Raw genomic sequence first — 141,776 nt, 5'->3', positions numbered from 1 at the left:
CGCTATTTTGCCAGAGTATTTCCCTTCCTCTCTCTCCTAAAGGTGGCCATCTTGGTGCCAGTTCACAGTTACGCTACTGCATCAACCTCTTCACTGGTCTCCTGGGCTCCAGCTTCTCCCCACTTCAGACCAGACTCCACTCTTCAGCCAAAACCTTCTCATTCTCCTTCTCTGTCTGTCTGTCAAGTCTGTCTCTGTCTCCCTCCCTCTCATGTCACCACCCAACCTTCTGACCAAGGTTTTCTAGGCACTCCTCCAACTGTCTTTCTGATTTCACTGGCTTAGGTAGATTTTCTTAAGCCAGTCGCTCTCACACCTGGGAAAAACTAAGCAGAATGTGGAGAAGCAGCCCTGGCCTGGGGCCTATCCAAGTCCAGGGGTTGGCAAATAGGGGTCAGATCCACCCCCTGAAGCCCTGTCTCCTCTGGGTACTCACCACACCTCTGCCTGGTGCCCCATCCTTCCAAGGGGCACATTCCCCGCCTTCCTGGGAGAGCTAGTTTGGGGAGCTCTGCCTGCAAGGCTATCACCAGCACCAAGGCGATTCCTGGCTCTGCCTGGTCCCCACTCCACAACAGTCTCTGGAAGTTCCAGTGAAGAGGGTAGTAGCCCAGTGCCCAGGATAGCACAGGACTTCAGTAAAATATCCACTAGAGTGTGAGCTTCCTTTAGGGAAGGCATGCTCCCACACTGGAGGTGCCTGAGACAGTGCCCTCCTGGCAGGATGTGCCAGGTACAGCACTCTGCTTATGGTGGCTCCTGGTATAGTTCTTCGCACACAGTAGGTGCCAGGTGTGGTGCTCTGCTCAGAGCGGACCCTCAGTATAGTACTTTGCACATGGTTGGTGCCAAGTACAGTGCTCTACCCCAGTAGGAAATACTGATGATGATGGTGAAGGGAGGCATTTTGTGGCAGCAGCAGCAGCAGCTTCAGCAGGCTACCAGGTGGGTGACCAAGCTCAGAACAAACCATACATGACATAGCTTGAACTTCCGACTCAGACGCTCGGAGGCTGCACTCTCCAGCATCCAGAGAGCAGGCAGGCCAGGCTGCAGCTGGATCCATCTAGCATCACCATCGTTCAGCAGGGACCGCAAACCCTACACCCAGATGTGGAACCCTCTCCTGCTGCCCCCGTAGTCGGCCATCCCAGCCATGGTCCGCGGGCTTGTACTCCAGAGTCCGGAAGCTAGCAGGACGTGAGAGTAGCACACAAAAACGGGGTTTGGAGGCTCCTGGCCTGTACTCCAGGGTCGCCCCCGGCCTGGTTCGGGAAGCGGGGGTAGTGGGGGAGCATTGCCCCACACAGGCCCAACCTGCTGGTTCAAGTGGGCCCACGGTGGAATCGCTAGCTCAGGGGTGACCACTAGCTTAAGCTCAGCCACGATTCAAGGTGGCCCAGAGGGGCAGGCCAGAGAAAACCCTTGGGCCCTTGGGAGGCAAAATACTAATAGTAATAGCAACAGAAATTATTAAGCACTTACTACATTCAAGGCACTGTGCTAAGCCCTGGGAAAGAAATACATGGATGAGGTATATAAATGGTCCTGACCTGCAAGGGTCTCACATCTAAGAGGAATGAAGGGTGCTGGGAAAGATAATTGTCCTTGAAGCTGAGATTAAAATTGCCCCCAAATCCAATACTCTCCCTACAGGACAATCTTGCCAGTCAGCCAAGGTCCCCAAAATAGGGGAGGAATTCAATCAGCCCAGCAGGAAAGGCCAGTGAAGAAATCCAAGGATGCCAGGAGTAGTGGAAACCTGAACATTTGATGTGGAGTTTGTACTTCTTCAACAGGATAAGAGTACAAGAAACCTAGAGGGATATTAGGCCATTTGGAAGGAAATTGTCTACTCATTTCCACCAGGCTATATTTATAACAGATCAAGGGGCGTGTGTGTGTGTGTGTGTGTGTGTGTGTGTGTGTGTGCGTGCGCACGTGTGCCTATGAGGGCATGCACAGGTGAACATGTGTGTATCTGTATGAGCATGCATGGGTGTACATATGTGTGTCAGTGTGGGCAGGTGCAGGTGTGCATGTGTCTTGGGGTTGGCATGCACAGGTGGATGTGGGTTTATGTCTGTGTGGACATGTGTGGGTAGGGCGTGTGTGTCTGTGGGCAAGAGCTGGTGTGCATATGCACAGACATTAATATAAATAAGTAAATAATGGAAATGTATATAAATGCTGTGGGGCTGAAGGTGGGGTGAATAAACAGTACAAATTACAAATCCAACTCCAAAGGCTACACAGAAAGGAGCGTAAGAAGAGGAAATGAGAGCTTAGTGATGTCAGGGAAGGCCTTCTGGAGATGTCTTTTTAATAAGGCTCTGAAGGTGGGTAGAGTGATCATCCGTTGTTTATGAAAGGGGAGGGAATTCCAAGCCAGAGGGAGGATGTGGGCGAGGGGTGACAATTAGGTAGACGAGATTGAGTTCAGTGAGTAGGCTGGCATTAGAGGAGTGAAGTGTGCCATCTGGGTTGTAGTAGGAAATCAGGGAGGTAAGGTAGGAAGGAGGCAAGATGACTGAGTGCTTTAAAGCCAATGGTAAGGAATTTCTGGAGGTTCTTGAGGAGTGGGGAAACATCTCTAGACTGTGAGCCCGTTGTTGGGTAGGGACCGTCTCCATATGTTGCCAACTTGTACTTCCCAAGCGCTTAGTACAGTGCTCTGCACACAGTAAGCGCTCAATAAATATGATTGCATGTACTGAAAGGTTTTGTAGGAAAATGATCTGGGCAAAAGAGTGAAGTATGGACTGAAGTTGGGAGAGATAGGAGGTAGGGAGGTCAGTGAGAAAGCCAATGCAGTAGTCAAGGCAGGATAGAGTAACATGATAGCAGTTTGGATGGAGAGAAAAGGGCAGATTTTACCAGTCTCGTGAAAGCAGAACCCACAAGATTTGTCACCGAGAGGATTCAGGGACAAATTTAATATGTGGGTTGAAAGAGATGAGTCAAGGCTAATGTGAAGGTTATGGGCTTGTGAGATAGGGAGGATGGTGGTGCTGTCTACAGTGATGGGAAAGTCAGGGGGAAGGCAGGATTTGGGTGGAAATACGAGGAGTTCTGTTTAGGACATGTCACATTTGAGGTGTCAACATGACATCCAAGTAGAGATGACCTGAAGGCAGAAGGAAATGTGAGACTGCAGAGAAGGGGAGAGGTAAGGGCTAGAGATGTAGATTTGGGAATCATCTGCATTGAGGTGGTAGTTGAAGCCATTGGAGTGACTGAGTTCTCGGAGGGAGTGGGTGTTAGTGAAGAATAGAAGGCGACACTGGCCTGGGAGTCAGAAGGACCTGAGTTCTAATCCTAGCTCTGCTACTTGACTGCCGTGTGGACCTTAGGCAAGTCTCAGTTGCCTCAGTTACCTCATCTGTAAAACGGGGATTATGACTGTGAGTCCTATATAGAACCGGGACTGTGTCCAACCTGATTAACTTGTACCTACCCCAGCACTTAGTACAGTGTCTGTCACATAGTAAGTGCTTAACAAATACCATGAAAAAAAAACTTGAGCTCTGATGGACTCCCACAGTTAGGGAGCGGGAGGCAGAGGAGGAACCTGTGAAAGAAACTGAGAATGAGCAGCCAGAGATCTGGGAGGAGAACCAGGAGAGAACAGTGTCATTGAAGCCAAGGTTGGTTAATGCTTCCAGGATTACGGAGTGGTCCATGGTGTCAAAGGCAGCTGAAAGTCCAAGGGAGATTATGATGGATTAGAGGCTGTTGGATTTGACAAGAAGGAGATCATCGGTGACTTTAGAGTGGGCAGTTTCTGTGAAGGGTGTGGAAACCAGACTAGCGGGCCTCAGGGAGAGAATCGGAAGAGAATCGGAAGAGAGGAAGTGAAGGCAGCAAGTGTAGCGTGTTCAAGGGCTTTGCCTGGCCTGTGGTTTCTGGGGGCCCTGACCTCTACTGGTCTAGTGTGGCCAGCTACCTCCCTCTCCCCCGACGCCTTCTCTTTCCCCGTCACCACCACTTCCTGAAGGCAGAACACAGACAGATCCAGAGGCAGAGCCAGGAGGCCCATGGACTCTAATTAGGTTTTAGTCTGTAATGAGTGGCTTCCCAGCCTGTACCCGCACCCCCCCAGCTCTGGTTAGCTGGGTCCTGCCTCCTGTTATCTGTTAGAAAACTCAGACCCGGAGATCAGGAAGCCACTAATGAGACCGGGGAGTTATCCAGCGGATATCTCTTGTGATGGGCAATTAAAAGGGTTCATCCACAATATGGTTAGGTGCTTTTTAATGATCAAGTGTTTCCGTGCTGACTCCCAGATCCGTTCATCCCCCCTGTCCTCTCCCCTCTGTTCAACCCGGTGTGGAGCGGGCAGTGGCAGCAGCAGCAGCAGCGGCAGCGGCAGGGGCAGGGGTGGGAGGCCTGGAGCTGGACAGATGTCACGAAGGTAGCACCAGCCCCACATTCCCCCAGGCGCAGGCCTTGGCTCTGGCCCCAAACAGCCCCAGAGAGGAGGGCCTCGCCTCTCCCAAGCCGGCACCTCCCAGCCCAGCAGGAAGTAGCGATGTTGGAGGGGTGCCGGGTGGGCGTGGGTGTCCAGAGAGCCGGCTTCAGCTTACGCTCGCAGCTCGGGCCGGCTCTGCCCCTGCTCTTGGCTCTGCCCCTACCACTGACCTTGATTCTGCCCTTGTCCTTGGCCCTGGCCTTGCCTTTGGCCCTGCCCCGTCCTTGGTTGTGCCCTTCATTCTACCTTTGTCTTTGGCCCCGTCTCTGCCCTTGGCCCCGTCCCTGTCTTTGGCCCTGCCCCCGGGGCCTTGGTTCTGTTTTTGTTCTTGGCCCTGTCTCTGCCCTTCGTTCTGTCTTTTTCCTTGGCCCTGTCTCTGCCCTTTACTCTGCCTTTGTCTTTGTCCCTGTTTCTGCCCTTGGCCCTGTCCCTGCCCTTGGTTCTGCTCCATCCTTGGCCCTGTCTCTGCTCCTACCCATATGAATCACTCATTTAACCCATGGTACTTATTGAGAATTTTACCGCATGTAGAGCACTGTACTAAGCACTTAATAATAATAGTAATAATGATGGCATTGATTAAGCGCTTACTATGTGCAAAGCACTGTTCTAAGCACTGGGGAGTTTACAAGGTGATCAGGTTGTCCCACAGGGGGCTTGGGCAAGTACAATGCCACAGAGGTGGTAGACACATTCCCTGCCCACAAGAAGCTTGAAGTCTAGTAGGTTTCAGTTCATGGTTCTGCCCCTGCCCTTAATAATAATAATAATGATGGCATTTATTAAGTGCTTACTATGTGCAAGGCACTGTTCTAAGCGCTGGGGAGGTTACAAGGTGTGATCAGGTTGTTCCACAGGGGGCTCACAGTCTTAATCCCCATTTTTCAGATGAGGTAACTGAGGCACAGAGAAGTTAATGACTTGCCCAAAGTCACACAGCTGACAATTGACGGAGCTGGGATTTGAACCCGTGACCTCTGACTCCAAAGCCCATGCTCCCTCCACTGAGCCACGCTGCTTCTCCCTTGGTTCTGCCCCTTCCCTAGGCCCTGCCCTGGTCCCTGTCCCAGTGAGATTGCTCTGCAAATATTTTTATGGCTGTCTCCCAGGTTTAAGTGTAACCTCTTTGTGGGGAAGGACTGTGCCACTTTCTTATTTTGTACTTCCCAAGCATTCAGTACCATGCGTAGCACACAGGATGTACTCTATAATAATAATAACCTTTACTAGTTATTGTGCCCCCACCCTGTCACTGTAACACAGGCTACAGTTCAGTGGATAACCAAACATGACCTCTTCCCCAGTAAATGGTGCAGGATACAATACCAACTACAAAGTGCTCAATAATGCAGTAGGCACTACCAGAGAAGCAGCGTGGCTCGGTGGAAAGAGCATGGGCTTTGGAGTCAGAGGTCATGGGTTCAAACCCCGGCTCCGCCACTTGTCAGCTGTGTGACTCTGGGCAAGTCACTTAACTTCTCTGGGCCTCAGTTCCCTCATCTGTAAAATGGGGATTAAGACTGTGATCCCCCTGTGGGACAACCTGATCACCTTGTAACTTCCCCAGGGCTTAGAACAGTGCTTGGCACATAGTAAGCACTTAATAAATGCCATCATTATTATTATTGTTATTACCACTTTCAAGGCAGTAATGCTTTTGTCTGTCTGTCTCCCCCCATTCGGTGACAATGTGGGCAGGGAAGGCTGCAGTCTTCCAGATGCTCAGCATGGTGCTTCCCAAGGAGGAGGCGCTCAATTCCTTCACAGATTGACTGACATACAGAAAACAGTTCATTCCCCCTACCATTATGAGAATGAAGCAAGTAAAGGTGGAACACATTTCAGCATCTCTGTGGATTTCAGCCTTCCAGTAGACTGTTTTGAACCAATGGAACACATCAGCCCCCAATAACCAGAGTTTCCAGCAGTCCAGGAGATTTCGAGAAAGCTGCCCTGAGGCAGTGGGCTGGACTTGATGACCTCTGAAGGGGAGGGTGGGTCAGGACTCCCCTCAGCCCTGTGGCCCAGGCCCTGGTGCCGGCACAGTAAGGGTGCCACATGGCTAGTATACCAGTCTGTGACGTGAACCATGCCCCCAGCCTCACTCAGGCCAGTGTCCTATCTGTTCTGTTTGTCTGGCTCTGTGGCTCAGGCCTCGAAGGGACATGGTTCTCCGATAATCAGCTCCTCTCATTCCGTCTCCATTTGTCCCAGCACCATCTTTTCTTCTCGCATTCTCCAGGTAAGGCCTCTGGGACCTCCCGGCCCTGCCAGCACTCCCAGTCTTGCCGCCCCTCGCTCTCTCCATTTCCTGTCAGCACCAAGCCTGGGATCACCCCCCTCCCCTCCAGCCCCTGACCCGGAACATCCACTGGGCAGGGCAACTAAGCATCTTTCAGCCCCCATCTCACCTGCTGCACTCACTCACTTGGCAAACAAATGCCTCCCCTCCCCACCCCTGCAATCTATTGGTCTATCTGCCTCTGCCTCCCCATTCTCCTTCTACTCTCCTCGTACCTTTCTCCTCTTTTTCCTTCCCCTACTTCTCACAGGGAAATTGTCCGGGTCATTGTAGCCTCTAACTATCCTTTGACCTGAATTATTCATCTCCCTCAGGCCACACCCCACCTCCCTGGAATAGCTGCATAATGGAAGCCCCGAGGGATATTTTGGACCTGAATTTAGATCATTTACATCTGCAGTGCCAGCCGCACCCGTTCCCTGCCTGCTGCCCCCTGCCCCCTGCCTGTAGGCTCAGATTTGCTCACATTGCCCAGAGCGTGCATCCAACCTTCCCGTTCTCCAGTTTGTGCAGACAATGGTCATAAATGGGCATAGCTCTGTCCCTGTCAGCCCAACCAGTGCTGTGCGAACCCCACTCATTTTGACTCCCAAACCTGCTGAGCCAGTGGGCTTTGAGCCAGCAGAATCCCATGGGGGCCCTCAATCAACCAATCGTATTTATTGAGCGCTTACCATTTGCAGAGCACTGTACTAAGTGCTTGGAAGAGTACAATACAACCGAATTAGCAGACACATTCCCTGCCCATAACAAGCTTACAGTCTAGAGGGGGAGACAGACATTACAATCCATAAATGATTTGTAATATATAATTCAAAGATTTGTACATAAGTCTTATGGGGTTGGGGGTGGGGCGAATATCAAATATCCAAAGGTCAGAGACCCAAGTGCACAGACAACACAGAAGGGAGAGCAGGCTGGGGAAAAAGGGGTTTAATTGGGCAAGGCCTCTTGGAGGAGATTTGACTTTAATAATGCTTTGAAGGTGGAAAGAGTGGTGGTGGTCTGGCGTATATGCAGGAGGAGAAAGTTCCAGGGAAAGGGGAGGATGTGGATTAGGGGTTAGTGGTGAGATAGATGAAAGCAGGGCACAGTGAGTAAACTGGCACTAAAGGAGCAGAATGTGCGGACTGGGCTGTAGTAGGAGATCAGTGAGGTGAGGTAGGACAGGGCAAGCTGATTGACTGCTTTAAAGCCAATGGTAAGGAGTTTGATGCAGAGGTGGATGGACAGCCATTGGAGGTTCTTGAGGAGTGGGGAGACATGGACTGAACGTTTTTATTGGTAAATCATCTATGCAGTAGAGTGAAGTATGGACTGGAGTGGAGAGAGAGAGAGAGAGAGAGAGAGAGAGAGAGAGAGAGAGAGAGAGAGAGAGAGAGAGAGAGAGATTGATCGTTCCGCCTGATCAATCGGCACATGGAGCCGGTTGTCAGACATAGGGAAGCTGATGAAGTTGTCTAGCATTTCACCTCTCGGGCAAGTGACTTGGTTTCTAAGGCAACTCAGTCTGTACTGCCTTGTCCTGTGATCCCTGGAGATCCCGGCTAGGATGCTAGAATCACAGTTGGTCGTGAGGACTGACTGGCTGGCCATTCTAACCAAGGATAAAGCAGTGTGGCCTAGTGGATAGTGAAGATAGGCTCTATCTTTTAGACTGTGAGCCCACTGTTGGGTAGGGACTGTCTCTATATGTTGCCAATTTGTACTTCCCAAGCGCTTAGTACAGTGCTCTGCACATAGTAAGCGCTCAATAAATACAATTGATGATGATTGATGATCTGGATAGGTCAGAGGACCTAGGTTCTAATCCCAGCTCTGCCACTTGTCTGCTGTGTGACCTTGGGCAAGTCACTTAATTTGTCTGTGCCTCAGTTACCTCATCTGTAGAATGAGGATTAAGACTGCGTGATTAAGACTTTTAGACTGTGAGCCCACTGTTGGGTAGGGACTGTCTCTATATGTTGCCAATTTGTACTTCCCAAGCGCTTAGTACAGTGCTCTGCACATAGTAAGCACTCAATAAATACGATTGATGATGATGATGAGAGAGAGAGAGAGAGAGAGAGAGAGAGAGAGAGAGAGAGAGAGGAGGCTGGGAGGTCAGCAAGAAGGCAGATGCAGTAGTCACGGCGTGATAGGATAAGTGCTTGGATCAGCATGGTAACAGTTTTGGTGGAGAGGAAAGGGTGGGTTTTAGCAATCTTGAGAAGGTAGAACTGACAGGATTTGGTGACCGATTGAATATGTGGGTGGAATGAGAAAGATGAGTTGAGGACAACACCAAGGTTAAGGGCTTGTGAGATAGGTAGGATAGTGGTGTTGTCTACAGTGATGGGAAAGAAAGAGGGAGGACAGGGTTTGTGGGGAAGATGAGGAGGTTCAGTTTTGGACATTTTTAATTTGAGATATAGGCAGAGAACATATGAGAAGCAGCATGGCATAGTGGATAGAGCATTGGCCTGGGATTCAGAAGGTTGTGGGTTCTAATCCCCACCCAGCCACTTGTCTGCTGTGTGACCTTGGGCAAGTCACTTTACTTCTCTGGGCCTCAGTACCCTCCTCTCTAAAATGGGGATTGTGACTGTGAGCCCCATGTGGGACAGGGGCTGTGTCCAACACGATTTGCTTGTACCTACCCCAGTGCACATAGTAAGCGCTTAACAAATGCCCTAATTATTATTATTATTATTAGAGGGAGCTGGTTCCCAAGGCCTTTATGGTCCTGGCTAGCCCCTCCCCTTCCTGAAAACACAACCGGAAGTTCACCTCCTCCAAGAAGCCTTCTCAGACAAGCCCTACCTAGCGCTAATCCCTCAGATGCCCAGCCCATTACTCCTCCTCACTCCCCTCCACCCCCTGAAACTTCCCCGCCTGTTTAGCAGGTCTCTGTTGGTTGGAGTGGTTGATCCGCTTGGATTTCAGTCACTTTGGGCTTTTATGGATTTAACTGTGTCTGTGCCCAATGCAGAGAAGCAGCGTAGTGTAGAGGATAGAGTACAGGACTGGGAGTCAGAAGGATGTGGGTTCTACTCCCGGCTCTGCCACTTGTCTGCTGTGTGACCTTGGGCAAGTCACCTCACTTCTCTGTGCCTCAGTTGCCTCATCTGCAAAATGGGGCTTGAGATTGGGAACCCTTTGTGGGACAGGGACTGTGTCCAACCCAATTATCTTATGCTTAGCACAGTGCCTGGCACATAGTAAGCACTTAACCATATAAATATAATTATATACTATTATTATTATTACCCCTTCAAGTTCAAGTTGTTGGCTCCAGGGAGATGGAGCTTAGTCCCGAGCTTTGCCCCCGGGGGGGCCAAAGAGCATCGTTGGCTACTTGACCAGATGACGTTTTTGTTGGGGTGCCACAGGCCCAGCATACAAGTGGGGCTTGTCCTCATCTTGCGCTCACTGCTGCTGGGGCCAGAGCCGGAGCATGGGTTGGGCTGGGCTTGGGCTGGGCTGCTGGGACCCAAGTGGGACCATGTCCCGGCTCTGCCACTTGTCAGCTGTGTGACTTTGGGCAAGTCACTTAACTTCTCTGTGCCTCAGTTCCCACATCTGTAAAATGGGGATTAAGACTGTGAGCCCCCCGTGGGACAACCTGATCTCCTGGTAACCTCCCCAGTGCTTAGAACAATGCTTTGCACATAGTAAGCGCTTAATAAATGCCATTATTATTATTATGTGCTGACCTGCTGGGGCTACTGTTTATCCCCAACTTTGCCCCTGGTTTTAGGCAAATCTACATTTCTGTTGTTCTGTCTCTGAAATGGGGACAAACCTCCCCTGCCCTGGCTCCACAGCAGCTGATGGGGGGGAAGGGGAACTGTGAAAGGGGTGGGAGGAGGGAGAGAGAAAGACAGAGAAAGAGATAGAGACAGAGACAGAGAGACAGAGACAGAGACAGAGAGAGAGTGCTCCAGTCTGGCTGGGAAGTCCTTTCAACCACCTCTGGGGAGTGGGAGTCTGCTCAAACTGCTGGTCTTTTCCAGCCCAGCCTGGAGGGGGTCCGGAGGGCCAGTAACTCATTCTGGCAGGGATTCCCCCCTGGAAGTCTGGAGTAGCAGTAGTCATATTGTGCAGAAAACTGTATTGAGTGATAGGGAAAAAAAAATACACAGAGGAGAATTAGGCACCGTCTTTCTCATAATCTAAGAATAGTGGGGAAGGGGAGTTGGCAACAGGCTCTGGAAAAAATGAAACAATGAACCTTGGGGTATTCAGTCAATCAACCCATGATATATATTGAGCGCTTACCGTGGTCGGAGCACTGTACTGACTGGGAGAGTAGAATGCAACAGAGTTGGTTAACATGTTCTACCACCTAGAGGGGAAGACAGACATTAAAATAAATTATGGTGATATACATAAGTGCTGTGGGGCTGAGGGTGGGGTGACTATCAAGTGCATAAAGCATACAGATGCAAGTGTATAGGCCATGTAGAAGGGAACCGGAATAGGGGAAAAGGGCTTAGTAGAGGAAGGAGCAGGGGCTGAAGAGATGCCAGGGGCTTGGGGCTGAGCAGTCTTTCTACCAGTCTGCGTGGTGGGTACCAGCAGGGCAGGCTGGTATTAGGGCATTTGTTGCAGCTTCAGGCTAGGCAGCCCGGAAATTCAGAACTGTGGCTCGGACCTGGGCTGGGCCCTGCGCCCTGAATCCTATCCCAAGAGCCTAAGTCCCCAAGGTTTCCCTCCAATGGACTTGCCCCAGGGAAAGATCGGGGGAAGTGGGATGCAGTCACCCTGGGCCCATTCACCAGCAACACAATACCTGACCCAGAAGTGTTTCCCACACCACAGCCAAGCCCTCAGGTGCTCGCCCTTGGAGAGGTCATGCTTGTGGATCTGCAGGGCCAAGGGGCAATAAGTGAGGAGGGAAACGGGCAGCTCTTTCTCTGCAGAAATAACAGGTCAGAGCTCCTGAAGGGGCCTCTCAGTGGGCATTTAGGTCAACCTCCTGTGCAATCTCTAGGTCGGAAGTCTTCATGGCTGCCAGGCGGGACTGTTTCCACCCCCAGTGGAGGGACAGCAACTGTCCTGGGGTTCCCTGCAGTCTCCACCCAGGGCTGTGGGAGGAGAGAGGGTGGGAGAGGGCGGCTCTGCTTCTCCCAAGCCCGCAGGGCGGGAGCCGAGCTGTCCCCAGCCAACCTCCAAATAATCACACCCACACCCAATCAATCTCTCCCTCCCCTGCCATCACATCCCCAGTCGCTCCCTCGCTCCTCCGTCAACATGCCCACGCCCTCACCCACCCTTCAGCCCCAAGGGTGGGTGCCACTAAGGACCTGCTCACTTGCTGCTCCCCCACCCACTGCTGACCAGCCTCTCGACTGAACAGAAGCCCCTGCTGGGTAGCGAGCGCCACCGCCGCCCTCTTGCTTTGCCTGCCATGGCAGAAGGAAGGGAGGGATTTACCCTCTTGACCCCCACTCAGCCAGAAATGGGGTTCCCACACTGCACAGCTGGCTCCCTGCAGCTTGGAGGGCACAGAGGGGGAACCAAGAGGCCAGGCTGGAGGGCAGCACAGTGGAAATTTCAGACTCCTAGATGACTGGTCCCCATGTCCCTGACCCCCATCCTGCCCCTTTAAACATGACAACACAAGGGAGAGCCTTTTTGTGTGCACAATGTGGCCGAGACTGTTGTGTCCCTCACTGACATTTTTGACCACGTGTGCACTCACAGGGAAACTTCACCGTCATTGGTGTCTTCGAAAACAAAGGTCAAATGCCCGTAATATCTTCTCTGCTTATATTCCCCTGAAGTACCCACACCCTCCCACAGCCCTTCTGTGCACACGTTACATACCATATTACTCAAGCATTAACTCATGAATCTATCCCTTTTTCCTTCTTCCTCTGATCTGAAATTTAGCTAAGTGTGTCTAGACTATAAATTCCTTTAGGGCAGGAATCATATCTACTAATTCCATTCTGTTCTCCCAAGTGGTTAGTACCAGAGGTGCCCACTTTTCATTTTAAGTAAGAGGGTGAAAAAGAGATAGGGATTTTAGGGGGAATAGGTCGGAGAGAGCTTAAGGACTGCAAATCCACCATTTTGGTTATTTTCAGCCCTGACTGGAAATAGCACTTTTCTAAGACCTGTGAGGAGCAAGTCTGAGAATCCCACTGGTGGCAGGAGAGGGGAGAGGGAACGGAAGGGGGAATTGTCCTCATTGTGGTGGCGTGGTGGACACTTGTACTTAGTGCAGTGCTCTGCAACAGCAAGCACTCAATAAATGAAAAAAAAAAAAAACAAAATGAGAGGCTACTGTGTGCAGGGCTCTGCCCTGAGCACCTACACAATGTGGAACACTGGTCTAGGGGGGTGGGACAGCACAGGAGAAATAAGAGTCCTGGTTCTTACCTTCAGTGAACTGACATTCTAATGGGGAACCTGGGAGACACAAATTGCTCAACCTAAAATTACCACATTTACACCATAATTGCTTCCATCAATGAACTCCCCATCTGCTCACCCACTGCCCCCTGTTTTGTATGTACAGGGAGACAGGAAAAAAGGTAGGATCCCCGGGATACAGGTTTGAGCTGTGAAGGTTTCTTCTTTGAACCCCGGTCTTAGTGCTCAGGGGCAGGAAGAAGAGAAGGGGTTGAGGGGAGTGACCAATTCACTGAGTGTCCTCTATAGTATGTAGCACTTGGGAGAGTGCAATGGAAGGAAGGGCTCTCTTTCCTTTCTCTTCCTTTCCCCAACCTTTCCTCCTCCTTTTTCCCCTTATATTTGTACTTCTGTTCCCTTATTGCTAGACAGAATTCCCTGCAAAATAGCTCCCTTCGTTTTGGGGTGACAAAAATTATGTTAAACAAGGGCAATTATTGAAGTCAATCAATCAATCAATCAATCATATTTATTGAGCGCTTACTGTGTGCAGAGCACTGTACTAAGCGCTTGGGAAGTACAAGTTGGCAACATATAGAGACAGTCCCTACCCAACAGTGGGCTCACAGTCTAGAAGGGGGAGACAGAACAAAACCAAACATATTAACAAAATAAAATAAATAGAATAGACATGTACAAGTAAAATAAATAAATAGAGTAATAAATATGTAGAAACATATATACATATATACAAGTCAATAAGGTAGGTTTAAAGGTAGGTGCATGGGGGTCAGTGATAAAAACCAAAATATGCCAGTTTAGGGGGAAGTAGAGGGTGAAGCAGTGTACTTATCACCTGGGCAAGTTCAGCAGAAGCAAGGCATATAATAACAATAATTATGGTATTTGTTAAATGCTTACTATGTGCCAGGCTCTGTACTAAGCGCTGGAGTAGAAACAAGCAAATCGGGTTGGGCACAGACCGTGTCCCACATGGGGCTCAACAGTCTCAATCCCCATTTTAGAGATGAGGGTACTGAGGCCCAGATAAGAGAAGTGACTTGCCCAAGGTCACACAACAGACAAGTGGCAGAGCCTGGATTAGAACCCTTGACCCTCTGACTCCCAGGCTCGTGCTCTATCCACTATGCCAAGCTGCTTCTCCTATGTTCTCTGCTCATAAGGATCTTATAATCTCACTGGGCAGGAAGATTAATATCATCTATAAACAGTGGAGCAGGAGGAAGAACAAGGATCTAACAGGTAGTAGGATAAATATATCAAGATTAAGCTGAATAATTAATTGAATGTACAACTTCTCATCTTCCCTCCAAACCTTACCCTCCTCTCAACTTCCCCATCTCCACAGACAATTTTCCCACCATCCTCCATGTGCCTGAAGCCCGCAACCGAGTACCATCCTCAACTCCTCCCTGCCAGTCTGCACACTCTGCTCCTCTGATGCCAACATACTCTCTGTACCTCGATCTCATCTATCATACCACCAACCTCTTGCCCACATCCTCCTCGGGCCTGGAACTCCCTCCCTCTTCACATTGGACAGTCCACCACTCTCTCCAACTTCAAACCCCCCTAAAATCACATCTCCATCCTGAGTCCTTCCCTGATTAAGCCATGGTTCCTCTACCCCCTCTCCCTGCTGCATAGACTATGCACTTGGCTGTGGAGCGCTGCAGCATTTGGGTACTCACCCGAGCCCCGCTACATCTGTGTAACAGATCCTTGTATTCTACTATATCCCCTCTATGTAATTTACTTTAATGTCTGTCTCAGTGGATCAATCAGCTAATCAACCAACCGGTCAATCTCCCTATAGCTTGTAAGCTCCTCGTAAGCAGGGTTTGCTTGTACCAGCTCTACTATATTGTACTTTCCCGACTGCTTGGTTCAGTGCTCTCTGCACACAGGAAATACTCAATAAATAGCACTGATTGATTAATTAAATCTGCTCTCATATTTCATCTCCTACTAAAACCTGCCAATTTTTCTTCAAAAAAACGTTTAGTTGGGAGCAAGGTTTAGCTAGAAGGTTGGCTTGGGAGGAGCGAAGTTAGCGAGGCGGAGAAGAGATAGGTAAAATGGAGTCAGGCTGTGAAGAACTCTGAAGCCAATTATGAGGTGTTTCTTGTTTGATGCAGAGACAAGGGGAGCCTGTGGATAGTTTTGAGAAGAGGAGATATGTGGGTTGAGTGATGCTTCAGTAAGATGATTCAGGTAGCAGTGGTGTACTATAGATTGGAAGGAGGAGATCTGCTCCCTTTATCACCCTTTCCCCAGCCCCACAGCACTTATGTGCATATCCATAATTTATTTATTTATAGTACAGTGCTCTGCACACAGTATGTGCTCAATAAATACAATTGATTGATTGACTGATTGTGATGCTGGAGGCTGGGAGACCAGCGAGGAGACTAATGCAATCAATAGTCTAGTCAGGGCAAGATCAGAACCGGCACGAGGGTGGCTGCAGTTTGGGTGGATAGGAAGGGGAAAGATGAGGGGTTTACTTTTTGCCATATTGAATTTGAGGATATTCAAGCAGGATATCCAAGTGGTGATGTCCTTGAGGCATGAGAAGATGTAGGTTTGCAGGCCAAATGAGAGGTCAGGGCTGAAGAGAGAGATTTTGGAGTCACTAAACTTCTCTATGCCTCAGTTACCTCATCTGTAAAATGGGAAGTAAGACTGTGAGCCGTACGTGGGACAACCTGATTACCTTGTGTCTACCCCAGCGCTTAGAACAGTGCTTGGAGCGTAGTAAGTGCTTAACAAATACCACAATTATTATTATTATCTGCACAGAGGTGTTAGCTGAATCAATCAATGCTATTTATTGAGTGCTTACTGTGTGCTGAGCAATGTCCTAGGCATTTGGGAGAGCACAATAGTGTTGGTAGGGCTGATCCCTGCCCATAAGGAGCTTACAGTTTTTGAGAGCCATGTGTGCACATAAAGTTTCTGAAAGAGTGGATGTAAAGCAAGAAAAGTAGAACACCTTAAACAGAGCTTTGGGAATTGCTCACAGTGAGAGGGTGAGAGACAGAGAAATAGCCAGTGAACCAATTGAGAAGAAGTCAGAGAGACAGGAGGAGAGAAGCAGCGTGAGCTAATGGATAGAGCACTATGGCTGGGAGTCAGAAAGACCTGAGTTCTAATCCTCCCTCCACCACTTGTCTACTGTGTGACCTTGGACAAGTCACTTAACTTTTTGGTGCTTCAGTTACTTCATCTGTAAAATGGGGACTAAGACCATGAGGCCCATGTGGATCACGGACCGTGCCCAACCTGATTAGCTTGTATCTAACCCAATGCTCAGTACAGTGCTTGGCACATAGTAAGCTCTTAACAAATACCAAAAAAAAAGGAGAGCCAGGATAGTATAATGTCAGCAAAACCGAGGCCTGATAGCATTTTGAGGAAGAGGAAGTGGGCCATGGTGAGAAAGGCAGTGGAGAGATTGAGGAGGTGTTGCCAACTTGTACTTCCCAAGCGCTAAGTACAGTGCTCTGCACACAGTAAGCACTCAATAAATATGATTGATTGATTGATTGATTCTTTGGACTTGGCTACATGGTGACTTGAGAGAGCTCAGTTTCAGTAGAGTGAAGGGGTTGTAAGGCAGTCTGCAGAGAATGGAGAAGAGACTTAGTGGCGAAGAAATGAAGGCAGTGGGTGTACCCCAACCTGTTCTAGGAGTTTGGATAGGAATGGGAGTAGGAAGATGGGGCAATAGCTAGGTAGGATTTTGAGATCGAAAGAGGGCTTCTTTGAAATGGGGCTGGGGGGACCTACATATATATTTGAAGACAGAAGGGAAAAGAGAATTGTAGACTGAGTGGCTGAAGGTTGCTAGTGAGGGAACAGTGAAAAGTAGAGCAAGTGACTTTAGGAGGTGAATGGGTCAGAGGCCCAGGTAGAGAAGTGGATTTAAGGAGCAGTTGGGAGATATCTCTTTATTGCTGTATTGTACTTCCCCAAGAGCTTAGAACAGTGTTCTGCACTCACCTCCTCCCCCTCCCCATCTCCTCTGTCAATCAATCAATCAATCAATCAATCATATTTATTGAGCGCTTACTGTGTGCCTGTCCTACCTCCTTCCCCTCCCCACAGTACCTGTATATATGTTTGTACATATTTATGATTCTATTTATTTTACTTGTACATATTTACCATTCTATTTATTTTATTTTGTTAATGTTTTGTTTTGTTGTCTGTCTCCCCCTTCTAGACTGCGAGCCCGCTGTTGGGTAGGAACCGTCTCTACATGTTGCCAACTTGTACTTCCCAAGCGCTAAGTACAGTGCTCTGCACACAGTAAGCACTCAATAAATACGATTGAATGAATGAACGAATAAATACGAATGAATGAACAAATTTCCTTCTGGGAGCCAACTGGGAAGTAGGGAAAAGATGAGGAAGCGGAAGGTAGGGTGTTTGGGTAAGGGGAGATTTGGTACAATGGGCAGATAATAGAGAAGCAGTGTGGCTTAGTGGAAAGAGCACGTGCTTGGGAATCAGAAGACGTGGACTCTAACCCTGGCTCTGCCACTCGTCTGCTGTGGTGACCTCGGGCAAGTCACTTCACTCTCTGTGCCTCAGTTTCCTCATCTGTAAAATGGGGATTAAGGCTCTGAGCTCCACGTGGGACAACCTGATCACCTCGTATCTACCCCAGTGCTTGACACATAGTAAGGGCTTAACAAATACCATCATTCTTCTTCTTCTATTTCTCCCCATTTCACAGGCGAGGAAACGCAGGCAGAGAGGCAGCGTGACTGCCCCGATTATGGTCACACAACGGGCCTATGGCAGCTATAGAGTTGAGCCCCACTCCCCGGTGCTTCAGAAGCTTCCTCCTCCAGCCCCGGCCCGTTCCCTGGTGATCCGGGCAGGTACCGGGCGGGCTGTGGGACAGAGGACCGGACCACCGGCCAGCGGGAGGGAGGGGCGGGCAGAGGAAGAGAAGGGGGGAGAAGGCAGGCACCGTCAATCAATCAATCAATCAATCAATTGTATTTATTGAGCACTTCCTGTGTGCAGAGCACTGTACTAAGCGCTTGGGAAGTACAAGTTGGCAACATATAGAGGCAGTCCCTACCCAACAGTGGGCTCACAGTCTAAAAGGGGGAGACAGGGAACACAACCAAATATACTAACAAAATCAATCAATCAATCAATCAATCAATTGTATTTATTGAGTGCTTACTGTGTGCAGAGCACTGTACTAAGCACTTAGGAAGTACAAGCTGGCAACATATAGAGACAGTCCCTACCCAACAGTGGGCTCACAGTCTAAAAGGGGGAGACAGAGAACAAAACCAAACATACAAAATCAATCATCAATCATCAATCAATCAATCAATCAATCAATCGTATTTATTGAGTGCTTACTGTGTGCAGAGCACTGTACTAAGCGCTTGGGAAGTCCAAGCTGGCAACATATAGAGACGGTCCCTACCCAACATCATCCTCATCAATCGTGTTTATTGAGCGCTTACTGTCTGTGTGCAGAGCACTGGACTAAGCGCTTGGGAAGTCCATGTTGGCAACATAGAGAGACGGTCCCTACCCAACAGTGGGCTCACAGTCTAAAAGGGGGGGGCAGAGAACAAAACCAAACATACTCACAAAATAAAATGAATAGAATAGGTATGGACAAGTAAAATAAATACATAAATAAATAGAGTAATAACTATGGACAAATAGGCCGTCGGAGCCGAGGGGCCGGGGGCGCGGGGGGGGGCCGGGGGCCGGGGGCGGCGCGCGGGGGGCGCGCGGGGGGCGGGGCCGGGTAGGCGCGGGAGCCAATGAGAGCGAGCGGGCGAGGGGGGAGCCCCGCCCCCCAGGCTGCCGCGGGCCGCGGCGGCGGCGGCTGCTGCTGCATAATGATGAGCTGCAGGGGTTGGCGCTGCGTCAGCGGAAGCGGCGCGGAGCAGCTGTTTCCGACCCAATAAAGCGGCGTTGTCCCCGCGCACCGGCTGCAGGCTCCGTCCACCGCCTTCCACCCGTCGGCCGCTCGCCGCCCGCGGAGCCTCCGCGCCGCGCCGCGCCGCGCCGCGCAGGGCAGAGTACCGCCCCGGGGGCCGTGCCACCCGCCCGCCCGCCCGCCGGCTCCGCGCCCTGACGCCCGGCGAGGTGGGGGCGGGGGCGGGGACGCCCCACACTCGTCCGCCCGGACCCCCGGACGCCGCCGCCGCCGCCGCCGGTGCTGCAGGAGGGGGAGGAGGAGGAACCAGGTAACCGCTACCTTGTGCCCGGCCGTCCGTCCGGCCGGAGCTGCGCCCCCGGGGCCCCGCGGGAGCCCGCCGCCCTCGCCCAACGGACCCTACCGGGGGTGGGGGTGGGGGGCAGGGAGGCGGTTGTTCCGCGTCCCCGCCGTCGGCCGACCCCCCGGCCGCCTCTTCCCTTCCCCATTCGCGCCCCTCCGGGACTCCGGCTCCGGCTCCGCCTCCTTCTATCCCGCTTGACCTTGTCCCAAAGTCGCTGCCCCCAAGCGCTCCATCAGCCCAAACTTGGGCCCGGCGCCGCCCCCGAGGTTCGCCCGCTTTCCCGGGGAGCGGCCCCAGCCGGGGGAAGCTGCTGCCGCCCGCTGGGCTGCCGGGGACGCCCCCCGCCCCGGCCTCCGCCTGCCCGTCCCTTCCTAGCTCGGTTTGAGCTAGCGCTTAGTCCGGTGCTCTGCACACAGTAAGCGCTCAATAAATACGATTGATTGATGGATTGGAGCCGACCGGCAGCCCGAGAGGCCTCCCGGGGAGCCCGAGCCTTTCCACCTGTCCCCGGGCCCGCCGCAGGCCAACGCTCAGCCCCCATTGCCCCCCGGCCCCGCTAACAAACGGGACACAACTCGGAGGGGGCCCCAGGGTCGCCGTACATTTTCTGCATTTTAGCCTATAAATGCTGCGTAAAAGCGGCTGCATTTTTAGCACCCAAACGCGAGCAACTGGGAAACATTACGAACCGTCGAATTTCCTTTCGGAGCCCTGTCAGCGACTGGAAGGTGCGTCTCCCCCAATCAATCAGTCGTATTTATTGAGCGCTTACTGTGTGCAGAGCACTGGACTAAAAGCTTGAAGGATTATTTTGAAGGATGCGTGTTGCCCCGACTACTTTCCAAGCGCTTAGCACAGTGCTCCGCACACGGTGAGCGCTCAGTAAATACGATTGAATGAACGCATGACCGACCACCGTGTGCCTGCGTGGGGCCGGGGCGAGCGCTGCCGGGGATTGTGTCGCCGGTTGGTGCGGGCCCCAGTCGGGCCGAGAGCGCGAGGTCAGCTCATCCCGCACACTCATTAAATAAAGGGCTCAGGCCGGGGAGGAAAGTCCGACTCCGAAACGGAAAATTTTGCCGGCGCAAATCGTAATTATTTCTGCGAGAGCTGGCCGTGGAGGGAGAGCCGCTCGTTAATCATCTTGGAAACGGGCTGGCCGTTGGGAGCCGCCTGCCTTCCCTCCGTGGGGGGAGAGAAGCCGTCTCTCAAGTCATTTTCTTGGAGGAGGGGAGGAAAAGAGAGGCCGGGCCGGGCCGGGCCGAGCCGAGCCGACCCGACTGTTGCCTTTGCCGTGATTCAGTGAGTGCTGCAACTTTGTTTGTGCGAGGCAGGAAAAGGTGCAGGATGGGGGGCGGTGGGAGGGGCGAAGTCGGTTTCTTATCTCGCTCGTTGATGAAGTGGGACGATCACCCGGCTTGGCTGTGTATTCAGCTCTGCGAGGGGAGGAAAATCAATCAATCAATCGTATTTATTGAACGCTTACTGTGTGTGGAGCACTGTACTAAGCGCTTGGGAAGTACAAGTCGGCAACACATAGAGACAGTCCCTACCCAACAGCGGGCTCAGACTCGGTGCTGCAGAAACAGGCCCGGGTCCTACTTAGAAATGCACGGGGAAGAGACTTTTAGAGCAGGGTGGATTTCCGCTTCTGCTAGACGGGCAGAGAACGATTTTGAAAGGTCAGGGTGTGAGGAGGGAATGTTCTGATCATTTTGAGCCCCTGTTCCCTACTAGTTTGTGTGCTACCACATCACCTCCCTGTTCGCTTTTCCCTCCAACCCAGAATATAGATGCAAAATCTACTTTCCCGGGTTCTGCAACTGCTGGCTTAGAAGTAGCGTGCACTGAGATCAGTCAATCTGTCAATCGTATGTATTGAGCGCTTACTGTGTGCAGAGCACTGTACTAAGCGCTTGGGAAGTACAAGTTGGCAACATATAGAGACGGTCCCTACCCAACAGTGGGCTCACAGTCTAGAAGGGGGAGACAGAGAACAAAACATATTAACAAAATAAAATAGAATAGATATGTACAAGTAAAATAAATGGAGTAATAAATACGTACAAACATATATACGTATATACAGGTGCTGTGGGGAAGGGAAGGAAGTAAGGCGGGTGGGGGGGGCGGGTGGAGAGTGAGATGCATGTAACGCTTCCACGTAACAATGGTCAACAACCTAGAATTGCTCCTGACCCCGACAGGATCCCTAGCCTGCCCCCCCCCCCCCCCCCATGGCGTGTGTGCGTTTTGTAAGTGTGTATGACGTGTGTGTTAGAGGGTGTGTGTGAGATTCGTGCCTCCAGGCAGAGCTGTGCCATAAGACTGCTTACTGAGTGAGGCTCATAATGTAGGGTATCCTTCGACACTTGTGTGTGTGTGTGTGTGTGTGTGTGTGTGTGTGTGTGTGTGTGGTTCGGCTTTTTTTTTTTTTTTAGGATTCCCCGGAGTTGAGATCAGGTGATTTTTGATGAACCCGAACTCTAGGACATGAGCTTTTCTTTTAGCATTGTAGCCTTAAAAAAGTACCTGGAAGAAAAGCTGCAGACGGAAAGGCCTGTGAAGAAGGGGGAGCCGGGAGGGCAAGGATCACCTTAAGCAGTAATGTGAGCCCTCCGGAGGGCGGCTGCGGGAGCTGCAGAGAGGCCCGAGCACCTCCCCCATGCACGGCCAGAGACAAGGTCTCCTTGTTTAGATTGGCTTAATTACTCCTTTAAAATCAATGAACAGGGGTCTTTTTAGATGCAGGACATGTAAAATGTGCATTGTGATCTTCCCTGAATGATTTAGTGGTATGTTTTTGGGGAAACAGAGACCCTCTTACTGTTCCTCCTGGTGCATTTTGAAGTCGATCAGAGTTGCTTGTAATCAGTCAGTGGTATTTTTTGAGTGCTTACTGTGTGCAGACCATGGTATTAAGCACTTGGGAGAGAACAATGGAGCAGTCACGATCCTTGCCCTCAAGGAGCATACAGAGGAGGGGAAAACTGATGCCCCTGAGCCTGCCCTTGGTCTTTTGGCCGACTCCCCTCTCCTGTCCCTTGTAAATCCCTCAGGGAGCCTCTCAAGGCTTTCCCAGTATAAATCTAATCATCTTCAACGGGTTAAGTTAGAGGTAGTTATCCTAGGTAGTACTGTTACCTTAGGAATGATTTACTGTAGTCTTTTCAAAATGTCCACCCCTTGCCTTTCTGCACACACTTCCTCCTTTGGCAAGTCTTTCTTAAGGAAGGTAATTTATGGAGATTAAGGCTTCCAGTAATTTCATGAAGTGACTAAGAATTGTGTTATCTCTTTTCATTGTTGTTTGAAGCTTTCCCACCTCCTTAAAATCGGGCCTCTCTCCAGTCTACTGAGTGAGATGGGAAGTGGACTGTCTGCATTATTAGTTCCTTTCTGAGGCTGCAGAAATTGGTGAAATGGCTCGCTCAGGGTTGCCCAGCAAATTAGTAGCTTAGGCCATGAGGAATGTGAACTTTCTTCTTCCTCCTCCTGCCCAGCGGGTTACTGCTTTCTAAACAAGAAAGGTGCACCTAGAAGCAGGCCATCTCCTCACAGAAATCAGTTTGCCTGGTGGTTTATAAGATGGGTTGTTCTAAATCAATTCCAGAGTGCTGAGTTGTTTAAAAAAAAATACTAGCCAACTGGTTTTCTTGGGCCACAGAACAAATAGGTCTCCATGAAATTTTTGGAGAAACAGCGAGGCCTAGCAGAAAGAGCCCTGCCTGGAAGTCAGAAGGACCTGAATTCTAATCCCAGATTGGCCACTTGCCTGCTTTTGTGACCTTGAGAAGCAGCTTGGTGTAGCAGGTAGAGCATAGGCCTGGGAGTCAAGGTCATGAGTTCTAATCCCGGCTCCACCACTTGACTGCCCAGTGACATTGGGCAAGTCACTTCACTTCTCTGTGCCTAAATCCTCTGAAAAATGGGGATTGAGATTGTGAGCCCCATGTAGTATAGGGACTGTCCAACCCAATTTGCTTGTATCCACCCCAGCACTTAATACAGTGCCTAGCACATATAAGTGCTTAACAACTACCATTATTATTGTTCTGTCACTTCTCTGTGCCTGTTACTTCATCTGTAACATGGGGACTGTGACCAACCTGATTAACTTGAATCTTTCTACCCTTGCGTTTAGTACGGTGCCTGGCACATGGCAAGTGCTTAACAAATACCATTAAAAAATGCCATTCAGAAGCACATTTGTATCGCTCTAAACAGAGGACCTGTCTTGCTGGACCGAAGGGGAAAATTACTTGCAACTTCACCCCTTCCTCCGGTTTGGGACCAAGCACGCAGTTGGAGCAGATTGAGACGTGGGGCTTTCTCCTTGCGTATTCATTCAAGTGGACCAGCTGTCTCCTGGAAACATGATGCGAGTGAGATAGAGGAGGCCACTCAGGCCAGGGCCCAACCCGAAAAATGACCTCTCGACAATACCAGATACCAAAACAAGCTCGTACAGTACTTGAAGTCTTAGCCCAGAGGCCACAGGGAATGGGGGTGCCAAAAGAAACTAGGGATGAAAGACTTGGACTTCAACACCAGAAACCCTCCTCACCCTTTGGATTCAGATGGGGATAAATGCTCCAGGAAATTGGCTTGTGGGGGGGTCTTTATGATTTCAGTGAGGACTTGAAGTATTTCATATACTACAGTTGATTGTCATACACTGGATTCTCTGAATACTTGAAACTTACTCATTCACATTTTGAGTATTATGCTGGGTTTCTCTTGAACTGTCCAGTTAAGGATTCATCAAAATTGACCTACTTAATCAAGCATGTGGTGGAGCTTACTTTGGAAGAATGATTGCTTCCTTGGATGGGCGATTTGTACTTCCCAAGCGCTTAGTACAGTGCTCTGCACACAGTAAGAGCTCAATAAATACAATTGAGTGAGTGAATGAGTTGACTGAAAGTCTGCAGAGGCTAGCGCTGCTGTCCCTAAAGAAGGGGAAGACTAGCTTGTCAGGGAGCCGGGGCAGTCCAGCCTCCAGCACTTTAGTGTAAGGGCAGTAGAGGAGGAACACTGAGGGTCTAGATAGGTGCATAATAATAATAATAATAATGATGATGGTATTTAAGTGCTTACTATGTGCGAAGCACTGTTCTAAGCACTGGGGGGGATAGAAGGTGATCAGGTTGTCCCACATGGGGCTCAGTCTTAATCCCCATTTTACAGATGAGGTAACTGAGGCACAGAGAAGTTAAGGGACTTGCCCAAAGTCACACAGCTGACAATTGGCAGAGCTGGGATTTGAACCCATGACCTCTGACTCCAAAGCCCATGCTCTTTTTCACTGAGCCACACTGCTTCTCTGTTCTATGCGATTGGGAAGTACAAATCGGCAACATATAGAGATGGTCCCTACCCAACAATAGGCTCACAGTCTAGAAGGGGGAGACAGACAACAAAACAAGTAGATAGGTGTCAATACCATCAGAGTAAACAGAATTATAGCTAGATGCACATCATTAATAAAATATAGTAAATATGTACAAATAAAATAGAGTAATAAATATGTACAAATATATACAAGTGCTGTGGGGAGGAGAAGGGGGTAGGGCGGGGAGGATGGGGAGGAGGAGAGGAAAAAGGATGGGGCTCAGTCTGGGAAGGCCTCCTGGAGGAGATGAGCTCTTAGTAGGGCTTTGAAGGGAGGAAGAGAGCTGGTTTGGTGGATATGTGGAGGGAGGGCATTCCAGGCTAGAGGAAGGACATGGGCAGGGGATATATGATGAGACAGGTGAGAAACAGGTGCCTGGTATTTCACTCGCTCAGTATCGGTCTTTCAATTTGGCGCTGTTGGCCTAGATTGTCATTGTAAATCTAAATTTATCTCTAATTTTGCCCACCTATTAGCAATTCTTTAGGTGCTGTTTTTACACTTCAAATGTACTACAGAAAATGTGGTATGGGCATATTGAGAGGACTGTGGTAAACATCTCTTCTGGTCAGTGCACATTTCCCCCCCCCCCCCCTTATTTTTTTTTCTTAGTCTTTTGTAGGTGTTGCCACTGTGCTGCTGTTCAAATAACTGAAGGGCTTTGGGCTGCCCAAGTTAGATTTTTTTCCCCCTTTCCATCCCAACAACCCAAGAAATTACTGTGACATTACACTATTTTTCCCAAGACACTTTCTTGTAATACGACCTACGTGTAAGATGGGAAGTTCAAAGAATTTGTTATCCATGTCTAACTGGGAGTCCCACAGGGAGTTACAGAATCACACTTCCCCTGGCTTCCTCCTTTGTAAAGTGGAGATAAGTTGGGTCAGAGGCTATGGATTAGTTGCCATTTGTGAAGGCACTGGAGAATTATTAATCACTTCTTCCATAACTGGAATAATTTTGATTCTTGCTGTGTGTTTTGGGGAGAATGGTGCCAGAGATTGAGACATGCCTTGTTGGAAGAACTTTCACACCATGTCGGAAGAAATGATTTTGATCAAGGCCCGAGTGCCTAACGTGAGCCCTCCTTAACATGGGGTTTGTTAATTCAATTCAATTAATTGTTATATTTATTGAACACTTGCTGTGTGTTTAGAACACTACCCCTGTGCTTCTGCATACTTGAGTACTTGAAACTCTGACTGTGTGCTCCCCACTCCCTTCTGGGGGTAATAATAATGATAATAACTGTGGTACCGAGGTGCTTATTATGAAGTAGGTGCTGTGGAGCTACAAGATGATCAGGGCAGACACAGTCCTTGTCCCACCATTCACCCCACTAAAATCATATCCCCTCCTATCTGCTGTCACTTCTGTGTCACCTATGCACTTGAAGCCATACTCTTTGCATTCGCTATTCACGCCATCCTCAACCCCGTGGGTGTGTGTGCGCTTTTGTGTGTGTGGGTATGTGTGCGTGCCTTAGGGATCAAAGGTGATTGTGCAAACTTTATCAGTGATGTTTATTGAGCACTTACTGTGTGCAGAGCACTGTACTAAGGATTTAAAGAGACAGCAGCCAGAATACAAAGTAAGATGTGACATGAGCCTTGATAATGACATTGAGGCAAAGAGGGCCGAGCGTAAAGCATGATGGAGGCAGCCATTACTGTTTCTCTGACTGTTTCATCAGCCATCACCTTTCTGTATGGCCGCATTAGGGCTTTTCTTCAGGAGCCATGGAAGCGCTCGAGGGGATTTTAGGATTGCTGGGTTCCTGTAGCTCTTCAAGGGGGAGGTACTTATGTGCTCTGTGGAGAATTGAGAACAGGTCACTACTTGGATAGTTACATAATGTAGGGTTGAAGTGGTATTTCTTGGTTGTCTTTAGGGAACTTTGAAGTATTCATTCAATTGTATTTATTGAGCACTTACTGTTTGCAGAGCACTGCACTAAGCACTTCGGTAGTACAAATAGGAAACATAACATATAGAGATGGTCCCTACCCAGCAACGGGCTCACAGTCTGGAAGGGGGAGACAGACAATAAAACAAAACAAGTAATAACTTTGTGCTTGAAAATGGATCTTACCACATCCGTTGCTTATTGCTTCTCTGTGCCTCAGGTACTCATCTGTAAAATGGAGATTAAGAATTAATGTGAGCCCCATGAAGGGCATGGACTGTATCCAACCTTCCAACCTATCTACCCTGGTGCTTAGTACAGTGCCCGGCCCATAGTAAGCGCTTAACAAATGCCATTAAAAAAACTGTTTTAATAGCCATTCATTGTGGCTAAGTCCTCTTAAAGCTTTCCAATTAGTGTGAATCAGTTCCTAATGTTAATCTATTCACCTTGATTACCAAGGAATGAACAGCAATCTTCCCTTGAATTGGCAAGATGGGCTCTGCCCTTCAGTGGGAAAGTTCTGACTTGTTCTCATTTGAAAAATGAACCTTGGGAGGCTCCTTGTTCTACCTGCATGTTAGCCTGTGCCTGGATGCCATGTACAGCTATAGATACATCCAGGCCTCACCGAAGAGGCCACGAGAAACATTTGGGTCATGGCTCCACACCAGAAGGCAAAGAGCCCCTGCTGATTGGAGTTGAGTTTGACTGGAGAACTGAGCCCAAGTGGGCCAACCCTCTGTTGTCCTTTTCTGAGGATTCTGTGGTGGAGTGGAGAGCGTGGGGGATCCGGGTTCCAGTTCTAGCTCTGCCACTGTCCTGCTTGGTTACCCAGGGCAAGATTTTTCTCTGGGGAGATGCTGCTGCTGCTGCTACCACCACTACTACTACTACTACTACTACTACTACTACTACTACTACTACTGTCAGTCAACTGTATTTGAGCACTTACTGTCTGAAGAGCAGTGTGCTAAGCGCTTGGGAGAGTACTGTACAACAGAATTGGTAGATATGTTCCCTGCTTCAAAGGAGTTTACAGTATAGAGGGGGAGACAGATATTAATATAAATTTCATTCATTCAATCGTATTGAGCGCTTACTGTGTGCAGAGCACTGTACTAAGCGCTTGGGAAGTACAAGTTGGCAACAGATAGAGACGGTCCCTACCAAACAGCGGGCTTACAGTCTAGAAGAGGGAGACAGACAACAAAACAAAACATATTAACAAGATAAAATAAATAGAATAAATATGCACAAATAAATAAATATGTACAAACATATATACATATATACAGGTGCTGTGGGGAGGGGAAGGAGGTAAGGCGGGGGGATGGGGAGGAGGGGGAGAGGAAGGAGGGGGCTCAGTCTGGGAAGGCCTCCTGGAGGAGGTGAGCTCTCAGTAGGGCTTTGAAGAGAGGAAAAGAGCTAGCTTGGCGGGTGTGTGGAGGGAGGGCATTCCAGGCCAAGGGGAGGACATGGGCCCAGGGGTCGACGGCGGGACAGGCGAAAATGAGGCCCAGTGAGGAAGTTAGCAGCGGCAGAGGAGCGGAGGGTGTGGGCTGGGCTGTAGAAGGAGAGAAGGGAGGTGAGGTAGGAGGGGGCAAAGTGATGGAGAGCCTTGAAGCCGAGGGTGAGGAGTTTTTGCCTGATGCATAGGCTGATATGGACATAAGTGCTGTGGAGCTGAGCAAGAGGTGGATAAAGGGTCTAAATCCAAGTATGAGTGTGCTGCAGATGGGAGTGGGAGGTGAAGAAATGAGGGCTTAGTTGGGGAAGGCCTATTCTCCTGCCCCACTTTCCATGAGGAAACAAAGATACTTGACTTTCTCAACATCTCACGAAGATGTTGTGCTGAAAAAATTCCAAGTACTGTATTTCATATCTGTTTTCGATTGAGGTCTTACCAGGGAGGGATTGCATTTTATTATTAATGGCATAATAATCACAATCACGGTATTCAGTAAACTGATAATGGATGCCAAATATTGGGGTAGATAAGATTGGACATTCTCCCTATCCAGCTCGGGATTCCTGATCTGGGAGGTAGGCAGAGCCAGACGTCTTTAACTCCTTTCACATGAGGTGAGGGAGGCCCAGAGAGATTATTCATCCATGCTCACCTGCTAGGGCCAGTTTTTTTATTTTATTTTTTTATAATGCATTTATTAAGCGCTTACTATGTGCAAAGCACTGTTCTAAGTGCTGGGGAGGTTACAAGGTGATCAGGTTGTCCCACGGGGGGGCTCACAGTCTTTATCCCCATTTTACAGATGAGGTAACTGAGGCACAGAGAAGTTGTGACTCGCCCAAAGTCTCACAGCTGACAAGTGGTGGAGCCAGGATTTGAACCCATGACCTAAGTTTTCCACTTAGCTCATTTTTGTCCACATAACAACTCTGAGAGCACTTGGGGAATGGAAGTGCCCCATGAAGGGCAAGGTGGTATTGCTTCCAGGGGCTGAACTGGGACTAGGATCCCATCTCCTAGTTCCCAGCCCCAGGGGCATTCCACTAGGCTCCAAGGGCAGAAAGGGTCTCAGGAAAAGTTAAATGGTGGGTTAACTAGCTTGCCCTGCCCCGGTCTTTAAATCTTAAAAAGTATTTTTGTAGAGGGAGCTCCAGCTTTTTTCATCAACAGAATTTGGTGGTAAATCAGTACAGTGCTGTTCTGAGTGTGGGACAAAACTTTTTTCATTTTAATAAAAATATTTTATGAATATTTTGATGGCTTGTTCAGAGTAAGGCTTTATAAAGTTAAATAATTAAAATAACATTTAGTGCAAACCTAAATTGGAGGATGGGGAGCCAATTTCAGTTAAATGTAAATCTTAGTCAACCAGAAGGATTTTTAGGATTGATTGAAGGGTTTTTTAAGCAACTTCTTATTCAGAAAAGCTCTTGGAGCATTGTTCTTTCTCTTTAGAGGTTGGGTTTTGTGTTTTTTTTTTAATACGAAGACCATTGTCAGTAAACTGGCTCAGCAGCCTCTTGGTTAACTCTTTAGTTTGACAGAAAAGCCACGTGGCTAGTAGAATGTTTGGGAGGTGGGAGACCTGGGTTCTAGTGTTAGCTTTGTCACTGGCCTGCCTGAGTGACCTTGGGCAAGTCTTTGAACCTCATGTTTAAAATGGAGAGCATTCACCTGCTCTGGTTACCCTGTAGAATATGAACCCTGGGTGACTCTTGTAAAGGGAAGCAGTATTGCCTAGTGGAAAGAGCAGCGGCCCAGGAGTTAGGGGTCCTGGGTTCAAATCCCAGCCATGCTTTGTACCTGCTCTTTGATTTTGGGTGAGTCTGTTCACTTCTCTGTGTCTCAGTTCCCTTGTGCAAAATGAGGGTTCAATATCTTGTTCTCCTTCCTTCTGTGAGCCTCATGTGGGATTTGGTTATCCTGTATCTACCTCAGCATTTAGTACAATGTTTGGCACATAGTAAGACCTCTCTAAATACTGAAATGGCTACTTTGGATAATCTCAGTTCCTTAGGATTTAGAGTGATGACTTGGTTTTGATTTGGCCTGAAGGGGGAAAGGGAAGGTGAAAGAAAAATCAAGGCCTAGTTTCTTTCCTGGTTATGTGATGTTGCTTTCGAGAAGAGGTGAAAATGGGTTCTCAAACTGTGCATTGTTCATACTGACAGTGTCTGGCTGCCTGCACCCCTCTTCTGCCCCAGTCCCTCCCCTCCACAAGCAGCTTCTCTTTCTCATCTGGATCTCTTGTCTGAGTTCCCCAACTGGATTTTTCCTTTTGACTCTCCATTTTTCCCCCAAGCCTTTTCAGCTGCTGCAGAGGGCAGGTGCAGGCCACGCTGCCATGAATTTAGAGCTTGAGCCTGGACCAGCACCAGTGCATTTCCAGTGGTGTGTGTCCTTGCCACAGTTCAGGAGGACCTCCCTGAACGGGCATCTCGGGCTTGTTTGGTAAACAACTTCGCAGGTGCTGCCTAATCTGGGGTGTGTTGCCTTTATGATTAGTAGGTAGGGTGTTTTAGGCACACAGTCAAGCTGCTGGCCAACCTCCAAGTGGGGATTGGCAAGCACATGCCCAATGCCCAGAACCTGTCGGGTTCCACTGTCAAATGGCCTCTCCCTCCTGCTCTGCAGGACAGGATCCGGGTGGGTGTGTGGGTCCACGTGCGTGGATGGCCACACTTATGCAAATCAATACCTTGATCAATGGTATTTATTGAACGCTTACTGGGACCGACTCCCTTAATGATAGTAATGATGGTATTTAAGTGTTTACTTATAGAAGCACTGTTCTAAGTGCTGGGTTAGATAGAAGCTAATCAGGTTGGACACAGTCCATGTCCCACATGGGGCTCAAAGTCTTAATCCTCATTTTACAGATGAGGCGACTGAGGCACAGAGAAGTGACTTGCCCAAGGTCACATAGCAGACAAGTGGCAGGGCTGGGATTAGAACCCCAGTCCTTCTCACTCCCAGGCCCAGTCTCTAGCCACTAGAGCAGGGATTGTGTCTGCCAAATCTGTTGTATTGCACTCTGCCAAGCACTTAATTCAGTGTTCTGCACACAGTAAGTGCTCAGTAAAATACCATTAACTGACTGACTGGATTCCCACCCGCTTCGGCCAGTCAACCAAGTGCTGCTACGCCTGGGCCAGGACCGCCCAGGACATCAGTCCAAGGCTGGCCCCAGTTGCTCCAGGGGTCACTGTGGTGGCTGGGTCAGAGAGCATCAGGATGAAGGGCAGCAGCTAGTGAAGCCCAGAGACTAGTCCTGTGCTTACTTTGCTTACTTTAGACGGTAAGTTCCTTGTGGGCAGGGATCACGTCTACTATTGCATTGTACTTTCCCATGTTGTTGGTTAAGCATTATTACTGAAGAACAGTCTGACAATTAGTATGATGAGTAGTTACTAAAGTTCACATTGTTGATCAGTCTGGAAACTAACTTTTTATTCACTCTTGTGCCCGGCCTGGAACTATACCCAAATGTGCTGTAAATGTATGTATTTCAAAACCTCCTGGTCTGTCAGGTGTCCACTGTTACATGTTTAAAGCCATTTAGGGCAAGAGGCTATTTCTACATATGAAGTTCTCTCGGTGAAGAAGCATTATGCAAATTTCCCTGAATTCTGTAATTTTCTTGAAGGCTGATCAGAGTTGTTCTGCCATCAGCCTCATAAGCAATTTGAAATGTTGATGCTTGTGAGGTGTGGCTTTTTTTTTTTTGGTAAGTGCTGCTATGTGTCAAGCACTGTCCTAACCTCTGGGGTAGATCGATCAATCAATCTTATTGAGTGCTTATCATGCTGGAAACGGTCCCTGTTTTACGTGGGGCTCACAGTCTAAGAAGGAGAGACAGATATCAAATTCCCATTTTTCAGTTGAGGAAACTGAGGCAAAGAGAAGTTAAAAGACTTGCCCAAGGTCACACAGCAGGCAAGTGGCAGTCTTGGGAGTAGAGACCAGGTCCTCTAACTCCTCTGTCTGGGCTCTTTCCACTAAGGCTCTTTCCACTAAGGCCATGCTGTTTCTGAGCCTTAGAAATCATTAGGTTTCCAGTCAACTGCTGATGCTCAGCTTCCGAGGCTGAAATAGGAGGATGCGATTTTGTACCTACCTTGGATGGAAGAGGGTCCCAAATGCTTTATAATAAACCTTAATAGATTGGCCCTTTCTATCCATGAAATAAGAGCCATCGACTAAGTCCTGTGCACAGGGTCGTTCTGTGGATGGAGGAGGGTTAAATCAAGGTTCTCCGATGGTGATTAGAAATCTTTCAGAAACAACTCTGTGAATTGTGAAAGCTCTGTTTATACTACATAGGAATCATGGCTGCTGTGCAGAATATTTAAAAGAATTTGTTCTCTATTAAGGCCTGTACTTAAAGTTTCCACACTTTATATATTTATGTGCTATGAATTTCTCTTATACTTTGTATCTGTGTGTGTATGTGTACGGAATCACTGATCTCTCCTTAACTCTTAAGGTAGTGGTATCCTTATTTGCGGCAGAAGGCAGGGCCAGAAATAGGCATTTCCGCACGGTACCGTGCCCTGCTCCCGTTTAGTACAGAACTGTACTAATACAGAAGTGGACTGGTCTTTTGTCCCCTCCCTGCCCATGAGTACCCTCCCGTAGCCTGGTTTTGGAAAGTGAGAAGCGGAGTCCTTGGCCCGTTGGGGGGCGGGGGTCTGTGTCCTCATCGTCACTGTTGACGGGGTGGTGGACTGGCTGCCTCTACCTGAATACCCGTAAGCCCATGGGGTGACTAGGGGGAAGGTGTGCCAAGGTCCTCTTTCTGCAGCTGAGTGGGGCTCTCAGGGGAGTGGCTAGCCCGTCCCCTCATGGCGAGCAGAGAGCGTGCAGGAGGGAGTCGAAAAGGAGTGGTTGAGGGGCTGGAGGTTATGCGGCCTCTTCCTCATGCAGTAACGGGTGCTCCTCAGTCTGGGAGAGATCCGCCCAGGGGGAGCAAAGCCCCCGAGCAGCGATGGACAAGAAAGCTGCCCCTGTAACTGGTGGCTCCGGCCATCTGCCTGACATCCAGGCTTCACTTAGCATTCAGTGCCCAGGTGGGCCCAGTTCATGACTCTGGATTGCTCCATTTTCCTGAATGGGATCTAAATGGTGGTTTTTGAAATCCCAAAATGGAGAGTGGGAACTATATACTATACTTTGGCAAATTTCAAGAGGTTTTTCATTAATCTTGAACAAAAGGAAAATAAGAGGATCAGAACTCCATTAGTGGTGATGTAAAAGTACATTGAAACGCTTAGGAAAAACTAAACTTTGTCCAGTCTGAATCCTTTGTACAGAAACATGAAACCTGTGACTTTCTTAAATAGGCTTTTTCCTCAGCAGGGTAGGTTGTCAAAGTCACTTTTAGTATTTTACTTCATTTGTTTTGAAATGATATCAAACAAGTTCATCACCCTGGAGTGCTAATTGAATATACACAGAGCTGGTGACCATACGGAACACTCCACTCTCACTCAGCACTATCTTGGGTGGCCTGCTTGCGGCCAGTCCTCTCACCCATTTGCCTTCCATCCTTTCCTTCCAACACTTTTACCCATGCCACAAGGGTTTGATTTAGCCATTACTACTTTATGCCTGAGGAGGAAAAGGCGTGTTGGAACTAGCTCCCTTCCGGCAAAACTGCTTTTGTTAAAATTGGGCCATCATGTAGATATGTTGTTTGAAAATACAAAATGTATCCATTGATATACATTCACTCAGTTCTCCCGTAACACCCCTCAATGCGTTTTGGGTAAAACCTCCATTGGGATGGTAAGGAATATTCTTCCAAGAACACATGTCTATCAACTGGTGGTGGAATCAATCAGCTCACCCCCTAGCTTAACTGACGGTGAAATCAATCAGCTCACCCCCCTACTATCTTACCTTGCTGATTTCCTACTACAACCCAGCCCGCTAGCTTTGCTCTTCGAACAACCAGTTTACTGTCCTCCGTCGCCACCAATCCCTTGCTCATGTACCCACTTTGGCCTGGAACTCCCACTCCTTGCGTATACGACAGACCACCACTCTCCCCATTTTTCAAAGTTGAGGCCTTCCCCTACTATGCCCTCATTTCCCTTATTTTCTCTCCTTTCGTGCACTTGAATCTACACCATTTAAAGTCTTGACACTCATCCCACCCTCAGCTCCACAGCACAGCAATAGTCATAATTTAATATCTACCCCCCCCCCCCCCAACTTTAGACTGTTAGCTCCAGATGGGCAGAGAATGTGTCTAACAACTCCATTGTGTTCTCGCCTAAGGGCTTAGTACGTGTCTACCAACTGTTATGTTGTTATATTCCTTGCTCTTGGATTTGCTCCCTTTATTCACTCCTGCATCAGCACCGCAGCACTTAAGTCCATATCCGTAATTTTATTATATTAATGTCTGTCTCCCTGTCTAGACTGAAAGCTTGTTGTGGGTTGGGAACGTATCCACCAACTCTGTAAAATTGTATTCTCCCAAGAGCTTAGTACAGTGCTCTGCATGCAGAAAGCACCCAAACTCCATTGATTGCTCTGCACACAGTAAGCGCTCAGTAATTACCATTGATTGATTTCTCTGAGGATACCCGGCGGCATTCCATTCATTCAATCATATGTACTAAGCGCTTGGGAAGTACAAGTCGGTAACATATAGAGACGGTCCCTTCCCAACAACGGGCTCACAGTCTAGAAGGGGGAGACAGACAACAAAACAAAACAAGTAGACAGGTGTCAAAACCGTCAGAATAAATAGAATTATAGCTGTATGTACATCAGAGTAGTAAATATGTTCAAGTAAAATATAGAGTAATAAATATGTACAAATATATACTAGTGCCATGGGGAGAGGAAGGGAGCAGGGTGGAGGGAGGGAGGGGGGACGATTGGGAGGAGAGGAAAAAGGGGGCTCAGTCTGGGAAGGCCTCCTGGAGGAGGTGGGCTCTCAGTAGGGCTTTGAAGGGAGGAAGAGCGCTAGTTTGGTGGTTGTGTGGAGGGAGGGCATTCCAGGCCAGGGGAAGGGCATGGGCCAGGGGTCGACAGCGGGAGAGGCGAGAACGAGGCACAGTGAGGAGGTTAGTGGCAGAGGAGTGGAGGGTGTGGCGTGGGCTGTAGCAGGAGAGAAGGGAGGTGAGGTAGGAGGGCACCGCATGGTAGCCCACGGGACGTGCCAGTGCCGAGCAACGATTTGCAGTAGTTTAGTTGGAGCAGTATCCTCTTGTTGATTGAGATTGGACCTAAAGCAGCCACAAAGTCGTGAAGACAGTAGCTGCCAGATCCCTTCATGCTGGGAGAAGTCCAGGGTATGGTGTGCCAGGATGGTACTTTTCTTTTAAAGTCACACTTATGTGAGCAAGAGGCAATGCCAGTTTTAGGAACATCTTTGAATATGAAAGGTGACTCAGTTTATCTGCAAAATTGATGTCTCTGAGCCTTTTGCAAACAAAAATGTAGGGTTTGGTCTTTCCTTCTGGGCAGAGCGTGCCTGATGGTGTCAGTGATTCACACGCTTCAGTCTGTGGGCTCTCGCCTGGGTTCCTTGCTAAGGGAAGGTATAGGAGTTTGTGCAGTGGGGTGGGAGGAGCCGATGGCATTTCCCATTGCCTTCCACTTGGAGACTGAAATGGAATAGAGGATAAGAATATCAATTTGTTTGTGTTTGGAGCAAGGCACTGACTTGCCTTTCCAAGACCTCGTTTGCCTACCTCTCTTGAATGGAAGAAACCTCATGACAGACAGCATGTCCCATCCCGTTTCCCCACCCCCGCCCCCCAACCTGAGTCATGAATGGAAGCTGCACTCATTCTCTGTGTCTCTGTCTCTGTCAAAATGAAAAAAGTAACTTTCCAGCCCCAGGGAGCCAGGACAGTTGAGCATGCTGTCAGTAATTGATGCAGCTGCCCTAATGTATAGGCATGCAGTTCTGAAAGCAGAAGGGAGAGCGGCAAGTTTCACCGAGTATTCCATGATGTCTTGGGAAGGATGGATTGGAAATTGAGCAGGAGGATGGCGCTGGCCAGAACTTAGTGGACAACACCAGTGGAGGCTTATGCAGGAGGTTGTAAAATGGCCAGCTGGCCACGCCGTAGTAGAGAGGAAGGCGGGGAGGGCAGGGTACTTCCCAGGAGAGCTGGAAAATTTCGGCATCTTGCTTGTTTCACATGGTGACTGAACCCAGTGTATAACGTCAAGTGAAAGTGAGGCACGCTTCCAGTGGAGTTTCCTTTACAAGTTTCAGGCTTGTGTCTTCTAAGCGTGGCTTGGTGGGAACAGCCCGGGCTTGGGAGTCAGAGGTCATGGGTTCTAATCCCGGCTCTGCCACTTGTCAGCTGTGTGACTTCGGGCAAGTCACTTCACTTCTCTGGGCCTCAGTTCCCTCATCTGTCAATTGGGGATGAAGACTGTGAGCCCCACCTGGGACAACCTGATCACCTTGTATCCCCCCCCAGCGCTTAGAACAGTGCTTTGCACATAGTAAGCGCTTCACAAATACCATCATTATTATTATTTTTACAGGGCCCTCTAATCCTGCAGTCTGAGCCACAATTCCTTGATGCCACCCTAGATAAAGTGTCCCTTGGCATAGCATAGGCTGGGCTATAGTTAAGCTGAACCTGACTAGGTTGGGGCCAAAATCAAACAATCCCCTGGCCCTCTCCCTTCTCTGTCCCCTTCCTCAAACAACCAGCGGCCCCGAAGAGGAAACTGCTCCCACAAACTCCAACCAGGACTCAATGATATGGCCTGAATCAGCTTTTACTGGAGGGGGGAAGGGCAGGGCACAGCTTTCTGACTTTTTTCCCTTTTTGTTTTCTTTCTGTCTCTCAGGCAGATTCATTTGGTGGGAGGGCAAGAATTATCCCAAACTTGCAATCTCCTAAATAAGCAGGATATTTGCATGAAACTAGCTTGAAAACACTTGATGCTTTGGCCAAAAATTATGTTTCTTGGTTTGCTAAGTGTTTGTGGAGGTTTCTTGTATTGTGTTTTGTTTTGAACTGCTGCTTTGGCAACTCTCACTTCCCGATTTAGGCAAGTCACCAAACTAATATTTATCCTGCAAAGTATCTTAAAAATGCCCCGGCATAACTTGTTGTAGAGCACTATATTAATTCTTGAAAGACCATCATTGTTACACTGAGAAACTGAGGCCCTGGCTACAATAGCAATACTGTGTTTTGAACTTGCAACCTTTTGCTTGGCAATCTTTACCAACAGAAGGAATTGTCTGGCTGATTCTTCAGAAGACTCCTTTCTTAGTGTGAATCTTTTGGTTTACTGGAACATGTGGAATGTGGTGGGAGATGGGGAAACTTAGTGGTAAGGTCTAGGATTCTAGCTTTCAGCAACATCTGTAGCTTCAACAGGAACAATGTTCAGTCAGTCAATCAACTTTGAGTGCTTACTGTTGCAGAGCACTGTACTAAGCTCTTGGGAGGGAACAATAAAACAGACACATTCCCTGCCCACAACGTGCTCACAGACACAGATATACATAAATAAATTACAGATATCTGCATATGCAAGAGGAAATGGGAGAAGGAGAGGGCTCAGTCAGGGAAGGCTTCTTGGAGGAGTTGTGCTTTCAATAAGGCCTTGAAGTGATGGAGAGCAGTTATCTGATGTGAGGAGGAAGAGCATTCCAGGCCAGAGGCAGGTTAGTGCCGCGATTAGACAAAATTGAGGTATTGTGAGAAGGTTAGCATTGAAGAAACGAAATGTGCGGGTTGGCTTGTAATAGGAGAGTAGCACGGTGAGGTAGAAGCAGGAAAGGTGAATGAGGTTTTTCTTGGATGTGGAGGTGGTGGGCAACCATTGGAGTTTCTTGAGGAGTGGGGAAACGTGGTCTGAATGTTTTTGAGGGAAAGTGATCTTTTCCTCCTACAACCGGCTGTCTGTCTGTCTTACTGGAGGTGAAGGCTAGGGCAGAGTGGAGCAGTAAGAATCACCGAGTTTGAAATCTATGATGGAGGGGCTTCATAGCTTACTGAACACATCACTTCTGGCATTGAGCTCCTGGGCAGTGAGGACAGGAAAGCGGGACCTGGAACATTCTCAGCGGCCCCTTCGCAATGTAAAATCATCCAGACTTTTGGGTGTATTGCCGTACTTTGGTCGTGTCCACATGATTCCGAAGATTCCGCTAGAGTATGTACTCACTCCACCCCTCTACCCCCACAGTGTGAGTGGATGATAAGGGAGGTCACGGAAGAGAGAAGCTGGTATAGGATTTTGGGATAGTGAATGGATTTAACTGCATGGGAAAGCTCTGGGCTTCTTAAACACATTTGAGTGCTTACTGTGTGCAGAGCATTGTACTAAGCACTTGGAAGAATAGATTGTAACAGAGTTGATAAGACGTTCCCTATCCACAACAAGCTTAAAGTTTAGCAAGGGGTTGCCTGGAAGATGGGAATGGGAATCCTTTTGACAGTCAAAATTGCCTCCCAGAGGAACTCCGTGTGAATGACTCACTGCAGGCCTGGGTGAATGGCTTGTGGCCAGGGGTTCCAAGGGTTAGGAATCCAGAACCTGCCCCAGTGACTGCCTGGGCAGCCCAAGCCTGACCCAGGCGCTTCTGTCCCGACCCAACCCAGTCCCACGTCGGGGCTCTGGACCACAAGTTCAGCCCACGCAGGGCTCATTATTGGCTTTTTGTTGGCCAATAATGGCATTTTGTAAGCACTTCATGTGGCTAGGCACTGGGGTATTCATTCATCCAATCGTATTTGAGTGCTTTGTGTGCAGAGCACTGTACTAAGCGCTTGGAAAGTACAAGTTGGCGACATATAGAAATGGTCCCTACCCAACAACGGGCTCACAGTCTAGAAGGGGGAGACAGACAACAAAACAAGTAGACAGGTGTCAAAACCATCAGAATAAATAGAATTACAGCTATATGCACATCATTAATAAAATAGAGTAGTAAGTATGTACAAGTAAAATAAAGTAACTGTACAAATACATACAAGTGATATATATCGTCTGTAGGTACAGATGATCTGATCAACCGCCTTCCCTGTTCTCCAGGGACAGTCAGAAGTGGAGAAGAGGAGATGACCTCCCTAGGCCTCAAGTTCCTCAACTGTGAAAATGGGCCGAGGCAGAGCTGGGACTAGAACCCTGGGTTTCCTGGTCTGGTGCTCTTACCCTTGGCTGCCTCCCCAGTCTGTCAGTTAACCAGTGGGTGAAGAGTATTTTTCTGGATGCACATTAGCGAGTTGCTGGCTAGGGCTGCTTCCAACATTGGGCCACTCAGAGGTGGGAGAAAAATTGGTTATGTCTTGCACTTGCCTCTCTCTCCCTGGCCCCCACAATTTGGCATGACATCAAAGTACATATTCATGCAACAAAAGTGTCATAGGAAGCATTTTGGGCATCTCAGCCCCAAGATCTGCAACTTCTGGTTCTGTCTCACTGCCATCTTTGAGAAGCCACCCCACCCCCACCCCCCAAGGGGACACCTTGCTTCACAATCCGGCTCTGTACGCAGCAAGCATAAAGTGAATTAACTCTAAACGTAACTGGCCAGATTTGGGGGAGGAGGAGGAGACATGCTTCTTGCAAAGAAGGTAACTCTGGTTATTTTTCTGTCCATTCTGGACATGGACCAGATATGACTTGCAGTAAATATACTGGAACTTTTCTACAATTTTATTAGAATTTTTTCCTCAATACAACTAAATAATTTTCCAGGCTTTGTCAACGCTGCAAGATGATGATAAACACCGTACTGAAGCTGCTCCTTGTGGGCTGGGAACATGTCTTTGTGCTTCCACTTTCTCAAACACCCAGAAATGCAAGTTCCAGTGGTCAGCCCAGTGTTTTGTCTGCTGAGCACCTATGGACCCATGAAGAGAGCTCGTAGTAGTTATTACCATCCTTAATTTTTTTTAATATCCCTAACCTTTCCTGATAGGGACTTATTTTGGACCCATTGTTTTTCAACTTAGCCAGAACTTTCTCAAAGCCAATATTAATTTCTCCCAGCAAAACCCTGTTTGTGAGTGTAGTATCAGCAGTCTGGATATTGAGAAATTGTCATCTAAATTCTGAAAGGCAGGAGGCCTGTAAAGTGGTCAAATTGAAGCCCACAACTATGCCCAGCTCCACTCCCCTGTCTGTAAGGTGTGGCACAGCTGTTCAAGTTAGGCATAATCAAGAAAACCTGGCCTAACCACAAAGCTCCATGTGGAATCCCATTCACTTGTCCACATCTAGGTCAGGCCTAGGGGAACTACCTCCACTTTTTATTTGTAGCTAAAAGGCTGACTCTGGGAATTGCCCTGTGGGCCCAAAGGAGGAGGTAATGTTGGCTATTTTGGCTGCTTAGGTTGCCCTTTCCCTTCCAGATGCTTAGATCACAGTTCAGCTGGTGGTCCTTGATGTTCAAGCCCTAGCAAGGTAAATAAGTAGAAGCAACATGGCCATGTGGGAAAAGCATAGGCTTAGGAACCCAGAGGACTTGGGTTCTAAACCGGGCTCTGCCAGTTCTCTGCTGTAACCCTGACAGGCCACTTAACTTACCTTTGCCTGTTTCCTTGTCTGTTCAGTGGGGATTTAGTACCCGTTGAATGGTATTTGTTAAGCGCTTAGTACGTGCCAGGCACAGTACACTGCTAAGTGCTGGGGTGATAGAAGCTAATCAGGTTGGACACAGTCTGTCCCACATGTGGCTCAGTCTTAATTCCCATTTTACAGATGAGGCGATTGAGGCAGAAAAGTTAAATGACTTGCCCAAGGTCACACAGCAGACTAGTGACAGAACCGGGATTGGAACGCAGGTCTCTGGATTTCAGGCCCGTGCTCTTTTCAATAGGGCACGACAGCTTCACTCAGTTACCCATATTTTCTCCTAGTGTCCGACCTAATTATCTTCTATCTACCCCAGAATTTTTGGTATTCAAGTGCTCACTCTGTGCCAGGCACTGTGTTAAATATTGGGGGAGATAGAAGACAATCAAGTTGGACACCGTCCATATCCAACAAGATTTGGGTTTTTTTGGCTCTGAGAGCAGAACTGAACTTCACTTAAAATGAACATCACTGCTATGTAGGGGAAAACTGAACTGTCTTTTTTTTTTTTGTCCACTCACTTCCACTTGGCACAAACATACTGTTCTGTTAAATTTGCTGTATTGTAAAGAGCAAATAGCGTTACTTAGTATCAGTATGTCTAGGCTACATTCCACTGTATATGCTCCTTTCTGCAGACTGTAAGCACCTTGTGGGCAGGGAATGTGTCTACCAGTTGTCATAGTGTAGTCTCCCAGGTGCTCTGCACACAGGACGTTTTCAATAAATACCAGTGATTGATCAATGCAGTTTGCCAGTTGAGGTTTTCTAGACTGTGGAATGGAGTACAGAGTGGCTCTGAACCGTTAGTTACTATGCTCTCCCAGAGAATGCAAATATTCGTGAGCACTAGGACTTTTCTGACTCTGCTCACCCTGTCACTGCAGAGGACTTGCTTCTTGGACCTCAGAGGTGGTTGTCTTCAGATAGCATCCCACTTGGCATCAAGATTTAGACACTGCTGAAAGCTGTTAGCATTCCATTGGTATTACTGATGGCTCTGGGACCTGGACAGACTGCTGCTCTTTGACCTGTGCCATCTGGGTGCCCAACTTAAAATCTGCTGGCCTCCCCAGAACCCCACCATGAGGCTGTGCAGTGCATACAGCTCTCCCTTCTCTCCTCCCCCAACTCCACCCCCACACCTCAAACCCAGGCCTGCCACAACCCACCTTTGCCAACAGAAAGTGGGAGAGACTGTATCAGCCTTCTTGCTGACCTCCTTGCCTCCCATCTCTCCCCACTCCTGTCCAGACTTCACTCTGCTGCCCAGATTATTTTTCTTCAAAAACGTTCAGACCGTTTCCCCACTTCTCAAACTCCAATGGTTGCCTGCCCATGTCCAGATCAAACAAAAACTCATCACCATTGGCTTTAAGGCATTTTAAGGCACCTGTCCCCCTCCTACATCACCTCACTACTCTCCTATTACAAGCCAGCCCGCACAGTTCATCCCTCTAATACTAACCTTCTCACTTTACCACGATCTCATCTATCTCACCGCTGACCTCTCTCCCACGTCCTGCCTCTGGCCTGGAAGGCCCTCCTTGCTCTCCACCATGTCAAGGCCTTATTGAAGGCACATGTCCTCCAAGAAGCCTTCCTTAACTAAGCCCTCCACTCCTCTTTTCCCCACTCCCTCTTGGCTTGCTCCCTTCATTCATCCCCTCCTCCCATCCCCACAGAACATATGCATATATCCGTAATCTATTTCTGTATATTAATATACGTCTTCCCCTAGACTGTGAGCTCACTGTGGGCAGGGAATGTGTATTTGTTGTATTCTTCCAAGTACTTAATACGGTGCTTTGCACACAGTAAGCACTCAGTAAATACGATTGAATGGGTGGCAGGGTATAGGTGCTCCTCAGTGGGTCCAAGTGGGGAACAGGAAGGCGGAACCGTGGAAGACTTTGAAGACCCAGACTGAGAAGCCCAGCGATTGACAAGGGCACCTCTCAGCCCAGGTTGCAGCAGAAATCTGAATCAGGGTGCTGGGTGTGGATCAGAAGCTTTAGTGATCTGACCCCAAGAGGGAGAAAGGACAGGGGTGAGAAGTGGTCTGTGTGTGAGCAGGTGCAAGTCATTTTCTGTCTCCTGAGTCTTATCAGCAGCACCCACCTACCCTGACTCCCACTGTGTCCTGAAGGACAGCTGGATTGCATTATAGAGTAAAATCTTCTCCTAAGTACTAACTATTCAGATGCTATTTCTGAGACATGCAGTTAAGTAGCATGGTGCTGTTTCCATGGTTGCAAAGTCTTTTCTAATTTGAGTAGCTTTTACTCATTAGGCATTTCAAAACCCTTTCAATTTAAAAAAGTGAGGGTAATTTTGGAGTGCTTACTTGAGGCTGAGTCCTGAGCTAAGCACTGGGTTGAATAAAATCTAACAATTGAGGCATGTAGCTTGCTCCACCAGATGCTTACAGTCGAAGAAGGGGAGGAGAAATAGGGGACGATTCATGGGGACCTTTAAGCAAATACCAAAAATCAGTATTTTTGAAGGGTGCACTCAGGCACATGGGCAGGCCCACAGATGAACAGTCCCAGGAAGGGTTATCTGCCACTTCTTCCCAAGCTGGTTCATGGGCCTGGGTTTGAAACTGCCACAGCCTCCCTAGGGGCTCTCCGTCCAGAGGCACCAGGTGCCTGTGGGGCAGAGCTGTCCATTAATCATATTTATCAAGCGCTTACTGTGTGCAGAGCACTACTAAGTGATGGGGAGAGTACAATACAACAATCAACAGACCCATGCCCTGTCCATAATAAGCTTACAGTCTAGAGGTAGGGAGACAGTGTGAATACAAATTAAAAAAAAATTGCAGCTATGTACATAAATGCTATGGGGGTGTCCAGGTCACTGGGGGCAAGGGACGGGGGAGGCTGGGGGCAGGGGGTCTGAGGAGGGAGTTAAATGTCTGGAACAAGTGGCGAGGACGGTGGGCATGGGTGTCAATGAGGGTGGAGAAATAGTTTTTCTGGGGGGAGTGAAAACATGCAAGGGTAAACTTGAGGCGGACAAAGTTGGCCTCATATTTAGATTTCCTCCAGCCGTACTCTTTGGCTCAAGCACAAGAGTGAAGGAGGTGGACCTTGCAGGTGATCTAGGGCTGTGTTAGTGGTACGAGGTGGACAAAGGGTTAGGAGAGCGAGTGGGTTGAGTTCAGTAGAGAGTGGTGTTGAGAATGCTTTATTTGGTCATCAAGGGAGGGTAATTTGGGTGTGGAGGCTAAGTGGGGCATGATGAATTGAGAAAATTGGATGGGGTCCATAGATCAGAGGTCTCTGTGGGGAAATAGTACAGATTTATGGGAAGGAGTTGCGTGGGAGAGGAGGCAAGTGAGGAGGTTGTGGTCAGATAGAGGGATTTCAGAGTTGGTGAGGGTAGAGATTGTGCAATGGTTAGAGGTGATGAGATCGAGGGTGTGTCTGAGTTGTTGAAAGGGTGAAGTGGGGTGGAGCAGGAGATCAGGGGATTTGAGGAGTGATAGAAGGCGGGCAGCAAAAGGGTCATTAGGAACATCTATGTGGATATTGAACTCCCCAAGATTTAATGTGGGATCCAAGGATCCAGGCAGGTGTGTTACAGTGAACAGCAGGAGAGGGTTTGGGGAACTTGGTAACTCAATTTTTGGATTTTCCAAATGTGTGCTCTGCCCTGTTTCTCTTTGCGATGAGTTTGTTGGCAGGATATATCAAAGGATTGGGTTACAAAAATGAGATGTGAGAAACATGGGAAGCAGCATGGCCTGATGGAAAGAGCGTGAGCCTGGAAGTCAGAGGACCTAATTTCTAATCCTGGCCCCACCTCTTGTCTGCTCAGTGACCTTGGGCAAGTCCCTTATTTTATCTGGGCCTCGGTTACTCCATCAGTTAAAATGGGCATTGTCCTCTTCCCTCCGTCTTCGACTGAGCACCATGTGGGACAAAGATTGTGTACAACCCGATAATCGTATATTTACCCCCCGCACACACACACTTAGTACAGTGCCTAGCGCACAGTACTTCAGTACCATTAAAAAAAAAATGAGCTAAAGATCCTAACTATAAACCAGATTTGGATTCTAATCACACTTCCACCACTTGACCTATCGAACTATCGTATCACCTTAGGCAAGTCAATTTTCTGGGCCTCAGTTCCCTCATCTGTAAAATGGGGACTAAATAATGTATTCTCCCCACCCCCACTTAGAGAAGCAGCATGCCGTAGTGGAAAGTACGTGGGTCTGGGGGTCAACAAAATCAGGATTAGAACCCAAATCCTCCAGTTGCCTGCTCTGTGACCTTAGGCAAGTTACTTAACTCCTCTAGGTGCTTCCTCACATGTAAAAGGGGGCTATTCAATGTCTGTTCTCCCTTCTGCTTAGACTGTGATCCCCATTTAGGACAGTGACCGTGCCCATCGTGATTATATTGTATCTACCTCAGTACTTAGAACGGTGCTTGGCACACGGTAACATCTTAACAAATGCCATCATTGTTTTTATTATCGTTGTTATTTGAGTGCTTACTATATGTAGAGCACTGAACTAAGCACTCAAAATACAATACTACAGAGTTGGCAGATGATCTCTGCCTACAAAAAGTATTAGCCTGTGAACTCTATGTAGGACAAGGGCTATGTTTGATTGTTTCGAATCTGCCCTAGTGTTTAGTACAGTGTTTGGTGCCTAGTGAGCAATTAACAAATGCCATTATCATTAATTATTACTCATATAATTTTCAGAAGGTTGGATTTTTGTTTTGTTTTTAAAAAAGTTTTGCACTCTACCTAGCTTTTCCCTCTTCCTTTTTCTTTTCCAGTGTGTGGGCCTTTGCTTTCTCCCTGTCTGTCTTTCCATTATTTTTAATCTCTGCCCTGTAAGTTCTTGGTGGGCAAGGATGGGGGCTAAAAATTCCATTGTATTTTACTCTTCCAAGCACTTACTACCGTGCTCTGCACATAGTAAGCATGCAATAAATGTTGTTGGTTGATTTCTTGGTGGCTGAGTTTCTGTTTAAACATGCTTTGGTGGCAGAAAGATGTAAATGGGTAAGGTCAGACCGAGCCAGGAAAGTGCCTAGGCTTAGATGCCTTTACAAGATAGGGCAGAAATCACCATCAGACAGACCACTCACCCACTGTTAGGATCTGCCGAGCAACTCCACCTCTTTTGAGTGAAACACTGGAGTCCTAGGACAGCACACCTATTCTCCCTATTTGTAAACTTATACACCCTTCAAATTGCAGAAGGATTTTAAAGAGCGGTTACCCAAAAAATTCAGAAAATGTGCGTGGTCCCCAAATTTGCTTTCTGTGGAGTGTTCTACTTAAAGAGAAGTTCTGTGAGTTTTCACACTCACACTCTTTGAAAAAAACTCTCAGAGAATTGCAGTCTCTCTAACCCTTCACAAATGTAGAACAACCCTCTGCCCACCTGTCAGTCAGTCTCCCATCCCTTGCTCCTTCTGAGGCCCTTACCCCCTCCTCAACCCGCAACCCCACCTATTTCCCTCCTAAGCCATTGTCTCTATGGCTCCATCGCTCCATGTGCTTCTCAAGCATGGTGGCTCTCTGTCACCGACTCAGAAGCTGCTCCCCTTCATAACAGTCTGGTTTAGAGTGTTTAGGGATGACACAGAGGTCCCAAATGACCCATCTCCAACCTGGTGGTGGCAGCCTAAGAACCTGCTTCTTACTACTACGTCTTAGTACTAAGAAAACTGGACTCAGTCAGTAATGTCACCTGCAGCAGTGGCATTTCTAGAATCCCTACTTGGTGGAAAGCACTGTACAGGTCCAATATAGAGGATGGAGTCCCAGCTCTCTGAACTGGTTGGGGTGCGGGGGCCGGTGGGCACAGGGGCAGAGACAAATTCCAAGGTGTCAAAACAGGGCCAGGGTAGGCATGGCAGGAATGTCTAGAGGAATGCCGGGGCAGTGGGGAGAGAAGGTTGTCGGAGAAGGCTTCAGGTGGGAGGTTGGGGGATTTTTGTTGTGGGTTTTGAGGAAGGAAGGGCTGTGGTTTGGTGTGTCTGATTACTGCGCCCCAACTTATGAAGTTCAAGTTGGCTACAGTCTCTTATCTTGTGGAACCCCTATGTGAGGCTTTTCCATCACTTTTGCCTGGAGATGACACCATCAGCAGATGTGACCTCAGGACTCTCAGAGCCTGCATCCTGCCCCACTGTGACGTGCCCTGCCCTCATCATTCTGATTGTCTGTGAAATCTCAGTCTGCAGTCTGTGGAGCTGCCAGTGCCAAGCCTGACTTCTCAACCCCCTCAAGTTAGGTCCTTGCAGCCGTAACTGACTTGTGCTAATAAATTAGGGAAGAGCAAGTGTCCGGGGTAATGATGAGGGAGTTGGGACCTCCCCCTCCCACAACCCCAAATCTCAAACTGTATGTTTCCCTTTTGGCAGATGGAAAGTACTGCAAGTGCCATTAGCTGATGTGGTGGGGAGGGGATGGCCTTTTGATAATTGGCAATCAATCAATAACTTCCCTTCACTGCTAAAAATAAGCACAGCTGTTGGCAAAGTCAGACAGACATAGCTTGGCCTAGTGGATAGAGCACAGGCCTGGGAGTCAGAGGCACCTAGGTTCTAATCCCAGCTCTGTCACTTGTCTGCTTTGTGACCTTGGGTAAGTCACTTCACTTTTCTGTGCCTCAGTTGCCTCATCTGTAAAATGGGGGTTAATGCTGTGAGCTCCATGTGAGACATGGACTGTGTCCAACCTGATTAGGTCATATCTCCTCCAGTGCTTAGAACAGAGCTGGACCCATAGTAAGCGCTTAGCAAGCACCATCATCATTATTCTATGCGTCCTTGGGCTTGGCTTCCTGCTGCTCGCTCATAAAAGCTACTTTGTTTCATTCTCTAACTTGCAGACCTGTGGAGCTGTTCAGTTTCTAAACTGTCCCCTGCTTGTGAAATTGGCCTCCTTTTATCCCCAGTAGCACATTTCTGTTTTTTTGGTGCCCGCTCTTAGTGTAACCTAGGCTGTAGAACGGGTGTGAGCTTCTTTTTGCCTGGCCCTACCTGACCTCCCTTGCTCTAAGAGCTTAAACTCTCCCTACAAGTAGTTCTCTCCCTAGCTTCTGGATGAACAAACCTCATCTCTCAAGTTGGCGGTGAAGGGAGGTGAGACTTTCCTCCTTCTGGACCCCTGATCCTAGCGGGGTCCCATCTTTGCCCATCGATGCCCATCTTTCCGGCTGGGGCTCTTTTGGCGCTTGGGCTAGTTTTTGCCGACCTCTCTCTTTTATTCATGGCTTTCCTTTATCCCATGTTTCCATCTCATCTCCTGCGCATGATGTTCCCCATGCCCACAGCCTCCCACTTAGCAAGTGTCTTTGGGCCCAGAGGTTTAACTGACCCCCTTCCCCCCATAAGGCATCCCCGCATTCCCGCATCACTGTTCCGGAAACATGCTCCTCCCATTGACTGCCCCCTGAAGAGAACCTGCTGTTCCCCTGGCTACCTGGCACTTTCCAACACTTCCCGGTTAGGACAAGGAGGATCATTTTGGTTATTGACATGTAAATGAGCACAAAGTGTTCCACTTGGCCCCCGGTTTTTACGTAGTCATCTATTTCTGCTTGGACAATAATGTGGAGGTGACTCAGACTCCTTTGGTTTAAAGCCAGGGTTTTTTTCTACTTTGTCATTGATAGTAAGAGTTCGGAAAGATGGAGAGAGGAATGAATAAGGAGAGGCTGTAAACTGGTGAAGTCGTAAGGGCTGGGGATGGTGTGCATCTACTGAATCAGGGCTCGGAGCTTGTCGTGTGGGTCCTATATCAATTACTGGCAAGGCCTCCTCTGTGATGGCACCTGTGAGGCAGCTGTTGCCGGTACTGAGAACAGACCCTAGCCCCTAGGGGTAGGGGGCACCAGTGCTGTCATTGAACTGCCTCTTGCTGGTCTGCCTGGTCCAGACCCATTGGAGTAGGTGACGAGAGAAAGGCATATAGTGGCAAACTCTCCCCGGCCTGCAGTTGGGAAAGCTGACTCTGGGACTGGGAGCATAGGAGGAGATGGGCGGTGAAGGAGCAGCCAAAGCTGGTTCCCTTGTCACCTTGTGCTCACATCTGCTGCTGAAAACTCTTATGGTCTCTCCCCTCCCTGTGCACTCCAGGCTCTAGGGATCTTGGGAGCCCTCAGTTCTGAAAAGAGGATCTGAGAATCGCGACTACAAGTAGGATCATCTTCATTCCTCCCTTCATGTGCTTGCTCAGCTGTCTTTGCGGGGTAATTGCCGGTGACTCTCCCTCCCCACCCCAAAGCTCCTAGGTTATCCTGCTGGGCAGTGACAGCCCTCATGCTACTTGAGCGGCATTTGCCTTTGTACGCTGCACTTTTCCCACCACTGAAGAAGCCCTGGATCCTGCGGTGGGGGGGGGGACACCTAGAGGAGGAAAGGCCAGAGGAGTACCATCTTGGGGCAAGGCTGTTTGGGGAAATTGGGGGAAGGTGACTTCTGTGGTGGGGGGGGAACTCTTCCTCCCCAGCTGACACCCACTGGCACTGGCCAGCGATGGAATGAGTGGGAGTGCCCCTGCTACTCATTCAGTTTGCTACTGACCAGAGCCCAGTAGGGCTCAGTTGGAGAGCCCTTTCCTGCAACTGATGCCCTGGCTGAGCTGCCCCAGAGACTGTGGGCACCAGGGTTCTAGCTTCTCCCTAGGGCTATGATGGAGGCCGGAGAGAGGAAGGGACCAGAGAAGGCAGAAGGGAGGAAGATCAGGAGAGAACAAACTCTCCTTTGCTGCCACCCTACCTCTGCCAGCTTCTGGGGTTGCTGCCAGCCCAAGGCAGCAGCTGTGGCACCTCAGGCCAGCTGAGTGGAGATGTGGTTGCTCAGGTGATGAAGGTGGCAGAGGATGGCAGCCCCAGACTTCCCCTCGCACTTTCCCCAGCCTTTCTGAAAAGTCCTGGCCCAGGTGGTCTCTTTGCTGGGGTCTCGGCCAGGCCAGGGGAATAGAGGAGCTCTTGTCTTTGCTTCACTTGCCACCTCCTACAACCTCAAGCCTGAGGGGGCAGCTTGAGCCAAGTCTGGGGCTGCCCACCCCTCCCAGAAAGCTGGTACTGTCTGTGTCTTCACTGTCTTTGCTCAGGGACTGTGGATCCTGAAAGCAGCTGGCAGCCTTGGGTAAACAGGGTATTTCTAGAAAAAGCAGCTTAAGAACAGTTCCTTCAAAGTGCCTGTAGAAGCATTTTCTGCTGCTGACTCATTTTTAAGGAGTCAAGAACCATTTTTTAGTGATGCTTAACAGACTTTGGAGAAGCAGCGTGGCTCAGTGGAAAGGGGCCGGGCTTGGGAGTCAGGTCATGGGTTGTAATCCCAGCTCCGCCACTTATCAGCTTATCAGCTTTGTGACCTTGGGCAAGTCACTTCATTTCTCTGTGTCTCAGTGACCTCATCTGTAAAATGGGGATTAAGACTGTGAGCCCCACATGGAACAACTTGATTAACTTGTATCTCCTCCAGCGCTGAGAACAGTGCGTGGCACATAGTATGTGCATAACAAATACCATCATCATTATTATTTGTCTCTAGTCTTTGGTAAATCATGAAGTTGAAAGACTATTTGGTACTTGGGGTGGGGCGAGGATTGTTAGAGTTTTTAATCTGAAAATAGAAGCTTGTTATCTTTCTTTCCTTGGGAAAAGTTTTGACTAGTTTCCCCAGTTAAACACACCAGAGAATCACCCTTTTACTCTGCAGTAATATTAGCAATATTAGCGATTCACAGTCGTTGTGAATCAGAAACGACTTGTTGGTATTTGATAATATTAGGAACACCCAGACTTGTTACCTAATTTCACGACTGCTTCGATGAGGTGGCTGAGATTTTTCTTAGAAATGGACTGGTGACCCCAGATGAGGTATCCTCACTTATGGGCTCTCTAACCCTCTGGTCCCCTAGGGATAGAACTATTGTTTGCAAAAAGGTTGTGTTTCACCCCAAGATCTGCTAGACAAGAGGGTGGCACTTGCAGGCTTGGGGAATGCTACTACAGGGGGGACCCGGTCTGAGTCCAGTGACCTTCCCCTCCCCTCTCCCCAAGAGTGACTACTCCACACTCAGGAATCCCTTCTCCAACCCCCTCCCCACCTGAGAGAGGCCAGTAGAAATGGTGCTTACTGTGTGTAGAGCACTGTAGTAAGTGCTTGACCCCTTCAGTCATAGCCTCTGCTGGCTGGGAGACAGAGTGAAGTGTCCTGGTCTTGGTCCTCTGGCAATGATATGGATGTGCTTTGGGGTATTTTGGGGGATGGGGTGGGGGAAAGCATGGAGCATGCCCCAGCCAAGGGAAGGGAGAAATCTTGCCTTTCCCTGCCACCCCAGCCCACCCAGGGAAATTTGTGCGCGAGTCCTATGGTAAAACACGAGTTTGTGATGCCTTCTGCCTCTTGTGCTTGGTGGCTTTCATGCAGCCTTGTTTCTGAGAGAACTCTTGATGGGCATCTCCTGAATCCTGAAGGCATTGAGGCCTATTGTAATGTTCTTTTGAAGAATCAAAATACATGCTTTTCATAGTACTGCTTCTACTTGGGGGCTTGAGGTGCATCCCAAACAGGCTTTCATGAACTCAATGATTAGCTGAAGCCTGCAGCAAGCTTTTCCACATTGCAGATTGTAGGAAGTCACATGTTTTGGCATCAGTTACTCTTAAATTAGAAACAGGACAATAGAGGAAGTTGTTGATTTGAACAATTGTAGTTTCACTTGTCTGCTTGCATCTGCAAATCATAACAAAATTGTTGTCCCTGAATGCTCAAACAATCATCGGAACAGGTTCCAAGCACACAGATGGACTTTTTTTTTTTTTTCCTTTTCCCCAGTTGGGAAAAGGCGTATCTTTGAGGGTGAAGACCAAGCGCTTGGGTGAAGACCAAGCGCTTGGATAGTGCCGCCTGGGGTAGGAACGGCTCGTACCTTGTAAAATGACTGTTACGAATGGTGAACTGCTTCAAGTTTACTACAGTAGCCAATACTGAGAACTTCAGTTGAGAAATATTTAGGTATTTGAGGTGACCCGCCAAATCTTTCTGGTTCTCTGTGAATTTTTGTGTCTTATTCTTACTGTGGTTTTTTTATTGTTCTTGGCCAAAACATGTAGTATATTACAGTATCATTCGTTGGTCAGCACTCCCAGGTCACATCTTCCCTTCTCTCTCGTCATTTGCTGTGATGTCTTAGATAAGCAGTTCACATGCTCGGTAGCTTCTCTTTCTGAAGTGTAACTTGCGTCACTGTTGCGTCCTTCTCGGCCCCAGGGCATCTGGGTGGGGCCAGGTGGGACTGGTGTCTGTCCGGGCAGGTTCCTCACTGTCCAACTCCCTCTCCAGGAATCCACTGTCTTCTACAGCCTTGTCCAGCTGTTCACCAGCTCATTGCTTTTCTGAAACGCTACATTATTAAACATGGAGTAGACCAAGCTGGGGTCAGAGAAACTGTTAACAATTTTTATTCTAATGAAATGCATAGAATGGGTTTTCAACTCTTGCTTAGTTTTTTTTCTGCTCAAGTAGCCGAAAAAAAAAAATCATTCACTAGTCTTCTGGACTGGTCAAGAAGCACATCTACCAGCTTTGTTGTACTCTCCCAAGTGCTTAGTACAGTGCTCTGCACACAGTAAGTTCTTTGTAAATACAATTGATTGATTGGGTTGGAGTCTCTCAGAACTACATGATGACAGTCAGGACCTCTGTGTTCAGACCCTGCTAGAGGGCACGTTTGGGGCCTGAAAATCACAGCTTTTGGAGGCTGCTTTAGGCTGTGGGGAAACTGGGTTCATTGGCCCTCTGGGAGGGAAGCAGGGCTCGCTGGGGTGCATGCTAATGTTCTCTAGTAGTTTCTTTTGTCTCTGGAAGCAAAAGGTCAGAAATGATCAATCAGTCAATTAATATTTTTTGGGCACTTACTGTGTGCATAGCACTGGGCTAAGGGCTTGGGAGAGTACAATACAGCAGAGGTGGAAGACACGATTCCAGCTCTCGAGGAGCTTACAATGTATGAATCTTTGAGTGTTGCCAGTAAGTTTTAAGCCACCTGTGTGATGTAGGAAGTCTCCCCATAAGTAGATTGGTAATGCTTAGCGGGAAGATGCTTGTGTGGGGCACTTTAAAAAAAAACATTTTGTCAAGTGTCCATGATTTTGTTGGTATTTGCCTGGCTTTCCAACTTAAGATGTATCATTCTTATTCATCTAGATGAGAGTGAAGTTACCTGGGTAAAACCTGTGTACTGTGCCGCTACACCTGCTCTGCTTGAGGAAGGGAAGCCTGTTGTTCATGTCTAGCCTGCTCGGATAACAGGTAAACTAAGAACCGGTTTTCCCCTTCTCTTCTATCAAGGGATTTCATAGCACCGAAAACAGTTGGGGACCAGCTTTCTCTGAAGGGCTAGCTTTATGGTGATGCTGGCTCCGTTTATCTCAGCATCGGATTAAGTTCCAAAGTAAGATTCTGTGAAAGAAAATCTCCATGGCACATGAGCATTTGAGTGTGTGGAGAGAGGCAGTCCTTCATAGAAAAATTATTGGGCAGAATTAAAAATGGCCAAGTCTTCCTCCCCGCCAACTCCCAGTTTTGTCTGGGAAGCCGAACTATCGGGGATCCGAATTGCCCTCAGATTTGGTTACGCTAAATCATCCTCATTCTCCTCAGCGTCTCACTGCTTTCCAAATTGCAGACTTGGGATTTGATTAATACTCCCTTAGTCTAGCCAGGGGCAAATTTGGCACTTAACACAACTGCTCTATATTAATAGATTGTCAAAGGTCACTGTGAATTTGGAGCACTACGTGTTAGGGGCTATGCTAAGAAAATATCTCTTTGGGAATTGTTTCCGAGTGAAGAGGTGGTAATTAACCCTTTCAACTCTGCATCCATTAATATTCAAATCTAAAATTATAATAAAGCAATTTATCTCATGTAGGGGTTCCAATTTCGAGTCTGAAAGTGCAAGTGCTGTTCTGTCAGCCATTTGAAGAAGTTGCTAATCATTGTAAATGAGGAATTTTTAGTAGCAAATCCTAAGAGATTTCCAGTTTTCTTGTATGGTTATTGAGGTCTAGATTATAGCACTTGGAACAAAATAAATATTTAGATGGGATTCGTGCATTCAGTCCTGGCATTTTAATAACCTGTATATTGCAAAAGTCCTTACTAGTGTTGCTTAGTTTCTTTCATCTTTTGACAAAGCAAGTCATTGGATCCTTCCCAGAAGCTGGCAAACAGCCTTTGACAGAACCAGAGGTTGACTGAAACATCTGACTCTCGGATGGGTGGACCCAGCCCTGCCTGCCCGATGTCTCCTCCCAGGGGGCTGGGAGAAGCAGTGGTGTAGTGGCCGTGTCGACAAAGGCTGGGAGTCATTTGTTCAAAGGGGCTCCTGTTGCCTGTTGGGACCTATGGTCCCAGCAGAGGCCTGTGGATTCTCATGCATGTGCGAAATGGTGCATTGTGAGAGCCTGGTATTATTGGCCCAGGGCATTGTGTTGAGCATGGTGGCCCGCCGCCAGTTTGAGGAGACCGGCTGGGAGATGACGGGGTGAGCTGTCTCTGCCCAATTCTGCTAAGTGCCACAGGCCCAGTCAGGGCCAGGGGCAGCCAACCTCCAATTGCCAGTTCTCAGTTTGCTCCCAGACCACTGAGCCTTTGGGATAGCAACTTCAAAACCATTCTGTTGAACAGACCACTGCCTCTGCAGGTGAATGGCTCCCTCCTGGCAGCCATTTATATTAGTAATTAGCCATTGAAAATAGTACCAGTTATTATTTGGTAGAAGATCTCCATCTTTATCGACTTGTCCTGGAGCAGCTAGGATTTGGCTTCAAAGTCAAAGACTATTAGGGGTGAGCTGGCAAGATGCATTACTGGTTTTATGTCAATTAAGTGTCTCGGGTGTTCAAGTCTGTTTCTGATCAAGTGAAAGTGGGAAAAATTTGTGGGGGAATGGAGGTGGGTGGGGAATGGACACTGTCGTATTAGCCTGGATACTGTTTCCTGGATGGATGCAGGACCAAGCTGTGTGAAAGATGTTTAAGTGGGTTAGACGACCTGTGAAGAACATCTCACTTCTGAGGAGGATTTAGCACGAACAGTCAGCCAAGATCATCTTCACACTATCTTCTCCTCCTGTTCCTTGTCTGGATAGCCATCAGTCTTAGTGGCTTGGGTCAGGCTTTTTGCTTGGCACCATCCTCTGTCTCCAACCCAGATCTGAAGGACCTGAAAGCAGTTACCCGCTTCTGGGGCCCCGGTCTTTCCATGCTCTGCTTTGCCCAGGCTTGGCTCCAAGTGTTCATGGGAGGCCCGATAAATATCATTAATATCATAAATATCATTTGGTTGATTGACTGACCAAGAGCAGGGGAGTCCACCCGGAATCTGTGGATGCTGGAACGGGGATGAGCCTCAGAACCCCTTGGTAGGGAAGGGGAACAGGGTGAGGAAGATGAGCACTTCTGAACTGTGGCCAGGAGACGTGCCTGGAAGCAGGCAGATGCCTCCCTCCCAAACTCGCTTTCAGCACCTTCTACATCACCCATCCTGCTTCAGCTTGACTTCGGTGAAGGTCGGGTGATAGGGAACAGCACTACCTCTAGAATGAGAATGATTGGAGCGAGGGTTTCATAGACTGCTAAACTATATTTACGTAGTATGGAAATGTAGTTAATAAGATGGCCCAAGCTAGTTCTAATCCTGAAACCCAAATCCTCCAGGATCTCTTCATCCCAACCTAAGGAAATGGCTCAGTGTGTCGTGGGCTCTCAGGATATGCCATCCCATATGGCATATGGTCAAGGTAGGGTGAGGAAAGCAAGTGAAGGTGATCATTCTGAAACATTCAATTCAGTGCTGCGTGACACTTGCCCTTCACTCTCTCTCCCTCCACGCACCTCCAGCTCCCTTGCCAGGTTCATTGGTTCTGAACTGGGTCTATTGAATTTTCTGTGTGTCTTTTGCAGATTAATCAGTCGCTCGATGGGGAGTAACCGTGGACCAGCTTTTTGTGTCGCCTTTCCGCCTCTCAGTCACAGGAAGAATCCTTTCTGCACCTCCTCAATAATCATGATGAAACTGGTATTAACTGAATGGCAATTATGGATTTTTAACTCTCGTTCACAGTAAGCCAGCAGCCATATGTACCGAGTCCTATCAAGTATCACTGTGGTCTTGCTGCATGTGGCAAACACAAGGGAGAAGTTGTGAGAGACGTGTTTCTACCGAGAGGAATATAAGTATTACTTGCATGAGGAACACAACAGAAGCTGAAAGAAGATACCTTAACTTATTACGAATCTGGTAGTGTTTTTATATAGCTAGAATAATTATCTACTGTTGGGGAAGGGGTGGGGTCATGAAAATGGCTCCCCAGAATGCCGACTCTGAATCTATGCAAGTTCAAGAGTTGCCCGTGCAGATTCCAGCTCCTCAACAGTCAGTGAGAAAGGAGCCGGAGAACGGCGATGAGACCATCAGCGAGGGCTCTATAGACCGCATCCCTGTTCGCCTGTGGGTGATGCATGGTGCAGTGATGTTTGGCCGGGAGTTCTGTTACGCTATGGAGACAGCTTTGGTTACTCCAGTCTTGTTACAAATCGGTAAGTGACAGCCCCTATTGCTCTGGAGTGGGATGAAGGGGAGTTTGGCTCATTTTACACGTGGCCCCAGCCATTGAGATGGAGGTGGGGTACAGGAGAGAGGGGTCTGGAAATCGGGATCCGTCAGCTCTGTTACTCAGATCTGATGCCTTTCTTTGCCTTGACCCCTCACCTCGACATAGATCCACCACTTTCCAGGGTCCGGCCTGACTTGGGGTCTTCATGTAGAGTGTGAGGAGAAGCAGAAGATGGAGGTGCCGCCACTGTACTCCTGGGTCTTCGACTTGGCTATTGGGCCAATTTTGTGAATGGGTAGAGCTATTTATCCTGAGGGCTTTTGGCTGGGCTTCGTAAAAGTCAATTAGATTTCCCTTGGTCCCAATAGTGGTCAACAAATACTTCCCAGCCCTGGTTCCACCTGGGACCTCCCCTTCCTGCTGGAATCCTGACTCCCTAATAGGGAGTCTCTGAGGAGTGGCCCACGGTCACAATGGAAGGAGGTGGGCAGCGGTCATGAGATCTGTTGACACTCTGGCATACTCAGGCTAGGTTACTAGCTGCCTCTCTTAGCCTGCAACTCCTAGAAGAAGCCTTCCCAGACTAAACCCCGCTTTTCCTCATCTTCCACTCCCTTCTGCATCACCTTGACTTGCTCCCTTTGCTCTTCCCCGCTCCCAGCCCCAAAGTACTTATGTACATATCTGTAATTTTCTTTATCCCTTTGCTCTTCCCCCGTCCCAGCCCCAAAGTATGTATGTACATACCTGTAATTTCATTTATTTGTATTGATGTCTTTCTCCTCTACTCTAGACTGTAAGCTCATTGTGGGCAGAGAATGTCACTGTTTATTGTTGTATTGTACTTTCCTAAGTGCTTAGTACAGTGCTCTGCACACAGTAAGTGCTCAATAAATACAAGTGAATGAATAAATACATATGGAATGGAACCGCTGTTTAAATTCAGGTGCTTCCATGTGCTGGAGACATAAAAATGCCCAAGGTATTTGAACTGTTAACTTCTGAACAGCTGCAATGGGTTGCCTTGTTTTCCCTAAGGGGGAGTTGCCTGGTGTATACTGTGGGAATCTCTGCTCCTTAGAGGAGCAGCTTCATTTTAGTTATGAAATACTGCTTAGGGGGTGATTGGAAGCAGCGGCAGATAGTGAAGCAACGGTAGATAACGATACCACGTACTGGGTTGTTGCCATGGGAGAGTGTCAGGCTTTCAAGTTTATTGACTAGTTTTCCCTCATCTGTAACATGGTGTCACCTTGAATAGCTTGATAGAATGAAGACGCGTGGGCCAGGGAGTTAAGGGACCTGGGTTCTAATCCTGGCTCTGCCTATTACAGTGTGAACTTGGGTAAGTCCCTTAACTTCTGTGTGCCTCAGTTCTGGCCTCCCTCCTACTTGGACTGTATGGGATAGGAACTGTGTCCAACCTGATTGTCTTGTATCTACCCCAGCACTTAGAATAGTGTCTTACATTGTGAGCACTTAACAAGGTCCAGCTTTTTTATGGTGTCACCTTGAATGGGTTGTTAGACTTGAAATGAAGAAGCATGGGCCTGGGAGGTAGAGGACCTGAATTCTAATCCCATCTCTGCCAGTTGCTTGTTGTATGACCTTGGGCAATCACCTAACTTCTGTGTATCCCAGTTCTCCCTCCTACTTAGGCTGTGAGTCCTATGTGGGTCAGGGGCTGTGTCCAACCAAATTAACTTGTATCTACTCCAGTGCTTAGATTGTGTTTGACACGTAGTAAGTGCTTAATAAGAACTGTAAAAAAAAAAAAAAATGGAGGCATTAGGCTGGGTCATCTCTAGTTTGGGAAGTTCTAGAGAGGGGAAGCTGTGGCTCTGGAGATTGAGCTGCAGGACTGACTTAACCCACTTGAGCTTCTTGGGGCAGGGCGGCTCGGGCTCGGATGGAAACCCCTGTCCTCTCCGGTGGTGGTGGGACACCAACAGGCGGGTCCTGCTCTGTTCTAATAGGATGACACCTGGTGGAGCTCCGGCCTCTGAAACGGTCCTGGCCGGTACTGCCCCTCTGAGAATCCGGTGGCCTGGGGGTGGAAGGCCTGCGGGAGGATTCTTGAGCAATTAATTGTATCATGGTGGTTCCATCCATGGGGCCATATTACTGTTACTTTGGGACTGTGAGCTCGAGGCACTTCCACAAGGAACCGTGCAAAGGATTATGAATCCTTTTAGATTCCGCGCAGTGCAGCTGGTCCAGCAAAAACCAAGGTTTTGTCCCAGCTTCTATTCAGGAAGCCCTCCACACTGTCACACGCAGCAGCAAATGGTAAGACAAGGGTACCAACCCAGTGACTCTGGCCTGGGGTCCCAGCTGGTTCACCCGGGTCGAGGCAGTTCTCGGAGCGGCACAGCTTGGCTGGCTGGGCAGGGCGTGCCGGGAGGAAGGGTCAAGGCCGGATATGCAACACATAACTAACTGTATGAGGCCCAATCTCAGTCAGCAAAGCAACAGAGCAGGGCAGAGATGAGAGCCCGAGCCAGCCAGGCGAGCAGCAGCCACAAGGGTGGGGCTGGCCCTCCTGGAGTGGAGACTTGGCCAAGATTGGCACCGAGAGGCCGGTTTGGAAACACTCAGGCCCTATGTTCAGAGGCAGACGTGTTCGTGCTGCAGGCAGCTGACTTGGCCGCGGCGAGTGTGCACAGAGGAGGGGCTGTCACATGTTGGCCCCTTGGGGCACACCCGGGTGCCCGGATAACATCGGACTGTCTTCAGCATGGGAGCCAAACACACAGGACAGCTCCCCCCACAGCCATCCACCTTAGCATGCTCCAAGTATTTTTCCCTGAGCAGAGACCTCATCTTTAACCATCGCAGTCCTTTTGGCATCCCTGAGACTAATGCCACACTCTGGTCCAAGGATCGACCTGGTGAACTGGCTAGCCGTGGCCATTCTTGGCCAATGTAGGTAGACACTGTAACGGCGGAGAACTAAAGCCCTGGTTAGTCCTGTGCTGGCATGGTGTCTGCCTATCAGTTGTGTTCCCCTGAGGGTGGTGGCTTATAGAAGAAACTGGCTTGAGCAACCTCATTTCCCTATCCATTATAAGCCCTTTGCCTTTGGAAAACAAGTCTTACCTTTGTGATTGTCATTCCCATTGGCCTCTCCCCCGTTTGTTCTGGCAGGAGGGCAGGTAATCCTTGGACTGGGAAATATTTTCTGCATCTGAACTTCTTTGGATCCCCTCAGGAAGGGTTTTGGTCTTGCCTCGAACTTCAGGACTTTAGTTAGTAAGCATCTGGGGATGAGAAGTCGCCCAGCCAGCCTGTCAGAGATCCTGGGTCCTAATCCTGGCTCCACCACTTGCCTGTGGTGTGACCTTGGGCAAGTCACTTAATTTTTCTGTGCCTCACTTTTCTCCTCTGTAAAATCCTCCTTCCTCCAACTTAGACCATGAGCCCATATGGGACAGGGACTGTGTCCAACCGGATTATCTTGTATCTACCCCAGTGCTCAATACAGTGCCTGGCATTGTAAGTGCTCAACAAGTACAATAGAAACAAAAATCCCTCCTCTGTAACATGGTGTTACCTTGAATGGGTTGGTAGACTTGGAATGAAGAGAACTAAAAATAAAAGTTGAAAGCTAAATGTATTTCTAGAGTCACTTCTGGATTACTTGGATGAATGGCTCAAGTCATTCTCCTGAGTCTTACCTGTTCTCACTCCCCTTTAGATGGAGCCCCATGTGGGAAAGGGACGGGCTCCGAGCTGATGCTACTGGAGCTGCCCCAGCTCTCAGTAAAGGGCTTGGTTCATAGTGAATGCTTAAATAGCGTTATTATTATTATTATTGACATTTTAGGGGCACCAGAAGAGTTTGGGAGGCATAATACTGTATCTAGAGTAATGATGCAAGGATCACTGCAGGCATTGTTGTAATAATCCTTTGTACATCGATTGCAGTCATGTTTCCAAAGCGCTGTCGCTTAAGAGTTCTTTATCTTCACAAGGTGACTGGCCGGGAGGGAGGAAGGAAGGGAAAGGAGAAGCAGGAATTATCAAAGCAATGGGTTCTCAGTAGCCTCTGTCATGACGGCTGCAGGCCCCAAGGTGTCAGCTCAGAGTGGGGAGCCCTCCGTCCTGCTCGGGGGGGTTGAAGGGTCTGCCAGGGTCTCAGAGTCCTGATGCCAGAAGTTGCCCAGCAGGGCCCCATCCCTGACACCAGAGTCTCCAGTGATTTAAAAAAAAAATAAAAATTAAAATCCTTGAATTTCTTGAACCCTTGTGCTGTCTAAAACTGTTTCACATCCATGATTTCCTTTGCCCTCATAGCAGTAGTGAGGAAGCCAAGGTGTGGAGGTGGTGTTACCTGCCTGAGTGACTTGGTGGGTAAGGTGAGGCTGAAACCCAGGTTTCCAAGCTTCCAGACCAGCGCTCCTTCCTCTTGACCCTGCTGCATACCTAGTGCGGAGCTTTTGAGGACTGTGAGGAAGGGGCCAAGAGGAGGGAGATGGTCAAGGGAGGGTCATTTCCCCATTGCTTTCCTGGAAGGCTGGCAGGCCAACGACTCATTGCTCAACATGGCATGGGGCAGGTGGCCCTACTGATGCCTTTATCTCCTGGCCTCCAGCTCCCTTTCTTGGGAGCTCTTATTTGCAGACTTGAAGAACCCCTCATCTGGCAATCTGTACTTGGGGCCTTTCCACCTGGAGACCAGTGAGTGTGGCTCATGTCTTCCTGGCCCAAACCAGGAGCGCAGCCAGCCCAGGTGGCTTGTCACCACCTGTGGGCCACCATCCGGGTGTTTCTCTGATCCATCCCCAAACCTGTGGCCTGTTACTACCTGTACAGCTTCCTGTTGGAACAGTTTTCTGCCTTCATCTTTTCAGCCTGGAAAGTTGTCACTGTGCCAGGTTGTCCTTGTCCTCATCTTCCTCTCTGGCTCAGGGTCCTTGAGCGAAGAGTTGTAGACCCTCTCTGTCAGACTAGGGTAGGATACTTCATTCATTCAATCGTATTTATTGAGCGCTTACTGTGTGCAGAGCACTGTACTAAGCGCTTGGGAAGTACAAGTTGGCAACATAGAGATGGTCCCTACCCGACAGTGGGCTCACAGTCTAGAAGGGGAAGACAGAACAAAACAAAACAAAGCATATTAACAAAGTAAAATAAGTAGAATAAATATGTACAAGTAAAATAAATAAGTACTTGAGTACTCACACCCACCTGTAGCATTTCTGTATATAACTTATGTGCCATTTTACTTAAGCACTAACTCCTGAGCACACCTCCTCTTCCTTCTTGACCTGTCATCTACCCTAGTGCGTGTCTCCCCGCAACTAGGTGGGGAGCTCCTTAAGGGTAGGGTTCACTGCTGTCAGTTCTATTTTAGTCTCTTAAGTGCTTAGGACAGTGCAGTAAGTACTGTTGATTGATTTGATTAAAATTGAGGAGGGAGGGGTTAGAATACTAGGGGGAGGTGACAAGTAGTATTGGCCCTTCTTTTCCTTAACTGCATGGCAGAAACATATAAGGAAGTAGCCCATTTTCAAAATATGCCTGTTATTGACATCCTGTGACCCCGAGAGCTGCTTTCCTGGACAAAACTCAGGAATTCCTTCTTTTTCCCCCCCCCCCCTTTCTCTTCTATGATCTGAATCTTAATCTTCAACGTTCTTGAGAAGAGCATTCATAACTGCGGAAGATCCGCTTTGGAATTAACTTGGTGCAGTGCTGTGCACACAGTAAGTGCTTAATAAACACCATTAATTCAGAGGTTCATTAAAAACTGGGCATTTTTGTCCAAACTATAATTATAATGTCAGCAAACTTTGTGCATCCAGTTGCAAATATCCCCCACATGAGTCAGCAAAATGAAGTACCATATGAGCAAAACCACTGCCCTGGGTTCCTACTACAACCCAGCCCACACACTTAGTTCCTCTGGTGCTAACCTTCCGCCTGTACCTCAGTCTCACCTATCTAGTTGCTGACCTCTTGCCCACATACTACCTCTGGCCTGGAATGCGCTTCCTGCTCATATCCGATAGATAATTGCTCTCCCCCACTTCAAAGCCTATTGAAGGCATATCTCCTCCAGGAAGCCTTCCTCAGCTGAGCCCTCCTCCTCTTCTCCCATTCCTTTCTTCATCGCTCATCCTTGCTTCTTCATTCATCCTCCCTCCCTTCCCCACGGCACCTATGTATATATCTGTATATGTCTGCAATTTATTTATATATTTAAATGTCTGTCTCCCCTTCTAGACTGTGACCTCGTTGTGGGCAGGGAATGTGTCTGATGTTTATATTGTACTCTCCTAAGCATTTAGTACAGCACTTTGTACACAGTAAGTACTCAATAAATACAACTGAAATGAATTGAATTGAGAGCTCTCGGTGGATGGAAAAGGGGAGCTGTGCTTTTGTTGCTGTTGATGAAGTCCAGGCTAGCCAGTAGCAGAATGTCTGTGTTCCCCTCAAGACTGTAAGCTTATTATGGGCAGGGAATGTGTCTGTTATACTCTTCCAAGCTCTTAATACAGTGTTCGGCATACAGTAAGTGCTCAATAAATACTATTGACTGACTGACTTGGGGCCTTGTGCAGTGTCCTGCCAACTGACAGCCCTTTATCCAGGCAGTTTCTGAATCTTAGTATCCTTATACCATCTGTCTGATTGAAGTAGGTGAGACCTTAATCTGATAACAATTGACCCCACTTCAAATGCCACGAGGAACGGTATCAAACATAAAGTGTTCCATCCCTTAGAGACTTGTTGGAATTATATCTGTGACACAATCAACCCAGAGACTAAAGAAGATTCTGTAGAGAACTTCAGTGGCCAAATGGTTAGCCCACCACCTACCCCATACATAGGACATAGATCTCCTAATCCCTGGGTCTTGTCTTGATTATTTCAGAACACTGGATTTCCCCAGACAGTTCAGGAAATAGTGTGGTTACAACCTGCCTTCTTTCCAGGGGTTCCTCTTCTGAATTACGGAGGAATAGAGATGCACTCCCCTTCTCAGAATCACAGCTGGAGAGTCTCAGCTGTGGGTGGGAGAGTCAAGCAGAGGCATACCCATTCCATTCCTAGCTTGGGCAGTGGCTAGCATTCGGAAGGCAATCTGCTACAAGTCAAAACTCACCTGTGTTGGGCTGCAGTGAAATGGGAGGGAGTCAAGGGTGGAGACTCAAGTTTACTGCATGGAAGAAGGCAATGGTAAACCACTTCTGTGTTTTTTACCAAGAAGACTATGGATACACTGCCGGAATGATTGCAGATGGAAGTAGGGCATTCTGGGAGAGATGTGTGCATGGAGTTGACTCATGGGCTGGAGATGACTCTACAGCCTAAGGCAAGAGATACGCTTGGGGTGGTTGGAAGCTCTGGATGAGGACCCTCAGCTCCCACATGGAGCCGGATGAAAATCTAGGTACATCAGGAGGCTCATTTCTCTGTAACCTGAGGACTGGGTGCTCTGTCTCCTGGGTTGGGGAATAAATCCTGAAACATTCCCTGGCCTTCCTTTTGTCGCTTAACTTTCTTGGAACCGGAGATGAGATCTTGGCCATTAGGCTCAATTTAATGAGACACTGCCTTATACCCTGAGAAGCCCACAGAAAGGTGAAAGGCTTCAGAAATTTGACTTTAAAAGTTCTTCAGTCTCCATTGTTTCCCATATTCTGAGCACCTGTTTTTGGCATTCTCCCACACATCTACACCTCTCGATCCATCACTTTCCTCATCTGTAAAATGGGGGAAAGATACCTGTCCTCCCACCGTCCTACTTGTTCTGTGAGCCCCTTACGGGACAGGGATTTTGTTTGATTGTAATTTCTTCTAGATACCTCAGCATGTGGCACTTAATGCTGAGTAAGCACCATCATCTTATTGTGCGTGTGCTTTCTCTCCCCCTTTCTCTCTCTCTCCCCCTTTCTCTCTCTCTCTCTCTCTCTCTCTCTCTCTCTCTCTCTCTCTCTCTCTCTCTCTTTCCCCCCCGCCGTGGAAAAGGTGAGCTTAATGAGAGAAGCGCTCTAGCTGGGCAAAACCAAGATGCTATTTTGCTTCATAATAGCAGCAGCACTAAGAAAGCAGTCCTTTTTCCCCTGGGAACCTTGTTTCTAGACTGCCCTAGCCAAGAAGGAAGGTGGGGCCCCGATCAGCTCAGAAAACCACTGGTTTTCTCCAGTGGTGACTGAGCCCGGGAATTTAAGGTTATCTTCCCTTTGTCTAATCTCTTGCATGGACAGACAAGAGACTGTAAATGTGTGAAATGTGGCATTCTTCCCAAAGGTCAGTTCTACTGAGAATCTGAAACAGAAGTTTAGTTTGCAAGAGTGGTTGAGGGGAAAAACAGGCCCAAACTGTGCAGGGCAGCGGTTGGTTCCAGATCTGCATTCCTCACCTGTTCTGCTGGAGAGGAAATTCTTTTTCGGCAGTGGGCCATGTGAGGCGCCTGAATCCCAGAGCTCCAGGAATGGGCCCATCCCCACGGCCCAGCATCCTTTACAGACTCTGCCGTTAAGTGCTTAGTACAGTGCTGCACGCAATAAGTGCTCAATATGTGCTTAATACGATTGAATGAATGAATGCCGTGAGCCACTCTAGGGTTCTGCCAGCAACTCCCAAACCATGGCCGATTCTCACTGCAGACAAGTCTCTTCCACCTGAGGTTGGTGGGGAGGGGGTGATGTGCAGAGATGCAGAGATTGAGTCTCGTGGACACTTGCCTGGGAAATCGAAAGAGGGCGACAGGTAATCTGTGGCCAGCAACAGATAACTCTCTTGCTGGAAGAACAACATTTCGGGATTTCCCCGAGCAACCCTGAGGGAGACCCTGAAGAAGGCAGGCGGGCCGCTCCAGTTATTGAGTTGCCTTGAGTTCAGCCCTGGAGGGCAGGCAGACCTCTTCCTCTTTCACAGATCCAACTCTTCAAGAGAAAAAATAAACGGGGAAGAAGTTGATAGGAACCACCTCCATGCAATGTAAAAAATAGCAACTGAGACTAGGGAGTGTGGCCCCAAGCCAAGACTAATTTTAGGGCGGCTCATTCGCCCCTAGTTCTCTTTGGTTTGCCCTTCTTGTGGGGGTGGGGGCCTTTCTTTAAGCCTGTCTGCAAGAAGGAACTGCAGATAGGGCTGAATAAAAGGGTTTTCCATTGTGGATACAGCTCTTGCCCAACTTCCTACCTAGCTTAGGAAAGAAACTGGCAAGCTATGTCCTCCTGGGAAGCAGTATCAGCCCCCATCTTCTGTTGCCAGACTGGGTGGGTTAGTTGAGCTTTAGGAGATAATGCCTGCCCTGTACAACACGGAAACTTCTGCAAACCCACTCCTCCCTGTACTTAGCTTGTAGGCATTTCTTCTCTGTTTCCTCCCCACCAGGGTAGCTGTTGTTCCAAATACGTGAGTCTCCTTCTCTCATGAAAGACATGCCCAGAATCCTACTTTGCTTGGGGCTGAAATGAAGTGTCTGTTGAACTGGCAGGACCTTCCTTGATGCACGTATGTTTGCTGTGAGAAAGCTGACCATTGTTTGCCCACATGATAATTGCTTTCTGCCAGTTGAAATCTTCTCATTTAGAAGTTTACAGTTAGGCCCAGAGTAAAAATTCAGTAACTTTCCTGGATTGTGAAATTTGTTTTTCTCTCCACCCCCCACAGCCACTCTAGGGCCATATTTACGGAACCTCTCCTCCCCCCTGCCACCAACTGCCCTCTCTGCCTCTTTCTACTCTTCCTTTTCTGCGGCTGCCATTTCCTTATCTGTCTTGTGCACACGTATCACTTGTATGTGTGAATTCTCTGCCATGGCCCCTCACCCTGACGACTGCTCCAGCCACCCGCAGTAAGAGCCTGCCTGCCATTTTACCTCCCGTACATATGATGTGTTGGAGCCGAGCTAGGCCAGGGGCGCTCTGGGAAACCTTTAGCACATGGACTGGTTCCTGCTGTCAGCTGGACTTTGCCGCCAGCTGATGCGGGGCTTGCTGCGCAGCGGTGTCCGATTCCCCATACTTGAGTTCAGTCAGATTCAATCTCATGTATTAATTATTATTATTAATAGTCACTTACTATGTGCCCGGCACTGTACTAAGCACTGGGGCAAATACAAGCAAATAGGGTTGGACACAGTCCCTTGTCCCACATGGGGTTCACAGTCTTAATCCCCATTTGACAGATGAGGTAACTGAGGCACAGAGAAGTGAAGTGGTTTGTCGCCCAGTAGGAACCATGGTCTCCAAACCCACCACTTGGAAAGCTCCAAGTCTCTCTTTTCACCCTCCTGCCTTGACTGACTGCTTTCCCAGGTCTTGTTCCGAGGTTTCAGTGGCCCAGCAAGGCCCTTTCTTTGATCAGAGGGAGGCTCCCTGCTGCTTGTCTATCTCAGAGCACCACACAACACCCCCACCCTGCCCCCACCCAGCTCCTATTGTCTCCACCCAGTACAGATGGCCCTTGCCCCTTCCTGAGTACTGGGCCCACAGGGAGGTTCCCTGAGCCTTCTGGCCACATCTCCAGTAAATGGCTGAGTCGTCAACTTCTGATGGCAAAGACCCCTCTCTCAGGGCCATGGCCTGGCTGCCTCTGCTTCCTCAGGGGCTGGTTGCTTTGTGCTAGCTTTGGGGTCTTTAAGCTTGCAGGGTGAAAGTGATCAACTTTCATGTTTAAATTGACCTCTGAGGTGAAGGGCAGTGGCTTTCCCCTCCCCACCCCACCAAGTCCTCTACCCCAGCCAAGCCCTGAACAATCTGGGGTGGGGAGTTTTCAGCTTTGGAGGAGCATTCCCACAGTTGCCTCTGGTATCCGAGACATGAGGTATAGAGGTCCTAGTGGGAGGAGCGTTTTTCTTGGGGCTCTGACAGTCTCTTGGGGCTGTTCACCTTGTCTGTCCTACCCGATTTGTAAACTTTCTGCCCTCCTCAACCTTCCAGGATGGCAAATGGTAGTCAGAACCTTTTCAGTCTTGTCAACAAAGCATCTCTATTCTCCCAATAGTCTTTGTTGTCCATCTCGTGGTATTTTCACCAGTTCTGTCCTTCCTAAAATGAGCTGTCCCTGTGGACAGTATTGCAGTGATGGAGTGTGTGGTTCTTCCCAGTGGCAGAGCTGAGTCTAGTGGTGGAGTGCTGTGGCATTTCTCTAGTGGCAGGCAGTTGACTGCCTGTGGACCTATTTTCTATCCTCTTTCCACACTGTCCATCTTGTTGGCATTTTTGGATGCTCTGGCTTTGTAATAGCCAGGCTGGGAGTTACTGGTATGTCTTCATTCCAAAATCTGGCTGAACCTCCCTCTCTTGGCCACTTTCCCTAGCCGTGAAAGAGACTTGTCTCCAATTCCATGATGGCTTGTTTTTTTTAAAGCTGTGATTTTTGCAGTCTTGTAATGACCTTATGAAATGCTCAATAAGTGATGTCCTCTAATTCCCCTGCACCCAAGGAACGTGAGTAGATTACTCCGAAGGATTTATTCCTACAGCAGTCATGTTTTACCCTCAACTTGCATGTCTTAGTGGGTTCTGAGCCTACTCCCCAGACCTCGGGGAGTGAGATCAGCTAGGATGGTTGGGTTTCACACCTCACCAGGAGTTCTGCGTGTTCCCTTCTGAAATTTCTCAGGACTCCAGGTTGGCTACTGCCTGGCTCAAGGTGTTCCTCTCCATTAGCTTTCTCTGTCATTGAGGTCTTTTTGTCCAGCTGCCTTCAGCAAAGTACAATTGGGTAACTAATATATCTCGTCTGCCTTGTTGCTGACCCTTTTCCTGCATCCTCCTTCTAGCCTGCAACCCCTCCTCCCCCTACATATATGGCCAGACCATCACTCTCCCCTCCTTTTAAAGCATTATTAAGATCATATCTCCTCCAAGAGGTCTTCCCTGATTAAGCCTTGTTTTCTCTGGCTTCCTTTCCCTTCTGTGCCAACTGTGTACTTGTACCTGAACCCTTTGGGCATTTGATAGATGCCCCACTTTCCTTCCTTCCTTCCTTCCTTCCTTCCTAAGTGCAAAATAGCAGTAGTGACAGTCCCTGCCCACAGTGAGCTCACAGTCTAGAGGCGGAGGGAGATAGACATCAATACAAATGAACAGGCATCAATCCCTCAGCACTTTAAAAATGGTATTAAGTGCTTACTATGTAATAGCACTGTATTAAAAGCTGGGGTAGATATAAACTAATCAGGTTGGACAAAGTCCCTGTCCTAAGTGGGGCTCACAGTCTTAATCCCCATTTTACAGATGACGTAACTGAGACACAGAAGTGAAGTGACTTGCACAGGGCCACACAGCAGGCAAGTGGAGAAAGCTGGGATTAAAACTCAGCTCCTTCTGACTCTCATGCCTGTGCTCTGTCCACTAGGCCATGTTGCTTTTCCACTTTTTTTTATGGAGGTTAAGCACTTACTATGTGTCACGGTGTTCTAAGCTCTAGGTTAGGTACAAGTTAATTAGGTTGGACACAGTCCCAATCCCACATGGATCTCACGGTCTAAGTAGAAAGGAGAACAGGTATTTAATCCCCATTTTACACTTGAGGAAACTGAGGCATGAAGAAATTGTGACTTGATCATAGTGGCACAGCAAGTCATTGGTAGACAGGGATTAGAACGCAGGTCCTTCTGACTCTCAGGCCCATGCTCTTTCCACTAGGCAACACTGCTTCTCTACATATCTATATATCTCTCTATATATTATATACACATATATATACATATATATTTATAGAGTACATGTATTAATACCTGTCTCTCCATCTAGATTGTAAGGTCGTTGTGGGCAGAGAACGTGTCTTCTAACTCTGTTGCAATATATTTTCCTGAGTGCTTAGTACAGAGCGTTGTACTTAGCTCTGAATAAATACCATTGATTGATTGCTGTCCCTCCAGGAAGATGGTACCAGAAAATTGTCCTTCTCATTTCTGTCCCCCAGGGTCTCTCTCCAACTCCTGGTGGTTAAATAGTTCCACTGACTCCTCAGGTGGCTTCTTGCTTTCGATGTAGTGAAAGGTTTTTATAGTACCTTTGGCAACACTTGTAATGGGCTCTTCCGATTTCTGTCTGACCCGCTTTACTTTCTGTTTGCAACTAACCCCTCTTTCTTCGTGGATTTTTCTGTTTTCTCCGCTCGGTGAGCTTTCCTCTGTTTGAAAACCTTGTAGCATCCACTTCCCCACAAGCCATCCCTGGCTTGGGCTGGATGTAGCAACTGGAGGCCAATTCCTTCTCCTGGCTTTAGTATCTTGTTATTGCTATAGCGGTATCAGTTGAGCCAAGCTCATTATAGTTGCTGTGGCAGTATTGGTGGTGGTAGTAGTAGCATGTATTGTGCACCCACTTGGAGCACAGAATAATAGAATGAGACGTTCCCTGACCACAAGGATTGCATACACTCTTGGGGAAGATATAAAAAAAATTTACATCAAAGCAGATATTTATAAACGAGTGCTGAGGAGAGAGGGTATAAATAAGTTCAGAAGTTTCAGAGATGGCTGAAGGAGTGTTATGACTCAAGGGGCTGAAATCAATACATAATTTATATATCAATAAATAATTTATATTTATTGAGCACTTATTTTGTACAGAATACTGTACTAAGTGCTTGGGAGAGTACAGTATAACGATGGTATTTGTTAAGCGCTTACTATATGCAAAGCACTGTTTTAAGCAATATAACAGACATGTTCCCTGCCCACCAGGAGCTTAGTCTAGAGAAGGAGACAGACACTAAAAGAAATTATGGATTTGTACATAAGAGCCATGGGGCTGAGGGTGGGGTAAATACAGGGTACAAATCCAAGTGCAAGGGTGACACAGAAGGGAAAGGGAGTGGGGAAATGAGGGCTTAGCCAGGGAAGGCCTCAGGGAGGAGATGTGATTTTAATAAGGCTTTGAAGAAGGGAAGAGTGGATTTTCTGTCAGATATTGAGGGAGATCCAGGCCAGAGGCAGGATGAGAGCAAGGGGTCAGCGGCAAGATAGAGGGGTATAGTGAGAAGGCTGGCGTTAGAGGAGTGAAGTGAGAGTAGTGGGAAATCGGCGAGGTGAGATCGGAGGGGCCAAGCTGATTGAATGCTTTAAAGCTAATGGTAAGGAGTGTCTGCTTGATATAAAGGTGGGAGGGCAGCCGCTGCACTGATTGTTTCTTTTTAGAAAAATGATCCAGGCAGCAGAATGAAATAATCAGGGAGATCTTGTTGGAGGAGGTAGAGGGAGAGATGGGGCCTGCTGCTGTACGGGGAGTAAGGAGGTTCCAAGCCGGGAGAGAACAGTGTGAAGGAGGGGCCCAGAATCGGGCATGGCTTTGTACCGTTCACTGTATTGGACCCTGAGAGGAATGTTGAGAAGAGCATCAGATGACATCCCTGTCCTTCAGCCTCGCTAGCCCCACTGGACTCCCTTTAAGTGCTTAGTTCAGTGCTTGGCACACAGTAAGCCTTCAATAAATGCCATTAATAATAACTTTTCATCGTATTTGTTAAGCGCTTATTATGTGCCAAGCACTGTACTAAGTGCTGGAGTAGATACAAGATAATCAGGTCCAACTTTGGGCTCTCAGTCCAAGTAGAAGGGAGAACAGGTATTGAATCCTCATTTTGACACCCAAGGTGACCCAGCAGGTATGTGGCAGTGCCATGGATTGGTTTTGGAGCAGGACTAAGGCTGGAGGCCGTGGAGCAGGTCACGAGATTGTCTGGGTGACTTGGAACTCCATGTTGGAAAGCTGCAACTGCGCAAGGTGCTGGGCTGGGGCAGTGCCCAATTGGGATTCCATGGGTTCGGCCAGAGCCCTTGTGACGACTTCTCTGTAATCCTGGTCTGAACCTGGTTTTAACTTTCTTTCAGACTGTCACTGGCATCTCTTTGGCTAACCCAGATGGTGATTCCACCCCCTGGGCTCACCGCAACTGCTGTTCATCAGCAGGCTGCTGCCGCCCCCTCAGAAGAACCAAGGGGAGGGCTGGCATGGAATCCTCAACCCAGGTCCTTCCCCAGAAGGCCGAGGAATTGGCCCATGCCCCTCTACCTTGGGCCTGGGAGTGGGCCCGGTGGAGGTGATCGGGGGCAAGTGTTACAATAGCTTGTTCCCTTGAGCAATCCTCTTAGGCATTGCCCAGCATGTACCAGTCCTACCTGGGGGCTTCAAGCAGCAGCTGCCAAAGGTTGGGAATCAAGTGGAAAAAATGTTGTAATGCTTTAGGTGCAAAACTCTGTTACCAATATTCACCTATCTTGTGAGCTTTCAGGACTGTTGGACTGATTGTATGTTAAAAGTCTTTATTGATGGTACTTCCCTCATCAATCAAGCTAAAAGATGGTCCCAAAAGAGAATATGGGACTGTCTCCCAAGTGTGGCCCCAAGCAGCCAACAGTGGGTTTCCGTAGAACGTGATGGGTGCTGCTTTGGATTTCCAGTGTGATACTTGCCTTGTGTGTGAAGCCCCCCATATCATTGCTGGCTCTCTAAAATGTGTTTTGCTGTTCTTTGTCGGTCTGTCTAGTGACTTGTCATGGAACGTGCTGCTGAGGCTGGAGGGACGTTGGCGAAGTATCGGCTTCTGTTGCCGAAAAAGGTTGGGATTTTTTTTCACGTCTCACGCAATCTTGTGTGTTTACTTCCCAGACCCAGGCTTGGGCCCACAGAAGTACCAAAATAGCGCCTTCCTTTATTTGCCAAAGGACTGGAAGGATTTTTTTCTGAGGGTCCCACCACTCTCCTTCTAGGGCACAGAGGTCAGTCTCATGGAGGGCTTTTGGGTAGCCATGTTTTTGTGACCATGGCCCAAACGGCTGAGTGCTGGCTGCTTCTGCTCTTCTCTCCCTCCCCTCCAGTCTCTCCATCTAACACTTCACAGACAGCTGAAAAGCCTGGAAAAACAGCCAGAGCCCACAGACGTTCCTCGTGGCATACTCTGCCCTCAACTGAACACAGGGCTGTTAAGCCTTGGAACTCGGGTGAGCAAGAAATACAAGCTTAGTGATCCCAGAGAGCTTCTCAGCTAAAAAACGGTTTATTATCTCACCAGGATCTTCAGCTATCCCAGTGGCCTGGAGGGCGCTCATCTTGCTGCTGGCACACTGAATGTGTTTTTTGGGGAAGAAAGAGGGATTTAAAGTCTTCTCTCTGGGGCAAGAGTTAGGAAAAGGGGCATCCTGAAATGTTGGTGGGAAAGAGAAATTTGGAAGAGGATGCTAGAGGAGATTCTTGTGTTCTAATTCATGTCCTCAAGTCCCTTATTCTTTTTATTTGAGCATTCTGTGCCACAGAGATTTCTCAAACATTTGGGCCAAATAGTCTTCCACAGATTTGAGGTGATTGCTCAATTCCTAATGAGTGGCCATAAAAGGATTATGACACCGGTGAATAGAGTTAATCTTTTCCCCTACCCCCACCCAGTGGCTATAGACCAAAGGTGAGTGTTTAACAAGCCTATAAAACAGTGGCTCCAAGTTTTCCTGCGGCCTGGAGCGATGGACAACACTGCCCAAAAATGAATTCATGTAAAATTGGACCTTATTCATGTTAAATTGGGCCTTCACCTGGACACACGAGCAGCAAGGTGCCCAACTTGGGGTTCACTCTCCAATTTGAGGAAGAGTAATTAATGGTGGTGCTTGTTGTTAATAATAATAATAACAGTGATAATAATGGTATTTGTTAAACCCTGACTAATGTGCCAGGCACTGGTCCAAGCGCTGGGGTAGATACAAGCTAATCAGGCTGACCACAGTCAGTCCCTGTCTCACCTGGGGCTCACAGTCTTAATCCTCATTTAAGACTGTAGCTGAGGTAACTGAGTCACAGAGAACTTAAATGACTTGCCCAAGATCTCACAGCAGACAAGTGATTGAGCAGGGATTAGAACCCAGGTTCTTCTGATTCCCAGGCCTGTGCTCTATCCACTAGGACAAGCTGCTTCACTTAAGTGCTTTACTAGATGCCAAGCACTGTGCAAAGTGCCAGGATAGAGACAGGCTGATGAGACGGGACTCCATTCCCCATATCAGACGGAGTGCACAGTCATTGAACTGCTCCAGTGAATGAGTGGTCTGGCTGGGCCGGGTCCCACTAGCACACTGACGGCAGACGGGCACCTGGTGAACAGTGAACTTGGTTTCTCTGAGTCACTTCCAGCCCTCCTGGAACCTCCACTCAGGTTTGCAATTCCGTCTGGGCCTCTTTCCAAAGAATAGCTTTCCCTTGGGAAAGGGGAAGTTTGTTTCTTTCCTCCCTTGTTTATTGTTCTGTTCCTGGGCTCAGGAAATGGTGTGGGCAAGAAGGAAAATGATGTGAAAGCAAAAGGTGTAAAAAACCCTCAAGCCTCACTTGTCAGGCACTTGCTGGCTGAGCCTGTGACCCAGGATCATCTCTTTAGTTTAAAAGTCCTTTATTAGTCTAAGGTGATCGATCTCACAGATAGGTCACTGCTGGGACCCCAGAGAACAAGCCTATGTCTGGGGGTTCCTAGTGAGGGGGACGGGAGGCCAGCCCCCGCTCCTTAAAGCCAGCTGCTGTTGCCTCCGCCTCTGCCTCAGGTCTGCCTGCCTGTTTTGAAATAACTGGAGGCTGTGGAATTTTCCATTCACTTTGTTTCTTGAGCCAAGTACAAGGAGACCTAAGCTTACACTGTAAAGAGCAGAAATCTGAGATTGAGGTTTGTTATAACCTGTATATATGAAACTGGCTTTCTAAAAGGAAAGGGCCAGCCTCTCTAAATCTGCCTGGAGGGAAAAATTTTTGGATAGTGGCACCTAATCCCCTCTCTGTGGAAAAAGACCTGCCATTCGATGTGTTCCCCAGGTGGGGGTCATGTGACCTCCCCCCCCCCCCCCCCCCCCCCCCCCGGGTCAGGTGCTGAGTCAGCCTGCGTCCACACTTCCTCCCACACCAACCCGGAGCAAAGCGGCCCCTGCGGCCAGGCCCATGCCCCGAGCCCTGCCTGGGGCTGGGACTTTTGGTTTCCTGCCATGCACCACCACTCGACCAGCATGTGGGAATAGTTCACGGGAACTATTTATTGTCTGGAGCTCCTTCAGGGATAGACCAGACCCAGGGGCTAGCAACCCATGGTGGCGGCATTTTTGAGCAGCCCCACTTCTTTCCCTCATCTTCAAGGCCAAGAGGGCACAGCCTGGGAGTCATCCTGAAATGGATACTGATGGTCCAGTGGTGGATGGCAGGGAGGGGAGGAAGATGGGCTTCTCACGAACTGGCTAAAGCTGCAGCTTTCACAGTACAACTATGGACAGCATTGGGATCATGAGAGGTGTCTTGAAAACCACTGAAATGGGCTGGTTTTGGGACGATTGTTCGTTTTAGCTGAAAGAATAATTTCTGCCATCTCGGGCTATCGACCCCTCTTTTTCAGGCCTGAGAAGCAGGCTGGATGTCTTCTCTTACCCTGCCCTCACCCAAATGTTCACTACAGTGCCTAGCACACTCAGTAAATCACCACCAGCTGCTTGCATTCTTGCAGAACCCTGTGTTGGGACAACTTCTGCTCTAGTGTGTGCCCATTGTGATGGCATGCGCCCAGGCCCAGTGGTTTCTGCTGACACTCTGACATGCTCCATCCATTCAGGCTCCCCGGCGTCAGACGAGCCTATCCAGCTCCTTGACAGCACCTAGCAGGAGTGCATCCTGAAAGCCCAGCTGCGGGCAGAACGGAGTGTGTGCGCATCTCGCTCTCTGTCACAGTCTCCCCATCCCTGTTGGCAGGAAGATGTCGCACAGGCGGGGTGGGCTTCCTCCAGAAGTGGGGATTGGGGAGGACTTGTGAGAACACAGTCGAACAAGCTTCATTTGGTCCTTTCACAGTCCTCCTTACATTGATATTTCTCCTGTTGCTGAGCAATTACCCAGAAAACCTTACAGTGGGCTGTGGTTATCTTTGTTATTATGATTATTATTGTATTAAGCTATTAAACACTGTGTGTCAAGCACTGTTCTGAGTGATGGGGTAGATACAAGTTAATCAAGTTGGACACAGTCCAAGTCCCACATGGGGCTCACGATCTAAATAGGGGGGATGACAGGTATTGAACCCTCAGCGTGGCTTAGTGGAAAGTACATGGGCTTGGAAGTCAGAGGTCATGAGTTCTAATCCCAGCTCCACCACTTGTCAGCTATGTGACTTTGGGCAAGTCACATAAATTTTCTGTGCCTCAGTTACCTCATCTGTAAAATGGGGATTAAGACTGTGAGCCCCACCTGGGACAACCTGATTACCTCAGGGCTTAGACCACTGTTTGGCACAAGTAAGTGCTTAACATTATTATCTTATAATATTATTATCTTCTAGACTGTAAGCCCAGTGAGGACATGGATTATCTGTCTTTATTGCTGAATTGTACTTTCCAAGCACTTAGTGCAGTGCTCCATGCACGGTAAGCGCTCAATAAATACGATTGAATGAATGAATTTTTACAGTTGAGGAAACTGAGGGACAGAGAAGTTAAAGTGACTTGCCCAAGGTCCCACAGCAGGCAAGTGGAGGAGCCGGGATTAGAACCCAGGTTCCCTGACTTCCCGGCCCGTGCTCTTGGTTCAGATATCTTGGCTTCATCTCACTGAAGGGAGTATAATTGGCTGTTCATTCAGTGTTTCTGCAGGGAAGGTTCTAGAGTTCGTTTTGTTTGTTTCCAGATTTGGAAAACCAGCTCCAGTAGCTGCCTGAGCCAGAGGCATTTCTTGGCAAGTAGGCTTCATAACTGGCATACCTGGGCTGTGTCTTACAGAGGTCACATGATGGCCTCAGCGGCTTTGCAGCTGGCGGAACCCATTAGGCCTTCTCGCAGCAAAGCAAAGAAACCATCCAAAGCAGCGCTAGAAACCAGACCTGTTTTCCTTGTCCTACCTGGTCTGCCTGTGGGAGAGACTGACCAACTTCCCCATCCATGCCTAAATCTCCATTCTCACTCTTCCGTTCGTCCGTTTTTCCCCAGCTGCTAAACAAGTCCATTTTCATCAAAAATCTTTTCTCATCTGTTCCTCATAGCAGTTGACCATCTCTTCGTTCACTGGGCAAACTCACTCTCCCAGTGCCTGTGACAGATAAGCAAAGCATCATTGCAGGGGAGAGGTCATGGGGGTTTGAGGTGGATGCTGAAGAGAAGTTAAGTGATTTGCCCAGGTTCACACAGTGGACAAGTCCTGGGGAAAGGTCACCGTTCTGCAAGGAGCTCCCTCTGGCAAGACCTTCCCGAGGCGTCGGAGCAGCCCAGGCCCCCAGTCCGTGCACTGCTTGTATGGGCCCTTCCCCTGCTGCCCTGTTGAGCTCAGCCACCATCCCCACCCACCGTGCCCGTCGGCCAGCACGCAGATGCCGTTGAGATATGAGGAGACCCGAGGCCTGGGCTGCCGCTTCGATCTCAGATACATCCTCGGGAGCCAAGCTCAAGGAGTAATTCTCATGGGAAACCAAAATGCTGACTTTGACCACTTCAAATGACAGGAATCTAGCTAATTTCCTGAAAATTACGACAGATTTAATTGCCGATCTGCGGCGGTTCTCTTGATTGAGGGTGAGGTTGTCTTCCCCTCAGCCAGAATGCACGTTTCCCCAGTTCCTCCAGCCTTTCTGCCCAGACTCTGTAGTGCAAACCTTTAATCATTTCTTTCTCTCTTCCTACACCCTCTCCAAGTTCTCCTTGCCTCTCAAGTTATGTAGTCGAAAGCTGGATGGCAGCCTTTGTTAACAAAGACCTCAGCAGTGCTGAGCCCAGAGAATGGGAGCAGGTATTGAGCTTAGGGCTCCTGTTGCAGGAGGTACAATAGAAAGGTAGATGGTTTTGCAAGCTTTCTGTTGCTTCAAAGGTCTTAAGGTCTGTTGCCCATGAGTTGCACCTGAAAATAGACTGTAAACTCGCCCTATCAAAATCTCGGCTAATGATGTGCCTAACTGCTGGTTCGCTCTGTCCCTTCGCGTGGGTCTGTGAGACTCAATCTTGAGAACAGCCTGGGGCTCCTAGACCTGGTTGCTTTTCCAACCCCGCTCCATTCCTAGTGGGGTGCTCCACCCATCCGTCATTGCCTATCGGTGGGTCATCTGGGGCCTTTCTCCAGGGGGCAGCCTGGTGCAGGGCTTCGCCACCTGAGAGGTCAGGAGCGCTGTGCTTCATCTCCTGGACAGCGACGTGGACCCAAGGCTTGGGGGATTGGGGGGAGGTGTGCAAGCATGCGCACCGGATAGTAATTGTGATATTTGTTAAGCGCTTAATGTGTTAAAGACACTGTACCAAGCACTGGGGTGAATACAAACCCACCAGGTCGGACACAGTCCCTGTCCCACTTGGGGCTCACAGTCTCGGTTCCGAGCAGGGGCAGGGTGGCAGAGATTGGGAGAAATCCAGTTACTGTTCTCAGTTGCAAGACTTTTTGGTGAGAAATTGATCAATCCTTTAGACTTTGGAAACCAAAGAAAGTCCTTTGAACTTCTTGCCACTCACCCATCAATTTGGTTTCAGGTCCTGTTAGAGCATAAGCACCTAGGCGGGAAATGTGCCACATCTTAATTATATGCCTTCCCAAGTGCTTAGCCACAGTGCCCTGCCTTCGGCTGGTGCTCAGTCTAGAGCATTATTACTATGTTACTCCCCTCCTCAAAAATCTCCAGTGGCTACCAATCAACCTACGCATCAGGCAGAAACTCCTCACCCTCGGTTTCAAGGCTGTCCATCACCTCTCCCCCTCCTACCTCACCTCCCTTCTCTCCTTCTACAGCCCAGCCCGCACCCTCCACTCCTCTGCCGCTAATCTCCTCACCGTGCCTCGTTCTCGCCTGTCCCGCCGTCGAACCCCGGCCCACGTCATCCTCCTGGCCTGGAATGCCCTCCCTCCCCACATCTGCCAAGCTAGCTCTCTTCCTCCCTTCAAGGCCCTACTGGGAGCTCACCTCCTCCAGGAGGCCTTCCCACACTGAGCCCCCTCCTTCCTCTCCCCCTTCTCCCCCTCTGCATCCCCCCGCCTTACCTCCTTCCCTTCCCCACAGCACCTGTATATATGTATATATGTTTGTATGTATTTATTACTCTATTTATTTTACTTGTACATATCTATTTTATTTTGTTAATATGTTTTGTTTTGTTCTCTGTCTCCCCCTTCTAGACTGTGAGCCCACTGTTGGGTAGGGACCGTCTCTATGTGTTGCCAACTTGTACTTCCCAATCGCTTAGTACAGTGCTCTGCACACAGTAAGAGCTCAATAAATACGATTGATTGATTGATTACTACTTATGAGCTTCTGAGTACTAATCAAAAAGCATCTTGAAACAAACAGTCATTTGACATTGCCTTGAGCGGGGGGATATGAGAGTCCAAGAGGGACTGGATCAGTGCGTTATTTGAACTGTGCTAGTTGTAATGGTATTTAGAGTGTGATGCACATGGTACTACAGGTAATTAGAATAGATAACTGATGGTGCAGTTTGAATACTCCTAGGTCCAGAAGGGCTATGGCTGGCCATTCATATAGAAGTGCTAGGGTGGCTGCTAGGAGTGATGGAGCTTAGCCAAGGAAGACTTCTTAGAGGAGCTGGCAGCTGCCTGCAGAGGGACCCTGAGCTTTGTTTTCTTGTCCTCCTAGATTTTGGAGGAGTCTCCTGGAAGGCCTGACTTCTTTAATGGAGTGCTTTTTTTATGGGACTGCTAGTCTACTAGAAGGCTTAGCACGTGATTAGTTTGAGCTCCAGGAAAACGTTTTTGGAACTTTGAAATGAAGTTATTGATTCGCCTTTTTAGATTTTGGAGTAGTTTGCTCATTGTGAAACTCATTTGTGTCCTCTGGTTGGTTTAGCCGAGAAGCAGACTGTCTCATTGGCCCTCCTACGCACACCAGATAAGGGCACAGGCTGCAGTTTTTTTGTTGGCTGCTAGTGATGTGCTAATCGTGATATTTGTTAAGCACCTACTGTGGGCCAGGCACTGTATCAAGTGCTGGGGTAGAGGCAAGATGATCAGTCAGCTGAGGAGGGAGCCCCGAAGCTGAGGATGGTCCCATTATCAGTGGATTCTCCAGAGGTGATATATGCTGCCGGGAGCCTCAGGGCCAGCCACCCCACCCCCTTTCTGGATCCTTCTGACCTCTTGCGGGGTCCCCCCAGGGGCCTGCTCCAAGTCTCTGGGTCCCGTAGAGGTTGGGTGGCTTGGTCCAGGAAGAGGGGAGCATGGCCTGCACCCACTCAGTCCGTCAATCATATTTATTGAGCATTTACTGTGTACAAAGCACTGTACTAAGCGCATGGGAGTGTACAGTATAACAATATAACAGTCACATTCCCTGCCCACAGTGAGCTTACAGTCTACACCTCCTGCCTTCTCCCTCCTCACAATGGCTCAGAGAGTGCTGGGGCTATCTGAATTTCCTCCACCTCTCATTTTCAGGGACTCCAGCCTACTGCCCATATGTTCCCTCCAACTGTTTGTCCCAGAGCTCCCGCAGCTGCAGCATAATACCAAGAGAGGAGTTTACCTCCCACGATGCCTCCGCATCCAAGTCTGCACTACCAGAAATGCCCCTCCTTCACCCCCGGCTGAGGGAAAGACTGTCCATTGGACAGGGCAGTGGAGCTACGCCCGCTTAGGCTGGGCAGAGCAGTCGAGGCCTGCCCAGCACTGTTCTACCTTTGCCTCCCTCCAACCCCACTGGTGGCCACTGCAGTGGGATTCCTATCCCTGCTTGGTGGATTATTATTATTATTATTGACGATGATGATGATGATAATGCTGGTGGAATTTGCTCAGCGTTTACTATCTACCCTGTGCTTACTGTTTTAGGCACTAGGGTAGTTGCAGCACATGCAGATCAGACATGTCCAGGACTTGGGCACTGGGGGGTGAAACCCACCCTGTGACTTCCAGGACCAGGTCTGCTAGAGTAAGGAGTTGGCTGAGGAGCACAGAACTCGATGTGCTCGCGTAGGTGGATCACAGCTGGAGACTTGCCGTGAGCCCCTGGGGCATGAAGATGAAGTCCTTCTCCAGTTAATTTCTCAGTCCGCTTTCATATGGGGAGAGGTGCTGGCCGGTTCAATCGTAGTTTGCCTGTATCCGGCTGATACTTGTTACTGAATGGAACAAGGTGGGACAGGGACGAGGAAAAAGTAGCAGCTCAAGGCCGCAGAGTCAGGGTGTTTGTGCTGCTAGAGTTTGGCCCCGTTCCTGACTGGGTTGAGCTCAGATGAATACCTCTCATTTGATCCTAGTGGGAGGGAGTTGACCCATAACTTCCCTTTAGGTTTTGCAGAGAGGAGCTTCGACTGTTCCCGTGGGTCTCAGTGGGTAACCGTGGCCTAGCTGTTACCGCCCTTCAGAGGTGGTGGGGCCATAGGATGGCTGGTTCCTTCCCCAGGTACCAAAAACCTCGTCCTGGACCCAGGGGAGTGGGGACACTGGGATGGTGGGACTGCAGGGCTGTCCTTGCTGGAGAGGTCTGGGGCAGAGGCCTTTGTCACCCCTGCGGCCACCCTAGCTTCCAGAATGGCCCATCTTGGCAGGGGCCCTTACTGCAGGGAGAGGGCGTGGGAAGCCCGGGAATTTATCGGGTTCGGGAGGAGAAGGGTTTGCTCCCTCTGGATGGGTCTCCAGGTGGGCACTCGGGCAGAGAAAAGTCCTTTGGCCAAGGGCACCCAGCTCCTAGTCCAGGGGTTCTCCAGTCAGCCCTTGGGACCAGGGAGAAGGTGTTGGGGATTGTTTATTTAAATCTTGGCTGTTGAAGGGTGGGAGGTGCAGACCTGGTCCCATCAGGCCCAAGGCCAGGGTAGGGAGAGCAGTTCTGAGCTGAGGCTTGGGGGAGGAGGGGTGGGGTGAGGGAGAGAGAAAAAAAAATTAGCTTTGTCATCTGGGGTCACTTGAGGGATGCTGAGTATTGGAAAGAAAAGTTCTCATGTATTTAATTTTATCAGGGCTTGATTTTTGTTTGTGAACACAAACGTATCTTGATATGGAAGGCTTTGTCCATTGAGAAGAAAGAATGTAAGTTCCTATTCCCATTTCAGATCTTTTGTTAAGCATTTTAGGTCACTTTCCCCCTCCACCCCCATTACCCTTCCCTCCCCCCCAAACAGTTCAAGTTTATCAAAAGAAGACGTTGTGAATAGAAGCAGCTCCTCTGAGCTGTTCTCCCCTAGAGCTGTGACCTCATGCCGCCCTCGCGCTGGCGGTGACACGGTGAGCACTTCCTGTGAACTGGCAGCCCAGCGGGTCCCACAATTGTTGTTTGATTTTTGCCTGGAAAAAAACAAAAATTATTTACTCCAAGCCGATGTCCTGTTTGTTTAGAGCTCTGCTGGGAAATGCCCCACTGAAGGAGTCTCAGTGTCAGAGAGGAGACGGGCTCTGCCCAGAGATTGTTTTCTCATCGATTGTGTTGGGCAGTGGAAGTTGTGACTTACAGGGTTTTGGGCTGAATTGGCTTCAAGAAGGCAGATTGTCCCATGCACCTTTCCGGGGTTTCTTTCCTTTCTGGGGGTGGAGAATTGCATATGGGTTTTTCTAGCCACCAAGTCTTTTTAAAAAGAAAAAAAAATGCTCTAAGTAGAATAGAAAACTCTGTGGACAGTCCAAGTAGTGTTGATCCTGAAATCCAGTTGATGCTCCAAGTTCCTTCAGGGGCTCTATGTTGCTTTTGCTGTGCAGAGGAACTGCTGAAGTGTGTTTTTGACACTGAATAATAATGATGGTATTTGCTAAGTGCTTACTATGTGCAAAGCACTGTTCTGAGCCTTGGCGGGGGGGATACAAGGTGATCAGGTTGTCCCACATGAGGCTCACAGTCGTAATCCCCATTTTACAGATAAGGTAACTGAGGCACAGAGAAGTGAAGTGACTTTCCCAAAGTCACACAGCTGACAAGTGGCAGAGCTGGGATTAGAATTAGAACCCCTGACCTCTGAGTCCCAAGCCTCTTTCCACTGAGCCATGCTGCTTCTCAGTCTGAGATCCTTGTGGGCAGAAACGGGGCTTTTGCTGTACCCTCCCAAGCACTTAGTACAGAACAAGGCACTCAAGCCCAAGGAGCTTTATCGGCAGAGTCCCTAAACACCCTGGCAGGTGGTTGGCATACCTTGGGAATATCAATAACAGTGATGGTATCTGTTAAGCATTTAGGATATGCCAAGCACTGTACTGAGCCCTGTACTGAGCACTGGGCTAGATATAAGGTAATCTGGTGGGACACAGTCCCTGTCCTACACAGGGCTCACAGTCTTAATTCTCATTTGACAGATGAGGGAACTGAGGCCCAGAGAAGAGAAGTGACTTACCCAAGGTCACACACAGAGTGGCGAAACGGGGATTAGAGCCCATGTCCTTGCCCATGCTCTATCACTAGGTCAGGCTGCTTCTCATGTAAATCAGAGATCAAACAGGAGATCACTAATACCTAGCAGAGTTGTAGAAACCTAGTAAATCCCTCAATTCAGATATCGTAGGGGGGTTTTTAAAGAAGCATTCCTTGTTAGAACAGGTACTTTTTTTGGTCATTTACATTGTTGAGTACTGGTCAGTGTTTACTTTAAAGGAATTTATAGGAGCACTTTAGTATGCACAAGTGTCTCCCATGCTGCAGTTACTGGGCGAAGAGGTGGATAGTGATGAGGAAATGCTAATGCTAGCAAAATAATTCTGAGCTTGTGACATCTTTGGGCAATAGTTTCTAAACTCTACTTTGCATTTTGAGTTCCTTAAACTATGCCTGAGTTCTGAGCTTTTGGGAGGGACACATAACTGTGGTCACATTTGGGCTCACTCCAACTGGGTGCATTTGGGACTGCCCCTGCTCACAAAGCTCCCCCAGAAGATTTCCATAACAAGTAGGGAGAGTCGGCTCGGCTCAGTTTTGAAGTGCTGGATTTGTCCACATGCGGGCTGGTGGGTGGGAAGGCAGGCGCACACACACCACTCTCCGTTTTGATATATGCCAGACCAGTTTCGTCTGGCCCAGTGGAAAGAGAAAGGGCCTAGGAGTCAGGGGTCCTGGGTTCACATCCCAGCTCCACCAATTGACGGCTGTGTGTGACCTTGGGCAAGTCCCTTAACTTCTCGGTGCCTCACTGTCCTCACCTGAACACACAGGTGGCCAGGAATGCACACTGCCAGAATCCACTTTCCGCCTTCATGGTGGCCCTCTGCTCCTCGGCCCTTTCTAAGGTTCGTACTCCTGGGTGAGAAGTCGTACTTTACCCTCCGCCCGGCAGGGGCAAGGCCGCCCACTCAGTTTGGGTGGAAAGAGTCTGGAGCTAGTGAAGCCTGCAGGACCCGCTGCATGTTACATCTTAGACAGAGAACAAAATGTCAAGGTGAAACCAGCCCCCTGCTTGAAACAGGGAAGGGAAGCTGCTTGGCCTAGGGGAAAGAGCATGAGCCTGGGCTCTAATGCCAACTCCGCCACTTGTCTGCTGTATGACCTTAGGCAAAACACTTAATTTCGCTGGGCCTCGGTTTTCTCCTCCGTAAAATGGGGATTCGATGCCTTTTCCCCCTTGCTGTGAGACTGCCAGGTCGAAGGTAGTACCGGGAGTCCTATCTTCTATCACCTCCGGTGTTTAGTACAGTGTTTGGCCTGTAGTAAGTGCTTAGCAAACAAGTATCACAGGGTGTGGCAGGTGAATTGATGCAGATTTAATTGGGACCAGTTGATCAGGGTGGCTCTGGCCCCAGCCGTGGGCAGTTGGGCAGAAACGCTGTGAGGAGCACTGGAGAGGGAAGAGGCTGGGCAGGAGTTTCTTCAGAGGTCTGTTTGTGGCCACTTCTGGTTTTGGCCATGAGGCCCTGGGGAGAGGGGACACTGGGTCAGGTGGCTTCCCCCTTCCTGGATCGCCAGTGTATGTGAAGCTCCAGTGTGCATTTGCCATTACCAGACCAGAAAACCCCCAAAGATTTGGCTTTGAGGCAAGGATCCCGCATCCTACATAGCCCATTTGAAAGGGGACTTGAGAACAGGGCCTGTGTCTTCCGGCTTCGTCGGACTCTCCTGAGTGCTCAGGTTGTGGCTGACCCTGCCCCAGTAGGGGCTCAGTAGAGATGGCTGATTGATTGCTAAACCAGCCCAACAAGACAGGGCTTGGGAGAGGTGTCCCAGCCAGATGGGGCCAGATCCAGCTCCACCTTAAGGCTGAGCCGGCCCCCAGTTTGCACTGGGGTAGATTCAGGTTAGACGGGCACGGCCCCCGTCCCACGCAGGCCTCACAGTCTCAGAAATGGGGAGAATAGGCATCACATTTCCATTTTCTAGGTGAGGAAACTAAGGCACCGAGATATGAAAAGACTTGCCCTCCTAGGTCACCCTGCAGGCCACCGGCAGGACTAGAACCCAGCAGGACTAGAACCCAGGTCCTACGACTCCTAGGCCCATGCTCGGCCATGCCACTTCCTAACCTCTCACCTAATTGGCTTATTTAGGCCACAGCCTGAACAATGCCGGGCCAGAACCGGGTCATCTAGCAAGCTCCGGTCCTGCATCCCTAGTGGCCTTGAGCTGCCAGCTCCCATCCTTCTGTCAGTAAAGACAGTGGGGAGAAAAAAGAGATGTCACAAGCTCTCAGAAGGGAAGTGGTAATATTCTGACTGGGCAGCAGTCTCCAGGTTTGGAGGCAGGGGTGCAGTGGTTTGGAGAAAGATGGCATGGACTCTGTGGCCATAGTAAAACCATAGAGGGGGCAGGGGCTGGCCCCGAGGGATCAAGCGGAGAAGCCTGGTCAGAGGGTCTGGCAGGCCAGGTGACCGTGGTGGGGCCCGGGGGCCGGTCCATCTTCTACTGCTCCCTCTGGCAATTATGCCTGTCCATTTCCTAACAGCCATCCTCGCCGCCTGCTGGAAAGCCCCATTCCAGGGTGCCCATGCTCCCTGGATCGCTGAGGTGGGGTCCTTCTAGCATCCTCTGGGATCCTAGCGAGATTCTCTGATTTTCAGCCACTCCCATCGGGGTCATCTTGCTCAAGATGTGCTCTCGCTCCTTGATTCCTTTCCTTGAAATGCAGTCCCTCGGGCTTGTTTTTGCTCTATCTCCCTCCTCCCGGCCCCAGGGACCACACAACGTGAAATTGAGACATAGTCACCTAGTCGAGTGGCTCTCCCCTCCGTCCATATGCCTCCTGCCCCAGGTCCTAGGCACAAGTCAGGGTGACAGCCAGGAGGTTGTCTGTCTTTTCTTGTCGGGTTGAGGACCAGCTCTTCAGAAAGCAGGCCCCTATCCTGCCCCAAACCAACCCTCCACTCCTCTGACTGATAAATGAGTCAGGCTGTGTGAGCATAATTAGTCTATAGTACTACCTGGTTTGGTGCTACAGCTTCCCCACTCTCATCTTGCTTTTCTTCACCTCCCGTGAAGTTTTGGAGTCTACAGGGATTCCACACTACTTTGAGTTGCTGACATGTTGATGTTCTCATCGTAAGACCCCATGTTCCCAGTCTCTCCTATAGAGCCCTGGATCCTTTTCTTTTATTTTCTCCTTCCCAGCCTGCCCCACAAGTGGTGGTCGTACCAAGTATTTCGCCTCCTCCATCTGTTCTTTAGGTTTGTAGTCACAATGCAGAAATACTAGTAGGAGAAGGAGTAATAATAGCGGGTATTTTTCTCGTCCTGTAATAACAGTATATTCTTACTATTATTGTGAACAGTGCAGTCTCAGAATGGGCTGCTTCAAGAGGAGCAGCTCCCTTACCTCCAGGGACCAAATTAAGCCGGATCACTAGCTAAACCCAACCCGCCACTCCTGAGGCTGGCAGAGGGGAGCTGGGGTCAAGGGCAGCCAGAGAGTACTGCAGCCTCACTCGGGGGAGGCTGGGAGCCTTTATCTGTCCTTGGCTCTCTCGGCAGCTTGGGGTTCTCCTGGGTGAAACAGACACTGATGGTGCTGCAACTGATGATGTCATGGCAGGCGGGCAGAGAGGACCCATAAAGGTCCTTATCTTCCCACCCAAACCCTGTCAGTCCCCCTGACTTTCCCATCACTGTATGCAGCCTGTACCTCCTTCCCTTCCCCACAGTACCTGTATATATGTATATATGTTTGTACATATTTATTACTCTATTTATTTATTTTACTTGTACATATCTATTCTATTTATTTTATTTTGTTAGTATGTTTGGTTTTGTTCTCTGTCTCCCCCTTTTAGACTGTGAGCCCACTGTTGGGTAGGGACTGTCTCTAAATGTTGCCAATTTGTACTTTCCAAGCGCTTAGTACAGTGCTCTGCACACAGTAAGCGCTCAATAAATACGATTGATTGATTGATCCCCCTGACTTTCCCATCACTGTAGACAGCACCACCATCCTTCCTGTCTCACAGACCCGTAACCTTGGCATTCTCTTCGACTCACCTTTATCATTCAACCCACATGTTCAGGCTGTCACTAAATCCTGTAGGTTCAACCTTCACATCACTAAGTCTGCCCTTTCCTCTCTAACCAAACTGCTACTATGTTAAATCCAAACACTTACCCGATCCCACCTTGATTACTACATCAGACTCCTTGCTGACCTCCCTGCCCGCCCCCCCCCGCCTCCCCCAGTCTAGTTCTTATTTCTACAGAACCATTCAATCCATGTTCCCCCACTCCTCCAGAATCTCCAGTGGTTGCCCATCCATCTCCACAACAAATAGAAACTCCTTACCATAAGCTTTAAAGCACTCAATCACCTTGCCTCCACCTACCTTACCTCATTGCTTTCTTACTACAGTCCAGCCTGCACACTTCACTCCTATAATGCCAACCTACTCATTGTACCCTCGATCTTTCTCTACCAGCACATCCTACTATTGACCTGGAATGCTCTCCCTCATCATATGCAACAGATGATTGCTCTCCCCAACTTCCAAACCTTATTAAAAGTACATCACTTCTTCATGTACATATCTGACATTTATTTGTATTAATGTGTGTCTCCCCCTCTAGACTGTAAGCTCACTGTGGGCAGGGAACATGTCTCCCAATTCTGTTATACTGTACTCTCCCAAGTGTCAGCTGCACATAGTAAGCAATCAATAAATATGATTGATTGATTGATAAAGGGCTGTCACCATGTTTGTTTTGTGTTATTTGTTAAGGACTTACTATGTGCCAGGCACTGTACTAAGCGTTGAGATAGATACATGATAATCAGGTTGGACACCATCCATGTCCCACATGGGGGCCACAGTCTTAAGCCCCATTTTACAGATGAGGTCACTGAGGTACAGAGAACTGAAGTGACTTGCCCAAGGTCACACAGCAGACAAGTGACAGAGCTGGGATAAGAACTATGTCCTTCCTACTACCAGGCCTGTGCACTATCCACTTGATCACACTGCTTCCCACAGTCTCTTCCAGTGGAAGTGACGGACCAGCCTCAGGCCTGGTCCTAGCACCAGTGGTTTGCGCAGCACTGTGTGCCCTCTCTCGCTCCCTCACCACTGCCCGTCGGGTCTCTGCAAGAGGGACGTAGGGCAACGAGGGAGTGGGCGGGCAGGGGTGCAGCCAAGATGCGAAGAGTCAGCAGACCTCCGTTTCCTAATCTGTTTGTGGTTTTGCTGCAGGTCTTCCTGAACAGTACTATAGCCTCACCTGGTTCCTCAGTCCAATCCTGGGCCTCATCTTCACCCCGCTCATCGGCTCCGCCAGCGACCGCTGCACCCTCAGCTGGGGCCGCCGGCGGCCTTTCATTCTTGCCCTGTGCATCGGAGTCCTCTTTGGAGTTGCCCTCTTCCTAAATGGCTCAGCCATAGGTAAGGAGATTCCGTTTCCCAGCCCTGCTGCTTCCCCGCAAACATTCACCCATGAAAATCAATGTGACATTTATTCGGCGCTTACTGTGTGCAGAGCAGTGTACTAAATGTGAAGGAGAATACAGTACAATGGAGTTGGTAAATACATTCCCTGCCCACAGTGAGCTTAGAGTCTACAGTGTAAGGTGACCTGACAGTCAGGCAACAGGACCTGGCTCTCTCGATAGCCAGTTGGCAGGCTGTGGCGATTAGGTTTTCTGTTTTCCTCAGACATAGAGTGCGGAGCTGAGCTCTGGAGACCAGGCACAGCCCGTTCCTGGGTCCAGGACTGCATGGACTATTAATAAATGGTTACTAGCATAATATTGGCATGCTGGGCCATGCATGCAGTCAGGCCTGAACATGGGAACCTCAGAGGAACCTGTTCACAGGGAAATGTTTCCTGTTGTGATCGTTTTCTTTTTCATGCATATCTAGCTACACATCCTGTTTCCAGCATTATTGAAAAATTATCTTTTTTTTTCCTTTTCTGAGACTTTGTACGGAAAAAGTCAAGAGTTCAGTTTAATATTTGCTTTTATCTGAAGCAACAGTTTGAGGAAAGATAAATTTTGCCCTGGAGCCTCCATGAAAGCATTAAAAAACGAGCTGCCTCTGATGACCCCTGCCTGGCTCCTACAGGCTGATTCAGCTTCAGACCTTCATCTCTTGGTTCTAGCATTCCCGCTATGCCCAGGGTGAGCCCCAGACCACAGTGCATCACCCATCGTCACCACGGGAGCCCGCAGTCAGGGGAGGGTGGTTTGAGAACAGTGGCAACAGCTCAGGGCTTCTGTCACAGTGGGTGAAATTCCAGAAGGTTGTAGAAGAGGAGAATCTTGTGCTTATTTCACTTCAAGTCTCAGCCAACTTGAATAGTTGTTTCCCGGTCTTTTCTCTGACACATAGGTGGGTATTTAGCAGCTCACAGGGAACCAATTGGCACTGCTGCTGACCATCTCTTTCTTGTACACAATGAATATGGTGTTAAGCAAGGGCTGCCAACATGTTTTCCATTGGATCCTGAAATCTATTCCTGCAGAACCCGATTGTGATGCAACAAAGCATGGCAAAAAAAAATAATAATATGCTGTCCTTTGATTTTTTATTTTATTTTATTTTTTTTGAGCAAGGGGGTCCAGTAATGCTGTACTGGATTATCTGTGGTGGCGATCCAAATGTCCGGTTCAGCGTCTCCTCAGGCTCCTCTCCTGCCTTACCTGTTTTGCCAGATGGATTTAATTTGAGAGAAATCACTAAATCAAAATAAAACTGCCTCAGCCGAGTACCAATACTATTAAGAAATAGGAAGGCCTCAGGCAAGTGGTCAGCAGTTTGATTTCTGTCATTTTGTCAAACACATGTCAGTGACCTGTTAACTCAGTATAAGGGCAATAACCTTTTTCCACTTTGGGCAGGTGTATCACGAAGGCGCATTTTGCACAAGCAAAATGATCCATTTTTTATGCTTAGGGGAAAAAAATCTTTTTTCTCTGTGTCTTAGTTGTTGGCTCCCCTTTGCTGCGGCTTGCAAGTAACCAGGAGTCCTTGCCAGAGGGTTAGTACGAAAACTTGTAGTGGCCATTGCCTTAGGGGTTTCCCCACCTTTCTTCCTCGCTTGCCACTGGCATCCTTCTTTCTGGGTGCACGCAGGCCCAACTCCTTGAGTCCAAATTAGCTGCTTTATGCTGCCATTGGGAATAAAGGGAAGCTGTTCTTGTGGCGGTGTGGGTTCTCTCCTTGGTAAAAGACTGGAATTCCAGGGCCAGTGGATCCTCTGACCTGGTAGCCTGAGGTTGTCCCGAAGTAAAGGGGGAATCCCCCCTCTTCGGTTCGGGCCGGCATTGGCGGGGCATCCCAGCCCAGTATTGGTGGGGCACTCACCAAACAGGCCCAACTGGAACCTGCCCCTGGAGAGATGTGACTTGATCAGTCCCATCCCCTTTTGTGACTGATGTTGGGGTGCACCTCTTCTGCTCAGCTGTGCTGGCAGGTTTTTTTAGAAGGAAGGATCAGTGTGAGGTTTTCATCCTTTTTTCCATGTGGAAGAGACTATCAAGTTCAAGTCAGTGAAAGATGGAAATGACAGAAAAACCATTAGGAAAAACATTAGCTTGGTAACTGAAAAAAGAAATGCCTTCTGTCTTCCACTCTTCAAGAAACATGCCAAAGAATGCAAATTACCTTTCTGTTTACAAAGGGATTGTTCGAATGAGTGTTTTCTTGGCTGACTTCCTCTGAGGAAGATTAACTTTGCTTTTGGTAGCTTATTCCCCCAGTCAACCAAGACTTTATTGTTTTTTTGGTTTCTCTTGGAATTGTCTTTGCTCAGGCCTAGCCATCGGTGATGTCCCCAGTAAACAGCCAATCGGGATCGTCCTCACGGTGCTGGGCGTGGTGGTGTTGGATTTCTGTGCGGATGCCACGGAAGGGCCTATCCGAGCCTACTTACTGGATGTGGTGGACAGTGAGGAGCAAGACATGGCACTCAATATCCACGCCTTTTCAGCAGGTACCAAGTCGGCAGGTCTTTAGCACCGGCATCAGCCCAACACGAGAGGAAGGCGGTGCCGGTGCCGGGGATGCGATTGCAGAGAAGGGCGAGTTTTCTTCCAGTCTTTGCTCTGACTCGGTCAGGTACCCCACTTCACTTCCTGACCGCCTTGTTTCTTGGACAGATAGTAAGTAGAGTGGATGATAACTTCATCAGTGGTGAGAAGGATGGATTGAGGACATACGTTTTACTCCATTCATTCAATTGTATTTATTGAGCACTTACTGTGTGCAGGGCACTGTACTAAGCTCTTGGAAAGTACAATATGGCAACAGATAAAGTCCCTACCCAACAACGGGCTCACGGTCTAGAAGGGGGAAACAGACAATAAAACAAAACAAGTAGACACTGTCAATACCATGAAAATAGATAAATAGAATTATAGCTATATACACATCATTTATTAAATAGAGTAATAAATATGTATAAATATACACAAGTGCTGTGGGGAGGGGAAGGGGGAAGGGCAGAAGGAGAGAGGTGGTGGGGAGCTAGGAGGAGAAGCAGAGGAAAAAGGAAGGGACTCGGTCTGGGAAGGCCTCTTGGAGGAGGTGAGCTGCTCTCAGTAGGGCTTTGAAAGGAGGAAGAGAGCTAGTTTGGCAGATGTGTGGAGGGAGAGCATTCCAGGCCAGAGGTAGGATGTGGGCAAGGGGTCGACAGAGGGACAGGTGAGAACGAGGCACAGTGAGGAGTGGCAGAGGAGCAGAGTGTGTGGGGTGGGCTATAAAAGGAGAGAATGGAGGTGAGGTAGGAAGGTGGCAAGGTGATGGAGAGCTAAAGAACAGTTCTCTTTGTCCCTATTAGCTGGTCACAAATTGAGGCTGTTTTTTTATTTTATTTTATTTTCAACTTCTGTCCTCCACCCCGTCTCTGGAAGACTAGGACTTAGCCTGCACCTCAGTTTTCATCACCTGCTTCCCGCACTGTTTTCTCAGAGGACACGTAGAACAATGCAGAGAAAGTGCCTGTTCAGGCTCTGGGCTAATGCCAGATGATTCAATCCAGCCAGAATGTGTGCTTAGGGAAAGCATCGTGGACCCTGGGACCGCCTGCCCAGTGCCCCCGCTGAGCTCTTCTGCTTGGTGCACTGGAAGAGCTCCAGAGGCCAAAGCAAAAACAGTGCCAGGAGATGGGACCCGCAAAGGTGGCCACTGGCAACTGTGTGTCTGTGTACATGCACACGGTGTGGTCTTTTCCAAGGGGCCCCCAGTGGCCACTTGAACCCCTCATCACCATCGGTGGCATTGTCTCCTAGCCCGGATGACTCTCGCATTGGCGGGAGGAAGTGGAAGAGGGCCCTCGCCAGGATGTCTCTGGTGAATTCCAGGAATTCAATAATAATAATAATGATGACATTTTTTAAGTGCTTACTAAGTGCGAAGCACTGTTCTAAGTGCTGGGGGGCGATACAAGGTGATCAGGTTGTCCCATGTGGGGCTCACAGTCTTAATCCCCATTTTACAGATGAGGTAACTGAGGCCCAGAGAAGTTAAGTGACTTGCCCACAGTCACACAGCTGACTAGTGGCGGAGCTGGGAATAGAACCCATGACCTCTGACTCCCAAGCCTGGGCTCTTTCCACTAAGCCACGCTGCATAAACCCACAACCAACTGGTGGGCCATCTAAAGCACTTAGTACACTGCAGTAAGTGCTCAGTACGTACCGCTGAATGCTTGATTGATTGCATTTGCCGCTCATAACGTTAAGGCACCCGGCGGTTGGTCGTGGTCACCGGTCGGGCCTGCCTCTGCCTCAGAAGGGATCCACCCTCTTGTAGCTCTGCCCCCCGACAGAGTACTTCTCCCCACCCTCCCCTCCCCCAGCAAGCCTGGTTCCCCCTGGCTGAGGTGGCCAGAGCCCGGAGGGCTGGTAAATGGCCAACTCTGAGCCCCTCAAAGGAAGCCGCTCAGTGGAATCTTCCCCAGGGATTTGGCCAAACTGCTGCCCAGCATCCCGCAGATCTAGAAACCCACCCTGCCCCACCCGGCCCGGCCCCACCCAGGCTGGAGACTGAACACACACTTGCAAATAGGCAAGGGGATGAACTCGCATATGTTGGCTCCAAGTGTCAGTTTAATTACTGGTTTGACAGGCCAACTTGTTTAGCACATCTCTCCCAAATTTGAATTCCTTCTGCCCAAGGTGAATACTGCTGTTGATTTCCCCTATTGGGGTAGATAGGTAGGGCACCCTCATGTTTAGAGCCTGCAGGTTGTAGACAGGTTGGCATTGGAAGGTTATAGCGTGATGACAGAATGCCTCAGTCACCAGATTAAGCAAACATGCCCAGCTAACTCCAGACCAGATAGTTGAATTCCCTCAATTCTTCTTTGACCTGTGCCTCATAGGGAGGGGTGTTTGGCGCAAGGTGGGAGCATGGGTCCTACTTCTTGCTAAAGAAGGAAGGACTTGATTTTAGCTGTGGTTTGGTCATTTCCACTGACCAGCAGACTGGGAAAAGAACCGTTAGCCCAGATCCAAAAATACGTTGATCTGCTTTCTCTCTCCCTGTTCTCATTCCCTTCCCTCTCTGAAAATTCGCTCTATGGAATACTGTCAATATTTCCACTGAGGAGCTGGGAGAAGTGACACGGTTCTCCGTGTCTGAATAGCAAAAACTATCAAGGCGCACCTGGTTAACTACTGGATCCTTTTTCATCTTTTGTGAGAATTAATGAATCAATGATATTTATTGAGCACTTAGTGTGTGCAGAGCCCTGAACTAAGCACTTGGGGGAGAGTGAAGTACACAGAATTGATGTTTCTCCCTCTTCCTCTCTCCTTCCCTTTCCCTTTCTCTCCTTTTATCTCTCTCCTTCTCTCCCTTCCTCCCTCTCCTTTCCCCTTTCTCTCCCCATCTCTCCCTCTGTCCCCCCGCCACCTCTCTCCCACCTCTGGCTCACTTCTTCTCTTCCTACTTCCCTCTCCTTCCATTTTTCCCTCCCTCAGTTCTTCCCTGTCTTTTCTTTCCTCAGTCTCCTCCTCCTCCTCTTCCTTCTTCTCCTCTGCTTTTTCTTCTCCTTCCCTCCAGGCCTGTACTCTGCCCCGGCCACCCTTCACCATCTTCCCCGGAGCCGAATTTCGACCAGAAGCCAGGTTAGAAAGTTCTCTGGGCTTAAAGGAGGTGTCTCTGTTCATCTCCCTGTCCCAGGTCTCGGAGGAGCCATCGGCTACGTGTTGGGCGGGTTGGATTGGACCCAGACCTTCTTGGGCCACCTGTTTAAAACCCAAAACCAAGTCCTGTTCTTCTTTGCGGCCATCATCTTCACGGTGTCCGTGGTCCTCCACCTGTTTAGCATCGAGGAGGAGCAGTACAGCCCCCAGCAAGACCGGCTGGAAGAAGAGGCCGACACCGTCTCGAGCGTCAAGTTCAGCAGCAGCCTGCCTCCTGTCAACCGTCTACACGTCATTGCCGAGGAGGAGCCCTATGGGGCAGTGGTGTTCCCTGAGGAGGCGCAGTCTGAGCATGACCTGAGCCTGGACTTCCTGGATGTGGACATCGTGAGGAGCAAGAGCGATTCGGTCCTGCACGTGCCAGACGCCACGCTGGAAATGGAGTCGGAGCTGCTCTTCCTGCACGACATCGAGCCCTCCATCTTCCAGGACCCATCGTCGGACCCCAACACTCCCCACAGCACCAGCCAGGAGCTCCTCAAATCGAAGCTGAACCGCCTGTCCACTTTCCTGCGGGAGAACGACAGGGAGGACGAGATGCTGCTGGACAATCATGTGAGCCAAGCCAAAGTCCCTAACGGCAGCGATTCCCCTCCGCGGGATCTCAACGGCCACCTGAGGCTCGGAGTGAAGCCGTCGAGCACCTCCAATTCCATGCGGAGGAGGCGGCACATGTTCTACCGCCAGGCCTCCTACACCTTCTCCTACTACGGCAAGATCGGCTCCCACCGGTACCGCTTCCGGCGGGCCAATGCCGTCGTGCTGATCAAGTCCTCGCGCAGCATGAATGACATCTACGATATCCAGAAGAGGCAGCGGCAGAGGCAGCGACAGAGGAACCGCAGCGGGGCCACCAACTCCAGCGGGGACACAGAGAGCGAGGAGGGGGAGACGGAGACCACCGTCCGGCTCCTGTGGCTTTCCATGCTGAAGATGCCCAAGGAGCTGCTGCGCCTCTGCCTCTGCCACCTCCTCACCTGGTTCTCCGTCATCGCCGAGGCCGTCTTTTACACCGATTTCATGGGCCAGGTCATCTTCGAAGGCGATCCCAAGGTGAGCCGTCCGCCAGGCCGGGCACTCCCCTTGCCATCTCCTGCCCCCTGCCCCGGTCCCCCCAATGGCGCTCCCCTCTGTGGCCCTCAATGCCCCCGTTGTCTTCCGCGTAGGCCCCTTCCAACTCCACTGCCTGGTATGCTTACAATGCTGGCGTGAAGATGGGCTGCTGGGGACTTGTCATCTATGCGGCCACCGCTGCCATCTGCTCAGGTATGCGCACGCTGGGGGCCCCGGGGGGCTGTGTAGCGATGCGTCGCAGCCTGGTTCCACGGGGGGCAGTCCGGGAAGAAGGGCTAAGGCCAGGCTGGCGGGCCGTGGGGAGAGATTGGGCCTCAAACCAGCCCCGGGACATCTCCTCAGCCGCCGGGCCTGTCCCGTACCCTAATGGGCTCGCTGGGACTGTAGTGGGTGGTGGGGCCGAGAGGCGATTCATTTCCTTCATGGGACTTTGTGGGACTCTCAGACACTCTCCTCAGATGACTGGCTTCCTCCAACCTCATCCCCTCCTACCTTGGGGACAGGAGCTAGGGACTCTTGCTTGCTGGACCCCACACTCCAAGGTCCTCCATGGAGAATCCGCCCAAATTTGTGGCTTCAAAGGACCTGGCAGCAGCCCCTGGGGCCTTCCCAGCTCTGTAGGACTCTTGGAGGGGTGGACACCCTTGAGAAAATCTGGACTTTCTTCTGCAGATTTCATAGGTGTCGATTTGTGGGACCCGAGGGCGAGTTTCCGTGGCAGTGGATCCGGAATGACCCACGACCAGCTCCTGGCCAGTGCAGCCCTGTGGTGCTCTGTTATGTCAAGTGACTAGAGAGATCTGGGGCCACGACCCAGAGGGTGGGGGAGGGGGTCCTGCACTGTAGGCTGTCAGTCTACTTTACTGCTGCACTCCCGGCATATGTGAGTGGATCCTGGAATTAAGGTTCCGAGTCTGAACAAAGCCAGTCCATTTGGGAAAGCTGCATACTGTTCCTCCGGCCCCGTGGGCCCGCCCCAACTAGTAGTTGGGAGGGAAAGGGAGCCACGGTGACAGGGAGGATGGGCTAACCGACGGTTAAAGTGGCTCATGCTGTTCCATCCAGCCCTGCTCCAGAAGTACTTGGACAACTACGACCTTAGCATCCGGGTCATCTACATCCTCGGCACCCTGGGCTTTTCCATCGGAACGGCTGTGATGGCCGCATTTGCCAACGTGTACGTTGCCATGGTCACGATCAGCACCATGGGCATCGTCTCCATGAGCATCTCCTACTGCCCCTACGCCCTTCTGGGACAATACCATGACATCAAGCAGGTATGTGTGTGGCATCTGCCCCCCAGCCAGGTGGCACTGTCTGGTGGACATATGGCTCCCGTTGCTGGATTCGTCCCCCAATTCCTGCTCGAGTTTGAGGAATAGGCTTCTCCTATCATTTCCTCTGGTTTTATCTGGGGGAGGGGTTTTTTTTTTTCAGTTGTTTTTCCAGCCCCATGTGGGGCCAGCCCAGCTAGTTCCACCTCGGGACTGGCAGACCGCCAGAGACAGCGCCCTGGCCCGCGGAGCCTCCACCCCCATGGCCTTGTTCTCAAGTTGGCTACCTTGGGCCGACAGGCCGTAGACTGAGCAACAGCAGAGACCCCACTGAAAGGAAAGGATGGAGCCTGAAGGGGCTGAGGGGGACAGAGATTGTATAGAGCAGGACTCTGAGGGAGTTGGGCAGGAGGTGGAGGTCCCGTCCTAAGGCCCAACCTGGGGGCAGAATAGGAGAGGCTTGCCCGCCCAATTGCCGCCTTCACTACCACACTAGTCGTACCATTCACCCCCCTTCCCTTGTATCCAGGAGGCTCAGCAGTGCCCCTAGATGGCCAGGAACAGCCAGGGGTACGGATGTTTGATCCCCATTCCTCCCCGGTGGAGGGCCGTCACTCCTCGATATGGTGGACCTTGTGACCAAGGCAGCATCCAGGTCCCCAGGTCCCCAGCTCAGCCCTCGTTCCCATTTTGCTTCACTAACCCTAGCCTAGGCTGTGGGGGCCGGGGGGGGTTGGTCCTCACCTGGAAACAGAAAAGACCCTTCCCCCCCTGCTTCCTGAGTGTGAAGCTCTGCAGGTTGCCCCCAGAGTCCTTGAGCTGATGGCAGGGGACCGTCCCACCCGATGTCCCCCCTCGGCCTGTAGGGTCTCCTGTTTTCCTCCTCACAGGCGAATCTGTTTTGTTTTCTTTTCCAGTACGTTCACCATAGCCCCGGAAACTCAAAGCGAGGGTTTGGCATAGACTGTGCCATCCTCTCCTGCCAGGTTTACATTTCCCAGATCTTGGTGGCATCAGCGCTTGGCGGAGTGGTGGACGCGGTGGGCTCCGTGCGGGTCATTCCAGTGGTGGCGTCAGTGGGCTCGTTCCTGGGTTTCCTAACAGCCACCTTCTTGGTCATTTACCCTGAACTGTCCGAGGACTCCAAGGAAGAACAGAAAGGCCTGGCTCCTCCCCAGGTGGCAGAGGGCAGCGGGGTCAGCACGGGGGAGCCCACGGCGCTGGGGCCGTGTCAGAAAGAGGCTCCCCCGGTTGAGGCAGAGAGCGAGTCAGCCGTGTGAGCCTGCCACCCCCCGCTGGCCTGCCCATCCGCCCGTCCTGACCCACATTCCAGCAGGAAGCAGGCCAGAAGGAACACAGTGTCGGGAGGGGAATTTTTCTGAACCTCCAGTAGTTAGCGTCACTTGAATCACGGCAAAACCAAGATCTCATGTAAATGTCGTTGAAATTCAATAACCCTCGGCAGCTTAGAACCGACAGTGTGATGAGTGTGATTCTAACTGCGTCCTCCTCGATGAAAAATCGTCAGTGTTTCTGTACACCCATTTGTTCATGAAGAAAGAGCCCCTTAGAATTCAACTTCTGGTCCATTGTTCTGCATGTTTTTTCATTGTGACCAAACAGATTGACAGGTGTAGACAATGAGCAATTTAGAGAGATTAAGAACTATTTTCCAGTTTTGTTGGTTGAACAAAAAGCTGTCTTCGCAGTTGCTGCTACCCCACCTTGTGTGCGCCCTTTGGATAATGCTGGTGTCGTCAGTGGCTCCAGTAGAGACTCCCCTCAGACAAAGCTTCTATAGATCCAAGCAGACTGTCAGCTACAGGTCATTTAAAGTGTGTTAGGGTTTCACCCTAGTTTAGTGGAGCAATTGTTAGATAACATTTTTCTTTGGAAATTCTTTAAGACAGAAATACCAAACTGTGACATCCAGGAAGACTGGCTCCCAGTTGTCTTCTCCAAGCTGTCTGTCTAATCTGGGCCGGTGTTCCTGCACCTTCCCGGAAGGGAGCAGCTCAGAGGTAGCCCTGGAGAGGTGTGAGAGCCGGCTGGGAGGCTTTCTGATCCTGAGACGCTTATTGATTGAGAACAGTTGGGTGTATGCGCTGCCCACCATTCGAGTGGTTTCCTGTACACACTCTGCTAGTCCCCCACCCCGCAACAGCTTCACGCTCCCCCTGGGCCCCCCGTCAGAGCAGTTTCCAGTACACTCTGCGTGAGCACCATCAGAATATACCATCATAAGACTGTTAACTAAAGACTTTTAAGAGCTGGAGAGCTTGCTGGTCGGGGGAGGGGGTGCTGTTTGTGGATTCCTCCACGGCGACTCCCCTCTGCCCCCCCAGCATCTGATCCTGAAGCTCCCTCCCGAGGGAGAGTCTCTTTTGGGCGGTCGAAAGGGGTGGGGCCTTCCCCTAGCTGGGGAAGAAGACCACTGCGAGGGGCGGTTCGTTGTGTTTGCTTCACATTGCACTTTCTCTCGAGCCTTTGGACCGGAGCTGTCCGCCTAGCCGAGTTAACGGTCCAGAGTCACCACGACAAATCCTGAAACAAAGGCCTACCTCTGGAGCTGGGAACTAGAACTAGCCCGCTCCTAGAAGAGTCTGTCCCCGGAGCGGCCCAGCCCTGAGAAACAATCACAGAGCCGAGTTTCCCATGCAGGGGCTGGGGTGCCTACCCAACTGTCAGACTTCCCCTACCCGTTCATCCCTGGAGGAGTCCTGCACCTGAACAAGTCACTCCATACAAAGAAGTTTCTCTCCAGAATCTCTGCACTGGGGTTTGGGAGGCATGCACCTCTCCGACTCTGGGGTCTCCGAGTCTGAGGTGGCGGAGAAGAAGGAGGCGGAAGAGGAGGACGACAAGAAGCCCAAGCGGCCAGAGGCTCTGGTGTTCAAAGCCACGATTGCTGCTTTAGAAGAGTCTGTGGGCTTCCTCTTGGGAATGGCCATTCTCCGCTTCCCAATATTCAGGGACAGGAGAGGCTGTATGTTATTAAATAGACACATTTTCCAATGATGGAAATTCTCAAGCGTCAAAAGTCTGGATTTTAAAATAAAGTACTTTCAAGTGCATGTGAATCATGCTGCAATATGAGCGTTCTAAAGCAAAAACCATTTCAAAGCTAAGCTGTTTTTAAAATAGATTACTTGAATTTTCAGTATATTTAGAAGAATACGTTTTAATGGACTGAACTCACATGCTGTCTTGCCAGGGTCTGGGTAAGTCACTGTTGGCCTCCGTGGTTTCTCCCAGTAGCTGTTTTGTTCCACAGGCACTGCACACCAGCTATCCGAAGTGCCGGCATTTCATAGCCACAGAAACACAGAGTGGCAAAAGAAAGACTCTTCCAAGCCTCAGAACTTGCTTCTCTGTCTCTGTCTCTTTCTCCCTTTGTCTGCCTCTGTCACCCTCTCACTCTCTCTCTTTAAGGTGGGCTTTTTTTTTTTTACGGGGAGGGGTGGGGCGGTGAATTTTGTGCCCAACAAGAAAATCATACTACTGAAAACCTCTAAGACCTTACTACAGAAATGCAGTTGTGTGAAATAGATGAACTGAACACTTTGAGTGAGCTGTACCACCCACCTGTGATGTGTGAATCATTTTGGCTGTTTTTGCCCATGGGAGGGATACAGTACCAGTTTCTCTCACAGAGAAACTCCAGAGGCCCCAACCCTCTGCCCCTGCCTAGACTCGCTTCAATGGCTTTCACCTTCCTGTGGGCCAGAACGGCCTGGGGCCAGGGACGCCGATGGCTTTGGGTCACTTTGATGTGTGTCCCACTGCAGCACCTTAGCAATTGAGACTGGGAAGAGGCACTTCGTGGCTGGGAAATTCTAGGAATGAGACCACGGTTTGGGCTGGGCCCGTTGGACAGTCAGATCTGGCCTGGCCAGGCCAGTAAAGCCCTCCCCAGCCTCTGATACCAACCGGACCCCTGCGGCCGGGGGTCGAGGCTGGGCCGAGAGAGCCTCGTCGGTTCATACTACAGTGGGAGGAAGCAGGTTAGCCAAGCCCGGGGTTGCCACCCAACCTGGAGAGCTAGGCCTTACTTCTGTCTCTCTCTTTTTGCTTCTTTTAACTTGACTGCGTAGTTTCTGGTCTCATTAAAGTGGCTTCAGTTTAATTTCTTGAGAAAAGAAAGCTAAGCCTTGCTGGGTTGCCGCAGGTTCCTGAAAAAAAGCTGCTCTCTTTAGGAGCCTCCGTGAACCCTTTCAACTCCTGCTTCCTCAACAAAGGTCACAGCTAAAAGGGCCAGGACCTGGGCATTGCCTGGCTTCTGAACTCTGGAGAAAGGTCCAAGAAAGATCAGTGGCCGCTGTTCTGGGCAGCCTCCGAGCAACTTCTAGCGAAAGGCCAGGACAGGCTTTGGAAACACCCCTCCCACCTCAGCCTTGCAACTTAGTGATTCCTGGTGTGGGGGGCAAGGGACGAGGGGCTCTTCTCCTGCCCTTACCACTCAGCTTCAGTATCTGTCTTACAGGCTTGTGCCCTGGGTATGTGGAGAGAGAGAGGGAGAGAGAGCGAGAGGGTTCTAGCAGTTGGGGTCGGACAGGTAAGGATGCTACCCTTGATATTTTCTGACAGAGCACCTCAAATCACATATGTCCTGGAGCCGATTTGGGAGTTGGTGGTAATTTTTTTTCTGTTTGCTCATTATAATGTTAACTTGAAAAGCTTTAGTATTATTATTGTTTTTAAAACAGATTTAAGGATAATGTTAATTAACTTGTTAATGTAAGCCTTCTGCTATGTTTGCTGGGTCAGCTGCCCCCAGCCTGGTGCATTAGAATAGCATAAAAAGTTCACTTCAGAGCAGTGCGCAGATTCATGACCAGTGGGCTGCTGCTGCTGCCAGAAAATCCCCCCACCCAAGCAGAGCCCCATGCGAAGCGAGGTCTCCAGCAGTGGGACGGAGCTGGGTCTGGCTCATTTCTGCTCAGATTCTGTTCCCGAAGTAGTTCACGGTGGAGCTGGGCAGGTCTTCCTTCTCTTCTGCCTTCCTCAGGTGGCAGAGCAAACCCTAACCCTCCCTGAGGCTAAGGCCATCCCAAAGAGGAGGCAGCAGAGAGGCAGGGAGGTGGGGCAGCCAGGCGCCAGAAGACTGGGGCGAGTCGGAGTAGCCCTGAATTGTGTTTTTTCAGTGTTGAGAGAGGGTAGTGAATTCCCTGAGCTTTCTGCGCATCCACTGATTTACTCGAGTATGGACCTGAGAATCTCCGCCTTCCTCTAGGGAAGAGTGAATGGGCCATTTCCTCAGAGTGACTTCCATATGAAGCACAAGTGGGCCACTGTCCAGAGGGGTTACTGATGGGCAGGACATCTGAAATGCTGAGGGAGCCGGAGGAAGGGAGGGCAGATGGGCGGGCATGTAGCAGAGCAGTCGTGGAGATGGTGCTGGACTTAGTCGCTCACTGTTCCTTGAAGACCCTCCTCTTTGCCCCAGATAAGAGTCTTGTTTTTGGTTGCCACTTGGGCCCAGGGCCCTCTGGGACTCTGTCTGAAGCACTGAAGTCTCTCCCCTCCTCCTGGCCCCAAACCCCGGCCTTGTAGTCACCGCTCGGGCACAGGCCACTCTGGGTCTCTGCCTGGAGCATCGATGCTGTCCCCTCCTCCTGGCCCTAAACCACAGTCCTGTAGTCACCACTTGGGCTCATAACCCTCCGGGACTGTGCCTGGAGCACCAAAGTATTGTTTTCTCGATCTCTTTTTAGGCAGCCGAATTCTGACAGGACCAGCGAGTTCTGTTTGGTCTCGTCCAAGTCCGCATCCCTGTTGGCTGCCAACATCCCTGATTGCTGTCTCCCTATTCCATGAAAGGGTTTAATGTTGGAGGGAGAAATTACCTGTTTATTCCCAATTGCCCACTGCTCCGGCACTTCCTGGAATGCCTGAAGGTGTTTGTGAGCAGGAAATACCAAATCTAATTTTTTCTAGGAATTTGGGTATTTACATAGTCTTTAACCTGTCTTTCGCTTAACCTCCAAGCTGAGTAGTTTGAAAATTAGATTTTAAAAAGGGTCGTTCCCCATAGACCCACTACCTACAAGAACTTACCTTTGTTTCCTTTCCTTTTGCACCTGGAAGAGGCTCTACCTGCAGATGGTCATCCATTCGCTCTGGGCTGGGGAGGGGAGGGGGGCAGGCCAAGCCTGCCATCGCTCTGTTGGTTCTTCTGTCCCGCGGCAGCGTGAACAGAAGCTGCTTTTGAGATCCGCTGATGCTGTGGCCCCCATGTGACTCGGAGGGGTCTGGCCTCCCTTGAGCCCGGGCCTCAAGCTCCCGCATCCCACTCCCCAATGGAAGTGGTCTCCGAGCACTCAGCACCACATAGCCAGAGCAAGATTTGCCGGGGTTCAGGCCGGAGGGAGGACCAGCGTTGGACAGTTTTCCCCTGACCAGGGGGTGGCCCCCGGGACTGTGGACCCTTCCAAAGTTGGCAGCGTGACTCCTCCAGGAGCTGGGGGCACACCTGGCTCTCCATTGCCTCGGGGGACAGAAAAGCTGCGTTTCGGGCATCTCATAATGAAAATATTTAGTTCCATTGTGAACTGGCCATATGACAACTTTTTTTTATCAACTTATTAAGTTGGGGCACTATACTAGCTCTTGCTGAGTTTAGCGATGTTATAAATGTGTGTTAAACACATAATGTTGTTAAGTTTTATGAAGAAAAGGGATTAAAGACAAGTAATGTCAGATGAATGAATTTTGATGCGTAGATAGCATAATGTGTTTATTTCTACACTGAGCTTTGTTTAAGGTAAAGATTTGCTGCAAGACAAACTGTTTCATTGTGTTCCGCACTTTCAGTTCTGTTTGTATCATCTTTGTTTCCTTTGTGGATAGAAAAAAAATTGATTTAGAGACCCTCTCCTCCCCTCAACCGTGGTGTGTCCCAATCTGTTACTTTACAGTTGGATCTGAATAAACATTTCAGTAAGAGTTTATGAACTGGACTTTCCCAAGTCATTCCTACAGTTTCGGAGTCAGATATGAACGGAACTTAAGACTTGTATGCATGTGCGTGCATTCATTCATTCAATCGTATTTATTGAGCGCTGTGTGCAGAGCACTGTACTAAGTGCACACATACAAACACACACTCCAAAGTTGGCACTGAGATCCTTTCCTATCCTGACCCCCTTCAGTCTCAAATATCCCTTATCCACCACGCCCAACCCTCTGCCCCTTGTGCTATGCATTTATGGCTACAGTTTTGCTGTTTACCAAGTCTTTTTACCATCCATTCTCCTAGAGCTGAATGCAGGGAGAACTGCCACCTTGTTGCATTGCTCACAGCTCCTCCTTGGCAACGTAAGGTCTACTGCCCACTTAGCATGGAAATGCAGTTAGCACCCTGAAATGCCCCTCTCCCCAGCCATTGGGTAGGTGAAGCAACCAAGTATAAGCATATGAAATCAGTCAACAGTATTTATTGAGACCTTATTGGGTGCAGAGCATTGTACTAAGCATTTGGGTGAGTGCAATACATGGTCCCAGCCCTTAAGGAATTTTTAAGCTAGTGGGAGATGTGGACATTAAAATACAGTTAGGGGAAGCAGCGGAGTATAGGGGCATATGCATAAGTGCTGTGGGGTTGGGGGATATCAAAGTGTATAAGGGGTTCAGGCCCAAGTATTTAGGTGATGTAGAAGGGAGGATCAATATGGGGTGGGGGAAAATGGAAGGTTAATCAGGGAAGGCTTCTTGAAGGAGGGATGATTTTAGTAGGGCTCTGAAAATGGGGAGGGGGTAATCTGTCGGACATGATAGGGGAAGGAGCTCCAGAAGGAGGGGTCAACAGTGAGAGACAAGAGCTAGGCACACTAAGGAGGTTGAGGGTAGAGGAACAAAGTAGGCTGGGATGTAGTGGGAGATGAGCAAGATTAGGTAGTGGGGAAGAGCTGATTTGAGTTCCTTAAAGCCGATGGTGAGGAGTTTCTCTTTAATGTGGAGATGGGTAGGCAGGAATTGGAGGTCTTTGAGGAGTGGAGAAATGAGTTCAGAATTACTCTGTGTGCACATATTTTCTTTTAGAAAGGTGATCCAGGACGCAGAGTGAAATATGGGTTGAAGAAGGGAGAGGCTGGAGGCTTGGAGGTCAGTAAGGGGACTGATGCAATAGTAGAGGTGGGTTATGCCAAGTGCTAGAACAAGCATGGGAGCAGTTTAGATGGATGTCAGTCCTTCAAAAATACAATTGATTGATGGATACGAAGGGGCAGGTCTTAGAGCAATAGTGAAGCCAGAACCTTCAGGAACTCATGTCAGCAGACTGAGCTTGTTATGGGCAGGGAATGTCACTGTTTATTGTTGTATTGTACTTTCCCATGGGCTTAATGCAGTGTTCTGCCCAAAGTAAGTGCTTAATAAATGTGATCGAATGAATGAATATGTGGGTTGAATGAGAGATGAGTTGAGGAAAATGTCAAGGTTATGAGCTTGTGAGACCGGGAGGATGGGGATGTTGTCTACAGTGATGGGAAAACTAGGGGTGTGGAGAGAGTTTGGGAAGGAAAACGACAAGGTCGTGACAAGGAAATGACAGTGGTAAAATAGACAGGATGGAGGTTCAGTGAGTAGGTTGGTGTTGGAGGAGTGAGGTGTACCTCGCTTACAGTCTTCTAGACTGTAAATCCTGTGTGGGCAGGGATTCTCTCTCTTTATTGCTGTATTGTACTTTCCAAGCACTTAGTACAGTGGCCCACTGTTGGGTAGGGACCATCTCTATATGTTGCCAACTTGTACTTCCCAAGCACTTAGTACAGTGCTCTGCACTCAATAAATACGATTGAATGAATGAATAAAAGAATACACACAGTAAGAGTTCAATAAATACAATTGAATGAATCAATGATGAATGTACAGGCTAGGTTGAGTAGCAGCATGGCCTAATGGAAATAGCCTGGGCCTAAGAGTCCGAGCACCCGAGTTGTAATCACTGCTCTGCCAATTCCTTGCTGTGTGACCATGGGCAAAGTCATTTAACTTCTCTCTGCCTCAGTTGTCCTGTTCTCCCTCCTACTTAGACTGCGAGCCTTATGTGGGACAGGGGCTATGTCTAATTTAATTAACTTGTATCTACCCCAGTGTTTGACATTAAGAAAAATCTGCGAGGTCAGATTAGGGGTTGGGGGTTGAGCTGATGGAGTGCTTTAAAGCCCATGATAAGGAGTGTGTTTGATGTGGTGGTGGATGAGAAACAGCATGGCTCAGTGGAAAGAGCACGGACTTGGGAGTCAGAGGTCATGGGTTCTAATCCCAGGTCCCCCACATGTCTGCTGTGTGACCTTGGGCAAGTCACTTAACTTCTCTGAGCCTCAGTTACCTCATCTGTAAAATGGAGGTTTAAGACTGTGAGCCCCACGTGGGACAACATGATCACCTTGTATCCCCCTGGTGCTTAGAACAGCGTTTTGCACATAGTAAGCGCTTAACAAATGCCATCATCATTATTATGAGCAAATACTGGAAGTTCTTGAATGTGGAGACGTGAACTGAATGGGTTTTTTTGGAAAAACGATCCATGCAGCGGTGGGGAGTGACAGGAGGCAGGGAGGTCAGTGAGGAGGCTGGTGCAGTAATCAGGGAGGGTTATGACAAGTACCATTCATTCATTCCGTCGTATTTATGGAGCGCTTGCAGTGGGCAGAGCACTGTACTAAGCACTTGGGAAGTTGGGAATTTGGGAAGTTGGGAAGTTGGGAATTTGTTAGGAATATGTTGCCAATTTGTACTTCCCAAGCGCTTAGTACAGTGCTCTGCACATAGTAAGTGCTCAATAAATACGATTGATGATGATGATGATGGGAAGCAGCGTGGCTCATCATCAATCGTATTTATTGAGCGCTTACTATGTGAAGAGCCCGGGCTTTTAAGTCGGAGGTCATCGGTTCAAATCCCGGCTCTGCCACTTGTCAGCTGTGTGACTTTGGGCAAGTCACTTCACTTCTCTGGGCCTCAGTTACCTCCTCTGTATAACGGGGACTAAGACGGTGAGCCCCACGTGGGACAACCTGGTCACCTTGTAAATTCCCCAGCGCTTAGAACAGTGCTTTGCACATAGTAAGCGCTTAATAAATGCCATTATCATTATTATTATTATTATTACTTGGATCAGCGTAGTTGCAGTTGGGAGGGTGAGGAAAGGGCAGACTTTGGTGATGCTGGAAAGACAGAGTAGAGAGGAGTAGGTGACAAATTTGATGACAGACTCCGTCCCCCCCCCCCCCGCCCCTGCCAGGGCGAACTCTCCGTCCCCTGGGGGACAGTCCCCGGTGGGCAAGGGGGCACGAAGGGAAATGGCCCAGGGGGCCCCCCGATGTCTCGTGAAGAGCCTGGACCGGGCCCCTTCGCTCTGCGCATGCTCTCCGGTCCGGGCACGGGCGACTGCGCTGGACAGTCCTTTTAGACTGTGAGCCCACCGTTGGGTAGGGACTGTCTCTCTATGTTGCCAACTTGTACTTCCCAAGCGCTTAGTCCAGTGCTCTGCACACAGTAAGCGCTCAATAAATACGATCGATGATGATGAGGACGACAGTCCGCCCTAGGCCCGCAGGAGGAGCGCCCCCCGGTGGACAGTCCGCTCACCGCACGCGCAGCCAGCCCTTCCTAGATAGAGAGCGCCCCCCGACTGGGCCTCATTAAAGCGCCGTAACGCAAAATGGGCCAATCCCGCTTGGAACCCTCCCCTTCTAGACTGTGAGCCTACTGTTGGGTAGGGACCGTCTCTATGTGTTGCCAACTTGGACTTCCTAAGCGCTTAGTACAGTGCTCTGCACACAACAAAAGCTCAATAAATACAATTGAATGAATGAATGTTGCTCCTGCCACCTGGCGGCAAGATGGAGAACTGCATGCAAAGAGTGAAGCCTGACCCGGAGGGAGGAGTCGTACGTTTTTTTAGAGGGTTGGAAATGGACGTTGTGGCCCATTTACCCTCACTGGTGGATACCTGAGGGCAGAGACCGGAACAGGGGTGCCTGGGGGCTCAGTAAATCCCCCTGAACTCTCCTATCTTTCGGTGAATTATCCCAACTCCTCGGTCCCCTCTTTCTCCGGCTGCTTGACTTTTAGTTCCCCAACGTGAGACAAGCCGACCCTTCCCTCCCCAGCTACGAATGCCGAGCCCTTGTCGCATGGTGCCGTGTAAAGTGAGAGGAGGCGGGAAAATGGGAGATGGGGATTCGCTTCTTCCGAAGCAGAACCGAAGCATACTGGGGAAGCAGTATGGTGCAGTGGATAGAGCACGGGCCTGGGTGTCAGAAGGCCACGGGTTCTATTCTCGGCTTGGCCACCGTTCTGTTGTGTGGCCCTGGGCAAGCCACTTCACTTCTCTGTGTGTCTCAGTTATCTCATCTGGAAAATGGGGATTAAGACTGTGAGCCCCACGTGGGACAGGGACTCTGTCCAACCCGATTTGCTTGTCTCCACCCCAGCGCTTAGTACAGTGCCTGGCACATAGTAAGCGCATAACAAATACCACAATTCTTCTTCTTCTTCTTCTTCTTCTTCTTCTTCTTCTTCTTCCAGGCCCACCTCGGGGGTCAGTCGTCCGGCAGGGGGTCCGAGGAGGGTCGGGGGTTTGCCGGCCAGTGGGGGAGGTAGAGCAGCATCCCTCCTCCGCCTCCTCCTGCTGCTCCTGCGCTGAGGGTGCAGAGGGGCGTCTCCACCCCGCCGTTCACATCCCCTCCCCCGGTAGACTTTCTGGAGTGGGGTGTCCTCCAAACGGGAGGGAGATCATGTCCTTCCCAGCTCCAGAGAAAGCTGCCGATGGGAGAGGCTGCTGTTTCGGTTTAGGCTGGAAGCTTTTATACCTGCTTCCTGAAACTTCTCTACTCTTGCTCCCACCTCTCTTTACTCCCTGTCACCCCCATGCTCTTTGCCCCCTTCCCCTTCCACCTCCTCCTGTTCCCCGATGACCCATCACAGACCATCCAAAAACGCTGATTCTTCCTTCTCCAGTCCTGACTCTTCCCTCTCCGTTCCTGACTTTTCCCTCTCCATCCCTGACTCTTCCCTTCAGTGACCCAGCACAGATCCCCAGGTCATTGTGTGATCAGTTGTCGTGGGCAGGGAATGTCACTGTTTATCGTGTATTGTACTTTCCCAAGCGATTAGTACAGTGCTCTGCACACAGTAAGAGCTTAATAAATACGACTGAATGAATGAGTGAATGACTTCAACACCCCTGGCTCTCCCACTTTCCATTTCTAACTTTCCACCTAGTGACCCGCTGGTGTCGGGAGGAAGACTCTCCTTCCAGAGCGGGATATGCACGGCCACTGAACTGGGCCAGGGGAGCTACACTCTTCCCCCATCTCACCTTTCTGGACCTCCAGCCTGCCAAGGTACGGATTGATGATCCTCAGGGAGGTGCCAATCTAGTGAGGAAAGAGGGCAGGTGTGTGCATCCCACCCGCTCCCTGCCCCCCACACCCCGTTTTGAAAGCTGAGAAGGAAGAGGAGATGTGGTTCCTTCCCAGCAGGGACTGCCTGTCCAACAGTCAAGATTGGAAAAATACAAAATTAAATTAAACGCATGTCTCGGCCCAATATGCAGACAAGTATTAAAACAAGGAGTGGGTCTCACCTCCTCAAATGACTTTGTAATATTCCTTCTCAGTCCTGGTGTGGCTATGGGCTGAAAACAGGATCAAAGGGTGGGATTTTCTTGTCACTGTTGACCAGGAGACAGGAGCTAATTAAACCCTCTTCTTCCCAGATCCTTATCTAACCTACAGCTGTACTCTTCTGCTGCTCTCCTTTTCTTGCTGACTATTGACTTTTTGGCTTCGTGGAAAGAGCACGAGCTTGGGAGTCAGAGGTCGTGAGTTCTAATACCAGCTCTGCCACTTGTCAGCTGTGTGACTTTGGGCAATTCACTTGACTTCTCTGTGCCTCAGTTACCTCATCTGTAATATGGGAATTAAGACTGAGATCCCCACCAGGGACAACCTGATAACCTTTTATCTCCCCCAGCGAACGGTGCTTGGCACACAGTAAGCACTTAACAAATTCTATTATTATTATGAGGCCCTGCTGTGTGCCTACCCTTCCCCCTCACCCAGAATAACCAGACCCTGTTCCTAGGTCTGTGCTCAGGGTTCATGGGTGCCTGGAGGGGTCATGGGTGGAATCACACAGTTTGACCTAAGCAGTTAGTACAGTGCTCTGCCCCAATAAGCACTCAGTAAATACCACTGATTGGTGGACTGACTGCCTGAGAGGGGAGCTGTGGGGAGGAGGGGAGAGGGGCAGGATCTGTGGCTGCAGGGTGTTGGCTGTGGGACTGTGGGAGTGCACAGTCCCAACCTTGCCTGCCTGCCCCACCTCTGTTCTCTAGCGGCCTCCTCCATCAGCCCCCGTCCAGCCTCCTCCTTCACTCTGCTGTCAGGATTATTTTTCTACAAAAACATTCAAGCCACGTTTCCCCTCTCCTCAAGAAACTCCAGTGTTTGCCTATCCACCTCTGTATCAAACAAACTCCTCACCATTCTCTTTAAAGAACTCAATTACCTTGCCCCCTCCTACCTCACCTCACTGCTCTCCTACTACAACCCAGTCCACACTCTTCACTCCTCTAATGCCAACCTTCTCACTCTACCTTGACCACTTCTATCTCACTGCAGACCTCTTACCCACGTCCTGCCTCTGGCCTGGAATGCCCTCCCTCCTCATATCTGACAGACAATTACTCTGCCCCATTCCAAAGCCTTATTGAAGACACATCTCCTCCAAGAGGCCTATGAGGTGGGGCTTCCTGTGTTCTGGGATTCCCTGTGGTCCAGGGCTCCCTGTGGTCCAGGGCTCCCTGTGGTCGGGGACTTCTTGTGGGGCAGGGCTCCCTGCAGCCTGGGGTTTCCTGCATATGGGTCTCGCTGTGTTTGGGGGCTTCCTGGCATGCCGCTCCAGACAGACACACTCCAATGCTGTGGTTTCCCCACCATAGGGAGTTGTGATTGTTACATTGAGGTATTGGCTTCATCCTCTGCACTATAGACCCCAAAGTCATCTCATCCAGGCCCCTGCCTCTGGGCAGCAATGAGCTCTGACTGTCCCAGCTACAGAGCTCAGGCAGGGAGGAGGGGCTCACTGGCAGGATTGGAGTGATGTGGTAAAAACCTGGGACTTTTGGCCAGCCTAGGTTGTGGGTGGTCTGCAGGGTGTCTGCCTAGCCGAGAAGAGCTAGAGTTAGTTCCCAATCCTAGAAGTTGGGGCTCAGTGTTTTCCTGAAAACCCCAGAGGAAGTAATTTCGTAAAAACTCTTTCAGTATAGGTTATTTGGGCAGTTTCTGGCCTCCAGCTCTGCCACCCTAAAGAGTCTCCAGGGTGGAGGACAGACAGATAGACAGATGGAGCAAACTGCCACCTGGAAGAGTGGTTTTCCCAGGCAGGAGATGGCTCGAGCGCAGCAGGAATTGTTGTTGGGAAGAATTACCGACATCTTCTGGATGGCCGGATTCTTGGACGGGATGGGCAGACAACTGGCGCTTAGCCTGAATGTGCTGCTGGGCCCAACACCTTCCAGCTCTAACTTGTCTCACCCCCAGCAGCCGTCTCCGGCTGGAGGCACAAGACACTTGGGATGGGATTAAACAGCTTTAATGCAGGACATGTTGTTATGAGAATTATTTACATCGGATATAAATACCCGGGACACTGCATTTTTTTTTATGGAAATCTAGTGGAGGGGACGAGTGAGGAACAGAGGGGGAAGCCTACCTTGGTCAGGGCTGGACAGGCCAGTTCCTGGCCTATCCACTCCCACTTGAGCCTCAGCCCAGGAAGCCCTTCCAGAATGATGGGGTGCAAGGGGGGGGGGGGGGGTTGCCCATGGAGGGGACCGTTCTCCACACCCAGTCTGCCCCTCTCTCTGGCTCGAGCCCACGAAGCCCTGCCCACCTCATCAGTCCCTGTCCAGTGCAGGACAGGGCTGAGCCATCAGTCATTTGGGTCCCCTGTGGGATGGTGCCCTTTGGGCTGGTGGCCGGATTATTTGACTTTTCCTTGGTGGTCTTAGGCGGGTTTGAGCTGAGGCCCCAGCCAGCCCCCGGTGGGACTCTGCAGTGGAGAGAGGCTCCCCTGCTCTTTTCCAGGAAGCCAGGCAGGACGAGGAGCCCGCCCCTGCCTGGATGGGGTGAGGCCGCGAACATCCACAGACCTTCCGCAGGGCCACTGGCAGATGTTCCCACAAATATTTTAGCCAACTCCCCCCTGCCCCTCTAGCCGCTGTGGTCAGAGCACCCTCGCTCCGGGGGTTGGCCAACGGGGGGCATACTATGTCCCGGGCTATGGGGGGGGGGGTCCAGGGGCAGGGAGAAGTGAGGAGCAGAGGGCTGAAGGTTGCTGCCACCCCATATGTCTGCTAGGTCCTCAGGCCCGATCTTGGAGCTCTTCCCCTCAGATACTGGACCCTCTGAGCTCCAAGGAGCACAAGGGGAGGGAACAGGAGTCAGTGCAAGGGCAGAAGCGTCAGGGAGACAGCTAGCACAGGCCTGCCCTACCTCCTAAATGCAACCCTGAGGCTGGACCGGCTCTGCCCAGTCAGCTGCACCAGCCCAGGGAGCCGGCCCATGGGCTGAGCAGCTGGCAGGGCCCCTCCTGGGCAAACCACAGGCTGGAGCTCCCCACTTCCCTCATCTTGTCCCCTCACCCACTTCCCCAGGCCTCTCCAGTCCCCTCTGCCCCGCTCCTGAGGGCGTGGAGAGCCAAGGGTAATCCAGCCACCTCCGGCCTTCAAGACTCCTCCCACCCCAAACCCCCGGCTGGAGACATCCGGGAAAGACGTCCCAGGGACCAGGCCGCAGTGTCCAGGGACCAGGCGGGTCCAGGGTGGGTCACATCCCCGGGCTCCCGCCCATCCGTGCCCATCTCGCCCTGCTTAAGCCAAAGTCCCTCAAGACCCTGAGGAGCCACCAGCCCCCCATCCCGGGCCCCCAGGGAGGTGGGGTTAGCAGGTTGCAGGGCAGAATGGTGACCCCGAGGGGCTGAGAGGGACCTCGACAGGACAGGAGCGGGCCAACCTGCTCTCCTCCAGGCCGCCCTACTCTCTCCTCGGCCGCCTGTCGAGGAGAGCTTAGTAGGCAGCTGGGCGGGAAGTCGTTGCCCCCGCCGGAGTCTGGGCCCCACGGGAGTCGGGCGTGAGGGCAGCAGGGCCGGCAGAGCCCCTGGAGCTCTTGTGCATGCTGACGGCATCACCGCTGCTCTGCTCGGGCTCGGGCCGGCGGAAGAGGCTCCTCACGGTGGCTTGGAAGCTGTTGGTGACGAAGCAGTAGACGATGGGGTCCAGGCAGCTGTTGAGGCTGCTCAGCGTGACGGTGACGTGGTGCGCCACCAGCCTGACGGGCCGTGGCACGGCCGGCTGCACCGTCACGGCCACCTGGAGCGCATGGAACGGCGTGAAGCAGAGCGTGAAGATGAGCAGCACCGACAGCAGCAGCTGCACGGCCCGCATGCGGCGCTCACGGCTTTGGCGCATGAGGCTGGGCCGGGACAGGGCGCACATGATGCGCAGCGTGAAGAAGGTGATGGTGACCAGCGGTAGAAAGTACTCGAAGACGGTCAGGGCGAAGAGTCCGCAGCAGGGGTCAGGTGGGGCGGCCGTGGTCAGCGTGGAGGCGGTCACTGCGGCAGCCAGGAGCCAGATGCAGGCGCAGATGCCCTTGGCACAGCTGGGCGTGCGCCACTTGCGTGAGGCGTCCAGCTGCACGATGGCCAGGTAGCGGTCCACGCAGATGCAGGTGAGGAACAGGATGCTGCAGTTCATGTTGACAAAGTAGCCGAAGATGTGGACGAAGGAGCAGCGCTCGCAGCCCCGGGTGCCGTAGAAGATGATGAAGCGCGTGGGCAAGGACAGACCCACCAGCAGGTCGGTCACCACGAGGTTGATGGTGTAGATGATGGACGTGGTCTTGGTCTTGGTGCGGAAGCAGAAGACGTACAGGGCCAGGCTGTTGAGCATGGCCCCAACGAGGAAGATCAGGGCGTTGATGACCACTAGTCCCACCCAGAGGCCGGGGAAGTCCTGGTGGAGGTCCCTGTCCAGGCGGGCAAACTGGGAGAAGAGCCGGGTGCCCCCTGCCAGGCTGCTGGCATTGGGAGCCACGGTGCAGTTGGGGCTGGGCACGGCAGGCTCCTCCTGGTGGGAGGGGGAGGGCTGCATGGTGGTGGTGGCGGCCTGCGACAGAAAGGAGGAGATGCGTGCCGTCAGCGCCCTGGGTGGAGGCGGTTAAAGGGCAGGTGAGCTGGAGGCAGGGGGCAGAGGGGGCAATCAGAGGTGAAGGATGGCAGTGGGGAAAAGGAGTGTAGGATTTGGTAGCTCATTGTGGCTCGGGCCTGGAAGTCCTCCTCCGTGGGGCTCTAAAGCTGCTTTCACAGCCCCGGTGCCAATTGTGACCAACCTCCTTCCCTTCCTCCCTCCCTCCCTCCTTCCTTCCTTCCCTCCCACTCTCCGTCCCCCCTATCCTTCCTCCCTCTAGCGCTGCCTGTGAGCCCAGGCTTGGAGCAAGCTGGAACCAGAGCTTCTCTGGGGTAGCATCCCCGCTGACATGTCTGTGGGTTCTGGCCCCGGCGATGGAGCGGGGCTGCTGCTGGGGGAGACTCGAGGAACTCTGCAGCTTGCATCCCACCTCTAAGTGGGGCCTGCCTGTTCCCTCACAGTCACCTTGGGGGCAGCCATGCAAGTGCTGACCTGACAGCTGGGCGCCAAGAGCCAGAACCCAGACCTGCAAACCGACCTCATTTTCCCACCCCCCCATTCTCATGGTGGAGAAGTGGCGGCCAGGACCCCACACCCTCAGCCCTCCCCTGAGCCAGGGATCACAGCCCAGCTCGGGGCGGTGTGGAGAAGGTGTGGAGGCCTGGCCTGCCAGACATGGTGCATAGGTGCCGGAGACTGATCGAGCCTGAAAACATGCTGGAGGAAAGTGGTGGGGATAAGCCAAACCGTTATTTCCACTATGTGCATGATGCTGCACACTATAGGCACTCAATATTCAACCACAGCAATCAAACAGCACAGCTGTGTGTACGTGTGCATGTGCTTGTGTGTCTTTCTTGCTCTAGCAGGCACTGTGCCATTCTCTTTCAGTCTGTCTGTCTCTGCCTCTGTCTTTCTGCCTGTGTCCCTGACACACACTCTCTCTCTCTCTCTCTCTCTCTCTCTCTCTCTCCCTCCCTCTCCCTCTTTCTCACTTCCCTTCCACTTCATGTAATCTTGAGGTCCAGGTCTCAAGGCAGGGAGGTATAGAAAGATTTGACCTGGCATGGTTTCCACTTCGGAGACCCACCCACACCCGCTCCCCTTCTTATCGTTCCTGCAGGGAGTTTCCATTATCCTTGTCCAGCTGTCCTGACCGGGCCAGTCGTGCCACCATTAGGGTCCTGGCCTGACCCCACAGAATCACAGAGCACCCAGCCCTTGCCGAATCCCAGTCCAGTCAGGGCCGGGCCGGGGCATCATGGACTCCTGCCCCGGTCAGTGGAAGGAGTGAGGGAATGGACACCCCCTCCACTGCCCCATCCATGGCCTTCAAATCCGGCTCCAAGTTCACCTCCTCCAGGAAGCCCCTTTGGCTTGCTCCAAGCACACCCTCTCTCAGGTACTCAGTATATGTTGTCTGTGTCTGTGTCTAGATGTTACTGCGTAGATCTGGGCCTGGGCCTGGGCCTGGGTTCCCAGTCTTCTGAAATGTTTTCATCCTTACAGAGTCATGTAGGTCCCTGCTGCCCCCTCCAGCAGGCAGCCCCTCCAGGGCAGGGAGAGAGGTTCCACCATGTTCCAGGGAGACCTGCCTGCCTGAGTTTTCCCAACTCAGGGATTCTCCGAATCTATTTTACCTTATTTCTAACCATGATCCCTTCTGTTGCATTTTTTATGGTATCTGTTATGCAATTACTATGTGTCAAACACTGTTCTAACCGCTGAGGTAGATTCAAGTTAATCAGGTTGGACACAGTCTTTGTCTCATGCGGGGCTCATAGTCTAAGTAGGAGAGAGAACAGGTACTGAATCCCCATTTTACAGTTGAGAAAACTGAAGCGCTGAAAAGTGAAGTGACTTGCCCAAGGTCACACACTAGACAACTGGCAGAGCTAGAACTAGAACCCAGGTTCTCTGACTGCCAGGTCCAGGCCCTAAGTGAAGCTCGTTTCCGCCGGCTCCATCTTGGAAAGAGGGAGGGCGATTTCTTGGTGGCCATCTTCAGAGGATGGCTCAAAGACCAGTCAGTTGTCCCACTCACAGGCCCAGCTTTCTTCCTCCTCCTCCTCTCCGTTCTATCATCTCCCCCGTCCCCTAGACATCCTGGTGTTCCCTGGTTGCTGTTACTCCCCGGCCATGTGGCCCACTTGGGGATGGGGCCGGGAGAGTCTCATCTCATGAAATCTCTCGCTCCGTCCCTTCTCCCCTCCTTAACTTCCACCTTCAACCGCTCACTCTCCACTACCTTCAAACATGCCCATGTCCCGCCCATCCTAAAAAAACCCTCTCTTGACCCCACCTCACCTTCTAGTTATAGCCCTATCTCCCTCCTACCATTCCTTTCAAAACTCCTTGAAAAAGTCATCTACACCTGCTGCCTCGAATTCCTCTGTGCCAACTCTCTTCTCGACCCCCTCCAATCTGGCTTCCGTCCCCTACATTCCACGGAAACGTCCCTCTCAAAGGTCACCAATGACCTCCTGCTTGCCAAATCCAACGGCTCATACTCTATCCTAATCCTCCTCGACCTCTCAGCTGCCTTCGACACTGTGGACCACCCCCTTCTCCTCAACACGCTATCCAACCTTGGCTTCACTGACTCCGTCCTCTCCTGGTTCTCCTCTTATCTCTCCGGTCATTCATTCTCAGTCTCTTTTGCAGGCTCCTCTTCCCCCTCCCATCCCCTTACTGTAGGGGTTCCTCAAGGTTCAGTTCTTGGTCCCCTTCTGTTCTCGATCTACACTCATTCCTTTGGTGACCTCATTCGCTCCCACGGCTTCAACTATCATCTCTATGCTGATGACACCCAAATCTACATCTCTGCCCCTGCTCTCTCCCCCTCTCTTCAGGCTCACATCTCCTCCTGCCTTCAGGACATGTCCATCTGGATGTCTGCCCGCCACCTAAAACTCAACATGTCCAAGACTGAACTCCTTGTCTTCCCTCCCAAACCCTGCCCTCTCCCTGACTTTCCCATCACTGTTGACGGCACTACCATCCTTCCCGTCTCACAAGCCTGCAACCTTGGTGCCATCCTCGACTCCGCTCTCTCATTCACCCCTCACATCCAAGCCATCACCAAAACCTGACGGTCTCACCTCGGCAACATCGCCAAGATCCGCCCTTTCCTCTCCATCCAAACCACTACTCTGCTCATTCAAGCTCTCATCCTATCCCGTCTGAATTACTGTATCAGCCTCCTCTCCGATCTCCCATCCTCCTGTCTCTCCCCACTTCAATCCATACTTCACGCCGCTGCCCTGATTTGTCTTTGTCCAGAAATGCTCCGGGCATGTTACTCCCCTCCTCAAAAATCTCCAGTGGCTACCAGTCAATCTGCGCATCAGGCAGAAACTCCTCACCCTCGGTTTCAAGGCTGTCCATCACCTCTCCCCCTCCTACCTCACCTCCCTTCTCTCCTTCTACAGCCCAGTCCGCACCCTCCACTCCTCTGCCGCTAATCTCCTCACCGTGCCTCGTTCTCGCCTGTCCCGCTGTCGATCCCGGGCCCAGGTCATGCCCCCTGGCCTGGGATGCCCTCCCTCCACACATCTGCCAAGCTAGCTCTCTTCCTCCCTTCAAGGCCCTACTGAGAGCTCACCTCCTCCAGGAGGCCTTCCCAGACTGAGCCCCCTCCTTCCTCTCCCCCTCGTCCCCCTCTCCATCCCCCCGCCTTACCTCCTTCCCCTCCCCAAAGCACCTGTATATATGTGTATATGTTTGCATGTATTTATTACTCTATTCATTTCATTTGTACATATTTATTCTATTTATTTTATTTTGATAATATGTTTGGTTTTGTTCTCTGTCTCCCCCTTCTAGACTATGAGCTCACTGTTGGGTGGGGACCGTCTCTATATGTTGCCAACTTGGACTTCCCAAGCGCTTAGTACAGTGCTCTGCACACAGTAAGCGCTTAATAAATACGATGGAATGAATGAATGGGGGTGTCCGCGGGTATCTTTCTCGGGTCGTGGGAGCAGCGCCAGGCGGGGCCTGGGGCGGGGGGCCACGGGGGCGGCGGCATGGCCCCCGCAGAGCGGCCCGCAAATAAACAGTGCCGAGTCGGGGCTTGGCCGCTCCGCAGCAGGCGGGGCTGAATCGCCACGGCCGGAGCCCGCCGAGCCCGCCGAGCCCGCCGAGCCCGCCGAGCCCGCCGCCGTGGAGCCGGAGGCGGTGGCTCATTCATTCGTTCATTCATTCATTCATTCATTCATTCATTCATTCATTCAATCGTACTTATTGAGCGCTGATTGGGTGCAGAGCACTGGACTAAGCGCTTGAAAAGTACAAATCGGCAACATATAGAACCGCTCCCTACCCAACAAGGGGCTCCCAGTCTAGAAAGGCTGGCCCAGGTTTTTCCTGTCGCCCCTTCCCCTCGCCCCCTCTTCCCCCTCCCTGTTCTTCGTGCCCCCCACCTTCCTTCACTCCTCTCCCCTCCCCCCTCCCCCGCCTTGCCCTTTTAACGGGCCGCTGCCCTGTGAGAACGGCTCTGAACTCTGTTTAGTTTCTTGCCTGCCCGTGTTTGGTTTCCCCGAGATTTATCACCTTATTTATAAACGAAGGGTTAATGCGGGCCCGCGCTCCCCCGGGCGGCCCCGGCCGGGACGGGCCGGGAAGGGAAGGGAAGGGAAGGGAAGGGAAGGGAAGGGAAGGGAAGGGACGGGCCCCGATCCGACCCTCTGGGCGCCGCCAGACCAAATAAGGCCTCCTTCTTTTCGGGGAAAAGCCGAGAGAACCGCTCTCCGGCCCTCCGGCTCTCCGGTCATCATCATCAATCGTATTTATTGAGCGCTTACCGCGTGCAGAGCACTGTACTAAGCGCTTGGGAAGTCCAAGTTGGCAACATTAGAGAACAGTCCCTACCCAACAGCGGGCTCACAGTCTAAAAGGGGGAGACGGAGAACAAAACCAAACATAAGAACAAAATAAAATAAATAGAATAGATATGTACAAGTAAAAGAAATAGAGTAACAAATATGCACAAACATATATACATCTATACAGGTGCAGTGGGGAAGGGAAGGAGGTAAGATGGGGGGGATGGAGAGGGGGACGAGGGGGAGAGGAAGGAAGGGGCTCAGTCTGGGAAGGCCTCCTGGAGGAGGTCCTCTTCCTCCGTCCGTCCCCTCCTCCGTCCATCCCTCCGCCCTTCTTCCGTCCGTCCGTCCGTCCGTCTGTCCATCCCTCCGCCCGTCCGCCCGTCTCTCTGTCCGTCCGTCGGTCCGTCCGTCGGTCCGTCCGTCGTCCGGCCGGTCCAGCCTCTGCGCCCTGGGCTGCTGCGATGCCCGTGTGGACCACTAGGGGGCCGGAGCGGCCCGGCGGCAGTGACGCAGCCTGGCCGCTAGGGGGCGAGGGGCGCCCGCTCGGTTCCCGGTGGCGGGTTGGACAGTGCCCGGCACATAGTAAGCACTTCACAAATACCATCAGTGACTACCCTCAAAGAGCTTACACTCCACCAGGGGAGGCCGTCACTCAAATATAGCAATAGAATATAAAAGGTACCTATATACTACATAAGTAGTACAGGAGGTGAGGGAGGAGGGTCCCCAAGTTTTTAGATGATGATGATGATGATGGCATTTATTAAGCGCTTACTATGTGCAAAGCACTGTTGTAAGCACTGGGGGGGATACAAGGTGATCAGGTTGTCCCACGGGGGGCTCACAATCTTAATCCCCATTTTACAGATGAGGTAACGGAGGCACAGAGAAGTTAAGTGACTTGCCCAAAGTCACACAGCCAATAAGTGGCGGAGCCAAGATTCGAACCCACGACCTCTGACTCCCAAGCCCGTGCTCTTTCCACTGAGCCACGCTGCTTCTCCATGATGATGGTATTTGTTAAGCACTTACTATGTGCAAAGCACTGTTCTAAGCGCTGGGGAGGTTACAAGGTGATCAGGTTGTCCCACGTGGGGCTCACAGTTTTAACCCCATTTTACAGATGAGGCAACTGAGGCACAGAGAAGTTAAGTGACTTGCCCAAACTCACACAGCTGACAGTTGGCAGAGCCGGGATTTGAACCCATGACCTCTGACTCCAAATCCCGGGCTCTTTCCACTGAGCCACACTGCTGATGTGGAAGTGGTGGAGTGGCAATAGGGAGGGAAAATCAGACGGGAAGATGAGAGATTAGCCAGGGAAGGTCTAGAGGAGATGTGATTTTTAGAAGGACTTTTAAGATACGGAGAGCAAGGCGAGGAGGGGCGGGGGGGGGGGAGGGGAGGTTCTGTCAAAAGTCAATTAGTCAATTGTATGTATTGAGCACTTACTGTGTGCAGAGCATTGCAATAAGCATTTGGGGGAGTACAATATAACAGTAACAATTGTGGTATTTGTTAAGTGCTTACTATGTGCCAGGCACTGTTCTAAGTTTTGGGGTAGATACAAATGTCCCAGGTTGAACCCAGTCCGTGTCCCACATGGGGCTCATAGTCTTAATCCCCATTTTAAAGGTGAGGCACAGAGGACTGAAATGACTTGCCCAAGGTCACATAGCAGACAAATGGTGGAGCAGAATTAGAACCCAGGTCCTTCTGGCTCCCAGGCCCATGCTCTTTCCACTAGGCCATGCTGCTTTATAACAGATACATTTCCTGCCCACACAAGCTTACAGTCTAAAGGGAAAACTTCTGTGCTTACATTTTTTATGGTATTTATTAAGCGCTTCCTATGTGCCAGGCACTAAGCACTGGGATCGATGCAAGCTAAACAGTCCCTGTCCCTCATGGGGTTTAGTCTTAATCTTATTTTACAGATGAGGTAACTGAAGCACAGAGAAGTTAAGTGACTTGCCTAAGGTCACACAGCAGACAACTGATGGAACTTGTATTAGAACACAGCTCCTTCTGAATTCCAGGCCTGTGTCCTATCCACTAGGCAGCATGTGAAGGGGGAGGGAGTTCCAGTCAGAAGGAGGGGCAAGAGCAAGCAGTGGAAGGAGAGAGAGAGAGAGAGAGAAAGAGAGAGAGAGAGAGAGAGAGAGAGAGAGAGAGAGAGAGAGAGAGAGAAACAAGGCAGAGTGAATAGGTTGGCTTGACAGGAGTGAAGTGTGCAAGCTGGGACGTAAGAGAAGTGGGGATAATTTCCCTGTGGGCAGAGATCAGTGCTTAACAAATACCCTAATTATTATTATTATTACCAACTCTGTTGTATTGTACTTTCCCAAGTGCATAGCGCAGGGCTCCGTCCACAGTAAGTGCTCAATAAGAAACACTGATTGGTTTGATTGATTGATTGATTGATTGAAGTAGAGGAGACATTGCTGATTAAGTATCTCAAGCCAATGGTCACTAGTTTCCACGTGATGCAGAGAAGAGTGAGCAGCCTTTGGAGGTTTTACTGTGCCAAATGATGCTTTAGAAGAATGTTCCCAGCAGCGAAGTGAAGTATGGGCTGGAGGGGAAAAGGCTCGAGCCAGGGAGGTCAGCCAGAAGGCTGCTGCCGGACTTGAGGCAGGATACTAGGGTTTGGACCAGCCTGGTGGCAGTTGGGTTGGAGAGGAAGCGGTGGGTACTGGAGATGTGATGGAAGAAGAGAGAGAGAGAGAGAGAGAGAGAGAGAGAGAGAGAGAGAGAGAGAGAGAGAGAGACATCAAGGAGAATGCCAGAGTTGTGGCCTTGTGAGATGTGAAGGCAAGTGCTTCATTCCCCTACTCTGCTCTTTCCCGCCACCCCAGTCACTTCTCTGTCTCTGGCCGATTGGTATCAGCCCCCTGCTCCCTCCCAGTACTAGGAAGGCAGAGCTGTGTCTATGGCCTGGGCCCCAGCTGAGCTCTGTGCTGCTGGAATCTAGCCTCCTTCTGCTCCGACCTCCCACTTCTCACCCAGAACCCTGTAGCCTTCTCGTGCCCGGTTGGCGGGTGTGAGCTCCTCCCCCATGGTTCCACCGCAGAACTGATCTTCTGGGCGGGAAAGTATGGATTCAACAGGCAAGCATAGCTGCCCTGGGAAAATCCCATTGACCCAGGAGGAGCAGGAGGAGGAGGAATGGCAGTTACTGAGCACCACTTAGATCAGTGCACTCTACTAAGGGCTTGGGTTTTCCAGAAGTGCAGAGTCTGGATACCCCTGGTTTCCAGGCACTAGCTCTGCTTCTGGATACCCTTGGGCTCCAGTCTCTGGGCTCAGGCTTTAGCTCTGCTTCCCGATACCACTGGGGTCTGGTCACCTACTCCGCTTCCAACACCCCCTGGGTTCTGGGCACCGGCTTTGTGCCGAACACGCCTGGGGTCCCGGCCCTGGGACTGCATCCAGATACTTGAGTTTCTGCTCTGTGGCCGGAAGGTAACTAGGGAAACAGGAATGAGGGCCAGGACCAGCATCGGGATGGGGCTCAGGGTCGAGTCACTCGGGCACTACTGTGGCACTCTGCCCCACTGAGCTTTCGGTTCGGCCAGCTGTGGGCCTGTAAGTGTGCATGTACTCAAATTGTTGCTTGTGTGCATTTGTATAAACATCCCCTTTTCCTTCTCTTTTGAGTGGTATTTATTACGCACTTACTATGTGGCAGGCACTGAACTAAATGCTGGGGTATATACAAGCTAATCAGGTTGGACACAGTCCATGTCCGACATGAGGCTCATAGTCTTAATCCCCATTTTGCAGATGAAATAACTGAAGCATGGAGAAGTGAAGGGATTTGCCCAAGGTCACACAGCAGATGAGTGGTGTAGCTGGGATTAGGACCCAGGTCCTGTGCCTACCGGGCCTGCACTCGTCCCACTAGGCCATGCTGCTTCTTCTTGCTCTCTGTAACTTATTTTTCTGTCTCTCTACCCGTCTAGACTGTCGGCTCTTTGAGGGTTGGGATCTTGTCTACTAACTCTGTCATACTCTCTCAAGCTCTCAGTACAGTGCTGTGCACAGAGTAGGCATCCAGATACTATTGATCGATTGACACATAGAAACGTGTCCACACATAGAAACACACACACCTGCATTCATGCACGCCGAAACATACACAAGTAAGCACACACAAAATCACACAGAGACCCATACGTCCCCTGCCCCCTCACACACACATACATACCCCTCCCCCTCTCCCTGGTGAGCCTGATCCAGGCCAGGAGTGTGCCATCTCTGCCCAGTCCTGAAGCCAGAGGAGGGGCTGGTGTGCATTAGCTGGAAATGGCTGCTGCTCTTCCCTCCTCCCTGCTACCTTTTCCTCCTGGTGTTCCTCACAACCCGCCTTCTTTCCCTTCACTGGGAAGATGCAAAGCGATCCCTTACCTCTGTGTCTCTGCAGCCCAGGATCCCCGCCCAGCGGCTGAGGGTGTCTCCAATCCATGAAGAAAGGGCTGGGCCAGGTGCAGTCAGTGACAGCTTGGGGCTTGGGTCCTGGTGGGGCCCCGGGGCAAGCTTGGGCTCGACCATGTAGTCTCCGATAGGACCAGGGGCTCCTGCCCAGTCCGGCCCCCAGGGAATGAGAGGAGGCAGTGGGTAGAGGCAGGATGGGAGAGCGAGAGTCTGGGTGGGAACATGGGGGCTGGCAGGGGCTGGGGGTGCAGAGAAAGCCCAGGGCTGGGACCTCGAGAATCAGATGAGGGGGGAGCCCTGAACTTAGGGTGGGAGTGGGGGAAGAGGGGTGGTGGGGTGGGACTCTTGGGAAGGTGTTCTAGGCAGGCCCTGGGCCAGTGCAGACTCTGGAACTCCTGACTCCTTCCACACTCATGTGCTGGGTCCCGGCCGGCCACCATAGACCCTTCTGCAGCCCGGTCGGGGCAGGGGCTAGCACCACAGGGGTTGGACAGATGATGGACAAACAGATTGACCTTCGGGGCCATCGGGAGGGCTGCTCCCCTCACTGGGTCAGGGCAGAAATTCCCCGCTTGGCTCAGCTGCTCTCGGGGAGGAGGAGCCAGGGCGGGGCACGCTGGGGTGGGTGCCAGTCTTAAGTGTGGAAAGCCCAGGTCTGTCTCTGTGCCCGCCCTGGCCCCCCAACCCTCCTCTAAATATAGCACTGGAACGAGGGAAAAGAAAATACATTTTAGGAAAAAAAAAATTTCCACTTCTTGTCTTCAGGGTTTGGAGTTTCTTCCCAGGGGCCTGGCTGTCTGCCCTGAGCCGGGCCGAGATTTATTAAGTGTTGGTAAATGCATCTTTGCAATGATATTCCCCATCTCCCCTTCACCCCATGGCTGGGGCTCTGCTGGAGTGGCTTAGAAGGAGACGGCACTGGGGGCCGCTCGGGGTTCGGGTTGGGGGACATCAGGGAGGAGGGCCTGGGCGGATGGGAGTGGACGAAGTGGGGCCCGTTGGGTGGGGAGGGCAGGGGGCGGTGCTGGGCCGGGGGAAGGGGAGGCAGGCAGCAGGCGCACCCCCTGGAAGAGGAGCTGGGGAACCGCCAATGCCAAAATGGGAAAGTTTGGCAGGAAAAGTTTGGGAACCACAGCAAGGGTGAGGGGGCAGGTGGGCGGGAGTGGGTGTGACGCAGGGGGTGGGGTGGGCAAAAGGGGTTTACCCGCCTGGCCAGGGCAGCGGCAGGGTTGGCTTTTGGATAAACCCATTAAGTGGCGAGATGTCAGCCTTTGCTGTGTGAGCCCACTGGGGCCCATCCAGGGGTCCTGGCTTCCACTCCAGCACCTCCAGGCAGCGAGCCCGTGGCCAGCCAATGGTCAGGATGATTAGGCCGGGTCTCCTCTCAGTTCCTCCACGGCCTAGCTTCACTGATGTCTGGTTGCACCTAGCAATAGAGTACCTATACAGTAGCTCTACAGCTATACAGTTACTATACAGCTTCAAATAAGCTGAGAAATGGGATAACTACAAGGTAAGCAGATCAGCCTATCCCATAACCTTCCCCTAAAGGCCACGATGCTACCTCTTTTGTTGGTTCGTGTTGGGTGCTACCAAGGTCCTCATTCAGTGTCCTGCACATGGAAAGGTCCAGTACAGTGGCCTTCATATGGAAGGTCCCAGTAAAGTGGTCTGCAGATGGACGGTGCCCAGAACAGAGCCCTAGACATGGAAGTTGCCTAAGACCATGCCCTGTGAACGTTTGAGGGCTTGCCTACAGTAGGCACCCAGTATGGCCCCCTGCCCACAGTAGGCACCCACTCTCGTGCTCTGCATACAGGATGAGACCAGATTGCCCACTGAAGGACAGGTCCCAGGGGTAGGTGCTAGATATGCACATGGTGAGTGCTCAATAAATACCATCGATTAAGATATAGCTCCTTTGGCAAGAGGCCTTCCCTCTTCAGAATGCCACCTGTTAGGTGTTGGTTTTGCAATCAAAAATGTTGGTGGGCTTACGTCCCACCATAACCAATTGCAATGAAGAAAAATAACATTTTTTTGGAAGATTTAGATGAACTCACCACAGGAATGTCAGCTAAACTAATAATAATGATAATAATTATGGTACTTGTTAAGCACTTACTATTTGCCAAACACTGTTCTAAGCACTGGGGTAGATTCAAAATAGTCAGGTTGGACACAGTCTCTGTCCCACATGGGGCTCACAATCTTAAAACCCATTTTATAGATGAGGTAACTGAGGCACAGAGAAGTTAAGTGACTTGCCCAAGGTCACACAGCACATTTGTGGCAGAGCCAGGATTAGAACCCAGGTCCTTCTGACTCCCAGGCCCATTCTCTATCCATGCAGCTTCTATAGTTCTATTATCTAATGATGAGCAATTTTAGCACTAGGGACAGTGGCGATGCCCACCCATGGAAGAAGGTCGCCAGGCCTCACGACACCCCAATAGCCAGTGTCTGCTGAACTGAGGCACCAAAACCCACCAGCCCCAACGAGAAAAACACTTTGGGAGCATCCCCGATCCCCACAGGCACAACTCACCTGCCGCATCATGGGGCAGCGGAGGCACCTCGAGGACGTGGGCCTCCCACTGCCATAGGTGAACAGAGCTGCCCAGACTGGAAGCCTTTGGCTTCCACCGGCCAAACCGCCGGGAATCAAGACGTGGCCTCCCTCCCTCCAAGGCAGTTAGTTCATCACTCCGCTCCTGGAGGACCAAGGCGTGTGCATGGAAGGAGCCCTATAGCAATACAACAACAGCCTTGTGAACACGGGAAACGCCAACCACAAATCTGATATGAATGATGAATGGGCATTTTTCTGGGAGTTCACCACCAGGCAGCTGCTAAGACATCCAGCCTGGCTGGGCAAAGTCCTCAAGATTGGTTCGACACAAATGACTTGGAGATAAAAAGCCTCAATTCCTGCCCCAACTACACACAGCCTCACAGCCTCACAGCTGCACAGGACAGAATCAAGAGGGATGGTACCCGGAATCTGCATTGGGGCATGCTGTTTGAGGTGAAGAGCCAGAGCTCTGCATGGAGAAAAGACCCAGGGCTCTGCAGGCCACCAGGAAGCCAGGACCTCCTAAGCATCCCTGAAGACTTTATCTAGCCATAAACAAGCGGGCATGGCCTGTCTGGACAGTGAAGATGGCTCCAGCCTAATCACAGACGGGCAAGGAACCCCACAGAAGCCCTGATAACGTTCAGATTCTTTTTAACATACCTACTACTGGTAACCGCTACCTTGTTGGTTCAATCTCTCATCCTATCCCAACTGGATTACTGCATCAGCCTCCTTTCTGATCTCCCAGCCTCCTGTCTCTCCCCACTTCAGACTATACCTCACTCTGCTGCCTGAATTATCTTTCTACAGAAACACTCTGGGCATGTTGCTCCCCTCTTCAAAGATCTCCAGTGGTTGCCTATCAACCTTCGCATGAAGCAAAAACTCCTCACTATGGGCTTCAAGGCTCTCCACCACCTTCCCCCTCCTACCTCACCTCCCTTATCATCTCCTTCTACAGCCCACCCCGCACACTCTGCTCCTCTGCCGCTAACCTCCTCATTGTGCCTCATTCTTGCCTGTCCCACTGTCGACCCCTGGCTCACGTCCTGCCTCTGGCCTGGAATGTCCTCCCTCCACACATCCACCAAACTAGCTCTCTTCCCCCCTTCAAAGCCCTACTGAGAGCTCACCTCCTCCAGGAGGCCTTCCAAGGTTGAGCCCCCCTTTTCCTCTGCTCCTCCCACCCTCCCCATCACCCCCACTCCCTCCCTCTGCCCTACCCCCTTCCCACTCCCACAGCACTTGTGTATATTTGTACATATTTATTACTCTATTTATTTTTACCAATGATGTGTATGTATCTATAATTCTATTTATTCTGATGGTTTTGACACCTGACTACATGTTTTGTTTTGTTGTCTGTCTCCCTCTTCTTGACTGTGAGCCCGTTGCTGGGTAGGGACTGTCTCTGTTGTCGAACCGTACTTTCCAAGAACTTAGTACAGTGCTCTGAACATAGTAATACAATTGAATGAATGAATGAAAGAAGAGGCTCTTTGAAACAGAAAATCTTTCAGTAGGCCAAGACATGGCACTTGTCCCAACTGTTGTCAGAACCATGGAAAAGGGCAGAGCTCTGGGGGCTGATGGCCCAATCGATCAAATTTATTGAGCGCTTACTGCGTGCAGAGCACTGAACTAACCTAAGCACTTAGAACTTAGCCTGTCAGGGACACTGCCTGCTTCAACCCTTCCACTAACTAGTTCTTCCTCGACGTGTGGGACACTGAGGTGATGCCGCCATCAATCATCATCTTGAGAAGACAGACCAAAGACAAGGTGGCACCAATAATGAGGGCAGCTCCTGACTCTCCAAGGCCCGCCACACTGTAGCCAGAGTTCTCCTGGATCAACTGCTGAAGAGCACTGTGGCGGTGCCAGTCTTCCTAGAATCCTGGAGGCAATGGCAGAGGCGGCAGCAGAAGTGGCAACAGTGGCTCGACGATACAGAAGTTCAGGGAGCCACACCAAGACCTTCGTTTTGGGTTTCATAGTCCAACAAAAGCATTTGACCTTCTGTGCCGGTCATTGCTGTAGTGGGGATGCTATGCCAGTCACTGCCATGGGGGGATGCTGTGCCAGCATGTTTCCAGCCTGGGCCAGCGGGTGGAGAGAAGGTTGTCGCTGGTTGGCAGGGAATGGACATCCCCCACCCCAAAGTCCCAACGTCCCACCACATCCCACATCCTACCCCTGATGGCCAAAGTCCCCACAACCATCTTCCTCCAGGGGCCCTTCTGGCACTAGCACACATGATACTCCAATCCTGCTCGCCACCAGTGCTTTGAAGCACTCTGCAAAGGCTCTGTCCACGCATACCCGAGCTGTGGCTGCTCCAGACTGCCCACCCTCCTGCCCTGTTTTCCACCCACCTGCTGAGGGTCTCCTCCCTCCCTGAAGGTTGTCCCTTTGTCCTGGTTCTGGTGCTTCTCACAGAGGGCCCCGTGGCCCCAGGACAGATTGGGTCAGGTAGACACCTGTCCGAAGCCTCCTCTGCCAACTTCTGCCTCTCCCCGGCCCCGCCAGACCCCAGTGCACCTCTCCCTGATGCCCAGCTTGGGAACCGATTGCAGCTCCCGCCTCTACCCCCAGGTGGAAATGAGTCTGCACCATTGGCCCAGTCTAGGCAGCCCTGGCACTGCCCCTCCCCCAGCAGGCTCCGTCCCGGCTGCAGCTTCCAGGGTCAGGCAAGGGGGCGAAGATGGAAAGGGGCAGGTTACTTTTTGTTCCTTTTCTTCTAGAGCCTAGTGTCTTTTTCTCTGGGGGTCCACGGTCATCCACCTGTGTTCCCCAGGCTCGTAGGCTGGTGGGCAGGAGGCTGTTGACTCTGAGTGTGCAAGGAAGGAGGTCTGGCGGGTCATGAAGTGTAGGGAATTGTAGCCTGAGCTTCCCTGAAAGTGGGTCTGCGTGGCTGCTCTCCAAAAATGAGAACTGTAGACCAGCCAGGGGTCCCTCATTGCTGGAGGCCATCTATCCTGCCCTCCATCTCAGGCCCTGATGGTGGAGCTCCCTTGCCCATTTCCCCCATTTCCCCTGTGCCAGTCACCCCTGTTCCAGCCCCAGGGTCCCCCAGTCTGAATTTAGAGGCCCCTCTGGCCCCTGTTGCCCGGTCCCTGGCCCCCAGCCAACCCCCACTCCCCAACACACACTGCTGGCTGCACTAAAGGAAGGCCCACAGCTGACTGGTATCCGGCAAAGAGCTTGGACAGGACTGTGGGAATTTTTCTGCGCCAACCCAGAAAGAGCCGGCAGCTTCGACTGCAATGGGAATGAGCACCCGAGCTCTGGGAGAAGCAGCCACAGGCAGAGGAGCAAGGCTGCATGGTCGCCATGGGTGGTCCCAGGCCCACAGCTGCCCCATCTCCGAGCAGCCGCACCTCCCCCCCACACATACACCAGCCAAGCGGGAATTCCCGTAAAAGCTGAGCAATCATTGTGTGTGTGTGTGTGTGTGTGTGTGTGTGTGTGTGTGTGTGTGTGTGTGTGTGTGTGATGTCTCCCCCATCAGATTGGGAGGGACATTGTTTCCTCCTTCCTTTCTCCCTGTCCCCAGCACCCAATACAGTGTATCTATCTATGCAGGGTATCTACCTAATATCTAGCCTCTGCCCACTTCAATCTGTACTCCACACTACTCCCTGGATCACCTTTCTGAAGCTTCGCTCAGCCCATAGCTCTAATAATGTTATTATTATTGTTATTATTATTACTATCTCTCCTCTCCCAAACTCTCTGCTGGCTCGCAGTGTCCTCCCTCTGCAACAAACAAGAACTCTCCACTAATTTACCACAATCTGCTCTCTTCACCTGCTGCTCCCCAGAACCCTTTCTTCATTCCTCTGAAGCCAGCCACTGCCACCCCCCCGACTCCAATTCTCCCACCTCCCCCTCCTCATTCATGTTGTTCCTCCTGGCTCAGAAAAGATCCTCAAATCCAACAGAGTGAAGCCTTGCCGAAAGTCCACCTCCTCCAATGTGCCCTCCCCGATTGGTTCCCAGACTCTCAAGTCAAAGAAGCCCATCAACCACCTCCAACATTTATGAACACCCTTGTACCCAGACTCAGCCCTTTTGTATCTCTGTCCATTTCAATGTTTATTTTGATTACTCAATTTGTAAATACTTTTGTCTCTGTCTCCCCTATTATCACCTAAACTCCACATGGACTGGGAATGTGCCATGTTCTTTGCTGGTTCTTCCCCAGCACTTAATGCCATGCATGATGTCCAGTGAGTGTTCAATGAATACTATTGATCCTACTCTCCTCTCTGATAATAATAACCATGATAATAACAATAATAGTAATCACAATAATAGCATGCATTAAGTACTTACTATGTACTAAGCATTGAGGTATATGCATGATAATCAGGTAGGACACAATCCCCACCCTACCGGGGGCCCAGAGTCTTAGAAGGAGGGAGGACAGGCATTTAGTCTCCATTTTACAGATGAGGAAACTGAAGCCCAGAGAAATTAAGTGATTTACTCAAGGTCACACAGTAGGCTAGTGGTGGAGCTCTTTCCTCTCCCCAGCCCCTCAGCCCTCCTCTGCTCTCAATCAATCAATCACTCGCATTTATTGAGCGCTTACTGTGTGCAGAGCACTGCTCTCCTCTTTCTCCGCTTTCACCTCTTCTCTCTCCCTGAAAAATCCAGCTGCTTCTTTCATATTTGTAGTCATCTTTATCTTTGATCACTTTTTAATGGTATTTGTTAAGCGCACTCTGTGTCAAGCACTGTACAGAGTATTGCGGTGGATACAAGCTAATCTGGTTGGAGACAGTCTTTGCCCACATGGGGCTCACAGTGTTAATCCTCATTTTACCAGTGAGGCAGCTGAGGCATAAAGAAGTTAAGTGACTTGCCCAAGATCCCACAGAAGACAAGTGGCAAAGTCAAAATTAGTAACCCAGGTCCCTCTGACTTCCTGCCTTGTGCTATACCCACTTGGCCATGCCACTTCTCAGGTTTTGTTCACTTTCCCTTACGGGTCTGTCATTAACTTCCCCCATCCCTCCCCTCCTCATTTTTTGATTCTGAGCCCCTTAGTGGAGAGGGACTGTCTATACCTCATCCATACATTTCTTTCCCAGTGCTTAGTATAGTATTTTGCACATAATAAGCTCTTCGTTAATACCATTACTACTACTATTACTGTCTCCACCCTAGGGAATGCAGGCCACAGGAGGCTGGCAGCATCCCAACTCCCGGGGACTCTGTGGGGAGGAACAGGCCCTGGGTCCAAAACTGGCCACAATTTTGGATGGATGAGGTGTTTACATGCTTAGAGGTCAGGGGTTGAACCAAATGTCCCCCTTTGGTCTTGACCATCTCAAGGACTCAAGGCTTCTCCCTCCCCCACATTGTCCCTCTCCAGCCAAGGGCAGTACTGATCACTGAGGGGACTGCTGACCCCTAAGAGGGCCCCTGCCCCTTCTCCCTGGGCCCACATAGGGAACCCCACCAGATCAGAATGGGCGCCTTGAAATCCATGACTCCCCTCAGGGCAGGAGCTGAGCTGATCAAGATCCTGGGCCCGGAACAAACTTTCCTGAAATAAAAAGGCAGGAAAGGCCTCAGCCGGCCTTCCGGGAAAACTTCAACTGCGGCTGACTCGGCGACATGGGGGAGGGCAGGAGGGAGGAGGGATGGGAGAGAAGCGGGGGAGAAGATGTTCTCGGTTGAACAGACTTCATGAAGACACAACGTTCTTCCCCCAAGTCGGGCAAGCTCCTGCAGCGGGTGACCAGCCTGAACCTTCCCATCGCATCATGCAGGAAACATCCGAGAACGGCCACGGAGCCGGGCCGGCGTCAGGCCAGTGCCGAGTTAACGAGAGCTCCTTAGCAGCCGCGTCCCCTCCTTCCCACTGAGCTTGACTGGCAGATACCTCTTCCAGTAAGCCCTCCACCCTCTTCCCCTGCCCAGTCACACAGTCTGGGCTGTTGGAGCCTGCCTGGTCTCTGTCCCAGCCGTGCTGTGCCCTTCACAATCAACACCCACACACCAAGGAAGGGGCCCTGCTGCCTGCGGGTAAACCAGAGCAGCGGACGAAGGAACTCGGGTCTGGCCATGATGCCAGACAGCAGCTCCTGGGGGCACCGGAGAAGTGCCAGATTGCAGCTTGCCTCAGACACCTCCCCAAAATCCTCCCTCCTTCCCTCCATGCCTCCCTCACCTTTAACTTCTCACCTACCTTACCCGGTCTTCAGCGGCCTTCAACCTCTTAACTACCCTCACTGGCTTGTTGCCTTCCTCCTTCAAACATGCTGATATCTCCCCATCCCCAAACCTATAAAAACCTTCTCTGCATCCCACAGCCTCCTCCAACCATCACGCCCCCCTCCCCCCCCCACACCCTCCTTCCCTGCCTCCCATCCCTCTGCGACCCAGCTGCTCTGAAGGGCTGTTTCCCCCTGCAGGTCCCACTTCCTCTCCTCCTGCTCCCACCCACACCCACTTCAACCTCAACCTGGTTTCCACCCCCTCCACCCTTCTAGGACCTCTCTCTCCATGACCCCCCAAGGCCTCTTCTAGGCCACAACGGGCTGTACTCTGCTCCAATCCTCTCGGCTGCCTCCATCATGATGGACCACTCCCTTCTTCCGGAAACACTATCCAATCTTCATTTTACCAACAGAATACGCTCCTTGTTCTATTCTGTCGAATAATTATAGAATGTATTAGAGCTTACTACGTGCTAAGCACTGAGATAGGTGCAAGATGATTAGGTCAGACACTCTTCCTTTCCCACATGAAGCTTACAGTCTAAGAAGGCAGGAGAATTGGTATTTTATCCCCATTTTATAGGTGAGAAAACTGAGGCACATAAAATATGAATGGCTTGCCCAGGGTCATACAGCAGGCAGGTGCCAGCCAGGTCTCTGGACTCCCAGGCCTGTGCTTCTTCCATGAGACCACACTGACTCCGCTGCCCCTCTTACCCCTCCTTCACAGTTCAATTTACTGGCTTCCCTTCTGCCTCTCGCCCCCTATCTTTATCTGTCTCTTAAGATTCTGTTCTGGGACCCCTTCTCTTCTCACTCTGCACTCACTCTCTTCAGGAGCTCATTTGCTCCCATGGCATCAGCTACCTGTGGACGACCCCTAAATCAACTTCGCTAGCCCCAACTTTTCTTCTGCCTTCCAACTCACAGTCCTTTAATTGTTACTTTTTGGCTTTGTCATTAGTAGCTATTTGAGGGCAGGGTCTGTGTCTTTCACTTCTGTTGCATGTTCCCAATCACCCGGTATTGCTCTCTCCTCTAATAAGTGTTCAGTAAAGCTGTCAGGGGTGACTGTGATGGTGGTGGTCGTGGTAGTAATAGAGGTGTTGGAGCTAATCGGTCCATCCATCAATCAATCTGTCCCCCTGCAAATTTTCCCATTATCCCCCCACAGCAATGAGGTACGTATCTGTAATTTATTTATTTATATTAATGTCTGTCTCCCCTTCTAGACTGTAAGCTCGTTGTGGGCAGGGAAGGTGTCTGTTATATTGTTACCTTGTACTCTCCCAAGCACTTAGTATAGTGCTCTGCACCCAGTAAGTGTTCAATAAATACAGCTGACTGATTGACATTATCATAGACAACACCGCCATTCTCCGTGACTCACAAGCCTGTAACCTTGGCTTTATATTCGATTCATCTCTCTCATTCAATCCATAAATCGGTCCCCAAATTCTGTCTCCCTGCTTCCTTTCTCTCTCCTCTTCAGTACATAGTCCACTTTGCTGCCTGGATCATTTTTCTAAAAAAACATCCAATCCGCAACTCCCCTTTCCTAAAAAAAAACCCTCTAATGTGTACCCTTCCATCTCCCCATCAAACAGAAACTCTTTACCATCAGATTTAAAGCATTCAATCTGCTCTTCCCCTCCTACCTTACCTCGCTGGTCTACTACTACCCAACCCGTAAAAGCTACGACCCAAGTAATAGTAGTAGTAGTAGTAATAATAATAATAATAATAATAATGGTATTTGTTAAGGGCTCACAGTTTCAATCCCCATTTTGCAGATGATGTAACTGAGACACAGAGAAGTAAAGTGACTTACCCAAGGTCACACAGCAGACAAGTGGCAGAGCCGGGATTACATAGGTGACCCAGGGAAGGGCAAACAGGGTTGGGAAGAGAGGTCAGTTAGGGGAGACTTCTTGGAAGAGATATGATTTTAGTATGGCTTTGATGATGGAGAGAGTGGTGGTCTGTCAGTTATGATAGGAGAAGGAATTTCAGGCCAGAGCGGGGATGCCTGAGCAGAGACAGACAAAATCAAGGTGGAGTGAGTAAATTGGTGTTTGAGGAGCAAAGAGTGTGGGCTGGGTTTTAGTAGGAGATTAGTGAGGTAAGGAAGGAAGCGGGGAGCAGAATGAGTCCCTTAAAGCTGATGGCAAGGAGTTTATATTTGATGCAGAAGTGGGTGGGCAACCACTGGAGGTTGATTAGGAGTGGGGAGACATGGACTGAATTTTTTTTAGAAAATTTCTCCAGGCAGCAAAGTGAAGTACGACCTGGAGTGGGGAGAGACTGTGAAGATGGTGGTGGGGGTGGTGACGGCAGCTGCGCTGGTGGTAATGTTGGAGGCAATAGTGGTGGTGGACATTGTGGTGATGGGGGTGGAGGAGGTGATGGAGGCGGTGATGGTAATAGAGGTGGTAATGGAGATGATGGTCGGGGTGGCAGTGATGGTGGTGATGGAGGTGATGCAAGTGGTGGAGGTGGTGATGGATACGGTGGTGGTGATGATGAGATGGTGATGATGATGATGGAGATGGCGGCGGTGATGGTAGTGGTGGTAGAGATGGAGATGGTGGCGGTGACGGAGGTGGCTGTGGGGATGAGATGGTGATGGGAACTCTTCTGCCCAGGTGATTCTGAAGCATTAGGGAGCCTCAGAATTGCAGCCGGCAGTACCAGCCCCAACCTGATGGCAGAGCCTGGGGTGGTTAAAGCACAGTCCTTCAGGGCTGTACCCAGAGCCAACATGCTCAAGGCCAATCAATCAGTGGCATTTATTGATCCCTGACGGTGCGCGGACACTGTGCAAGACAGTCCTCTCCCTCCCCGTCCCAAAGCCAGCCTCTCAGCAGCCTGCCTGGCCCTCGGACCGCTTCCCTCCCAGAGCCCCCCAACGCACTCACACACACCACACACACCACACCACACCACACACACGCGCGCGCACACACACACACACACACACACACACACACACACACACACACACAGTCACCCCCGCGGGCGGGCGCGCACCCACAGACGACACACGAAGTCGCGCAGGGGCACAGACCCCCCGCCGCCCGGCCGGGTCAGCCCCCGAGCCCTCTTTCCCACGGGCGCTCGTGGGGCCTTAGGAAGGGCTGTGCCGGGGCCAGGGGTCGAGGGGTTCTCCCCCGGGGTTCAGCCCCCGCGAGGGCGGTGCTGTCCGCACCCTCCGCCGCCCGTGTCCTGGGGACGGGGGCGGGGAGGGGGCTCTCCGGGGCCCAGTCCGTCTCCTGTTGCCTACGAGCCCAGGCTGGGCCGGGGGGTGGGGTGGGGGGTACAACTGCGCTTTCTTCCGCGTGCCTGGCCGCCTTTCTCAGAGAAAAGCCTCGCCCAGGACCCCGACACCCCGACATCCCGCGCTGCCGCTCCGGGCCCCCCGCTCCGGCCACCCTGACAACCCGCCGCTGCCGCTCCGGGCCCCCCACCCCCCGGGCCCCGGGCACCCTGACAACCCGCCGCAGCCGTTCCGGGCATCATCATCATCATCACCAATCGTATTTATTGAGCGCTTACTGTGTGCAGAGCACTGTACTAAGCGCTTGGGAAGTACAGATTGGCAACATATAGAGACGGTCCCTTCCCAACAGTGGGCTGCCCTTCTGGCCCCGGCCAGCCTTGCCTCCCTGTGCCTCTGCCGCTGCGGGCAGCCCCCCTGGAGCCGGGCCCCCCGACACCTCGCCTCTGCCGCTGCCGCTGCCGCTGCCGCTGCCTCTGCGGGCGCCCGAGGTGCCCGGAGGCCCGTCCGGGTGGCCCGCCCGCCCTCCCGCCCCCGTCCCTCGAGCGCGCTGGGGCCCGGCAGCCGCCACTTACTTGCGGAGTCCGCAGCCCCGGCTCCGGAGTCCAGAGTGCGGCCACTGCCGGCCCGACGGCCCGCGCCCCGCGCCCCGCCCTCCGCACCCCCCCCCCCGCCCGCCCCCGGCGCAGAAACGGGGTCAGCGCCGGGGCGCGGGCCGACACAGCCTCTGCGGGGCGGCCCGAGGATGCGGGACGGACGGACGGGCGGGCGGACGGACGGACGGACGGACGGACGGACCGACCACGGAGACAGACGGCAGGGAGTGTGAGTCTGTTTGGGTGGGTGGGCGGGTGGGGGTGGGTCTGGGGGTGGGCTGCGCGCCCCCGCTTGGGCGGCCTTGGAAGCCGGGGGGAGGGGGACACCATCCCTGCCCTCGAGGTCCTTACGGTCCAGCTGCCGAGACGGACACGATCATAACTTTGGTGGTAGCAATAATAATAATAATAATAATAATAATAATAATAATGGCATTTGTTAAGCGCTTACTATGTGCAAAGCACTGTTCTAGGCGCTGGGGGGGGGGATACAAGGTGATCAGGTTGTCGCACAGTCGTAATCCCCATTTTACAGATGAGGTAACTGAGGCTCAGAGAAGTGAAGTGACTGGCCCAAGGTCACACAGCAGACACGTGGCGGAGCCAGGATTCGAACCCATGACCTCTGACTCCAAAGCCCGGGCTCTTTCCACTGAGCCACGCTGCTTCTTCTAGTAGTAGTAGTAGGCCTAGTATTTAGTAAACACTTACTGTATGAGGAACACTGAACTAAGCGCTGGGAAAACTATATATATTAGATATATAACTATATATCTAATATATATAGACACACACAGCACTTGTATATATTTGTACAGATTTATTACTCTATTTATTTTACTTGTACATATTTACCATTCTATTTATTTTGTTATTTTTAGACTGTGAGCTCTTTTAGACTGTGAGCCCACTGTTGGGTAGGGACTGTCTCTGTATGTTGCCATCTTGTACTTCCCAAGCGCTTAGTGCAGTGCTCTGCACACAGTAAGCGCCCAATAAATACGATTGATTGACTGATTGATTAATGTTGTGCATATAGCTTTAATTCTATTTGTCCTGACGATTTTGACACCTGTCTACACGTTTTGTTTTGTCGTCTGTCTCCCCCTTCTAGACTGTGAGCCTGTCGTTGGGTAGGGACCGTCTCTATACGTTGCCGACTTGTACTTCCCAAACGCTTAGTACAGTGCTCTGCACACAGTAAGCGCTCAATAAATACGATTGAATGAGTGAATGAATGAATAAATACGGTTGAATGAATGAATGAAAGAAGACGCAGCCGGGAATTGGTCATAGTACCTGTCCCTCTGGGGTGGTATTTTTTGAAGCACTTCCTATGTGCCAAATATTGTACTAAACTCTGGGGTAGATATAAAATAATCTGGTCGTATACTGTCCCTGTCCCCCCTGGGACTCACAATCGGAAGACACTCAAATAAAGTATAGGGTGGGGAAGCAGCCGACTTTAAAGCTACGAGCGATGACTACTACTACTACTAATTATGATGGTATTTGTTAAGCACTTACTATGTGCCAAGCACTGTTCTAAGCGCTGGGGTAGATACAGGTAATCAGGTTGCCCCAACTGGGGCTCACAGTCTTAATACCCATTTTACAGATGAGGGAATTGAGGCATAGAGAAGTGAAGTGAAGTGAAGTGAAGTGAAATGAAGTTAACTCCTCACCCTGGGCTTCAAGGCTCTCCATCACCTTGCCCCCTCCTACCTCACCTCTCTTCTCTCCTTCTCCAGCCCAGCCCGCACCCTCAGCTCCTCCACCGCTAATCTCCTCACCGTGCCTCGTTCTCGCCTGTCCCGCCATCGACCCCCGGCCCACGTCATCCCCCGGGCCTGGAATGCCCCCAGTCCCTCTGCCCATCCGCCAAGCTAGCTCTCTTCCTCCCTTCAAGGCCCTACTGAGAGCTCACCTCCTCCAGGAGGCCTTCCCAGACTGAGCCCCATCCTTCCTCTCCCCCTCGTCCCCCTCTACATCCCCCCCATCTTACCTCCTTCCCTTCCCCACAGCACCTGTATATATGTATATATGCTTGTACATATTTATTACTCTATTTATTTATTTATTTATTTATTTATTTTACTTGTACATATCTATTCTATTTATTTTATTTTGTTAGTATGTTTGGTTTTGTTCTCTGTCTCCCCCTTTTAGACTGTGAGCCCACTGTTGGGTAGGGACTGTCTCAATATGTTGCCAATTTGTACTTCCCAAGCGCTTAGTGCAGTGCTCTGCACATAGTAAGCGCTCAATAAATACGATTGATGATGATGATGAAGTGGCTTGCCCAAGGTCACACAGGAGACAAGTGGCGGAGCCGGGACTAGAACCCAGGTCCTCTGACTCCCAAGCCATGCTCTTTCCACTAAGCCACACTACTGAGGTGGTAGGGCGGGTTGGAGAGGGGAGCTGGGGTTGTAGGGCAGGGTGGGTGATGACTCAAGTACTTAAATGACCATCCATGGAAATGCTGAAGTGGTAGTTAATGGGGAAATAGGTTGGGGAGATGAGGGATTAATCAGGGAAGGCCTCCTGGAAGCGATATGACTTCAGGGCTGAATTTGGAAATGGATGGATTAACGGTCTACAAGGGGGAAAGAGTTCCAAGCAGGAGGTCAGGCAAATGGGGAGATGAGAGGGAGGCACAGTGAGTAGGTTGACTTGAGAGAAGTAAAGTGTGCGAGCCGGGGGGTAGTGGAAAGGAATGAGGATAATTAGAGGAGATGTTGCTTACTTACTGAATGCCTTAATAAAGCCAATGGCCGGGAGTTTCTGTTTGATGCTGGGAGGAATGGACAACCATTTGAGGTTTTTGAGGAGCTGACAAAAGTGTACAAAATGATGTTTTATTCATTCATTCAATTGTATTTATTGAGTGCTTACTGTGTGCAGAGCACTGTACTAACCTCTTGGGAAGTACAAGTCGGCAACATATAGAGATGGTCCCTACCCAACAATGGGCTCACAGTCTAGAAGGGGGAGACAGACAACGAAACAAAACACGTAGACAGGTGTGAAAATCATCAGAACAAATAGAATTAAAGCTATATGCATATCATTAACAAAATAAATAGAATAGTAAATATGTACGAGTAAAATAAATAGAGTAATGAATCTGTACAAATATATACAAGTGCTGCGGGGAGGGGAAGGATATAGGGCTGGGGGATGGGGAGGAGAGGAAAAGGGGGCTCAGTCTGGGAAGGTCTCTTGGAGGAGATGAGCCCTCAGTAGGGCTTTGAAGGGAGGAAGAGAGCTAGCTTGGCGGATGTGTGGAGGGAGGGTATTCCAGGCCCGGGGGAGGATGTGGGCTGGGGGTCGACGGTGGGACAGGCGAGAACGAGGTACAGTGAGGAGGTTAGCGGCAGAGGAGCGGAGGGTGCGGGCTGGGCTGTAGAAGGAGAGAAAGGGAGGTGAGGTAGGAGGGGGCGAGGTGATGGAGAGCCTTGAAGCCGAGAGTGAGGAGTTGTTGCTTGATGCGTAGGTTGACAGGAAGCCACTGGAGATTTTTGAGGAGGGGAGTGACATGCCCAGAGCGTTTCTGCACAAAGATGATCCGGGCAGCAGCGTGAAGTGTAGACTGAAGTGGGGAGAGACAGGAGGATGGGAGATCAGAGAGGAGGCTGATGAAGTAATCCAGTCAGGATAAGATGAAAGATTGAGTCAGCAAGGTAGTGGCTTGGATGGAAATGAAAGGGCAGACCTTGGTGATGTTGTGGAGGTAAGATAGGCAGGTTTTGATGATGGATTGGATGTGAGGGGTGAACGAGGGAGCGGAGTAGAGGATGACACCCAGGTTGCGGGCTTGTGAGACAGGAAGGATGGTAGTATCGTCTACAGTGACGGGAAAGTCAGGGAGAGGGCAGGGTTTAGGAGGGAAGATAAGGAGTTCAGTCTTGGACATATTGAGTTTTAGATGGCGGGCAGATATCCAGATGGAGATGTCCTGAAGGCAGGAGGAGACATGAGCCTGAAGGGAGGGAGAGAGAGCAGGGACAGAGATGGAGATTTGGGTGTCATCAGTGTAAAGATGATAGTTGAAGCCGTGGGAGCGAATGAGTTCACCGAGGGACTGAGTGTAGATAGAGAACAGAAGGGGACCAAGAACTGACCTTTGAGGAACCCCTACAGTAAGGGGATGGGAGGGGGAGGAGGAGCCCTCAAAGGAGACTGAGAATGAATGGCCGGAGAGGTAAGTGGAGAACCAGGAGAGGACGGAGTCTGTGAAGCCAAGGTTGGATAGCGTGTTGAGGAGAAGGGGATGGTCCACAGTGTCTAAGGCAGCTGAGAGGTCGAGGAGGATTAGGATAGAGTAGGAGCCGTTAGATTTGGCAAGAAGGAGGTCATTGGTGACCTTTGAGAGGGCAGTTTTGGTGGAGTGTAGGGGACTGAAGCCAGATTGGAGGGGGTCGAGGAGAGAGTTGGCATTGAGAAATTCGAGGCAGCGTAGGCGACTCGTTCTAGGAGTTTGGATAGGAATGGTAGGAGGGAGATAGGGCAATAACTAGAAGGGGAGTTGGGGTCAAGAGATGGGGTTTTTTAGGATGGGGGAGACGTGGGCATGTTTGAAGGCAGAGGGGAAGGAACCAGTGGAGAGTGAGCTGTGGAAGATGGAAGTTAAAGAGGGGAGGAGGGAAGGGGCGAGGGATTTTATAAGATGAGAGGGAATGGGATCTGAAGCTTGATCCGGGCAGCAGAGTGAAGTATGGTCAGGAGAGGGGAGACCAAGAAGGGAGACAATGGAGGCAGGAAAGTCAGCGAGGAGACTGGTGTAGTAGTTGGGATGTGGCAAGTTCTTGGACCAGTCTGGGGAATGGAGAGGAAGAGGGAAGCCCTGGAGATGTAGTGAATAAATTACCACTATATTTGGGGAGGTGGGGTGAAATAGAGGGAAGAGTCAAGGATAATGTGGAGGCTGTGGGCTTGAGAGGATAGGCTGGTAGTATTGTCAAAAGTGATGGGAAAGTTAGGAGGAGGAGGAGGAGGAGAAAATTTGGGAGGGAATGAGGAATTCAGTTTTGACTTTGAGGTGCCAGCGAGACCTCTGATTAGAGGTGTCCTGGAGGTAGGAGGAGATGCAAAATTGCTAAGAAGGAGAGGTCTGGGCTGGAGAAGGTCTGGGTGTCATCTGCATAGAGATGGAGGATGAAGCCAGGAGAGTGGATGCGTTCTTCAAGGGAGTGGATGTAAACCAAGGAGAGAAGGAGGCCCCGAACCCAATCTTGAAGGACTCAGAAAGTGGGAAGCAGAGGAAGAACTGGTGAAAGAGGCCAAGAAGAAGTGGTCAAAAAGGTAGGAGAAGAGCCAGAGAGAGGACTGTGTCACAGAAAGCTGAAGGATGTAGTAGAAAGAGCATGAGCCTGGAAGTCAAGGTACCTGGATTCTAATCCTGGTTCTGCCACTATTATTTGACCTTTCTGCCTCATCTCTCAAATGGAGATTAAATATCTGTTCCTTCTCCCTCTTAGATTGTGAGCCTCATGTCTACCCCAGCATTTAGTACAGTGCTTACACATAGTAAGCAATTAACAAGTACCACAAGTATTATCAAAAAACACCACAAATATTATTAAAAGCCAAGTTTTATCTTGTTTCCAGGAGAAGGGGGAAGATTCTGTTACAGTGGTTTTCAGGGAACAGAGAGAAAATGATTGGAATGCTGGGCAGATGGAATCTGGGGGGGAAGGATTGGGAAGGAAAGATTTCCCAAGGGTTCATTTCCCCCTGGTAAGCCGAAGTCCACTGACCCCTTCCCAGTTTTCTGCTCACCCTCTTTAGCTCAGAGCCCCCTCCCCTGCGCTCAGCACCAGTCGGTCCGGCAGCTGTGCCAGCTATGAGTTCCCCTGGAGACCTCTAGGAGCCTGGAGAAGCCTTGGGGCAGTGGCCCCGCCCCTCCACCCCCCAGTGATGCTGACCAGTAATAATAATAATAATGATGGTATCGGTTAAGCACTTACTATGTGCCAGGCACTGTACTAAGCGCTGGAGTGGGTATAAGCAAATTGGGCCCCAATGGGGCCCCAATGGGGCTCACAGTCTCAAATCCCATTTTACAGACGAGGGAACTGAAGCGCAGAAAAGTGAAGTGACTTGCTCAAGGTCACACAACAGACAAGTGGTGGAGTCGGGATTAGAACCCATGACCTTTAACTCCTAGGCCCGGGCTCTGTCCACTATACCAAGCTGCTTCTTTATGCTATGTGACCTTGGGGCAGTGGCCCCAGCCCCTCAGTGGTGCTGCCCAGCATACTGATCCCAGGTCCGCCCCTTGTCGGCTGTGTGACCTTGGGCAAGTCACTTTAGTTCTCTGGGCTTCAGTTCCCTCATTTGTAAAATGGGCATTGAGACTGTGAGCCCCGCGTGGAACAGGGACTGTGTCCAACCCAATTATCTTGTATCTAACCCAGCGCTTAGAACAGTGCCTGGCACATAGTAAGCATTTAAT

General features: G+C 50.4%; 3 protein-coding genes across 3 annotated transcripts; 2 read left to right on the top strand and 1 right to left on the bottom strand.

Moving 5' to 3' along the window:
* Nucleotides 1-52,969: 52,969 nt before the first annotated feature.
* On the top strand, nucleotides 52,970-103,113 carry SLC45A4 (solute carrier family 45 member 4). Its single transcript, XM_038759970.1, has 8 exons — nucleotides 52,970-53,070; nucleotides 55,728-56,363; nucleotides 87,859-88,047; nucleotides 90,419-90,598; nucleotides 93,793-94,868; nucleotides 94,982-95,081; nucleotides 95,955-96,166; nucleotides 97,081-103,113. Exons 2-8 carry the CDS (start codon nucleotides 56,120-56,122, stop codon nucleotides 97,441-97,443), a joined length of 2,364 nt encoding a protein of 787 aa, XP_038615898.1. The 5' UTR covers nucleotides 52,970-53,070; nucleotides 55,728-56,119; the 3' UTR covers nucleotides 97,444-103,113.
* Nucleotides 103,114-111,819: 8,706 nt separating this feature from the next.
* GPR20 (G protein-coupled receptor 20) lies at nucleotides 111,820-113,330 on the bottom strand. The gene has a single exon (XM_038760570.1). The coding sequence runs from the start codon at nucleotides 113,328-113,330 to the stop codon at nucleotides 112,245-112,247; it is 1,086 nt and encodes a 361-aa protein (XP_038616498.1). The 3' UTR covers nucleotides 111,820-112,244.
* A 20,425-nt stretch (nucleotides 113,331-133,755) lies between these two features.
* Nucleotides 133,756-141,168, top strand: LOC119940417 (basic proline-rich protein-like). Its single transcript, XM_038760677.1, has 5 exons — nucleotides 133,756-133,920; nucleotides 134,575-134,706; nucleotides 134,803-134,948; nucleotides 135,133-135,416; nucleotides 141,110-141,168. Exons 1-5 carry the CDS (start codon nucleotides 133,756-133,758, stop codon nucleotides 141,166-141,168), a joined length of 786 nt encoding a protein of 261 aa, XP_038616605.1.
* The last annotated feature ends 608 nt before the right edge of the window (nucleotides 141,169-141,776 follow it).

Source organism: Tachyglossus aculeatus, chromosome 18 (assembly GCF_015852505.1).
Source record: "Tachyglossus aculeatus isolate mTacAcu1 chromosome 18, mTacAcu1.pri, whole genome shotgun sequence".
Taxonomy (NCBI): Eukaryota; Metazoa; Chordata; class Mammalia; order Monotremata; family Tachyglossidae; genus Tachyglossus; species Tachyglossus aculeatus.
The sequence above is the reverse complement of the archived record's forward strand: the minus strand, read 5'-3'. Positions and strand labels throughout refer to the sequence as shown.

Bases quoted from the DNA above. Each gene is read 5' to 3' on its own strand.
- GPR20 (XM_038760570.1), bottom strand. From the start codon at position 113,330: ATGCAGCCCTCCCCCTCCCACCAGGAGGAGCCTGCCGTGCCCAGCCCC.
- SLC45A4 (XM_038759970.1), top strand. From the start codon at position 56,120: ATGAAAATGGCTCCCCAGAATGCCGACTCTGAATCTATGCAAGTTCAA. The intron at 56,364-87,858 runs GTAAGTGACAGC...GTTTTGCTGCAG, and splicing joins TCCAGTCTTGTTACAAATCG to GTCTTCCTGAACAGTACTAT. The intron at 94,869-94,981 runs GTGAGCCGTCCG...TCTTCCGCGTAG, and splicing joins TCTTCGAAGGCGATCCCAAG to GCCCCTTCCAACTCCACTGC.
- LOC119940417 (XM_038760677.1), top strand. From the start codon at position 133,756: ATGGTGGTGGGGGTGGTGACGGCAGCTGCGCTGGTGGTAATGTTGGAG. The intron at 134,949-135,132 runs GTTCCGGGCATC...CGCTGCGGGCAG, and splicing joins CCTGACAACCCGCCGCAGCC to CCCCCCTGGAGCCGGGCCCC. The intron at 135,417-141,109 runs GTCAGCGCCGGG...CACCCTCTTTAG, and splicing joins GCCCCCGGCGCAGAAACGGG to CTCAGAGCCCCCTCCCCTGC.